The sequence below is a fragment of the Somniosus microcephalus genome, unplaced genomic scaffold, assembly GCF_052327205.1.
Source record: "Somniosus microcephalus isolate GS21.2 unplaced genomic scaffold, FLI_Smic_1.0 scaffold588, whole genome shotgun sequence".
Taxonomy (NCBI): Eukaryota; Metazoa; Chordata; class Chondrichthyes; order Squaliformes; family Somniosidae; genus Somniosus; species Somniosus microcephalus.
The window spans coordinates 7,562-151,740 of record NW_028225775.1 but is presented as its reverse complement, the minus strand read 5'-3'; the positions used below and the strand labels follow the sequence as shown (position 1 = coordinate 151,740).

The window sequence follows — 144,179 nt, the reverse complement described above, 5'->3', positions numbered from 1 at the left end:
CTTGTAACCCCAGACAAACCGGTAGGGAAGAGTTTCGCGGATATTGTTACTATCCTGCAAGAGCATTTAAACCCCACGCCGCTGCTGATAGCGGAACGATTTAAATTCTACAAAAGAATTCAACTTAAAGAAGAAAGCAATGCTGAATTCCTAACAGAACTGCGCAAGTTATCAAAGTACTGCCAGTTCGGAACAGGACTAGCAGACGCACTGAGAGATAAGTTTGTGTGTGGGCTCCTAAGGGAAGGAACCCAGAAGCGACTGCTAGAGGAAAAGGATCTTACGCTGGACAAAGCTTTCAACATTGCAGCATCCCACAAGGCAGCAGCACGGGGCGCTGCAGAGATACAGCAAAGGCCATTGGAATTCAGCACCAATGAAATGGCATTGGGCGCAGTAAAGTGCTATCGTTGCGGAAGGACAACGCATGACCAGAACCAGTGCTGGTTCAAAGACAAAGAATGCAGGCAATGTGGCAAACTTGGTCACATAGCGAGAGTATGCCGGTCAGGAAAGAAGACCAGCAGCAAAAAGTCACCGCAGGAGAAGTAGAAAAAAGTACACAAGGTGACAGAGAACAGTTCGGATGAACAGAAGATGGATTCAGACTCCAGCAGTAAGGAACTGGGTTGTCTGAAAATACATAATGTGGGTAACACAGCAGACCACCAAACTATCTGGGTCATGCTCTGGATAGCAGGAGTCCAAGTGAAGATGGAATTGGACACAGGGTCGGCATTAACGGTCATGAATAAGCAAGATTACAAAAGGTTATTCTCGCACATTCCCCTGAGGGATACGGAGATTGTATTGAAAACATACACGGGGCAAATAGTATACCCCAAAGGAAAGATAAAAGTAAATGTGGTCTACAATGGTAAAGAAAGTCAGAAAATGGACTTGTATGTGTTACCTGATGGAAGTCCGCCACTACTGGGACGGGAATGGATCCGGAGAATAAATGTGGACTGGCATTCCATACAAGCACTGACTGTAGATGCCTGTAAGGAGGACGACGTCAAACCTAAACGACTGTCCAAAATCTTAGACGATGCTAAGGAGGTGTTCCAACAGGGACTTGGAACACTGAAAGGAATTACGGCAACCATCAAGGTTGAAGAACATGCAAACCCAAAATTTTTCAAAGCCAGACCGGTGCCTTATGCGATACGACCTGCTGTGGAAGCAGAGCTGGAAGGGCTAGAACGTTCAGGGGTACTGTCCAAGGTGGACTGGAGTGAATAGGCTACACCCATTGTTCCTGTCATGAAGTGTTCATTGAGCAACAAGCCGGGGGAACCTGGGAAGGTTTGCATATGTGGCGATTTCAAAATCACTGTTAATCCGGTTCTTCACACGGTGCAATATCCGCTTCCGCAGATTGAAGATATCTTCGCTTCGCTGTCTGGCGGGAAACACTTCACCAAGATAGACCTGGCGCAGGCGTACCTACAGATGGAAGTTGATGAAGCGTCACGTCAGTATCTCACGATCAACACACATAAGGGCTTATATCGGTATAATAGACTGGTTTTTGGAGTGGCATCGGCTCCAGCGATTTGGCAAAGGGCCATGGAGCAAGTATTGCAGGGAATCCCAGGCACACAATGCTACCTGGATGACATCCTGATTACAGGAGATAACGATAAGGATCACCTCGCGAATTTGGAGCAGGTGCTCATCAGATTGAAAGAATATGGGCTAAGAGCTAATCGCCAGAAATGCGAGTTCTTTCAAAAGCGAATCTCGTACTGCGGCCACGTCATTGACCAGGAGGGGCTCCATAAGTCACCTGACAAGATCGAGGCTGTTGTCAAAGCTCCAGCACTGGAAAATGTATCCCAGTTGAGGTCGTTCCTTGGGTTGGTTAACTATTACCACAAGTTTCTTCCAAATTTATCCACGGTGTTACACCCGCTAAACACTCTTTTGCAAATGGCAATACCATGGAAGTGGAGCGATGATTGTAAGCGGGCTTTTCAAAAGAGCAAGGCACTGATCACCTCTATGGAAGTGTTGGCTCACTTTAACCCAACGCTGCCTATTCGCTTAGCTTGTGATGCTTCTCCATATGGTATCGGGGCAGTGCTCTCACATAAGTTTCCAGATGGCTCGGAAAGGCCAGTCGCTTTCGCATCCAGATCATTGACCTCCGCTGAGCGCAACTATGCTCAGATAGATAGGGAGGCTCTCAGCCTCGTGTGGGGAGTTAAGAAATTTAACCATTACCTGCAAGGCCAAAAGTTTACGCTGCTGGCAGATCACCAGCCGTTGGTTTCCATTTTCAACCCTAAGAAGGGTGTTCCGGTAATGACGGCGCAGAGGCTTCAGAGATGGTCCCTTTTCCTAGGGGCACATCAATATGATATTGAATTCAAAGGTACAAAGCAACATGGTAATGCTGATGGGCTGTCGCGCCTGCCACTACCTACAGCGGAAGAGGCACCGGCAGTTGACCCTGTCGAGATATTTCACTCGACCATCATCGAATGCTTACCAGTCACTAATGCGGGTATTGAGAGAGAGACCCAAAATGACCCGACACTGTCTCGGGTCTACGACTTGACAGTGAAGGGATGGCCAGCACATGGCGAACCACTGTTACCAGCATTCTCAGCCAGACGAGAACAGCTGTCCGTATGTCAAGGAACATTGATGTATGGAACAAGGGTGATTATTCCTCCTAAATTAAGGGAAAGAGTTCTGAAAGAATTGCACGAAGGTCATCTGGGGGGAGTCAAGATGAAAAGCCTTGCTAGGGCTTATGTGTGGTGGCCAGGTATCGACAAACAAATAGAGGATCTGACTAAAAGCTGCTCAGGGTGCCAAAAAGTTCAAAATGCACCTCCAATTGCACCGCTGCATCCGTGGGAATGGCCTTCAGCCCCATGGCAACGTGTGCATATCGACTTTGCAGGTCCATTCATGGATTCCATGTTTTTGATAGCAGTAGACGCACATTCTAAATGGCCAGAAGTGATTAAGATGTCGACCACTACCTCTGAGAAGACGATCACAGTTCTAAGAACCATATTTGCAAGGAATGGGTTGCCGGAGCAAATATGTTCAGACAACGGACCACAGTTCGTGTCAGAAGAATTCCAGAAATTCATGAAAAAGAATGGGGTGAAACACTATACATCTGCCCCATATCATCCGGCTACAAATGGGTTGGCCGAGAGATTTGTACAAACATTCAAAAAGGCGATAAAGGCCATGAGTGAAGATCATATTCCACTACAACACAAGGTGGACAATTTCCTAATGGCGTATTGAAACGCCACGCATGCAGTGACAAATCAAAGCCCTGCCATAATGTTCTATAACAGAAGGTTGCGGTCCCGGTTGGATTTGTTAAAACCCAATGTGCGACGGGAAGTCGAAAACAAGCAATTCCAGCATGTAAATAAAAAGGCCAATCGTAGTTTTGAAATAGGACAACCAGTGTTGGCCAGGGACTATAGGGGTGATAAATGGCAACCTGGGACAATTCGTGCTCGACAAGGACCCTTGATGTACACGGTAGACGTTGGAGAGAACGTAATACGACGTCATGCTGACCAACTTGTGGAATCGAGAACAAGGGTCGACCCCATGTCTACGGCAGAGACACCAGTTGAATAACTTATTGAGCCTGTAGCATCTACCTCAGACTCGAATGTATTGGATGATGTTAAATCCATAGGAGATCAAGTGGATGAGTCACCCCAGCAACGGGAACCAGAGATCCCTGAAAGGCGTTATCCGGGCTGGATCAGGAGGCCTCCTCAGAGACTGAATCTTTGAACAGTTCTTGTGTGTAAATTGTATATATGTTATCCATGCAGTGTATTAATTTGGGGTGTCCACTGTTAAGCTAAAAGGGGAGGAATTGTAGTGTATGTAACCTGTACTACCTTAAGAGGATACCTTAAGGTGATGGACTACTTTTTGATGGCTCCTGTACATTGTAGTACCGGTGGTGACCACACCGGTATATAAACCCTGCGGAGCAAAGTGTACCTCAGTTCAGCCCTGACCCTCAATCACTAAAGACCTGTTTACTTACTTCTGTAGTCTGTGTCCTGTTATTCAGTATAACTGCATTTGAAAACACAGACTCAACAGGTTTAATATCCTTTCTATAATGAAATACCCAGAATTGAGCACAGTATTGTGGGGAGACCAAACGCAGATTGGGTGACCGCTTTGCGGAACACCTCCGTTCAGTCCGTAAGGATGTCCTCGAGCTTCCGGTCACCTGTCATTTTAATTCACCGCCCCATTCCCACTCAGACCTCACTGTACTCGGGCTCTTGCATTGTTCCACAGAAGCTCAGCGTTAACTCGAGGAACAGCACCTCATCTTCCGATTAGGCACTTTACAGCCTTCCGGACTCAATATCGAGTTCAACAATTTCAAATCATAACCTCGGCCCCTATTATATTTTTACTTATTTTTTATCCACACCTTTGTTTTGGCCCTTCCCCCACTTTTTTTTCTCTCCTACATGGCAGCTGTCTCCCATTCTGCCAGCACATTTCACACCTTATCTAGAGCCGTCTTTTGTCTCCACTAGTCCTATCACCATCTCATCTCGTTTTGAATACCTCTTAATGTCTCTTCACTTCTCTCTTGTTCTCTCCCAGCCTGGCCTTCAGTCTTGACAAAGGGTTTGACCCGAAAGGTTGACTCTATTTTCTCTCCACGGATGTTGCCTGGCCTGCTGAGTTTTTCCAGCATTTTCTGTTGTTATTTCAGATTTCCAACATCTGCAGTATTTTGCTATCGTACAGTATTGTGTCTAACTGTTGTCAAACCAATGTTTTGTACATTTCTCATGACTTCTGATTTTCTTTCTCTAATTTGCTCATCACTGCCACCTCCAGCTCCACCTTGCTGTTGCTTTGTTGTAGGATGGAGCTGTGCTGTATGTGGTGGGTGGGAATTCCTGATCTGATAAAGCTATCGTGAGACTGATCCATAGAGTAAAATAGCCTTACATGAGAGGCTGGAGGTGTTGAACCGTTCTCACAATCTCAAAACTGTGGAACTTCCTCGGTTTTCCTTCCCTTCTTGGTTAATAATCTCAGTAAGGGAAAATTTATCAACAGCACCTTGTATTTATAGAGCGCCTTTAACGTAGTAAAATGTCCCAAGGTGCTTCACAGGAGTATTATAAGACAAAAAATTTGACACCGAGCCACATAAGGAGAAATTAGGGCAGGTGACCAAAAGCTTGGTCAAAGAGGTAGGTTTTAAGGAGCGTCTTAAAGAAGAAAAGAGAGATAGAGAGGCGGAGAGGTTTAGGGAGGGAATTGCAGAGCTTGGGGCCCAGGCAACAGAAGGCATGGCCACCAATGATGGAGCGATTCGAATCCGGGATGCTCAAGAGGGCAGAATTAGAGGAGCGCAGATATCCCGGGGGTTGTGGGGTTGGAGGAGATTACATAAGAACATAAGAACATAAGAAATAGGAGCAGGAGTAGGCCAATCGGCCCCTCGAGCCTGCTCCGCCATTCAATAAGATCATGGCTGATCTGATCCTAACCGCCAATCCACTATCACAGAACCATCTCCTGAATCTAACAGAATTAGACACACGAAATAGGAGCAGGATCAGGCTACACGGCCCCTGGGCCCGCTCCGCTACCCACAGGGCCATGACCGATCCGAATCTAGACTCATGTCCAAATTCCTGCCCGCTCCCCGTAACCCTTAATTCCCTTTACTTCTAGGAAACTGTCTATTTCTGTTTTAAATTTATGTAATGATGTAGCTTCTACAGCTTTTTGGGGCAGCATATTCCATGGACCTACCACCCTCTGAGTGAAGTAGTTCCTCCTCATCTCAGTTTTGAAAGAGCAGCCCCTTATTCTAAGACTATGTCCCCTAGTTCTAGTTTCACCCATCATCGGGAACATCTTCCCCGCATCCACCCGATCCAACCCCTTCACAATCTTATATGTTTCAATAAGATCGCCTCTCATTCTTCTGAACTCCAATGAGTAGAGTCCCAATCTACTCAACCTCTCCTCATATGTCCATCCCCTCATCCCCGGGATTAACCGAGTGAACCTTCTTTGTACTGACTCGAGAGCAAGTATGTCCTTTCTTAAGTATGGACACCAAAACTGTACGCAGTATTCCAGGTGCGGTCTCACCAATACCTTGTACAACTGAAGCAATACCTCCCTATTTTTATATTCTATCCCCCTAGCAATGAAAGCCAACATTCCATTGGCCTTCTTAATCACTTGCTGCACCTGCATACTAACCTTTTGAGTTTCGTGCACCAGGACCCCCAGATCCCTTTGTACTTCAGTACTTTCCAGTTTCTTGCCATTAAGATAAAAACTTGCTCTACGATTTTTCCTGCCAAAGTGCATAACCTCACACTTTCCAGTATTGTATTCCATCTGCCAAATCTCTGCCCACTTATCCTGTCGATGTCCCCTTGCAGGTTTTTTATGTCCTCCTCACTTACTACTTTCCCTCCCATCTTAGTATCATCTGCAAACTTTGATATGTTACACTCGGTCCCCTCCTCCAAATCGTTAATTACAGAGATAGGGAGGGGCGAGGCCATGGAGGGATTTGAAAACAAGGATGAGAATTTTGAAATCGAGGCGTTGCTTAACCGGGAGACAATGTAGGTCAGCGAGCACAGGGGTGATGGGTGAACGGGGCTTGGTGCGAGTTAGGACAAGGGCAGCCGAGTTTTGGATAACCTCAAGTTTACGTAGGGTAGAATGTGGGAGGCCAGCCAGGAGTGCGTTGGACATTAGGGGCCCAGGACACGGGCAGTCGAGTTTTGGATGACCTCAGTGATCAAAATATGATCGAATTCAATGCAAATTGGAACTCACTAAAGTTAATGTAAGCAAGAAAACAATATTAGAAAAAAATGATGGCACTAAAGACTGACGATTCCCCAGGACCTGATGGTTTCCACTCCAGGGTCTTAAAGAAAGTAGGTGAGGAAATTGCAGATGTTTCAGCCATAATCTTCCAAAGCTTTCTCGATTCAGGAATTGTCCCTTTAGATTGGAAAATTACAAATATAACTCCATTATTTAAGAAAGGTGAGAGAGAGAAACCAGGAGATTATAGACCTGTTAGTCTGACATCTGTTGTGGGGAAGTTATTGGAATCTATAATTAAGGACAGAGGGACTAAGTAGTTAAAGACATCTGAGCAGTTTAGTGAGAGTCACATGGATTTGTAATGGGTAGGTCACGTCTAATGAACCAAATTGAATTTTTTGAGGCAGTAACTATAGTAGTAGACAGGGGAATGTCTATGGATGTAGTTTATATGGGCTTCCAGAAGGCATTCGATAAGGTTTCACACAAGAGACTGTTAGCTAGGATTAAAGCTCATGAAATTATTGACCTGGTTAGGAGATTAGTTAGGCAGTAGAAGACAGAGAGTAGGGATAATGGGTACGAACGCGAATTGGAAGGAAGTGATTGGTAGTGTCCCGCAAGGATCTGCGCTGGGGCCTCAATGATTCACTATATTTATTAATGACTTAGAAGGGGGACCTGATTGAGGTGTACAAAATTATGAGGGGCATAGATAGGGTAGATAGAAAGGAACTTTTTCCCTTAGTAGAGGGGTCAATAACAAGGGGGCATAGATTTAAGGTAAGGGGCAGGAGGTTTAGAGGGGATTTGAGGAAAAGCTTTTTCACCCAGAGGGTGATTGGAATCTGGAACTCACTGCCTGAAAGGGTGGTAGAGGCAGGAACCCTCACAACATTCAAGAAGCATTTGGATGAGCACTTGAAATGCCATAGCATACAAGGCTCGGACCAAATGCTGGAAAATGGGATTAGAATAGATAGAGCTTGATGGCCGGCGCGGACGCAATGGGCCGAAGGGCCTCTTTCTGTGCTGTATAACTCTATGGGCTAGAAATTCGGTATCGCCCCATTTGGGGCGCTAGTCCTGGCGAAGCAGAAAGTTTAGCGCCAGGCGCAATTTAGCGCCACCTCGCGCGATATTGGGTTGCAGCGCCCCTGAAGGTGATTGCGGCGCTAAATCAGGCGCTGCACGCTACTCTTAAGGCGCTAACCCGGCGGCACAACCCAATTTCGCGGCGGCGGGGCGCAGCGCAGGTGCTGTCAATAATCACTTTCCCCAAGACACACTGGCGCCGGACAGCTCTTAAAGGGGCGGGTCAATTAGGATCACCAGACACAACACTTCCTGGCAGGCCTTAAATTCGGCGCTAACTTACCTGTGGCGCTCCAGCCTAGCAAGACATGGAGAGGGTGAGGCAGAGGGCGGAGCGCTTCACAGATCGGGCACTCAGAGCTTTGATTGGCGCTGTGGAGCGCCAGCGTGCTGTTTTGTACCCTGAGGATGGGAGGAGGCGTCATCAAGCCGATTACCGGCGAGCTTGGAGTGAGGTTGCCACCAGAGTGACCTCCAGCAGCGTGGCGCCCAGGACTCCAGTGCAGTGCAGAAAGAAGTTCAACGACCTCACTCGGGTCGTCAGGGTGAGTGCCTTTTCCACAATCATCTTCCTCCCTCCATCTGCACCTGGCTTTATGGCCAGAGGGTGCACGAATCCCCAAAGGCCATCTGTCAGCCAGCACGCATGGCCCTTTCAGGAAACACACACGCACATGCAGCTCAGTGCATGATGTAAGGGCTATTCAACCATGGCGGGCATGTAATGTCAGCTCAGTGCATGATGTACGGGCTATTCAACCATGGGGGGCATGTAATGTCAGCTCAGTGCATGATGTACGGGCTATTCAACCATGGCGGGCATGTAATGTCAGCTCAGTGCATGATGTAAGGGCTATTCAACCATGGCGGGCATGTAATGTCAGCTCAGTGCATGATGTAAGGGCTATTCAACCATGGGGGGCATGTAATGTCAGCTCAGTGCATGATGTACGGGCTATTCAACCATGGGGGGCATGTAATGTCAGCTCAGTGCATGATGTAAGGGCTATTCAACCATGGCGGGCATGTAATGTCAGCTCAGTGCATGATGTAAGGGCTATTCAACCATGGGGGGCATGTAATGTCAGCTCAGTGCATGATGTAAGGGCTATTCAACCATGGGGGCATGTAATGTCAGCTCAGTGCATGATGTAAGGGCTATTCAACCATGGGGGGCATGTAATGTCAGCTCAGTGCAGCATGTTTCATCACTTCCCGTCCTTTCTCCTGCAGGCGGAGCTGGCGAGGAACCGGAGGGAACAAATCCGCACCGGTGGAGGCCGGCCTGAGCTGCACATCCTCACCGAGCTGGAGGAGAGGGTCCAGATGATTCTGGGAAGCCGGATGACTGGTCCTGTCACCTCTGGAGTTGCCGACCCCATAGTGCACAGCGATGGTAAGGTTATCACCTTTCTGATCTCTCTCCTACCACTTGTTCCCCCCACCAGCATGATTTTTCACTGTCGAACCACTACAGTACATTGCAGCACTCATGCCTCCCTCGCTGCCACCCTGTCCTCACGCTAAAGCCACTCCAGTACCTCCCTGCTTTCAGATGCTGATTCGCCAGGTGAGGAGGCGGGCCCTCAAGCTGCCACTGTGAGTGACTCTGGAGGCGACAAGCAGGAGGAAGCCGGACCATGCTAAACACCTTCAGGTGAGCCAGCCCATCGGCAGACTGGGGGCACAACTTCCCTGGAGGGGAGCGGGGGGACAGCTCTGAGGAGGAACCAACTCCAGGCACCAGCGGGCTGCAGCAACGCAGGGGGGGTAGGGAAGCTCGGGGGCCGCCTCCCCGGAGGGCGAGTCAGGTCGCCAGTGCTGCTGCACAGAGCGCAGAGGAGGTGCGTGCCCTCGCAGAAATGAGCGCCCAGGCTGGGCTCAGGCACACTGAGCTCATGGCTGCATTGGCAAGGTTGCCTGAAACCATCGAGACACTGGCGAGGAGTGTCCAAGACTTCAGCGCAGCACAGGCCCGGAGTGCGCAGTGCTTCAGCGAAGCAATGGAAAGGACTGTCCAGGGCTTCAGCGAAGCAATGGAAAGGACTGTCCAGGGCTTCACCGAAGCAATGGAAAGGACTGTCCAGGGCTTCACCGAAGCACTGGCACCTGCCACGCAAGTGCTGAATGCTGCCACGCAGTCACTCGCTGGTCTCCTGCATACGCAGATTGAGGCCACGCGAGCACTGACTGCTGCCACCCTCGATGGCTCAGGCAGGATTACCCGGGGCCCTCACAGCACCACAGCAGGCCAGCAATCTGTGCTCCATCAGATTGCTCCGGATGCTGAAGTGCTGCCCCGTGGGAGTGCCAGTGTGTTGGTCGAGCACGGAGTTGCTGTCCTCTCTCAAGATGACAGCATTCCTGCTGCCTCCACTGCAGCTGCCACCACCTGCAGGACAGACTGCTTCCACCCATGCACAGGTGGAGCAGTCAGCAGCCGGGCCCTCTAGGCCCAGAGGTCGTCCAGGCCGCCCCTCAGGGGCATCTGCGCTCAAGGACAGTCAGCAGGCCTCCCCCAGCCTTGCTGCAACCACTGGGGTGACATTAAGGAGGAACTGCAGGGAGGGAAGGGGCCAGACCCGAAAGAGACCAAGATCACCATCAGGGGGCAACCAGTAAAGGGTGCTGATGAAGCCTCTGCTGAGTTGGAATCAAGGCCAAGGAAGATGGTATGATTGTTATTTATGTTTTGGGCAGCCTCCTGGGCGTGAGAGTGACTAATGTGTCAGTGTGTTAGTTTTGCTTTCTGTTGCTATTGCTTTTTAATGTTGGAAGGAAGCACTTTTTGTTTAATAAAACACTTCATTCATTTACAATGGCCATGTCTGCTATTTACATGCATATTGCCCTTCACAGGCTTGGGGGTATGAGGGCGGTTCCATTCCTGTTCTTGAAATGGCAACAAGCATTCCGTGAGAGGGGCCTAGAAGCGACTTCTGATCAGCCTCTGACGCACGGCCCTTCCAGTTAGTACCTCCCTCCCATCTTGGTCCTCCTCCTCCTCCTCCTCCTCCTCCTCTGCTGGTGCTCCAATGTCTGGTGGCAATGGCTGGGTACATAGGATAGCCAGGTTATGCAGCATGCAACCACGAAGTGCGAGAGAGTACTGCAGTGCTCCTCCGGAATGGTCCAGACAGCGGAACCGCTGCTTCAGCATGCCGATTGTGTGCTCCACAATGTTCCTCGTCGCCTCATGGCTCGCATTGTAGCATTCTTCAGCAGGGGTGCTGGGCGACCGGAGCGGGGTCATCAGCCATGGGCACAGAGGATAGCCCTTGTCCCCGAGAAGCCAGCCTTCTGGGTGAACCGGGGCCTCGAAAGGTCTGCAACAGAAGTCTGGCGCACGATGAAGGCGTCGTGGCTGCTGCCTGGGAACTGCGCATTCACTGCGAGGATCAGCTGTCTGTGGTCACAGACCAGCTGCACATTCAAGGAATGGAACCCCTTGCGGTTGCGGAACTCCTCCGGATTGAAAACAGGCGCCCGCAAAGCCACGTGCGTGCAGTCAATGGCACCCTGCACCATGGGGAAGTCCGCTATTGCTGTGAAGCCCTCTGCGCGCTCCCGCTGCTTGTCCGGGGTCACTGGGAAGGAGATGTACTGCCGCCTCCTTTTAAACAGGGCATCAGTCACTTGACGGATGCAGCAATGCACCGCAAACTGCGAGATGCTGGCTATGTCCCCAGTTGCAGCCTGAAAAGAGCCGCTCGCGTAGAAGTTCAGGGCAACAGTCATCTTCACAGCCACCGACAGAGATGTCCTGCACCTTATCTGAGGCTGCAGATCTGTCCGAAACAGGTGGCACAGCTCAGTCACCACCTCCTTTTTAAAGCGCAGCCTTCTGATACACTGCTCCTCTGACATGATCATGTGGGAAAACTGCTGTCGGAAAACCCTGCCAGCGTACGGTCTGGTGTGGCGACGTCTGTTGGCCCTCCTCCATCTGGCCATGCCTGCCCCTCTCTCCCTGCGTCTCAGTGCCCTTTGCAGATGATACAGCAGCAGGAGGTTCCCCTCCAATGCAGCCCCCATAATAAGTGCCCACAGGAAGGTTCCCCGTTGTAAAGGCTCACCAACAGCAAGGTGATGGTCAGAAGGCTGAAGTTCGTCTGCCTGCGCTGGCTCAGTGGTCCTCAGTGCAGCTCAGCAACTCTTTGTAACTCTCGAGGAAGTTGTGCTCCAAAAATGGCTGCCGCTTTTAAACCACATCAGTCCCCTTTAAATAACGCCTCTCCAGCCCGAGAGCGACTGGGGAACGTTCCAGGTAAGCTGTCCTTATTAGCACCAGGCGCCACGGAGGGGGCGCCACTGAATTTCCGGTCCGGGGCGCCCAAAAGGCGTTGCACACTCAAATGACGTCATAATCTGCCTGCGCCCGTGAGCGGGCGCTAAGATTTAGCGCCGGCGCTAAATGTCAGCTCAATATGGGGAGAGGCGCTGGTTTCGCTGCGCTCATCCGGAAATTGGCTAGCGCCCCATTTCTCGGCCTCTTTAGGTGCTAAACGGGGGCACAACCAACCGAATTTCTCCCCCATGACTCTATGAGATAACGCAATAGAGAGCCATATATCCAAGTTTGCTGATGACGCAATGATTGGTGGCACCGTAAGTAGTGTAGACGGGAGCATAAATTTACAAAGAGACATTGATAGATTAAGTGAGTGGGCAAAACTGTGGCTGATGGATTTCAACACAGGTAAGTGTGAGGTCATCCATTTTTGACGAAAAAACAATAGATATGAATATTTTTTAAAGATGGAAAGCTAGGAACAGCGGAGGTCCAAAGAGATTTAGGGGCTCATGTACACAGATCACTAAGATGTAGTCAGGTACAAAAAAATAATCAAAAAAACTAATGGACATAAGAACATAAGAACTCGGAGCAGGAGTAGGCCATTCGGCCCTTCGAGCCTGCTCCACCATTCAATGAGATCATGGCTGATCTTCTGCCTCAACTCCATTCACCGGCCCTATCGCCATATCCCTTGATGCCCTTACTAGTCAGAAATCTATCGACTTCTGTTTTGAATATACCCAATGACTGAGCCTCCACAGCCCTCTGGGGTAGAGAATTCCAAAGATTCACCACCCTCTGTGTGAAGAAATTTCTTCTCATCTCAGTCCTGAATGGCCTACCCTTTATCCTGAGGCTGTGGCCCCTGGTTCTAGACTCCCCAGCCAAGGGAAACATTCTCCCAGCATCTATCATATCAAGCCCTGTAATAATTTTGTATGCTTCAATGAGATCCCCTCTCATTCTTCTGAATTCAGGAGAATACAGGCCTTCCTAATGGAGGTAATTGGGGGTAATATACTAGCATGGATTGAGAATTGGTTAACAAACAGAAAACAAAGAGTAGGGATAAACGGGTCTTTTTCAGGATGGCAGGCTGTGACTAGTGGGGTAGCGCAAGGATCGGTGCTTGGGCCCCATCTATATCAATGATTTGGATGAGGGGACTAAATGTAACATTTCCAAATTTGGGTGGCAGTGTCAGTTGTGAAGAGGATGTGAAGAGGCTTCAAGGGGATCTCGACAGGCTCAGTGAGTGGGCGAGAATATGGCAGATGGATTATAATGTAGAAAAATGTGAAGTTATCCACTTGGGTAGAAAAAACAGAAAGGCAGAGTATTTCCTAAATGGTGAAAGCTTGGGGAATGCAGATGCTCAAAGGGACCTGGGTGTCCTTGTACATGAGTCACTGAAAGTGAATGTGCAGGTGCAGCAAGCCATTAGGAAGGCAAATGGTATGCTGGCCTTCATTACAAGAGGATTTGAGTACAGGAGTAAGAGGGGGAGAAATTGGGTGAGTAGCGCCACCTGTTAGCGCCTAAAGAGGCAGGCAGTGGCTGTAGCGCCACTGGCTGCGCCTCCCGCGATATTCAGGAGGGGCGCTAATGGTGGCGTTAGCCTGTTGCGCTGCGCCGCCACCGATGACGTCATCGGTGTGCGCAGCGCCCCATTCGTGCCCCGTTCGCGATATTTGGTAGCGAACGCCGCAGTTGCGCCGTTCGCTACCCGCGCCCGGTTCACGGGGCCTTACTGTGCCGGCAGTGGCGCAAGTTAAGGTGGAGGTGCGGGGCGGCCGCTTTTTCGGCGGCCGCCTGCCAGCACCTCCGTCCCCGGCCTCCTAACCCCCCCCCCCCGTGGCATTGCTGGCTGTTTCCCGAGAGCCCGGCACTTCTCCTTGGTGCCGGGCTCATTTGCCGGCACTCGCGAGCGGGGATCGCGCTGTTGCAGGCACCTCCCCCTTAACAGTGGGAGGAAGGCCTGCAGTACCGCAGCGTGCCGTGCCACAGCGTGTGGCACTGCGGCACGTTGCGCTGCGATAATCAGTTTCAGCGCCCTAAGAGGGATGCGGAGCGCCTCGAGCCTCGCCCCGTGTCCCTCGAGGGGCAATGAAACTGAATTTCTGGTGATCGGTATTACTCCGATCGCTGCGCTAAATCCTGCGCTCAGGCGACTTTTGCGCCACTTTGGCGCCCCAACCCAATTTCTAGGCCAAGGAGTCTTACTCCAATTATAGGGCCTTGGTGAGACCACACCTGGGGTACTGTGTACAATTTTGGTCTCCTTACCTAAGGAAGGATATACTTGCCATAGAGGGAGTGCAATGATGGTTCATGAGGTTGATTCCTGGGATGGCGGGACTGTCGTATGAGAAGTGATTGAGTAAACTAGGCCTGTATTCTCTTGAATTCAGAAGACTGAGAGGGGATCTCATTGAAGCATACAAAATTATTACAGGGCTTGATAGTGTGGATGCTGGGAGAATGTTTCCCTTGGCTGGGGAGTCTAGAACCAGGGGCCACAGCCTCAGGATAAAGGGTAGGCCATTCAGGACTGAGATGAGGAGAGATTTCTTCACACAGAGGGTGGTGAATCTTTGGAATTCGATACCCCAGAGGGCTGTGGAGGCTCAGCCATTGGGTATATTCAAAACAGAAGTTGATAGATTTCTGACTAGTGAGGGTATCAAGGGATATGGTGATAGGGCCAGTGAATGGAGTTGAGGCAGAAGATCAGCCATGATCTCATTGAATGGCGGAGCAGGCTCAAAGGGCCGAATGGCCTACTCATGCTCCTATTTCTTATGTTCTTAAAAACTTTTTCCGCAGGAGGGGGAGTCCAGTACAAGGGGACATAACCTTAAATTCAGAGCCAGGCCATTCAGGAGAGAAGTTAGGAAACATTTCTTCACGCAAAGGGTGCTAGAAGTGTGGAACTCTTTCCCACAAAAAGCAGTAGATGCTAGCTCTGATTAATAATTTTAAATCTGAGATCGATAGATTTTTGCTAGCCAAAGTTATTAGGGGTATGGAGCCAAGGTGGGTGAATGGAATTAGGATACAGATCAGCCATGATCTCATTGAATAGCGGAACAGGCTCGAGGGGCTGAATGGCCGCCTCCTGTTCCTGTGTTCTACAACCTGTGGCCTTTTAAAATCCAAGCTTGTTGTAACTATTTCTTAATGTACCTCCTTTGCTTTCCTACACTTTTCATCCTTGTTATGCCCTGCACTCTGGGCTTGGGCCCTTCGCCCAGGCTTCTCAATAGAATAAGGTGAGACGATAACATCAATAAATCATAACCACTTGGGTTTTTTTGGGCAGGTATTTGAAGAGCTTTCCTGAGGGCAGAAGGCACTGGAAACTGAGCCACCCGGCCTACAGCCCAGTGACTTCCTTCCTCTACTCCCTAGTGTCTCGGGCGGAACCCCGGTTTGCCATGTTTGGGCCTGGCCTCGAGCAATTGGACTCCTCCCTGGTCACAAAGATGATGAATTCACCAAGGCTGCTGCCAGTCGCGGGTTTTCCACAGCGACAGATCGACGGTACGTCACCCGACCCGAATGGTAGCCATTGCTTTCTTTGTGACAATATAAGCCCACCAGGAGTTCCCCCGAGGCATCATTCTTCACGGTTGAGCCTACAGCAACAACTTGCATTGATACAGCACCTTTAATGTTGTAAAACATCCCAAAGCGCTTCACAGGAGCAATTATCAAACAAAATTTGACACCGATCCACATAAGGAGATATTAGGACAGGTGACTAAAAGCTTGGTCAAAGAGGTAGGATTTAAGGAGCGTCTTAAAGGAGGTAGAAAGGGGCGGAGAGGTTTATGGAGGGAATTCCAGAGTTTAGGGCCCGGCAGCTTAAGGCATGGCCACCAATGGTGGTGATGAAAATCGGGGATGCACAAGAGGGCAGAATTGGAGTAGCACAAAGATCTCGGAGGGATGTAGGGCTGGAAGAGGTTACAGAGATAAGGAAGAGTGAGGCCATGGAGGAATTTGAAAATAAGAAGAATGAGAATTTTAAAATTGAGGTGTTGCCAGACCGGTAGCTTATGTAGGTCAGTGAGCACAGGGGTAATGGGTGAACGGGACTTGATGCGAGTTAGGACATGGACAGCAGTTTTGGATGAGCTCAAGCTTACGTAGGATAGAATGTGGGAGGTCGACCAGGAGTGTGTTGGAATAGTCGAGTCTGGAGCTAACAAAGACATGGATGAGAGTGAGAGTTTCAGCAGCAGATGGGCTGAGGCAGGGGGTGGCGATGGGCGATGTTTTGGCGGTGAAAGCAGGCGGTCTTAGTGATGCAGAGGATATGGGGCCGGAAGATAAGCTTAGGATTAACTATAACTCTTGAGGTTGCGAACAGTCTGGTTCGGCCTCAGACAGCGGACAAGGAGGGGGATGGAATCGGTGGCTGGGGAACGGAGTTTGTGACGGGGACTGAAGAATCTGACTTCGGATTTCCCAATATTTAATTAGAGGAAATTTCTGCTCCTCGTCTGATGAGCAGTGTGACAAATCGGAGGTGGTGGTGAGGTAGAGCTGGATGTCATTAGCATACACGCACAGCCCTATTCAACTGGGAAGGGTATCGCAGCTGAACTTGGTCCTGTCTCACCCTCATATCCACACACACACGCACACTTTCCAGCTTCCATGACTGATGGTGGTCAGGAGCAGGAATTATGTGTTATTTTTATTCCCTCCTAGCTCAGGAGCCTGAGGCTAATTGCAGTGCCCTTGCTGAGCAAGTCATTCTAATGTGAATGTTGAACACTCAGTCACCAAGGGAAGTTTGGATAAGGAGCACTGGGAGCACAGCACAAAAGCATGAGGTTAAAAATCAAGGTGGTCACGAGCTGTATCTGAGAGTTGCGAGCAGTCCCAATAGCCAAGGAGATGTTCCAGCTTTTCCAGTTCAAATTCTCCTAGAAACGTAGAAACATAGAAGATAGGAGCAGGAGTAGGCCATTCAATGCGATCATGGCTGATCATCCAAGTTCAGTACACTGTCCCTGCATTCTCCCCATACCCCTTGATCCCTTTAGCCTTAAGAAATATATCTAACTCCTTCTTGAATATATTAAATGAATTGGCCTCTACTGCCTTCTGTGGTAGAGAATTCCACAGGTTCACCACTCTCTGGGTGAAGAAATTCCTCCTCATTTCTGTCCTAAAAGGCCTACCCCTTATCCTTAGACTGTGACCCCTGGTTCTGGATTCCCCGACCATCAGGAACATCCTCCCTGCATCCAGTCTGTCCAGTCCTGACAGAATTTTATAAGTTTCAATGAGATCCCCTCTCATTCTTCTAAACTCCAGCGAGTACAAGCCCAATCGACCCAATCTCTCCTCATACGTCATTCCTGCCATCCCAGATATCAGCCTGGTGAATCTTCGCTGAACTCCTTCCATGGCAAGAATATCCTTCCTCAGATAAGCGACCAAAACTGCACACAATACTCAAGATGTGGTCTCACCAAGGTCCTGTACAACTGTAGCAAGACATCCTTGTTCCTATACTAGAGAGCGTGTTCAATTTTTTCTAAATAACAAGTGTTGTGACAGTGGGCAGTGCCATCTCTTTTGGGGAGGGGTGTGATGAAGGTTTACTTCCCCGCCCTCTACCTAAACTGGGGAGTTCCCAATTCCCAGAATGCTGTACTGTCAGGTGCCGTCCTTCAGATGAGACGTAAAACTGAGGCTCCAACTGTATGTCAGCTGCGGCCCAGTTGGTAGCACCCTCGCCTCTGAGTCAGAACGATGTGGGTTCAAGTCCCACTTGAGGGACTTTAACACAAAAATCCAGGCTGACACTCCAATGCAGTGCTGAGGGAGTGCTGCACTGGCGGAGGTGCCGCCTTTCGGATGAGGCGTTAAACCGAGGCCCCATCTGCTCTCTCAGGTGGACGTAAAAGATCCCATGGCACTATTTCGAAGAAGAGCAGGGGAGTTCTCCCCGGTGTCCCAGGGTCAATATTTATCCCTCAATTAACATCACTAAAACAGATTACCTGGCCATTATCACATTGCTGTTTGTGGGAGCTTGCTGTGCGCAAAATGGCTGCCGCGTTTCCTACATTACAACAGTGACTACACTTCAAAAAGTACTTCATTGGCTGTGAAGCACTTTGGGACGTCCGGTGGTCGTAAAAGGCGCTTTAGAAATGCAAGTCTGTCTTTCATATTCAGGTGGGTGTTGGAGATCCCATGACCCTAGGGGAGTGTCCTGGCCAACATTTATCTCTTAACCAACACCACCAAAAACAGATTAACTGGTCATTAGTCTGTTTGTGGGACCTTGTGTGCAAAATGGCTGCCACATTTTCCATTTAACAGTGACGGCACTTCAAAAGTAGTTGATTGTGTGTGAAGCACTTTATGTGTTTCTGAGAGATATGATAAGGAGAAAGAATGCAATGTTATCCTTCAGTCCTGGAGAAGGGGATGCAGAACTGTTCTAGGATTACTCTCCTATGCCACAAAGCGGAGGGTTGGAATGAGTCAACTGTCTGGTTTGTCGCCCGGGAGAAAAGGGTCTAGGGAAAAATAATCGAGAATTTCACAGCCTTATAAACGATAGCTCTCCGACCAGTCCAGAACGCTTTATGTTTTGTGTTTGTTTGTGGGGGTGGGCGGGGGTTGTAAGTAAAAGTAAAAAAAGACAGACTTGAAAGGCTTGCATTTATATCGTGTCTTTCACAACCTCAGGGCGACCCAAAATGTAGGAAACGTGGCAGCCCATGGGATCTTTTATGTCCACCTGAGAGAACAGACGGGGCCGCAGTTTAACGTCTCATCCAAAGACGGCACCTCCGACAGTGCAGCACTCCCTCAGTACTGCACTGGAGTGTCAGCCTAGATTTTGTGTTGAAGTCTCTGGAGTGGGATTTGAACCCACAACCTTCTGACTCAGAGGCAAGAGTGTTACCCACTGAGACACTGGCTGACACCTAAGCAGGGCTGCAAGCAACACAATGAGGTTCGTATCTGTGGAAATTAGTCCACTGGTTTCTAAGTGGTTCATTATCATCATAGGGTGAAGTGTAGAGGGAGCTTTACACTACTAACCCGTGCTGTACCTGCCCTGGGAGTGTTTGATGGGACAGTGTAGAGGGAGCTTTACTCTGTATCTAACCCGTGCTGTACCTGTCCTGGGAGTGTTTGATGGGACAGTGTAGAGGGAGCTTTACTCTGTATCTAACCCGTGCTGTACCTGCCCTGGGAGTGTTTGATGGGACAGTGTAGAGGGAGCTTTACTCTGTATCTAACCCGTGCTGTACCTGCCCTGGGAGTGTTTGATGGGGACAGTGTAGAGGGAGCTTTACTCTGTATCTAACCCGTGCTGTACCTGCCCTGGGAGTGTTTGATGGGACAGTGGAGAGGGAGCTTTACTCTGTATCTAACCCGTGCTGTACCTGCCCTGGGAGTGTTTGATGGGACAGTGTAGAGGGAGCTTTACTCTGTATCTAACCCGTGCTGTACCTGCCCTGGGAGTGTTTGATGGGGACAGTGTAGAGGGAGCTTTACTCTGTATCTAACCCGTGCTGTACCTGCCCTGGGAGTGTTTGATGGGACAGTGTAGAGGGAGTTTTACTCTGTATCTAACCCGTGCTGTAGCTGCCCTGGGAGTGTTTGATGGGAAAGTGTAGAGGGAGCTTTACTCTGTATCTAACCTGTGCTGTACCTGCCCTGGGAGTGTTTGATGGGACAGTGTAGAGGGAGCTTTACTCTGTATCTAACCCGTGCTGTACCTGCCCTGGGAGTGTTTGATGGGACAGTGTAGAGGGAGCTTTACTCTGTATCTAACCCGTGCTGTAGCTGCCCTGGGAGTGTTTGATGGGACAGTGTAGAGGGAGCTTTACTCTGTACTCCTACCCGGTGACACTCACAGTGTAGTGAAGGAGGGGAATTGAAAGGGGTTTGCCGCTCTAGGGTCCATGTGCTTTTCACAATATCCAGAACCGATGATTGTTTTCTGTTGGGCTGTGTTACATGGTAAAATCGCTGTCCTAATGTTTCCTGTTTCAGGAATTGGATCAGGAATCAGCTTCTTATTCAACAATGAGCACAAGTTTAACATCCTGACTTTATATTCAACAACCTGGTAAGTAATGATTGGGTGAGGAAGGCAGAGAGCTGGCCTAGGAACAGTAAGAATTTTCACCCCTTCGTAGTCTAGCCCCTTTGAGATAAAGGCTAACACCCGATTCACCTTTTAAATTATTTTTGTATCTGTCCACTAGTTTTGGGTAACTTTGAGTAACCCGCAGGGATCTGTGTTGGGACCTCAACTATTCACAGTATTTATTAACGACTTAGATGATGGCATAGAAAGTCATACAGGAAACTTTCGATTTATCGGCACCTAAATAACCAGAAATCTCGGTTAACCGGCAAAATTCAGGAGTAGGTTTTACTTCATATTGTACTTGCGTTCCTCCGTCTGTTGCTGTGCAAGGGTGTGGCTGCAGCTGTTGCTAAGCTACAGAGACGCTTGCAACTTGTGGCCATTGTTCTGAACTTGTTGCTAAGCAACAGGGTTTGTTGCTTTATATGGAGCTGTCAGCTCTCCGTATCTTTTACTGTAGCGTTCGGTTATCCGGAATTTTTGATGAACCGGCACCACGTCGGTCCCGTCCGTGCCGGATAAAAAAATGTTTCCTGTATATCCAAATTTGCTGATGACACAAAGATAGGCGGCATTGTCGGCAGTGTAGATGAAAGCATAAAATTACAAAGGGATATCGACAGAGTAAGTGAATGGGCAAAACTGTGGCAAATGGATTTCAATGTACTGTAGTCAAATGTGAGGTCATCCACTTTGTACCTAAAAAGGATCGAACAGGGAACTTTCTAAATGTGAAAAGCTAGAAACAGTGGAGGTCCAAAGAGACTTGGGAGGTCCAGGTACATAGATCATTAAAAAGTCATGAACAGATACAGAAAATAATCAAAAAGGCTAATGGAATGCTGGCCTTTATATCTAGAGGACTAGAATCCAAGGGGGTAGAAGTTATGCTGCAGCTATTCAAAACCCTGGTTAGACCACACCTGGAGCACTGTGAGCTGTTCTGGGCACCACACCTTAGGAAGGATATATTGGCCTTGGAGGGAGTGCAGCGCAGGTTTACCAGAATGATACCCGGACTCCAAGGGTTAAGTTATGAGGAGAGATTACACAAATTAGGGTTGTTTATCAGGACATACCCCAACCAGAAACCCTGGATGAACGGAGAGGTCCGCTCACTGTTGAAAGCACGCGACGCAGCATTTAAATCTGGTGACGCGGCGGCTTACAGTGCAGCTAGGACCAACCTAAAAAAGGGTATCAGGACTGCCAAAAGGAAACAGACACTGCGGATAGAGGATCACTTCCGCAACAACTCGGACCCCCGGCGCATGTGGCAAGGCATCCAGTCCATCACTGACTACAAGGGCAAAAACACCAGCCCCCCGGTTAGCGATGCCGCCCTTCCGGAGGAGCTTAACAACTTCTACGCTCGCTTCGACAGGGACAACAGGGAGCCGGCTACCAAAGCCTTGCCACCCCCGGAAGACCAGGTGCTCACTCTGTCGACCTCCGACGTAAGGGGTGTTCTACGCGGAGTGAACACACGAAAGGCTGCTGGACCGGATAGCATCCCTGGACGGGTACTCAAGGAATGTGCTGATCAGCTGGCTGATGTCTTCACCGCCATCTTCAATCTGTCATTGGCCCAGGCAGTGGTCCCTACATGCTTCAAGACTGCTACCATTATTCCTGTGCCAAAACAAACGGCTGTGACGTGCCTGAACGACTATCGACCTGTCGCACTCACACCCATCATAATGAAGTGTTTTGAGAGACTGGTCTTAGCCTACATCAAAGCCAGTGTTCCTGCCTCTCTTGACCAACACCAGTTTGCCTATCGTGCAAACAGATCAACAGAGGATGTAATCACAACTGCTCTACACTCGGCACTGAATCACCTAGATGGTAAGGAGACCTACATCAGAATGCTGTTCATAGACTACAGCTCAGCATTCAACACTATCGTCCCCAACAAGCTGGCCACCAAACTCCAAACTCTTGGCCTGAACACTTCCCTCTGCAACTGGACCCTGGACTTCCTAACAAACAGACCCCAGTCTGTCAAATTAGGTAACCACACCTCCCCCCCCCGACCCTGAACACGAGGGCCCCACAAGGATGTGTGCTGAGCCCCCTCTTCTACTCCCTCTTCACCCACGACTGTGTGGCTGTTCATGGTTCCAACACCATCATCAAGTTTGCGGATGACACCACGGTAGTAGGCCAGATCACCAACAACGATGAGTCAGCCTACAGGGAGGAGGTCCAGCATCTCGTGAAGTGGTGCGCCAATAACAACCTGGCCCTTAACATCAAGAAAACCAAAGAAATCATTGTGGACTTCAGGAAGTCCAAAGGCGGAAGTCACACCCCCATCCACATCAATGGGGCTGTGGTGGAAAGGGTGGACAGCTTTAAGTTCCTCGGAGTCCACATCACGGAAGACCTCTCCTGGTCCCTCAACACCTCCTCTCTGGTGAAGAAGGCCCAGCAGCGCCTATATTTCCTAAGGAGGCTGAAGGGATGTAACCTGTCACCCCTGATCCTCTCTAACTTTTACCGCTGCACTATAAAGAGCATCCTGACAAACTGTATCACAGTATGGTATGGCAGCTGTAGCTACTATGACCGGAAAGCCCTGCAGCGGGTAGTCAAAACTGCCCAACGCATTACCGGCACCCAGCTACCGACCATAGAGCACATATACCAGAAATGCTGTCTACGGAGGTCACGGTCCATCATCAAAGACCCTACCCACCCCAGCCACAGTCTGTTCGCCCTCCTGCCATCTGGGAGACGCTACAGATGCATTCGCACCCGTACGACCAGATTTAGGAACAGCTTCTTTCCCAGGGCTGTCATCCTACTGAACTCCACAAATAAACTCGAAAGCCTGCACATCTGCCAATGCACTTTATTATGGTTATGTTTATGTTAATATACTACAAGCCAAATGTATGTTGAATGTTTAAATGTCTTAATCCAAATGTACACTCTCGGGAGCCGCAAGCCTACATTTCGTTGTACTGCACTTGTGCACTAACAATGACAATAAAAGTTGATTTGATTTGATTATTCCCTGGGATTTAGAAGTTAAGGGGTGATCTGGTCAAAGTTTTCAAGATATTAAGGGGAACAGATAGGGTAGAGAGAGAGAAACTATTTCCGTTGCTTGGGGATTCGAGGACGAGGGGGCACAGTCTAAAAATTAGAGTCAGACCTTTCAGGAGTGAAATTAGGAAACATTTCTACACAGAAAGGGTGGTAGAAGTTTGGAACTCTCTTCCGCAAACAGCAATTGATGCTAGATCAATTGTTAATTTTAAATCTGAGAAAGATAGATTTTTGTTAACCAAAGGTATTACGGGATATGGGCAAAGGCGGGTATATGGAGTTAGATCACAGATCAGCCATGATCTCATTGAATGGCGGAACAGGCTCGAGGGGCTGAATGGCCTCCTCCTGTTCCTATGTTGAGTGATTTCTGTACCTGGACCCCTAAATCTCTCGGCGCATCCACAGTTCCGAGCTTCTCACCATGTAAAAAAACATAGAAACATAGAAGATAGGAGCAGGAGTAGGCCATTCGGCCCCTCGAGCCTGCTCCGCCATTCAATGAGATCATGGCTGATCATCCAAATTCAGTACCCGGTCCCTGCTTTCTCCCCATACCCCTTGATCCCTTTAGCCTTAAGAAATATATCTAACTCCTTCTTGAATATATTTCATGAATTGGCCTCTACTGTCATCTGTGGTAGAGAATTCCACAGGTTCACCGCTCTCTGGGTGAAGAAATTCCTCCTCATCTCTGTCCTAAATAGCTTACCCCTTATCCTTAGACTATGACCCCTGGTTCTGGACTCCCCACCATCGGGAACATCCTTCCTGCATCTAGTCTGTCCAGTCCTGTCAGAATTTTATAAGTTTCAATGAGATCCCCTCTCATTCTACTAAACTCCAGCGAATATAAGCCCAATCGACCCAATCTCTCTTCATACATCATTCGTGCCATCCCAGGTATCAGCCTGGTGAACCTTCGCTGCACTCCCTCCATGGCAAGAACATCCTTCCTCAGATAAGGCGACCAAAACTGCACACAATACTCAAAGTGTGGTCTCACCAAGGCCCTGTACAACTGCAGCAAGACATCCTTGCTCCTGTACTCGAATCCTCTCGCTATGAAGGCCAACATACCATTTGCCTTCTTAACCGCCTGCATGCTTACCTTCACTGACTGGTGCACAAGGACACCCAAGTCTCGTTGCACTTCCCCTTCTCCCAATCTATTGCCGTTCCGATAATAATCTGCCTTCGTGTTTTTGCCACTTAAGTGGATAACCTCGCATTTATCCACATTATACTGCATCTGCCATGCATCTGCCCAATCACCCAACCAGTCCAAATCATACTGGAGTTTGTCGGTATCCTCCTCACAGCACACACGACAGTGTAGAGGGAGCTTTACTCTGTATCTAACTTGTGCTGTACCTGCCCTGGGAGTATTTGATGGGACAGTATCTGCCCTGGGAGTGTTTGATGGAACAGTGTAGAGGGATCTTTACTCTGTATTGATCCCGTGCTGTACCTGCCCTGGGAGTGTTTGATGGGACAGTGTTGATGGAGCTTTACTCTATATCTAACCCATGCTGTACCTGCCCAGGGAGTGTTTGGGACAGTGTAGAGGGAGCTTTACTCTGTACTAAACCATGCTGTACCTGCCCTGGGAGTGTTTGATAGGAGAGTGTAGAGGGAGCTTTACTCTGTATCTAACCCGGGCTCTACCTGCCCTGGGAGTGTTTCATGGGACAGTGTAGAGGCAGCTTTACTCTGTATCTAACCCATGCTGTACCTGCCCTGGGAGTGTTTGATGGGACAGTGTAGAGGCAGCTATACTCTGTATCAAATTGGGCTGTACCTGCCCTGGGAAAATTTGATGGGACTGTGTAGAGGGAGCTTTACTCTGTATCAAACCCGTGCTGTACCTGCCCTGGGAGTGTTTGGACAGTGTAGAGGGAGCTTTACTCTGTATCTAACCCATGCTGTACCTGCCCTGGGAGTGTTTGATGGGACAGTGTAGAGGCAGCTTTACTCTGTATCAAATTGGGCTGTACCTGCCCTGGGAATGTTTGATGGGACTGTGTAGAAGGAGCTTTACTCTGTATCAAACCCGTGCTGTACCTGCCCTGGGAGTGTTTGGACAGTGTAGAGGGAGCTTTACTCAGTATCTAACCCGTGCTGTACCTGCCCTGAGGGTGATTGATCTGACAGTGTAGAAGGAGCTTTAGTCTGTATTTAACCTGTGCTGTACCTACCCTGGGAGTGTTTGATGGGACAGTGTAGAGGGAGCTTTACCCTGTATCAAACCGGGCTGTAACTGCCCTGGGAGTGTTTGATGGGACAGTGTAGAGGGAGCTTTACTCTGTATCAAACCTGTGCTGTACCTGCCCTGGGAGTGTTTGATGGGACAGTGTAGAGGCAGCTTTACTCTGTATCTAACCCATGCTGTACCTGCCCTGGGAGTGTTTGATGGGACAGTGTAGAGGCAGCTTTACTCTGTATCAAACTGGGCTGTAACTGCCCTGGGAGTGTTTGATGGGACAGTGTAGAGGGAGCTTTACTCTGTATCTAACCCGTGCTGTACCTGCCCTGGGAGTGTTTGGGACAGTGTAGAGGGAGCTTTACTCATTACTAACCCGTGCTGTACCTACCCTGGAAGTGTTTGATGGGTCAGTGTAGAGGGAGCTTTACTCTGTATCTAACGTGTGCTGTACATGCCCTGGGAGTGTTTGATGGGACAGTTAGAGGGAGCTTTACTTTGTATCGAACCCGTGCTGTACCTGCCCTGGGAGTGTTTGATGGGACAGTGTAGAGGGAGCTTTACTCTGTATCAAACCGGGCTGTACCTGCCCTGGGAGTGTTTGATGGGACAGTGTAGAGGGAGCTTTACTCTGCAGAACATCTTGGAAGTGGAGGGTGAACAGCCAGTTGTCGTGGTGCATATAGGCACCAACGATATAGGTAAAAAGCGGGATGAGGTCCTAAAAGGAGATAAATTATAGGGAGTTAGGAGATAAATTAAAAAACAGGACCTCAAAGGTAGTAATCTCAGGATTGCTACCAGTGCCACGTGCTAGTCAGAGTAGTAATAGAAGGATACTTCAGATGAATACGTGGCTAGAGGAATGGTGCCAGGGGGAGGGATTCAAGTTCCTGGGATATTGGAACCGGTTCTGGGGGAGGTGGGACCAGTTCAAACCAGACGGTTTGCACCTGGGCAGGGCTGGAACCGATGTCCTAGGGGGAGTGTTTGCTAGTGCTGTGGGGGAGGGTTTAAACTAAAATGGCAGGGGGTTGGGAACCTGAGCAGGGAGACAGAGGAAAGGGAAACAAGGATAAAAGCAAAAGATAGGAAGGAGAAAAACAAAAGAGGCAGTCAGAGAAATCAACGGTTTAAATCAAACATGGCCACAGTAAATAATAATTCTAATAGGTCTAAGAGCGTTAAAAAAACAACCCTGAAGGCTTTGTGTCTTAATGCGAGGAGCATTTGTAATAAGGTGGATGAATTGGCTGCGCAAATAGAGGTAAACGAATACGATTTGGTTGGGATTACGGAAACGTGGCTCAAGGATGGCCAAGACTGGGAACTCAACATCCAGGGGTATTCGATATTCAGGAAAGATAGGCAAAAAGGAAAGGGAGGTGGGGTAGCATTACTGGTTAAAGAAGGGATTAACACAATTGTAATGAAGGATATTAGCTCTGATGATGTGGAATCTGTATGGGTAGAATTGAGAAATACTAAGGGGAAAAAAACATTAGTGGGAGTGGTATATAGACCTCCAAACAGTAAGGCGGAGGTTGGGGATGGCATTAAAAGGGAAATTAAAGAAGCGTGCAATAAGGGCACAGCAGTCATCATGGGTGACTTTAATCTACATATAGATTGGGCCAACCAAATTAGTAACAATACTGTGGAGGAGGAATTCCTGGAGTGTTTACGGGATGGTTTCCTGGCCCAATATGTCGAGGAACCAACCAGAGATCAGGCCATCTTAGACTGGGTATTATGTAACGAGAAAGGATTAATGAGCAATCTTGTTGTATGAGGCCCCTTGGGTCGGAGCGATCATAATATGATCGAATTCTTCATTAAGATGGAGAATGAAGTAGTTGACTCAGAGACTAGGGTCCTCAATTTAAATAAAGGAAACTACGACGGTCTGAGGAGCGAGTTGGGTAGGATTGATTGGGGAATGGCACTCAAAGGGTTGACGGTGGATAGGCAATGGCAAACATTCAAAGACCGAATGGATGAGCTACAGAATTTGTTCATCCCAGTTTGGCATAAAAATAAAACAAAAAAGGTGACTCAACCGTGGCTAACAAGGGAAATTAGGGATAGCATAAGATCCAAGGAGAGGACATATAAATTGGCCAGAAAAATCAATAATCCTGAGGATTGGGAGCAGTTTAGGATTCAACAAAGGAGGACAAAGGGATTAATTAAGAAAGGGAAAATAGAATATGAGAGTAAGCTTGCAGGGAACATAAAAACTGACTGTAAAAGCTTTTATAGATATGTGAAGAGAAAAAGATTGGTGAAGTCAAGCGTAGGTCCCTTGCAGTCAGAATCAGGGGAATTTATAATGGGGAACAAAGAAATGGCAGACTACCTAAATACATATTTTGGTTCTGTCTTCACAAAGGAGGACACAAATAACCTCTCAGCGATGCCGGGGAACATAGGGTCTGATGAAAGGGTGGAACTGAAAGAAATCAGTATTTGTAGGGAAATGGTGTTAGAAAAATTGATGGGACTGAAGGCCGATAAATCCCCAGGGCCTGATAATCTACATCCCAGGGTACTTAAGGAAGTGGCCCTAGAAATAGTAGATGCATTGCTGGTCATCCTTCAGAACTCGATAGACTCTGGAACAGTACCCATGGATTGGAGGGTAGCTAATGTTACCCCACTATTCAAAAAAGGTGGTAGAGAAAAAGCGGGGAATTATAGACCAGTAAGCCTGACATCGGTAGTGGGGAAAATGCTAGAGTGCATTATAAAAGATGTAATAGCAGAGCACTTGGAAAGCAGTGACAGGATCGGACAAAGTCAACATGGATTTACAAAAGGTAAATCATACTTGACTAATCTACTGGAATTTTTTGAGGATGTAAGTGGTAAAATAGATAAGGGAGAACCAGTGGATGTGGTGTATTTGGACTTTCAGAAGGCTTTCGATAAGGTCCCACATAAGAGATTAGCGTGCAAAATTAAGGCACATGGGATTGGGGGCAAGGTATTGACTTGGATAGAGAACTGGTTGGCGGACAGAAAGCAAAGAGTTGGAATAAATGGGTCGTTTTCCGAGTGGCAGGCAGTGACTAGTGGGGTACCGCAAGGATCGGTCCTAGGACCCCAGCTGTTCACAATATATATTAATGATCTGGACAAGGGAATTGGATGTAATATCTCCAAATTTGCAGACGACACAAAGCTGGGTGGGAGGGTATGCTGTGAGGAGGATGTCGTGAAACTCCAGTACGATTTGGAGAGGTTGGGTGATTGGGCAGAAACATGGCAAATGCACTATAATGTGGATAAATGTGAGGTTATCCACTTTGGTGGCAAAAACAGGAAGGCAGATTATTATTTGAATGGCAATAGATTGGGAGAAGGGGAAGTGCAGAGACCTGGGTGTTCTTGTGCACCAGTCGCTGAAGGTAAGCATGCAGGTGCAACAGGCGGTTAAGAAGGCAAATGGTATGTTGGCCTTCGTAGCAAGAGGGTTCGAGTACAGGAACAAGGATGTCTTGCTACAGTTGTACAGGGCCTTGGTGAGACCGCACCTTGAGTATTGTGTGCAGTTTTGGTCGCCTTACCTGAGGAAGGATGTTCTTGCCATGGAAGGAGTGCAGCGAAGATTCACCAGGCTGATACCTGGGATGGCAGGAATGACATATGAGGAGAGATTGTGTCGATTGGGCTTATACTCACTGGAGTTTAGAAGATTGAGAAGGGATCTCATCGAAACCTATAAAATTCTGTCAGGCCTGGACAGACTAGATGCAGGAAGGATGTTTCTGATGGCCGGGGAGTCCAGAACCAGGGGTCACAGTCTAAGGATAAGGGGTAGGCCATTTAGGACAGAAATGAGGAGGAATTTCTTCACCCAGAGAGTGGTGAACCTGTGGAATTCGCTATCACAGAAGGCAGTAGAAGCCAATTCATTAAATATATTCAAGAAGGAGTTGGATATATTTTTTAAGGCTAAAGGGATCCAGGGGTATGGGGAGAAAGCAGAGACCGGGTACGGAAATTGGATGATCAGCCATGATCGCATTGAATGGTGGAGCAAGCTCAAGGGGCCGAATGGCCTACTCCTGCTCCTATCTTCTATGTTTCTATGTATGTTGGCCTTCGTAGCGAGAGGGTTCGAGTACAGGAACAAGGATGTCTTGCTGCAGTTGTACAGGGCCTTGGGGAGACCACACCTTGAGTATTGTGTGCAGTTTTGGTCACCTTATCTGAGGAAGGATGTTCTTGCCATGGAGGGAGTGCAGCGAAGATTCACCAGGCTGATACCTGGGACGGCAGGAATGACGTATGAGGAGAGATTGGGTCGATTGGGCTTATACTCGCTGGAGTTTAGAAGAATGAGAGAGGATCTGATTGAAACTTATAAAATTCTAACAGGACTAGACAGACTAGATGCAGAAAGGATGTTCCCGATGGTCGGGGAGTCCAGAACCAGGGGTCACAGTCTAAGGATAAGGGGTATGCCATTTAGGACAGAGATGAGGAGGAATTTCTTCACACAGAGAGTGGTGAACCTGTGGAATTCTCTACCACAGAAGGCAGTTGAGGCCAATTCATTAAATATATTCAAGAAGGAGTTGGATATATTTCTTAAGGCTAAAGGGATCCAGGGGTATGGGGAGAAGGCAGGGACAGGGTACTGAATTTGGATGATCAGCCATGATCTCATTGAATGGTGGAGCAGGCTCGAGGGGCCGAATGGCCTACTCCTGTTCCTATCTTCTATGCCTATGTTTCTATGTTCAACAGGCAAAAGGCTGTTGTTGTTCGGAATACTTGGTGAGTTGTGGTGCAATTTTCAGGACAGATGTGGCAGGTTCCTGAGAAACGGGAGCAGGTGGGCTTCGGCTGGGATTGAAACCGTTGCTAATTTCGGTTGAAGTGATCACATTACCCAATGAAAGCAGTTTTTGCAGATGAAGATTATGTGAACTATGCAGTTTCCCCGCTCTGCATTTTGTCTTCAGGCTTTGATCATTTTGTTGGACAATTTCCGACACACAACAACCACTGAAAATAGAGCCGGCAATGTAGAAGCAAACTGCTCCAATCATTGTGCTAAAGATAACATGCAGTCGTTTTTATCAAACCTTTAGTCGCCGCAGAGTGAAGGATTTGCTGACGCGCGCACTCCGTGTGATCCCGCCCCCGCTCGCACCATCGGAGCGGCGCGAGCATCCACCAATCACAGCGCGCCTGGTGGGCGGGGCGGGGCGACCGGCGGACACGCCCCTATATGCAAACGAAGCGCGCGGGCTATAAGGGCGCGGGAGCGCGCAGCAGCTTCTTTCTGCCGGAGCCGCGCCTGAGAGACAGGGACCCGAGACCCAGCCAAGGACCCGAGACTCGACCCTCGACCCCCTGGACCAGCCCAGGACCCGAGACTCGACCCCCGGGACCAGCCCAGGACCCGAGACTCGACCCGGGACCAGCCAGAGCCCGAGACCGAGAGCCCGGCCCCCGCCGACCTGAGACAGACCCGGAGCGCGCGGCGCTTCTCTCCCGGACCCGACACTCAGACTGACTGGTGGAGCCGGAGCTATGTCCGACACGCTGCCCTACAAAGTCGGTGAGTTTCCGAGTCCCGGACCCTTCACTCCCCTACCTTCCCGCCGCTCCCCCGGTATCGGTCACCGGGGCTCCGCATCTTTGCATTGAATTATTGGAGACGCAGCCATGTGCGCTGCGAGGCGGTCTGGTCTGGTCTGCTGCACAACACTAAATTATAAAAAGTAGCATCAGGATTAGCCTGAAGAAAGGGGAGTAGAAATTCTGGGGATGTGTCCAGCAAATTTTTGAAACGTTTATATCCATCCTTAACCAGAGCCACGCTGCATCTGCATCAGGTATGGACAGAATAGGCGACACATTTCTAAGAACATAAGAAATAGGAGCAGGAGTCGGCCCTTCGAGCCTGCTCCATCATTCAATGAGAACATGGCTAATCTGCCTCAATTCCATTCACCGACCCCATCGCCATATCCCTTGCTGCCTTTACTAGTCTGAAATCTAACGACTTCTGTTTTGAATATACCCAATGACTGAGCCTCCATCGCGCTCTGAGGTAGCGAATTCCAAAGATTCCCCACCCTCTGGTAAGAAATTTCTACTCGTGTTTCTATATTAAGGCTAAAGGGATCGAGGGATATGGGGAGAAGGCAGGGACAGGGTCCTGAATTTGGATGATTAGCCATGATCTCATTGAATGGTGGAGCAGGCTCGAGTGGCTGAATGGCCTACTCCTACTCCTATTCTTCTATGTTTCTCATCTCAGTCCTGAATTGCCTACCCTTTATCTTGAGGCTGTGGCCCCTGGTTCTAGACTCCCCAGCCAAGGGAAACATTCTCCCAGCATCCATCCTTTCAAGGCCTGTAATAATTTTGTATGCTTCAATGAGAGCCCCTCATTCTTCTGAATTCGAGAATACAGGCCTAGTTTACTCGATCTCTTCTCGTACGACAGTCCAGCCATCCCAAGAACCTTCGTTGCACTCCCTCTATGGCAAGTATATCCTTCCTTCGGTAAGGAGACCCAAATTGTACACAGTACTCCAGGTGTGGTCTCACCAAGGCCCTATATAATTGGAGTAAGACTACTTTACTCCTGTACATAAATCCTCTTGTAAAGAAGGCCAGCATACCAATTGGCTTGCCGCACCTGCACATTCACTTTCAGTGACTCATGTACAAGGACACCCAGGTCCCTTTTGAGCATCTGCATTCCCCAATCTTTCACCATTTAGGAAATACTCTGCATTTCTGTTTTTTCTACCAAAGTGGATAACTTCACATTTAGCCACATTATATTCCATCTGCCATGTTCTCGCCCACTCACTGAGCCTGTCGAGATGCCATTGTGAAGCCTCTTCGTGACTGACACTGCCACCTTTGTATCATCAGCAAATTTGGAAATGTTACATTTAGTCCCCTCATCCAAATCATTGATATAGATTGGGAATAGCTGGGGCCCAAGCACTGATCCTTGCGGTACCCCACTAGTCACAGCCTGCCATCCTGAAAAAGACCAGTTTATCCCTACTCTGTTTTCTGTCTGTTAACCAATTCTCAATCCATGCCAGTATATATTTACCCCCAATTCCATGTGCCCCAATTTTGTTCACCAACCTTGTGTGGGACCTTATCGAAGGCCTTCTGAAAATCCAGATACACCACATCTACTGGTTCCCCTTTGTCTACTCTACTAGTTACATCCTCAAAGAACTCCAATAGGTTTGTCAAACAGGATTTCCCTTTCATAAATCCATGTTGACTCTGCCCAATCTTACTATTAGTTTCTAAGTGCCCAGTTATTGCATCTTTTATAATAGATTCCAGCATTTTCCCAACTACTGATGTGGGGCTAACAGGTCTATAGTTCCCTGTTTTCTCTCTCCCTCCTTTCTTAAATAGCGAGGTTACATTTGCTACCCTCCAATCTGCAGGATCTGTTCCAGAATCTATAGAATTTTGGAAGATGACAACCAATGCGGCCACTATCCCAATGGCGGCCACTTACAAAATCCTAGGATGTAGGTCATCCGGTTCTTGGGATTTATTGACTTTTAGTCCCATTAATTTTGCTAGTACTGTTTTTTTAACTAATAACAATTTCAAGTTCCTCATTCTCGTCTCGCCCTTGGTTTTCTTGTATTTCTGGAAGGGTTTTTGTGTCTTCCTCCGTGAAGACAGAAACAAAGTATTTAATTTCTCTGCCATTTCCTCATTCCCCATTATAAATTCTCCCGTCTCTGACTGTAAAGGACCTACATTTACCTTCGCCAGTCTTTTCCTTTTTACATACCAATAGAAGCTTTTACAATCCGTTTTTATATTTTTTGTTAGTTTGTGCTCATATTCCATTTTCCCTTTATCAATTTCTTGGTCCCCCTTTGCTGATTTCTAAAAAAAAAAAAAAAAAAAAAAATCCCAATCCTCAGGCTGACTGTTTTTTCTGGCAACTTTATAAGCTTCCTCCTTTGACTTAATACTAGCTTTAATTTCTTTTGTTAGCCATGGCTGGATCACTTTTCCTTTTGGATTTTAATGCCCTAGAGGAATATGTTTTTTTGCAAATTATGCATTATTTCCTTGAATGTTAGCCATTGTATGTCCACCTTCATACCTTTTTAGTGTAGTCTCCCAATCTACCATGGCCAACTTGTCCCTCATACCCTTGTAGTTTCCTCTGTTTAGATTGAACCCTAGCTGGGTGTTGGTGGTGGAGCAGCAGAACCCATTGATGGAAAGATATCAAATTATTGGGATTTAAAAAAAGCAAATGCTGGAAATGCATCTGAGCAAAAAAAATGGGTTCATATTTCCATGGAGGTGGTTGTTGGCATTTGAAGAGCAGGATGTTCGCCTGGTGTCCTAGAATCTTCGTGCTGAACAAAGCTATTCGGCCCATTGTGCCTGTGCCGACCTTTGAAAGAGCTATCCAATTAGTCCCACTCCCTGCTCTTCCTCGTCATCCTGCACATTTTTCCTTTTCAAATATACATCTGATTTTCTTTTGAAAGTTGCTATTACGTCTGCTTCCACCAGGCTTTATGGTAGTGCATTACAGATCATCATAACTGTGTAAAAGAAATCTCTTCATGCTTCTTTTGCCAATTACCTTAAATCGGTGTCCTTTTGAATTTTGAACTTCTCTATTAAATCTCCCCTTAACCTTTTCTGCTCTAAGGAGAATTTCTCCAATCTCTCCCCATAACTGAAGTTCCTCATCCCTGGAACCATTGTAGTAAATCTGCTCTGCATCCTCTCAAAGACCTTGGCATCCTTCCTGAAGTGTGATGCCCAGAATTGGACACCATACTTTAGTTCAGGCATAACCAGTGATTTATAAATGTTTAGCATAACTTCCTTGCTTTTGTCCTCGAGTCCTCTATTTTATTTTATTTATTTATTTATAAAGCCAAGGGTACCATATGTTTTTTTTTAAAACAATCTTAGCAAGATTTGTGTCTGTGAACCCCTAGGGCTCTGTTCCTGCACCAATGTTCCCGTTAAACTGTGTGGCCATGCAGTGGTCTGGAGGTCCCCCACAGCCAGCTCACTGGCTTTTAAATGGAGAAACCACACATGCGCAGAAATTTGGGCAGGGCTGGAACCGATGTCCTAGGGGGTTTGTTTGCTAGTGCTGTGGGGGAGGGTTTAAACTAAAATGGAAGGGGGTTGGGAACCTGAGCAGGGAGACAGAGGAAAGGGAAACAAGGATAAAAGCAAAAGATAGGAAGGAGAAAAACAAAAGTGGCAGTCTGAGAAATCAACGGTTTAAATCAAACATGGCCACAGTAAATAATTCTAATAGGTCCAAGAGCGTTAAAAAAACAACCCTGAAGGGTTTGTCTTAATTCGAGGAGCATTTGTAATAAGGTGGATGAATTGGCTGCGCAAATAGAGGTAAACGAATATGATTTGGTTGGGATTACGGAAACGTGGCTCAAGGATGGCCAAGACTGGGCACTCAACATCCAGGGGTATTCGATATACAGGAAAGATAGGCAAAAAGGAAAGGGAGGAGGGGTAGCATTACTGGCTAAAGAAGGGATTAATACAATTGTAATGAAGGATATTAGCTCTGATGATGTGGAATCTATTTGTAGAATTGAGAAATACTAAGGGGAAAAAAACATTAGTGGGAGTGGTATATAGACCTCCAAACAGTAAGGCAGAGGTTGGGGATGGCATTAAAAGGGAAATTAAAGAAGCATGCAATAAGGGCACCGCAGTCATCATGGGTGACTTTAATCTACATATAGATTGGGCCAACCAAATTAGTAACAATACTGGAGGAGGAATTCCTGGAGTGTTTACGGGATGGTTTCCTGGCCCAATATGTCGAGGAACCAACCAGAGATCAGGCCATCTTAGACTGGGTATTATGTAATGAGAGAGGATTAATTAGCAATCTTGTTGTACGAGGCCCCTTGGGTCGGAGCGATCATAATATGATCGAATTCTTCATTTAAGATGGAGAATGAAGTAGTTGACTCAGAAACAAGAGTCCTCAATTTAAATAAAGGAAACTACGATGGTCTGAGGAGCGAGTTGGGTAGGATTGATTGGGGAATGGCACTCAAAGGGGTGACGGTGGATAGGCAATGGCAAACATTCAAAAACCGAATGGATGAACTACAGAAGTTGTTCATCCCAGTTTGGCACAAAAATAAAACAAAAAAGGTGACTCAACTGTGGGTAACAAGGGAAATTAGGGATAGCATAAGATCCAAGGAGAGGACATCCAAATTGGCCAGAAAAAGCAATAATCCTGAGGATTGGGAGCAGTTCAGGATTCAACAAAGGAGGACAAAGGGATTAATTAAGAAAGGGAAAATATAATATGAGAGTAAGCTTGCAGGGAACATAAAAACTGACTGTAAAAGCTTTTATAGATATGTGAAGAGAAAAAGATTGGTGAAGTCAAGTGTAGGTCCCTTACAGTCAGAATCAGGGGAATTTATAATGGGAACAAAGAAATGGCAGACCAACTAAATACATATTTTGGTTCTGTCTTCACAAAGGAGGACACAAATAACCTCCCAGAAATACTGGGGAACATAGGGTCTGATGAAAGGGTGGAACTGAAAGAAATCAGTATTTGTAGGGAAATGGTGTTAGGAAAATTGATGGGACTGAAGACCGCTAAATCCCCAGGGCCTGATAATCTACATCCCAGGGTACTTAAGGAAGTGGCCCTAGAAATAGTAGATGCATTGCTGGTCATCTTCCAGAACTCGATAGACTCTGGAACAGTACCCATGGATTGGAGGGTAGCTAATGTTACCCCACTATTCAAAAAAGGTGGTAGAGAATAAGTGGGGAATTATAGACCGGTAAGCCTGACATCGCTAGTGGGGAAAAGGTAAATCATGCTTGACTAATCTACTGGAATTTTTTGAGGATGTAATGGGTAAAATAGATGAGGGAGAACCAGTGGATGTGGTGTATTTGGACTTTCAGAAGGCTTTCGATAAGGTCCCGCATAAGAGATTAGCGTGCAAAATTAAGGCACATGGGATTGGGGGCAAGGTATTGACTTGGATAGAGAACTGGTTGGCGGACCGAAAGCAAAGAGTTGGAATAAAGGGTCGTTTTCTGAGTGGCAGGCAGTGACTAGTGGGGTACCGCAAGGAGAGGTCCTAGGACCCCAGCTGTTCACAATATATATTAATAATCTGGACGAGGGAATTGGATGTAATATCTCCAAATTTGCAGATGACACCAAGCTGGGTGGGAGGGTATGCTGCGAGGAGGATGTCATGAAACTCCAGTACGATTTGGACAGGTTAGGTGATTGGGCAGAAACATGGCAAATGCACTATAATGTGGATAAATGTGAGGATATCCACTTTGGTGGCAAAAACAGGAAGGCACATTATTATTTGAATGGCAATAGATTGGGAGAAGGGGGAAGTGCAGAGAGACCTGGGTGTTCTTGTGCACCAGTTGCTGAAGGTAAGCATGCAGGTGCAGCAGGCGGTTAAGAAGGCAAATGGTATGTTGGCCTTCGTAGCAAGAGGGTTCGAGTACAGGAACAAGGATGTCTTGCTACAGTTGTACAGGGCCTTGGTGAGACCGCACCTTGAGTATTGTGTGCAGTTTTGGTCGCCTTATCTGAGGAAGGACGTTCTTGCCATGGAAGGAGTGCAGCGAAGATTCACCAGGCTGATACCTGGGATGGCAGGAATGACGTATAAGGAGAGATTGTGTCGATTGGGCTTATACTCACTGGAGTTTAGAAGATTGAGAGGGGATCTCATCGAAACCTATAAAATTCTGTCAGGCCTGGACAGACTAGATGCTGGAAGGATGTTCCCGATGGTCGGGGAGTCCAGAACCAGGGGTCATAGTCTAAGGATAAGGGGTAGGACATTTAGGACTGAAATGAGGAGGAATTCCTTCACCCAGAGAGTGGTGAACCTGTGGAATTCTCTGCCACAGAGGGCGGTGGAGGCCAGTTCATTAAATATATTCAAGAAAGAGTTGGATATATTTCTTAAGGCTAAAGAGATCAAGGGATATGGGGAGAAGTCAGGGACAGGGTACTGAATTTCAATGATCAGCCATGATCTCATTGAATTGCGGAGCAGGCTCGAAGGGCCAAATGGCCTACTCCTGCTCCTATCTTCTATGTTTCTATGAATGGGCCATGTAGCCAGGGTGCATTGTCCTGCACCCCCTTTAAAATTGTATCATCTAGTTTATACAGCCTCTCATTCTTCCCCAACACTTCTGTTAAATTTCATCTGCCCATTTCACCAGTCTGCTACTATCCTCTTCACCATGTACTACATTTCTGAGTTTTGTGTCATCTGCAAACTTTGAAGTATACTCAAGTCTAGGTCACTACCAAAGAGCTGGTACAGGCAGGATGGGATGAAAGGCCTCCTTCTGTGCTGGGCCTATGATTAATATATATCAAAAATACAACCACTCCTGGGGGACACCACTGCACACTTCTCTCCAGTCTGAAAAGCAACCGTTCACCACGCAGCCACTGTCCCTTTAATCCCATGGGCTTCAATTTTGCCGACGCGTCTGTTATGTGGCACTTTATTGAACACCTTCTGAAAGTGCACATCCACATCAACCGCTCTACCCTCATCAACCCTCTCTGCTACTTCATCGAAGATCTCAATCAAGTTTGCCTTTAACAAATTGTGCTGGTTGTCATTTATTTATGCTTCTGCAAGTGACAGTTAATTTTGTCCCGGTTTATTGTCTCAAAGTTTCCCTATCACCAACATTAGACTGATTGGCCTGTAGTTACTGGGTTCATTCCCTCCCCCCCCCCCCCCCCCCCCCCCCCCCCAATCCCTTTTTTGCACAGGTCCTGGCCAACATTTATTCCGCAACCAAAATCGATTATTTAGTCATTTATCACATTGCTGTTTGTGGGGCCTTGATGTGTGCAAGTTGGCTGCTGTTTTGCTACATTACCAGTGACCACCCTTCAAAGGTACATCATTGGCTGTGAAGTGCTTTGGGACGTCCTTAAGTCATGAAAAGCTGTATAAATGCAAGTTTGTTCTTCAAATGTTGCTGCTTTCTCTGGCGTTCCCATATAGTTTGTGCAGCAATTGCTGTACAGGGTTCACAGGACAGTGCAGTCGCTTTGCCGTGCCTCTAAGGGGTGAGTTGTACAGCAGCTGTCCAGTGAAGGCAGTAGACCCAGGTTATAGTGCCAGCTCTCACGTTGCTTTCGGCCTTGTTGCAATCAAGCTGAATGTTTTGTTGAAGTTTTGTTTAGTGTTTTGGAATTCTAGTTGTGATACAGAAGCAGCAAACATTGTTGCAGCTCCACTTTTCTTCTCCCAAAATGTCACCTTGTTTGTAACTTTGTAACTGGAGTTGCATCACTTCTCCTCCCTCCCCCAGGCCAGGTTCAATAACTTGTGGTTCAAAAAAAGGCACTCAGCAGAATTTGTTTGTGATAACAGTGGTTGCTAAATAGTCCTTTCACAAGTGGTGGTACGTGGGCACTGGAGAGAGTTGTAAAAATGACCATCCCATTCAAGATAAGCTGGTCAAAAGAATGCATATTTGGTCAGGAAAATTTGATGTGTTTCTTCACCCCTTGCCTTTTGTCAGTGCAGACCCTGTGTGCACACAGCTTATTCCCAGATAGCTTTTCTGTACTTTACCTAAGTGACCATTTTCGATGTGTATTGGCAACTGTTTGACTGAAGGAATCACAGCTGGACCCAATCCTACTCTTACCCAATGTACATTCACAGACTTTCTGGTAGGGATTGTTGGATCGTAATCAGGAGGGGGATCACAGGCTTTCCTCCTCTCCCCTCTTCCACCAACTCTGCATCAGTCACCAATCTGCAAGGTTGTGCGGTTCACATTCTCAAGTGTTGTGAAAGTCAAACCCCACCCTGAAGGCACGACTGTTGCTGGGGTACACTGCAACACCCTGGAATTCCCGACCTAGCACCATCACAAGAAAGACTGCAGCGGTTCAAGGGGGCAGCTCACTGCCACCTTCTCAGGGCATTTAAAGATGGGAAATACATGTAGCCTTGCTAATGCCACCCACATCCAAGAAAAAAATACTGAACCTCTGATAATTCACCCAAGTGTTTATTCTTGGTGTTGGTCTAGACGGTGAGTATTGTCTCACTATTTGCAAAGGAGGACATTACCGATGAACCTGATTCTGGCTTCATCCAACATGTGCAAACAGCGACTTCCAGCAGGGATTATTGCATAGTGACGAGGAGAGGCGCCATGGCTAATTTGCCTCCCACCTTTAGCCAGGATGCGCACAGCTGGCCGGGGTTGGAATCCTATGGTGTCTCTGTTCTGCCCTAGCTGAGAGCAGACTAATTGGCACAGGGGCCAGGGATTTGACCTGGTGCCTCCTATGTCTGAGTTAAACTTTAGAGTGCAGTTTGCTAACTGAGCTATTGGATGTTTCCTCCTCGGCCTCTGCTGGGCACCTCCTGCACCATGGCTGATGTCAGGAATCTGGTGTGAGACAGTAACCGAGTCCTGTCAGTTTGTAGCCCAGTGTTGCTGCTTCTGAAATTTTAGATGCCTGTTTTTTGATTTTATAGAGACTCTAATGTCCTGTGTCTGTAGTCAGTGTTTAATACCATTGTGTATATGTTTGAATCTTGTTTCTTTGCATTATAGCTGACATCAGTTTGGCCGAATGGGGTCGGAAGGCGATTGAGATTGCAGAGAATGAGATGCCTGGCTTGATGATGATGAGGAAGATGCACGGTGATTCCAAGCCGTTGAAAGGGGCTCGGATCGCAGGCTGCCTCCACATGACTCTCCAAACTGCTGTACTGATTGAAACCCTGGTAGCACTTGGGGCAGAGGTAATCTCAGCATAAATCGTATGTGGGGGGGGGTGGGACTTTTTGTACCAAATGGTTTATCCCAGCCCAGTTCTTCAATGGCTTAGAGTGTAAGGCCTTGCAGGCCAGAAAGGCTCCAGTGAGCTGATCTCTGTTGGGATGAAGACTTTCAGATCTGTGCTATTGTCTTCTCCAGCCTTTCCTGTTCTTTGTAAAGAAATGGATGAAAATATTGGCTCCAAGCACCAGGATGGTCCTCTCCAGCCCTGGCTGGCTATGTGCAGTTATAGCTTTCCTGTGCTGTGTCATCGGTCATGGATTCAGGGGCGGCCGGGTCCCCAGGTGTGGGTGGTGGGGAGCCTGTGTGAAGGGAGGGGCCGGGGGTAGGGAGCCCGCCCATGTGAAGGGAGGTGGTGGGGGGAGAGGAAGAAGGATGCGAGGCAGCCCGTGTGAAGGGAACTTGGGGGTGGTGGGGTGAAGAGGAGCCCTGGAAGTGGGGGGATACCTGTGATGGGAGGGGTTGTTTGAAGTGGGGATGGGGTGTAGGGCTAGAGGATGTAATAGATGGGGTGGGGCAACGCCATGAAGAAATTTAAACACAAATGAAAATTTTAAGTGAGGTGTTGGGAAGGCTGGGAACCAATGTCAGTTAGCGAGGAGGGTTGGTGGGTGATCAAAGGCTGGGCTTCGGGGTAGAATAAGTGCTGCTGAGTTTTGGATGAGCTGACATTTATGGAGGATGCGAGGCTGGCTAGGGAACATTGGGAGGTGAGAGTCTTTTGTTGGCTTTTAGGCTGAGTTAAGGATGGAGGCAGACACTGTTGGAGTAGACATTCTTTGTGCTGGAGAGGGGTTGGAGGTTCAGTGCAGGATCAAACCGGACACTGAGCTTTCGAGACAGTGGCCGGGGACGGGGTTGGATTTTATGGCAGGGTTTGAACGTGATGGCTTCAGTCTTCCCTATATTTAGCTGAAGGAAATTACAGTTCTTCCAAGACTGGATGCTGGACTAGCACTCTGACAGCTCAGAGGTAGGGGAATGGTTGAGAAAGGTGGAGGTAGAGCTGGAATCCGACTCCCATGTCAGTCAATGATGTTATCCAGGGACAGAATGTACCTGAGGAAGCTGAAGAGCTCAAGGCGACTCGAGGTGATGGTGCGAGGATTCTTTGCTGGAGACCCTTGGCCAAGTCTAACCTAACAAGACTGGGCCTAACTGAGCTGGAGAATGGAGATGGGGTGTTTGCTTAAGGGTTTGTCATGTAGAAGGCTGCTGAGTGAGCGAGGAAGAATAATGCACTGGTCGGAGCATGGCTTCTGTGACTTTGTTTAGGGCTGTTTTGATGCTGTGGTAGTAGAAACCTGATTGGTGAGATTCATACAGGGAGTTGCAGGAGAGATGGGCACGGATCTGGGAATGACAACATATTCAAGAAGTTTGGGAAGGAAAGAGCTTGGAAATGGTGTAGGTAGCAAGGACAAGGACAAGGGTTGAGGGTGGATGGTGCTGAGGAGAGGGAAGCTAGCAAAGGAAGATGTATGGCAAACAAGTGCATTTATCCCTATCTGCATATGTTCTTGATCCCTTCCCTGAACAGAATTGGGTCTCTTGCTTAACCCTCCTTTGTGATATTTTTGCCAATGTAAATGTGAGCACGTGTTGGTTTCACATGGGTCTGTAATCAATTTGACAACTAACATTGCACAAACTGGCAGTTACCCAGGACACGGCTTGTGTCCTTGAATGTTTCAGAACCAACTTTTGAAAACAAATAATTTAGTCATTAGGGTGCGTAAGCATTGTGTGCCTTCCATTTATCGTTTTAATTAGATTTATTTTTTTGCTCAAGGTGGGGAATGTCAGTTTTGGGAAAATTGAAGGATTTACACTTTGAGGTATTTCATTATAAGCACCTTCTGAATCTTGCCTTGGTGAATGGATGTTCAGTTGCAGTTTTTTCCCCTTTGTCATGTGCTGTTGCCTAGTCCAGGTTGAAGTTCATGTTATCGTTGTAACCAAGGCTTTGATCTCATTTCAGGTTCAGTGGTCCAGCTGCAATATTTTCTCTACTCAGGATCATGCAGCTGCAGCAATTGCCAAATCCGGCATTCCTGGTCAGTATAATGAGATGATTGCACCTCCCATAATGTGCACAAACTAACAAATGGAACACTGTTGTCACTATCACTAGGACCTCATTAAAGCATAATTGGTATGTGACATTGTTGCTTTAAACTTGGAAAATTTTGGCTGTCTAAACTTAGAATCGTAGAGTGGTTACAGCACAGAAGAAGGCCATTCGGCCTGTTGAGCCCATGCCGGCTCTCTGAGAGCACTTCAGCTAGTCCCACTCCCTGCCCTTTCCCCATAGCCCTGCAATCTTATGCCCTTCAGATACTTATCCAACTCCCTTTTGAAAGATAAGATTGAGTCTGCTTCCACCACCCTTTCAGGCAGTGCATTCCAGATCTTAACCACTCGCTGTGTAAAAAAGTTTTTCTTATGATGCCTTTGGTTCTTTTGCCAATCACCTTAAACCTGTGTCCTCTGGTTCTTGACCCTTCTGCCAATGGGAACAGTTTCTCTCTCTCTACTCTGTCCAGCCCCCTCATGATTTTGAACACCTCTACAATCTTCTCTGCTCCAAGGAGAACAACCCCAGCTTCTCCAGTCTATCAACGTAACTGAAGTCCCTCATTCCTGGAATCATTCTCGCAAATCTTTTCTGCACCCTCTCTAAGGCCTTCACATCCTTCCTAAAGTGTGGTGCCCAGAATTGGACACAATACTCCAGTTGGGGCCGAACCAGTGTTTTATACAGGTTCTTCATAATTTCTGCACTTTTGTACTCTATACCTCTCTTTATGAAGCCCAGGATCCCGTAAGCCTTTTTGACTGCTTTCTCAACCTGCCCTGCCACCTTCAATGATTTATGCACACATACCCCCAGGTGTCTCTATTTGTGCACCCCCTTTAGGATTGTACCATTTAGTTTATATAGCTCTGGATGAGCTGAAGTTTTCTCCGTAATGTTGGGAAGACCGAAGCCATTGTTTTCAGTCCCTGCCACAAACTCCATTCCCTAGCTACTGACTCCATCCCTCTCCCTAATATACGGTGGCATAGTGGTTCGCACTGTTGCCTCACAGCGCCAGGGACCCGGGTTCAAATCCGGCCTCGGGTGACTGTCTGTGTGGAGTTTGCACATTCTCCCCGTGTTTGCGTGGGTTTCCTCCCACAGTCCAAAGATGTGCGGGTTAGGTTGATTGGTCATGATTAAAAAAAATTGGCCCTTAGTGTTAGGGGGGATTAAATACGTGGGGTTACTGGGATAGGGCTTGGGTGGGATGGCTGTCGGTGTAGGGACCGGGTGCTAGGGTTTGGATGATCAGCCATGATCTCGTTGAATGGCGGAGCAGGCTCGAAGGGCCGAATGGCCTACTCCTGCTCCTATCTTCTATGTTTCTGTCTGAGGCTGAACCACACTCTTCGCAACCTTGGTGTCATATTTGACCCTGAAATGAGCTTCCGACCACATCCAATATGACCCTGAAATGAGCTTCCGACCACATCCACAGCATAACAAAGACCGCCTACTTCCACCTCTAACATCACCCGTCTCCGCCCTTGCCTCACCTTACCTGCTGCTGAAACCCTCACCCATGCCTTTGTTACCTCAAGACTTGACTATTCCATCGCACTCCTGGCTGGCCTCCCACATTCTACCCTACGTAAACTTGAGGTCATCCAAAACTTGGCTGCCCGTGTCCTAACTCTCTCCAAGTCCCGTTCACCCATCACCCCTGTGTTCGCTGACCTACATTGGCTCCTGGTTAAGCAGTGCCTCGATTTCAAAATTCTCATCCTTTTTTTCAAATCCCTCCATGGCCTCGCCCCTCCCTATCTCTAATCTCCTTCAGCCCCACAACCCCCACTAGATATCTGTGCTCTAATTTTGCCCTCTTGAGCATCCCTGATTATAATCGCTCAACCATTGGTGGCCATGCCTTCTGTTGCCTCAGCCCCAAGCTCTGGAATTCCCTGCCTAAACCCCGCTACCTCTCTCTCCTCCTTTAAGATGCTCCTTAAAACCTACCTCTTTGACCAAGCTTTTGGTCACCTGCCCTAATTTCTCCTTGTGTGGCTCAGTGTCAAACTTTGTCTTTTAATACTCCTGTGAGGTGTCTTGGGGTGTTTTACTATGTTAAAGGTGCTATATAAATACTTGTTGTTATATGTCCTCCTCATTCTTTCTACCAAAATGCATCACTTCACACTTTTGTGTTAAATTTCATCTGCCCCGTGTCTGCCCATCTCACCAGCCTGTTTGTCTTCCTGAAGTCTATCACTCTCCTCCTCACTGTTAACTATGCTTCCAAGTTTTGTAACATCTGCAAATTTTGAAATTGTGCCCTGTACACCCACGTCATGTCATTAATATATATCAAGAAAAGCAGTGGTCCTAGAACCGACCCCTGGGGAACACCACTGTATACTGGCCTCCATGTCTGAAAACTGTTCACCACTACTGTTTCTTGTCACTTAGCCAATTTTGGATCCAGGCTGCCACTGTCCCTTTTATTCCATGGGCTTCAATTTTGCTGGCAAGCCTATTATGTGGCACTTTGTCAAACACCTTTTGGAAATCCATGCACACTACGTCAACCGCATTGCCCTCATCAACCCTCTGTTACCTCATCAAAAAACTCGATCAAGTTGGTTAAACACAATTTGCCTTTAACAAATCCGTGCTAGCTTTCCTTAATTAATCCACCCCTATCCAAGTGACTGTTAATTTTGTCCCTGATTATTGTTTCTAAAAGCTTCCCCACTACTGAGGTTAAACTGACTGACCTGTAGTTGCTGGGTTTATCTTTACACCCTTTTTTGAACAATGGTGTAACATTTGCAATTCTCCAGTCCTCTGGCACCACCCCCCGTATCTATGGAGAATTGGAATATTATGGCCAGTACCCCCTGCGATTTCCACCCTCAATTCCCTCAGCATCCTAGGATGCATCCCATCTGCTCCTGGTGATTGATCTACTTTAAGTACAGCCAGCCTTTCTAATGCATCAATTTTTATACTATCAAGTGTCTCCACTTCCACCTCTACTATGTCTATGGCAGCATCCTCTTACTTGAAGACAGATGCAAAGTACTCTTAGTACCTCAGCCATACCCTCTGCCTCCATGCATAGGTCTCCTTTTTGGTCCCTAATCGGCCCCACCCCTCCTCTTACTACCCTTTTACTATAGAAGACTTTTGGATTACCTTTTATGTTGGCTGCCATTCTATTTTCATATCCTCTTTGCCCCACTTATTTTCTTTTTCACTTCTCTTCTGACCTTTCTATATATAGCCTGATTCTCAGATGTATTTGCAACCTGACATGTCATACGCGCTTCTTTTTCTGCTTCATATTCTCTGTTTCATCATCCAGGGAGCTCTGATTTTAGTTGCCCTGCCTTTCTCCTTTGTGGGAATGTACCTCGACTGTACCCAAACTATTTCCTCTTTAAAGGCAGCCCATTGTCCCACTACAGTTTTGCCTGACAAGCTTTGATTCCAGTTTACCCGGGCCAGATCTGTTCTCATCCCACTGAAATTGGCCTTCCCCCCCAGTTAAACATTTTTACTCTAGGTTGCTCCCTGTCCTTTTCCATAGCTAATCTAAACTGTATGATATTATGATCACTGTTCCCTAAATGTTCACCTACTGACACTTGCTCCACTTGACCTGCCTCATTCCCCAGAACCAGATCCAGCAATGCCTCCTCCCTCGTCGAGCTGGAAACATACTGATCAAGAAAGTTCTCCTGAACACACTTCAGAAATTCTTCCCCTTCTCTGCTCTTAACACTATTATGATCCCAGTCCATATTAGGATAGTTGAAGTCCCCCATTATTACTACTCTGTAGCTCTTGCACCTCTAATTTCTCTGCAAATTTGCTCCTCCATATCTTTACCACTATTTGGTGGTCTATAGAATACACCTAGTAGTGTAAAGGTACCTCTACTATTTCTTAACTCTAGCCATATAGATTCTGTACTTGGCCCCTCCAGGACATCCTCCCTCTGCAGCACTAACATTCTCCTTGATGAATACTGCCACACCACCACCTCCTATCTTTCCTGAACACCTTATAACCAGGAATATTTAATACCCAATCCTGCCCCTTTTTGAGCCAGGTCTCAGTTATTGTCACATCATATTCCCATGTGGCTATTTGTGCCTGCAGCTCACTTACCTTGTTTACTACGCCTCGTGCGTTCACGTACATACACTGTAAACCCATCTTGGACCATCCTGTATTCTTAGTCTGACCCCTGCCCCCACCCAATAACTTACTATTTCTTACTTTAGTGCTCTCTGCCTCCCAATCCTTTGAGCACTTTATTTCTCCTTTCTAATGCTACATCCTAGTGCCTACCCCCCTGCCAAATTATTTTAAACCCTCCCCAACAGCACTAACAAACCTCCCTGCGAGGATATTGGATCCGGCCCTGTTGAGGTGCAACCCGTCCGGCCTATACAGGTCCCACCTCTCCCAGAACCGGTCCCAATGCCTCAGGAATCTGAAGTCCTCCCTCCTGCACCATCTCTTCAGCCATGCATTCATCCACTCCATCCTCCTATTTCTATATTCACTCGAGTGTGGCACTGGGAGTAATCTGGAGATTACTACCTTTTGAGGTCCTGTTTTTTAATCTTTCCTAGCTCGCTAAAATCTGTCTGCAGGACCTCATCCCTCTTTCGACCTATGGCATTCATACTGATATGGACCATGACCTCTGGCTGTTCACCCTCCCCCCCCCCCCCCCCCCCCCCCCCCCCTCAATGTTCTGCAGCTGCTCGGTGACATCCCTAACCCTGTCACTAGGGAGGCAACATATCATCCTGGAGTCATGTCTGTGACTGCAGAAATGCCTGTCTGCTCCCCTAACTATCGAATGCTCTCCCACCCCGCCGTACAGCTGAGCCACCCGTGGTGCCGCGGACTTGGCTCTGACTGTACTCTGCAGAGGAACCATCGCCCTCACCAGTACTCAGAGCAGAATACTGGTTGGAGTGAGATGCACTTGGGACTCCTGCACTACCTGCCTGGTCCTCCTTTTCTGTCTGGCATTCACCCATTCCCTCTCTGCTTGCACACTCCTTAGCTGTGGGGTGACTACGTAGCTCTCAGCCACTTATACATGTGCATTCATACAGCGACTGCGGGGTGCCATAGACTGCACACAAGTAGCCATCAGGACATCCCCAACCAGCCAGCAGCCTTTGTTAACTGCAAGGGTTTCTAATCCATTAATCTTCAGCTCATGTGCAACCACAATGATAGAATGATACAGCACAGAAGGAAGCCATTCAGCCCATCGTGCCTGTGCTGGCACTTTGAAAGAGTTATCCAATTAGTCCCACTCCCCTGCTCTTCCCCCATAGCCTTGTAAATTTTTCCTTTTGAAATATATATCCAGTTCCCTTTTGAAAGTTACTATTAAAATCTGCTTCCACCACTACCCATTCAGGCAGTGCATTCCAGCCAGAAGAACATAAGAACTGGGAGCAGGAGTTGGCCATTTGACCCTTCAAGCCTGCTCTGCCATTCAATAAGATCATGGCTGATCTTCTACCTCATCTCCACTTTCCTGAACTATCCCCATATCCCTTGATTCCCTTTTATATTCAAAAATCTATTGATCTATGTCTTGAATATTCTCAATGACTGAGACTCCACAGCCCTCTGGGGTAGAGAATTCCAAAGATTCACCACCCTCGGTGAAGAAAGTGCTGAGTGGATGATCCATCTCTGCCTCCTCCTTGAGGTCCTCACCATCACAGATGCCGGTCTTCAGCGAATTCGATTCATTCCATGTGATAGCAAGAAACAGTCGAACACTCTAGATACAGCAACGGCTATGGGCCCTGACAACATCCTGGCTGTCGTACTGAAGACTTGTGCTCCAGAACTAGCCGTGCCTCTGTCCAAGCTGTTCCAGTACAGCTACAATACTGGCAGCTACCTGACAATGTGGAAAACTGCCCAGATATGTCCTGTCCACAAGGCAGCATTCAACAGAGTGGCATCAAGGAGCCCTAGTAAAATTGAAGTTAATGGGAATTGGGAAAACTCTCCTAGCTGGAGTCATACCTAGCACAAAGGAAGGAAGATGGTTGTGGTTGTTGGAGGCCAATCATCACAGCCCCAGGACATTGCTGCAAGAGTTCCTCAGGGCAGTGTCCTAGGCCCAACCATCTTCGACTGCTTCATCAATGACCTTCCCTCCATCATAAGGTCAGACATGGGGATGTTCGCTAATGATTGCAGTGTTCAGTTCCATTCACAACTCCTCAGATAATGAAGCAGTCCATGCCCGTATGCAGCAAGACCTGGACGACGTTCAGGCTTGGGCTGACGAGTGACAAGTAACATTTTCGCCACACAAGTACCAGGCAATGACTGGCTCCAACAAGAGAGAGTCTAACCACCGCCCCTTGGACATTCAACAGCATTACCATAGCCAAATCCCCCACCATCAACACTCTTGGTGGTGGGGGGGGGGGGGTGGTGCAGTTGTTGCCATTGACCAGGAACGTAACTGGACCAGTCACACATACTGTGGCTAGAAGAGCAGGTCAGAGGCTGGGTATTCTGCAGCGAGTGTCTCGCCTCCTGATTTCCCCAAAGCCTTTCCACCATCTACAAGGCACAAGTCAAGAGTGTGATGGAATACTCTCCACTTGCCTGGATGAGTGCAGTTCCAACAACACAAGAAGCTCAACACCATCCAGGACAAAGCAGCCCACTTGATTGGCACCCCATCCACCACCTTTAAACATTCACTCCCTCCACCAGTGCACTGTGGCTGCAGTGTGTACCATCTACAAGATGCACTGCAGCAACTCGCCAAGGCTTCTTCGGCAGCACCTCCCAAACCCGCGACCTCTTCAACCTAGAAGGACAAGGGCAGCAGGCACATGGGAACACCACCATCTCCAAGTCACACACCATCCAGACTTGGAACAATATCGCTGTTCCTTCATCGTTGCTGAGTCAAAATCCTGGAACACACTCCCTAACAGCACTGTGGAGTACCTTCACCACACGGACTGCAGCGGTTCAAGAAGGCAGCTCACCACCACCTCAAGGGCAATTAGGGATGGGCAATAAATATTGGCCTTGCCAGCGACACCCACATACCAGGAACGAATCTTTAAAAAAATTCCAGATCACAACTAGCTTTTTTTTAAAAAAAAAGTTTCCTCGTCGCCTTTGGTTCTTCCACCAATTATACATTAAATCTCTCTTCTGGTTCCTGACCCTTCTGCTACTGCAAATTGGTTCGCCTTATTAACTCTTACGGAATGATTTAAAGTAGTTAGGGAGGTGGACGGGGAGAATCCACACAGTGAGTCAAAAAAATGTGAGCAAAACATCAGGTATATGCTCAGAATAGAGTGACTGAGCACTTGGACAGACATCAATTGATCAAAGAGAGTTGGTATGGTTTTGTGAAGCAAAGGTCAAGTCTGACTAATCTAGTTGAATTTTTTGATGAGGCCACTAGTATGGTGGATGGGGGAGTGCATATGGATGTTCTTTATATGGACTTTCAGAAGGCATTTGATAAGAATACACACGAGATTATTAGCAAAAATGAAAGCACACAGAATTCGAAGTAACCTTGTGTTATGGTAACTGTTTGGGAGGTAGGAGACAGAGTAGGAATAAAGGGAATATTCTCTGATTGGGGGGATGTGACAACTGGTGTTTCTCAGGGATCTGTACAAGGGCCTCAGCTATTCAACACATACATTAATGACTTTGATGAAGGAATAGAGAGTTGCATATTAATTTTATAGATGACACTAAGTTAGAAGGTGCAGTAAGTTGTGTAGATGGGACATAAACAGACTGAGTTGACAAAACTGGCAGATGACGTTCAATGTGGGGAAGTGAGGTCATACTTTGGATTCGAGAAAGACAAAATCAGACTATTTTCTTCACACTGGGAGACCAGGAGCTGTGGCAGAGCAAAGGGATTTAGGTGTTCATACACATATCCCTAAAAGTTAGGGCACAGGTAGAAAAAAAATATATTGGCCTTGGAAAGGGTACAGTGCAGATTCAGCAGAATTATACCAGGTCTTAAAGGGTTAAATTATGAGGACAGGTTGCATAAATTTGATTTAATTCTCTTGAGTTTAGAAGGTTGTTGGATGATCTAATCGAGGTGTTTAAAGTGATTAAGGTATTTGACAGGGTAGATACAGAGAAACGACTTCCTCTGGTGGGGGAGTCCAGAATAAGAGGGTGCAATCTTCAAATTAGAGAAACAAAATACAGAGGATGCTGGAAATCTGAAATAAAAACAGAAAATGCTGGAAATACTCAGCAAGCCATGCGGCACCTGTGGAGAGAGAAACAGAGTTCACGTTTCAATTTTTAAATCTTAAAATTAGAGTTAGGCCATTTAAGAGTGAAATCAGGGATGAGTTTTTCACACATCTGTACCCCCAAAAGCTGTGGATGCTTAGTCAATTGAAATTTTCAGATAGATTTTTGTTCGGTAAGAGCATCAAGGGAGCAAAGATGGATAAATGGAATTGAGGTGCAGCCCAGCCATGATCTAATTGAATGGTGGAAGAGGCTTGAGGGCTGAATGGCCTACTCCTGTTAATATGTTCCTCTGTTTCCTATGTTCCATATTGCCAATAGCACTCCACTCCCTCAGGTATCATGTCTGATACTTGACGTTCCACCATAGAGGACACCACAGCTGAGCCTGATCCTGTCTGCATCCACATATGCACGATTTCAAGTAGGGGTCACTGGAAAGTGACCAGAAATGGAAACCTGTCCATTTTCTCTCTCCCTTAATCCAGGAGTGCTGATGCTAATTCTAGTCCCCCACCTGCTGCCCCAGCTGAGATTAGCTAACTGAGCACAGACTGGTGATGGGCAGCACGGTGGCATAGTGGTTAGCACTGTTGCCTCACAGCGCCAGAGACCCGGGTTCGAATCCAGCCTCGGGCGACTGTCTGTGTGGAATTTGCACATTCTCCCCGTGTTAGCGTGGGTTTTCTCCGGGTGCTCCGGTTTCCTCCCACAGTCCAAAGATGTGCGGGTTAGGTTGATTGGCTATGATAAATTGACCCTTAGTGTTAGGGGGATTAAATACGTGGGGTTACAGGGATAGGGTGGGATATGTGTTGGTGTAGGGGTTACGGGGATCGGGTGGGATATCTGTCGGTGCAGGCTCGATGGGCCGAAATGGCCTCTATCTGCACTGTGGGGTTTCTGTGATTCTGTGAAACGCTTCATAATTTTGAACACCTCTAGTAAAAGGAAGACTTGCACAACCTCAAACATCCCAAAGCGCTTTACAGACAATGAAGTACTTTTTGAAGTGTGGTCACTGTTGTAATGTAGGAAACATGGCAGCAAGCTCCCACAAACAGCAATGTGATCATAAGAACATAAGAAATAGGAGCAGGAGTAGGCCATTTGGCCCTTCGAGCCTGCTCCGCCATTCAATGAGATCATGGCTGATCATCTACCTCAATTCCATTCATCGGCCTTATTGCCGTATCCCTTGATGCCCTTACAAGTCATGACCAGATGCTGAACATTCCTGGTTACATAATATTCCGGAGGATAGAGTAGGACAAAATGGAGGAGCAGTGTTAATCCACGATTACACACAGATTTTTGGGATTATTTAGGAAATACAATAAGTAGGCCTAGAAATTGGGCTGCAACCATTTCTGTGCTAGGTTTCGCCCCCTGACCCTGTGCCTAGATGGTCAGGCCGGAGGTGCTCCAGATATTGGCCATCACTCCATTGTTGCCAGCGGAGTGTGAGGACCCCAACATCAGCATCCTCGAAACTCGCTCCAGCATCACCATTACCCAAAATTTATTAACCCATGTTTGCATTCTACCATTGCCCTCCTTACTTTAAGCTAATACTTCAAAATTAGAATTCTACCATTGCTACTCTGATTCCTTCCATGCATTCTAGCAAGGATATCAAAGCAATGGAAATGATGCAGTATAGATTCATTGGGATATTACCAGGGCGACGGTTTAAACTTGAGACTAGAATTTAGGGACTATTCATTAGAGTTGTGATGGTTGAGAGATGACCTGATGAAGGCTGTCCAAGGTTATGAAGGGTTATGGTAAATTAAGTAGTGATGGATTGTTTCTGCTGGTCAGCAAGATAGTGACTAGGGAATAAATTATGACAATCACCAGATATTGAAGGGAGGTTGTACCTTTTTTTTACACGGTGCTTAGAATGTGGAATTCTGTCACAAACTGGGAATTAGTTACTTGAAAAAATACCATTATTAATGCTTATGGAAGTAGTGGTACAGACTTGAAGTGTGACTAGATTGGTTGCTGCTCGTGAATCTCTGGTTCCTGTCATTGGAGAGAGGCACAGTTTGATCTATTGTAGAATCCCTAACTGTTCAATTGTGATTTGTTGCTGTTCTGAAATTTGAGCCACTCCGGTGCAATTGTAACAGATTTTGTATGTATAAATGTGACATGCTAGACACAAGCCCTTTTATAGTTTGTTTAATCAAAGTCCAGAGGTAGTAATTGAAATAGCAGGACCAATTGGGACCAGAACTACCTATTGAGGAATTGCTTCACCCAGAGAGTGGTGAACCTGTGGAATTCTCTACCACAGAAGGCAGTTGAGGCCAATTCATTAAATATATTCAAGGAGGAGTTAGATATATTTCTTAAGGCTAAAGGGATATGGGGAAAAGTCAGGGACAGGGTACTGAGTTTGGATGATCAGCCATGATCTCATTGAATGGCGGAGCAGGCTCGAGGGGCCGAATGGCTACTCCTGCTCCTATCTTCTATGTTACCATTTCCCTGCTCTCTCCCATTAATTTTTAAAGTCTTTCCCCAACTGCTTAACCAGTTGTTTTAAATGTCACTGTTGACTTAGCTTCAATAGTTACTTGTGCAAAGGCATTCCATTTTATAATCCTTTGTTAAAACAAATTCCTTCTTACCCCATCATTATGCTTTCTTACTAGTACTAGACTTATGCCCTTGTTATCTACCGGTGGAGATGATCATCTGCTAAATATATTCAAATCCTTTCACAAATTTAAACTCCTGCACCTATCAATACAGTTTAACCTTTTCAATCCACTGTTCCAGTTTTTCACTTTGTGATTGAAACTTGATTTGTTTGCTTCAAGTTATTGCAGATTGCTACTGGCACCTGCTTAAACTGATCGAGTCAACAGCACTGAGTGAACTGCTAGCTCTACACACATCTGCTCACTAGCAGAATTTTGCATGGACATCCTGTACACATCTGCAGAAATCTGCTCATTTGCATCAAAATGTCAAAGCTAGCAGTTTAAGTGGCAATAAAAATGTTAAAATGGCACTTATGAAGTTGTGGGCAATTAGTTGCTGTGCGTGTCTCCCCTCTAACGATAGTCTTGTTTTGCTTGATAAAATGCAACTGGTTTTCACGTCACTGACTTCACTGAGTTACACTGCAACGTCTGTGCCATGCAATGTGAAAAGTGCATCAATGCACAATTGCAATGTAGCTGGGTGTGATAGTGCAACAGTAATTGCAGCCTTTTTTTAAATGGAACAAGTGGGGGTGGAAAGTAATGGAAAGTGTACTTTAAACTGCAAGTAGATTTAACAAGTGAGTGTGCATGGAGTTTCATTATTTGGGCATATTGCTTCATGTCAAGAACGGTTGTTTTATTTGCAGTGTACGCTTGGAAGGGGGAGACAGATGAGGAATACATCTGGTGCATTGAGCAGACGCTGTATTTCCGTGATGGAAAATCCCTCAATATGATTTTGGATGATGGTGGAGACCTTACAAACCTGGTTCACAATAAGCATCCTAAACTCCTACAAGGTGACTATCCTCTTCCATTGTCTTGGGTGACAAATGTTGCTTTGGGTCATGTCCTATGTTTTGTGTCCATTTGGTCTTAATACCCCACTTTTTTTTTTTTTTTTTACAAGATGAGGGTCTTGAAGGTGATGTAATGTAAATGAGGCAATGCACATGTCTCCAGGGGCAAAGTACTGGGAGTGGGCAGTCCTCACAACATTGGCAAAGATATACAGCCTGTTGAGAAAACTCTAAGGACAACTCCTTAAGGATTTTTGTGTAGGCACAGTTCTGGTTTCACTGCAGTCTCCAAATAGACACTGCAGTGTAAATGAGAGCAGTTTGGAAAATCAAGATGTTTCCTCAAACTGCTTTTAGCTGAACGATGAAGAAACTGGGTGTACTGGGTGTACGATACAGGAACAGTTCAGTAATGCTGTCCCCAGCGGGACAGGAAGGATAACTCTGGGTGGGGGTGGGGCCCTGGACATTAGCAAGTGCTGTTATTACTGGGTTACTTGGAGAGTAACGGGTACCAAGCAGTGATGGCAGGGCACTTATTTAATTGAGGGGTTCAGATAATGTCTAAAGCAGCAAGATTTCTAATTGCTCTGGGCCCTGCCATTAAATTCCTGCCCTAATGGCTCTTGTATGCTTTTATGATTTATGTGGATGCTGACTGGTGTCCTGCATGTCTGAAATGTTGCTCACACTGAACGATTTTGATTGTGTTAGCACTGTTGAGCTGTGGAGTATCAGGAAGTACTGACAGAGGGACAGAGCTGCAGGACATGCACGACTATATGTTGCTGTGTTCACGCTATTGCTTGTGAGTTCCTGCTTGCCACAGTCATTGCGACACAGAAGGAGGCCATTCAGCCCATCTAGTCCATGCCGGCTCTCTAGAGCAATCCAGTCAGTCTCATTCTCCCGTAGCCCTGCAAGTTTATTTCCCTCAAGTGCCTATCCAATTTCCTTTTTGAAATCATTGATCGTCGCCGCTTCCACCACCCTCGTCGGCAGCGAGTTCCAGGTCATCACCACTCGCTGCGTAAAAACGTTCTTCCTTGCATCCCCCCCCCCCCCCCCCCCGTATCTCTTGCCCAAAACCTTAAATCTGTGTCCCCTAGTTCTTGTACCATCAGCTAATGGGAACAACTTTTCTCTCTACCTTATCCAAACCATCATAATCTTGAACACCTATAAAATCACCCCTCTACCTCTTTTTGCTCCAAGGAGAACAACTCCAGTTTCTCCAACCTAACCTTGTAGCTAAAATCCCTCATCCCTGGAACCATTCTGGTAAATCTCCTCTGCACCCTCTCAAGGACCTTCACCTCCTTCCTAAAGTTTGGTGACCAGAACTGGACGCAATACTCTAGTTGTGGCCTAACCAGAACTTTATAAAGGTTCAGCATAACTTCCCTGCTTTTGTAATCTACCTCTATTTATGAAGCCCAAGATCCCATATGCTTTGCTAACTACACTCAATATGTCCTGCCACCGTCAAAGATCAATTCACATGAACCCCCAGGTCTCTCTGTCCCTACACACTCTTTAGAACTGTGCCATTAATTCTATATTGCCTCGCCCTATTCCTTCTGCCAAAATGCATCACCTCACACTTCTGTATTAAATTCCATCTGCCCATTCTGCTAGCCTTTCTATGTCCTGTTGCCGTCGATTGGTATCCTCACTGTTTGCCACACCTCCAAGTTTGGTATTGTCAGCAAATTTTGAAATTTTACTCTGTATTCCAATATCCAAGTCATTTATATACATCAAAAAAGCAATGGTCCAGCACTGACCCGTGGAACACCACTGTCTACCATCCTCTAGTCTGAAAAACAACCAATGTCCCATGACGTGCTGTTTTCTGTCCTTAAGCCAATTTCTTATCCAAGCTGACACTGACCCTCCTATTCCATGAGCCTCAATTTTGTTAACCAGCCTTTTATGTGGTACTTTGTCAAACGCTTTCTTAAAATCCATATAGACAACATCCACTGCATTCCCTTCATCAACCTTCTCTGTTATTTCATCAAAAAATTCAGTTAGATTAGTCAAATGCAATCTGCCTTTTACAAATCCGTGTTGCTCTCCTTAATTAACTTAAACCTTGCCAAGTGCCTGTTCAATTTTTCCCTGATTATTGTTTCTAAAACCTTACCCACCACTGATGCTAAACTGACCGACCTGTAATTACTGGGATTGTCTTTGCACCCTTGAGCAAGGGTGTCACATTTGCCACTTTCCAATTCTTGGGCACCTCCCCCGCATCGAGGGAAGATTGGAAGATTATGGCAAGCCCTTCTGCTATCTCCACCCCCACTTCCCTTAGCAACCTGGGGTGCAAGCTATACAGACCAGGAGACTTATCCATTCTAAGCATATCCGGCCTTTCCAGTACATCCTGCCTATCAATTTTCACCCCATCCATTACCTCTACCAACACTGATACAAAGTACTTATTAGGTATTCTAGCCTTGCCCTGCTCCTCTAAGCATAAATCACCTCCTTTGTCCCCAATAGGCCCCACCCCACCTCTTACTACCCACTTACTATTTACATGCTGGTAGAAGATTTTTGGGTTCCCTTTTATGTCAACTGCCATTCTATTCTCATTCTCTTTGCCAGTCTTATTTCCTCTTCACTTCCCCCTTCAAGTTACTGTATTTGGCATGGTTCTCACTTGAAGGATTCACCTGACTTTCATCATACACTTTTTTTCATGTTTTCTATCTCCTTGTCATCCCAGGTGCCCTGGCTTTGGTTCCCCTACCTTTCCCTCTTGTTGGAATGTACCTAGCCTGCACCTGAAACATCTCCTCCTCAAAGATCACCCATTGTTCCGTTAGTTTTCTGTCAATCTTTGGTTCCATTTTACCCTGGCTAGATCCCCTCATCCCATTGAAGTTAGCCTTATTCCAATTTAGAAGTTCTACTTTAGGTTGTTCCTTGCTCTTCTCCATTACTAATCTAAACCTTATGATACGATGATCACTCTTGCCCGAGTGTTCTCCCACAGACACTTAGTCCACCTCATTCCCCAGCACCAGATCCAGCAATGCCTCCTTCCTAGTTGGGCCAAGAACATACTGGTCAAGGAAGTTCTCCTGAACACATTTCAGAAATTCCTCCCCCTCCTTTCCCTTTACTCTAACATTATCCCAATCGATGTTTGAGTATTTAAAGTCCCCCAATGTCATCACTCCAGTTCTTGCACACCTGTGACTTCCCTGCAGATCTGCTCCTCTATCTCTCTCTCTCTATTTGGAGGCCTATAGAATACCCCAATAGCGTGATCATACCCTTTTTGCTTCTCCACTCTAACCAAATGGATTCTGTCCTTCCCTATCTTTTCTGAACCTTGTATCTGAATATTAAGCACCCAGTCCTCACCATTTTTAAGCCATGTTTCTGTTATTGCCATTACATCATATTCCCACACTGCTAATTGTGCTTGTAGCTCACCAACCTTATTCACCATACTTTGTGCGTTTACATACATGCATTCCAAACCTGTCTTTGTATTCCTCGTAGTCCTTCTTGGTCTGCTCCTATCTAATATGGTACTATTTCCTTCTCTAGTACAATCCAACACTCCCTCCTTTATGCACCTTATTCCTCTTTTCTACTTCTATATGCTGGTGCCCACCCCCCTGCCAATTTAGTTTAAACCCTCCCCAACCACACTAGTGAACCTCCCCGTGAGGACAATGGTCCCAGTCCTGTTGAGGTGCAACCCGTCCCTTTTGAATAGGTGCCTCCTGCCCAGAACTGGTCCCAATGTCCCAAGAATCTGAAGCCCTCCCTCCTGCACCATGCACCTGAAAATTGTTCACGCCACGAGTCATGTCCATTGTCTCAGCTGCAGTGTGTGCTCACTGGTGCAGTTATGGGATGTAATGTCTTGTCCCCTTCATTCACATGAACTCTATTGGTTACTTTGTTCTGTTCCTGCAATTCTTGGAGGTGCTGGTACCCACCGCCCTCTGAGGAAATCTAGACTTCACGGCTCGGTTCTACTCAAGCTGAGTCCCAGGAGTGAAATAATTAAAGTATAGAATATTACCCAATGATATAGCTACCCTGCTCCTAATTACTGCACTCACAGCTACCTTGTTCCAGAACAAGTCTCTCTCGCTCTGCCCAAAGTGTCTCCTCATAACTATAGTTCATCATTGTTTATTTGACCATGACATGCGTAAGTGGAAATAGGTGTGATTGATGCCTACTGATCCTGCAGATATCAAGGGAATCTCTGAAGAGACTACAACTGGAGTCCACAACCTCTGTAAGATGCACAAGAACAAAGAACTCAAAGTTCCCACCTTTAATGTGAATGACTCTGTCACTAAGGTAATGTGTTCTAATGAGGTTTCTGATGTACTGTGTAATTAACCAATTCTGCATTTGATGCTAAGCTTTCTAAGGGAGGCATTCACTACTAGAAATAGCTTTGTTGCTCAGTTAGGGAGTCCCTAGTTCTTGTGGACCATCTTGGCACACGGCTGAAGTCTAGGCAAGAGTTCACTGAACAGGGGAAGTAGAGGTTGGGGAAATTAAATAGCCCACTATCTCTCAGCACAATCCAGTTTAGCCTTTGGTGAGCTGGAGTTACCCTAGATTCCATAGCCTGGACTGGAGATCCCTGTGCCTATAGAGCATGGATTGTTTACTTTGTTATAACAATATTTATCCACTGGTGTCCAGTGTAACATAGCTGGGAAAGATGAAGATCACACTAACCAGCTTAGATGAGGAAAATCCTTGGCATCTCCTTTCATGATTGCAAACGGGCACTTGGTTTCTATGCCACTTTATCCTGCTGGCATGGTATCACTTGAAATACTGCTTGGGATTAACTTTTTGTTAAAGCCCCACCTCATTTGTCTCCTTCAAGCCCAAAGTGTCCAAGTTTTTCTAACTTTCTCAGGAAACAGGGATCAGCCTCTGGCAGTTTGCAGGGCTTGGACATTCCCTTGTGCCTCGGAGACCTGAAGGCACTATTCAAGCTTCGACCTGACCACACTGCTGCGCAATCTCAGCATGATGCCTCTGATTTGTCTCCCTGGTTTGGCGATAGCTCTGTTTCTGATCCCCTTAATTGGTGTCCTGCAATTTCTGATGCTGAAGAACTTGTTGCTTTCTGCTTGAATCGGTAGCATTATCCATTAGAGCAGATCCTTTTTTTTTTCTTCATTCTTGGGGATGTGGGCACCGTTGGCAAGGCCAAGATTTATTGCCACCTCTAGTTGCCCCTTGAGAGACAAAACATACTTGAAATGGTGGGAAACCAAGGGCCTGAGTGAGGAACTTAAAGTAATTAATTTTAGTAAAGCAAAAGTACTGGAGAAATTAATTGGAATAAAACCCGACAAATCCCCTGGACCTGATGGCCTACATCCTAGGGTTCTAAGAGGTGGTTGCAGAGATAGTGGATGCATTGGTTTTGATCTTCTAGAATGCCCCAGATTCTAGAACGGTTCCCATGGATTGGAAGGTAGCAAATGTAACCCTGCTATTCAAGAAAGGAGGGAGAGAAAAGGGGGAACTGTAGGCCAGTTAGCCTTGCATGAGTAGTAGGGTAAATGCTAGAATATTAACGATGTGGTAATCGGGCACTTAGAAAATCATATGATTAGGCAGAGTCAACACGATTTTATGAAAAGGAAAATTTTAGTTTCTTGGGTGTGTAACTAGCAGGGTAGATAAGAGTGAGGGGGGGGGGGCAGTGGATGTATATTTAGATTTTCAGAAGGCATTAGATAAGGTGCCACACAAGATTCGGGCTCATGGGATTGGGGTAATATATTAGCATGGATTGAGGATTGGTAAACAGTAGGGATAAACTCTGTTTTCTCTTTTTAAACGGGTTATTTTTGGGATGGCAGGCTATAACTAGTAGGGTGCTACAAGGATTCGTGCTTGGTGTGGTAAACCACTGTTATACCTGCCTGTGTGGGTGTTTGTATTCCACTGTGTACATGTCTGTACATGCCTCGGCTGACTCCTCCCACGAGTCCAGGTATAAAGGTGACTGCTCCACAGTCCCTCTGTATTCTGGACTGGTCGACCACTCGAGGCACACCTTCATTCTCTTGTTAATAAAAGCCTGTTAGTTACTTGCTTAACCTCAGTCTTTTGAGTAACTGATAGCGCATCAATTTTATTAACAAGATTTTTTTATAATGGAGATGATCCTCACACCAGCATACCTGGACTTAGACCATCGGGAGGCGGACGCATCCACCATGTTTGCTCACTGGCTTAGGTGCTTTGAAAGATTCCTGATCGCCTCCGCTGCAACGGTCAAATCGGATGAGGACAAACTGGATGTCCTGACCTACAAAGTGAACCACCGAGCGTACTCGGTCATCCAGGACGCGACCTCGTACACGGCTGCTCTCAAGCTCCTCAAGGACCAGTACACGCGCCCAGTGAACGAGGTGTACGCCAGGCACCTCCTGGGGAGTCGTAAACAACAACCTGGGGAATCGACCGAGGAATACCTTCAAGCACTGTCTGCTTGGCCGGGCCTGTGGTTGTAAGGATGTAAAGGCCACCATGTACACAGAGGAACTTATCCGGGACGCTTTTGTAGCGGGCCACAGGTCCACTTACACCCGACAGCGACTATTGGAGCAGAGTGACCTCGACCTCAACAAGGCCTCTGAACTCGCACTATCATTGGACGCAGCCTACCGGGGCATGGATGCCTACTCCTCAACACTGTGGACGCTGCGGGGAACGACAGCCTGGGACACGGTAGGACCGTCTCATAGCGCCGTGCCACCCCAGCCACATCCCAGCAACGGCCCAACTACCGCAGCAGTGTCCCAAGGCCAGAAATGCTACTTCTGTGGCCAGGCCAAACACCCCAGAGCACGCTGCCCAGCGAAAAATGCGATCTGCTTGGGCTGCGGGAAGAAGGGACGCTACGCCAGCGTCTGCAGGGCCAAAGCCACCCCGAACCCCAGCAGCGCCGCGTGCGGGCCGCCATCTTGGGCCTCCCCAGCCATGTGCGAACCACCGGAACAGCAGCCATTTTGGACACCTCCAGCCACATGGGGATCATGGACGCCGCCATCTTGGCCGCCAGCCAGGATGCAGCAGGCCCCCAACACCGCCTCATCTGATACCCGCAGCGACACACCGACCCCTACGCTGGCCTCCGTTACGCTGGACCAAGCGAGACCGCACCAACTGGCCCGGTCCACAATGGACATTAAGGTAAATGGTCACGAAACAACCTGCCTTTTTGACTCTGAGCACGGAGAGCTTCATCCACCCCGACACGGTGCGGCGTTGCTCTCTCCCAGTCCTGCCTGCGCACCAGCGGATTTCTGTGGCCTCCGAGTCCCAGTCGGCGGACATTGGCGGCTACTGCGTGGTGACACTCTTAGTAGACGGGACTGTGTACGATAATTTTAAACTTCTGGTCCTGCCCCACCTCTGCGCTGCCATTCTACTGGGGTTAGATTTTCAGTGCCACCTTAAAAGTGTTACGATGGCGTACGGTGGACCCCTCCCCCCACTCAGTCCGCAGCCAGCAGCTTCCAAATTGCCTGCCGCGCACCAGGTGCAACCTCTCCACACTCAGTCCCCCCCCCCCCCCCCCCCAAACTGTTTGCTAACCTCACCCCCCCCCCCCCCCCCCCCAAACTGTAAGCCCATCGCCACAAAGAGCAGGCGATACAGTGCCAGGGACAGGGTTTTCATTAAAACTGAAGTGGAGTGGCTCCTGAAGGAGGGGATTATTGAGGGCAGTACCAGCCCCTGGCGAGCCCAGGTTGTGGTCGTTAAGACCGGCGAGAAGCAGCGCCTGGTCATCGACTACAGCCAGACAATAAATCGCTGCACCCTGCTGGACGCTTACCCACTCCCCCGCATAGCTGATATGGTCAACCAGATCGCGCAGTACCGTGTCTTCTCGACCATTGACCTGAAATCAGCGTACCACCAGCTCCCTATCCGTCCTGAGGACCGCCAGTATACTGCCTTTGAGGCAAACGGCCGCCTCTATCACTTCCTTCGGGTTCCCTTTGGCATTACCAACGGGGTCTCCGTCTTCCAAAGGGAGATGGACCGGATGGTTGATCAAAATGCGTTGCAGGCCACTTTCCCATATCTGGACAATGTGACCATCTGCGGCCATGACTTGCAGGACCATGACGCAAACCTCGCAAAATTCCTCTGCACCGCCCAACTCCTGAACCTGACGTATAACGAGAAGTGCACAACCCGCCTCGCCATCCTTGGCTGTGTTGTGGAACACTGAGTCATCGGTCCCGACCCCGACTGGATGCGTCCCCTTATGCAACTCCCACTGCCTCAAGGCCCTGAAGAGGTGCCTAGGGTTTTTTCTCCTATTATGCCCAGTGGGTCCCCTACTATGCGGACAAGGCCCGTCCGCTGATCAAGTCCACCTCTTTTCCCTTGACAGCAGAGGCCCGCTTAGTCTTCCACCGTATCAAGGAAGACATTGCCAAAGCCACCATGCACGCAGTGGACGAATCCATCCCCTTCCAGGTGGAAAGCAACATGTCCGACTTTGCCCTGGCCGCTACCCTTAATCAGGCGGGGAGACCCGTGGCCTTTTCACGAACCCTCCAGGGCCCGGAGACCAGACACTCCGCTGTTGAGAAGGAGGCCCAGGCGATTGTGGAGGCTGTGCGTCATTGGAGGCACTACCTGGCCGGAAAACGATTTACCCTGCTCACTGACCAGCGTTCAGTTGCTTTTATGTTTAACAACAAGCAGAGGGGCAAAATCAAAAACGCCAAGATCTTGAGGTGGAGAATCGAACTTTCCACCTACAATTACGAGATCTTGTACCGGCCCGGGAAGCTCAATGAACCCCCGGATGCTCTATTGCGTGGCACCTGCGCTAGCACGCAGATCGATAGACTGCGGGCCCTCCACAATGACCTCTGCCACCCGGGGGTCACCAGGTTCTCCACTTCATCAAGGCCCGCAACCTGCCTTACTCCATTGAGGTCAGGACCATGACCAGGAACTGCCAAGTCTGCGCTGAGTGCAAACCGCACTTTTATAGACCAGACAGGGCTCACCTGATAAAAGCCACTCGCCCCTTCGAGCGCCTGAGCGTTGATTTTAAAGGGCCTCTTCCCCCTCTTCCGACTGCAATGTGTACTTCCTCAACATTATTGATGAGTACTCCCGTTTCCCGTTCGCCATCCCCTGCCCGGACATGACCAGTGCCACGGTCATTAAATGTCTGAACGACCTCTTCACCCTGTTCGGTTTCCCCAGCTATATCCATAGCAACCGGGGCTCATCGTTTATGAGCGACGAACTCCGCCAGTACCTGCTCGCTAGGGGTATTGCCACAAGCAGGACCACCAGTTACAACCCCTGGGGGAACGGACAGGTGGAAAGAGAGAATGCGACAGTTTGGAAGGCTGCCCTGCTAGCCTTAAAGTCTAGGGGCCTTCCGACCTCCCGCTGGCAGGATGTGCTCCCCGATGCGCTCCACTCTATTCGGGCACTGCTACTAACGCCACCCCTCATGAGAAAATGTTTGTCTTCCCAAGGAAGTCCACATCGGGGACATCGCTACCGCCATGGCTGACGTCCCCAGGGCCGGTCCTACTGAGAAGACACGTGAGGACCCATAAAACGGACCCCCTGGTCGAGAGGGTCGACCTCCTCCACGCCAACCCCCAGTATGCTTACATTGCGCACCCAGACGGGCGGGAGGACACAGTCTCCATACGAGACCTCGCACCCTCGGGGGCCCCAGTAACCCACTTACCCCCCCCCCCACGATCCAATATCCAACCCCAGCAGACGGCACGCCTGGGCCCCGCGACCCGCTCAACACCCACGAGGACTACACACCAGTGCCCCAGCCTACGCGGGACTCGACGCCGGAAGCTTCACTACCCCTGCCGTCGCCACGTCGATCACAGCGGCAGACAAGACCTCCGGAGAGACTCCCAATACACAAACTTTTAATACACTTCACCCCGCCGGACTCATTTTTAAACAAGGGGTGAATGTGGTAAACCACTGTTATAACCTGCCTGTGTGGGTGTTTGTATTCCACTGTGTACATGCCTCGGCTGACTCCTCCCACGAGTCCAGGTATAAAGGTGACTGCTCCACAGTCCCTCTGTATTCTGGACTGGTCGACCATTCGAGGCACACCTTCATTCTCTTGTTAATAAAAGCCTGTTAGTTACTCACTTAACCTCAGTCTTTTGAGTAATTGATAGCGCATCACTTGGGCCTCAGCTATTCACAATCTACATCATGACTTTGGTGAGGTGACCGAGTGTAATATATTTGCTGACTGTGAGGAGGACACAAAGAGGCTGCAAAGGGATATAGACAAGTTAAGTGATTGGCCAAGAAGGTGGCAGATGGAGTATAATGTGAGGGAATGTGAAATTATCCACTTTGATTGGAAGAACAGAAAAGCAGAATAATTTTTAAAAGGTGAGACTAGTAAATGTTGGTATTCAGAGGGATTTGGGGGTCCTTGTACACGAATCATAAAGTTAACGTGCAGGTACAGCAAGCAATTAGGAAGGCAAATGGTTTGTTGGCCTTTATTGCAAGGCGGTTGGAGTATATGAGTAAGGAAGTCTTGCTACAATTGTACAGGGCTTTGGTGAGACCACACCTGGAGTACTGTGCACAGTTTTGGTCTCTGTACTTAAGGAAGGATATACTTGCCTTGGAGGGAATGCAACGAAGGTTCAGGAGATTGATTCCTGGGATGAGAGGATTGTCTTATGAGGAGAGGTTGAGTAGATTGGGCCTATATTCTCGAGTTTAGAAGAATGAGAGGAGATCTCATTGAAACATCCAAGATTCTGAGGGGGATTGACAGGGTAGATGCTGAGAGGTTGTTTCCCCTGGCTGGAGAGTCTAGAACTATAGTTCGTAGTCTCTGGATAAGAGATCAGCTTAAGGACTGAGATGAGGAGGAAATTCTTCACTCGGGGTTGTGAATCTTTGGAATTCTTTACCCCAGAGGATTGTGGAGGCTCAGTTGTTGAGTATATTCAAGACTGAGATCGATAGATTTTTGGACACTAAGGGAATTGAGGGATATGGGGATAGGGTGGGAAAGTGGAAGTTGATGTAGAAAATCAGCCAGGATCTTGAGTGGCGGAGCCGCCCGAGGGGCCGAATGGCCTACTCAGCTCCTCTTATGTTCTTATGATGGGATGAAAGCTGCAAATGGCCTCCCCTGCCAGGTGAAGGGAGGGAAAACCCTACCTTCACAGTAGAGGATACTAAAAAATCCCAGTAATAGGAGTCTGAGTAAGCGGACCTGCAGGAGGAACGGAGTCGGAGACCGGGGATAAAGGCAGTGCGGAGCAGAGACCTGGGAGTCTGAGCAAGCGGACCTGGGGGAGGAACGGAGTCGAGACCAGGGATAAAGGCAGCGCGGAGCAGAGACCTGGGAGTCTGAGCGAGCGGACTACCTGCGAGGGAGACGGTCTGCAATCGACACAATGAAGGAGTGACGTCCGAATTCAAAGGTGTTGCTGGCACCAGGGAGCTGAGAGGTGAGTATTTGTGGTAAGTTTTTTGTTTTCAGTATTTCTGCTAAGCAGATCATAGCCTATCTAATAGAGGGAGGTGCTGATTGGTGGGTTGCTGTTTAGTTTATTTTTGCTAAATTGCCTCCATAGTCTGGTAAATAGAGGCATGGCAGGCAGCTCAATCCTGTGATTTGCACATCCTGTGCCATGTGGGATATCCTGGATGTTCCTTGTGGCCTGGACGACCACGTGTGCAGGAAGTGTCGCAACTGCAGCAACTCGAGCTCCGGGTTCGGAGCTTGAGCGGCAGCTGGAGTCACTGTGTATCTGCGAGGCTGAGAAATACTTGGAAAGCACGTTTCTTGAAGTGGTCACCCTGCAGCCTCAATGTGCAGGCAGAGAGGGAATGGGTGACCACCAGACAGAAGGAGGACCAGGCAGGTAGGGCAGGCATCTCGCTCGCTAACCAGTTCACAGTTCTGGAAACTGGTGGAGGTCATGGTTCCTCTGGGGAGAGCAGCCAAGGCCACGGCACCACGGGTGGCTCAGCTGCACGGGGGGGGCGGCGGGGGCAGGAAGAAGAGTGGAAGAGCAATAGTGATAGGGGATTCATTGGTTAGGGGAACAGATGGGTGTTTCTGTGGATGCACACATGATTCCAGGATGGTATGTTGCCTCCCTGGTGCCAGGGTCAAGGATGTCAGAGTGGCTACAGGGCACTCTGAGGGGGGAGGGTGAACAGCCAGAGGTCGTTGTCCATATCGGCACCAACGACATAGGCAGAAAAAGGGATGATGTCCTGCAGGCAGACTATAGGGAGCTAGGAAAGAGATTAAAAAGCAGGACCTCAAAGGTAGTAATCTCCAGATTACTCCCAGTGCCATGTGCTAGTGAGTACAGGAATAGGAGGATATAACAGATGAATGCGTAGCTGGAGATATGGTGCAGGAGGGAGGGCTTTAAATTCCTGAGGCATTGGGACCATTTCTGGGGAAGGTGGGACCTGTACAAGCCGGACAGATTACACCTCAGCAGAGCCGGGACCAATATTCTTGCTGGGAGGTTTGCTAGTGCTGTTGGGGAGGGTTTAAACCAGCATGTAGGAGTGGAAGGGAGGAATGGGGTGCGTGGAAGAGTGAGTGTGTTAGAAGGCAGTGCTGGAAGTGGAAGTAGTACCATATTAGATAGGAGCAGACTAAGAAAGACTATGAAAAATTCAAAAATGGGTTTAGAATGCATGTACGTAAATGCACAAAGTGTGGTGAATAAGGTTGGTGAGCTACAAGCACAATTAGCCATTTGGCAATATCTTTTTAGGCAGTCCCTCGGAACCGAGGATGACTTGCTTCCACACTAAAGATGAGTTCTCAGGTGACTGAGTCCAATGCGGGGGACCTACAGTCTCTGTCACAGGTAGGGCAGATGGTGGTTGAAGGAGCGGGTGGGTGGGGTGCTTGGGTTAACGTGCACTCCTTCCGCTGTTTGTGCTTGGCTTACGCTTGCTCCTGGCACAGAGACTCTGTTCGGCACCTTCCCGGATGCTTCTCCACCACTTGAGCGTTCTTGGGCCAGGTGTCAGTGGGGATGTTGCACTTTTTCAAGGAGGCTTTGAGTGTGTCCTTGAAGCGTTTCCTCTGCCCACCTGGGGCTCTCCTGCCGTGTCAGAGCTCCGAGTAGAGTGCTTGTTTTGGGAGTCTCTTATCGGACTTGCGGACGATGTGACCCGTTCATCGGAGCTGATCGAGTGTGGTCAAAGCTTCGATGCTGGGGATGTTGGCCTGAGCAAGAACACCGACGTTGGTGGGCCTATCCTGCCAATGGATTTGCAGGATCTTGCGGAGGCAGCATTGCTGGTACCTCTTCAGTGCCTTGAGGTGCCTGCTGTACATGGTCCATGTCTCTGAAGCATACAGGAATGCAGGAATCATTACTGCTCTGTAGACCATGAGCTTAGTGCTGGGTTTGAGGTTCTGGTCTTCAAACACTCTTCCTCAGGTGAGCGAAGGCTGCACTGGCACACTGAAGGCGGTGTTGGACTTCGTCATCGACGTCTGCCCTTGTTGACAGTAGGCTCTCGAGGTATGGAAAGTGGTCCATGTTGTGCAAGGCCCATCGGGGGGCAGTACTGTGTGGCGGGGGCAGGTTGGTAGAGGACCTTTGTCTTATGGATGTTTAGTGCAAGGCCCATGTTCTCGTACGCTTCGGTGAAGGTGGTTAGCGATGGTTTGGAGTTCGACTGCCGAGTGTGCGCAGACGCAAACGTCGTCTGCATACTGTAATTCGACGACAGGATGGGATGACCTTGGATCTGGATTGGAGGTGATGGAGGTTGAACAGTTTCCTGTTCTGTAAATTAGCTCTGCTCCAGTGGGGAGCTTACTGAGGGTGAGATGGAGCATTGCAGCAAAGAAGATCGAGAAGAGCATTATTGCTGTAACACAGCCTTGCTTGTCCCCGGTCCGTACAGGAATTGTCTGTGGTGGATCCGTTGGTCAGGATCGCGGCTTGCATGTCATCGTGAAGCAGGCAGAGGATGGTGACAAACTTTTGAGGGCAGCCGAATTTGAGGACACCACTCCATAATCCCTCACGGTTGACTGTCGAAGTCCTTTGTGAGATCAACGAAGGCCATGTACAGCGGTTGGTGCTGTTCCCTGCATTTCTCTTGTATTTGACGTGCGGTGAAGATCATGTCCATTGTGCCCCTTAGTGGGCGGAATCCGTATTGCAACTCTGGGAGGAGCTCTTCAACCACTGGGAGAAGGCGATTGAGGAGAATTCTTGCGATGACCTTCCCTGTGGCAGACAGCAGGGAAACCCCTCTAATTACAGCAATCGGACTTGTCACCTTTCTTGAAGATGGTCATGATTACGGTCTCTGAGATCCTCTGGCATGCTCTCCTTTCAAATAAGAGAAATGAGTTCATGTATTCGCACCAGTAGTGCTTCTCCGCCATGCTTTAGTGCCTTGGCGGGGATTCCATCTGCTCCTGAGGACTTGTTCTTCAGTTGTAGGATGGCCTTTTCAACCTCATGCCAGGCTGAGGTGGTGGTGGGTAGCATGCTGTGGGATGGAGTTGAGGACACTCATGTCAAAGATAGAGTCTCTGCTCCTTCCAGCGGGCTCTGATGAGTACCTCTCCGTTCTTGGCCTGCAGTGGGGCAGGACCTTGGGTGCTTGGGCTGTAGGTGGTCTTGGCTGTGCTAAAGAATCTACGTATGTCATGGTTTTCGGCTAGCTGCTGGATCTCCTGCGCTTTCTCCACCCACCATCTGTTCTTTAGGTCGCGAGTTTTTTTTGGACCTCGGCCTTCAGGCGTCTGTAGAACTGCTTTATTGCTCTTGAGTTGTGTTGCTGTTTCCAGATCAGGAATACCTTGCACATGCGGCTTATTAGCTCCTGGTCGAACCAGCCGTCGTGTTTCCTGGTCGGGTGGCCCAGCATCTCTTCACAGGTGCTGATTATGGAGGCCTTGAGTGCAGACCAGGCGCTGTGGACACTGTCTCTGCATCACTGGGAGTCGTCAGATTGGTTGTGAGGCACAGGCTGAATAGGATTTTCTTAGCAGGGACTGAGTGCTCCAGCGTTGATTTTCCTGCGGCATTGTTTCTGTTGCCACCGCTGTTTGGGGGCTACATTGATGACAGAGCAGATTAGGCGATGGTCTGTCCAGCAGTCGTCAGCTCCCGTCATGGCGCGGGTGATGCGGGCGTCCTTGCGGTCCCTTGCTCGGACTTCTGTGGTGTTAAATTTCTAGGGTCTCTGGTGTAGTGGGGACAGTTGGTAAATAAAGCGCCCTAGAGTATACCTGTAACTGGGGTATTGAATAAATTTTTTAATTAAAGGAGTAAGTCATGGCAGGAGAGTTCAGACCAGTGTTCTGCTCCTCTTGCTCCATGTGGGAAGTCAGGGACGCTGCCAGTGTCCCTGACGACCATGTGTGCGGGAAATGCATCCAGCTGCAGCTACTTGTAGACCGCATTGCGGCGCTCGAGCTGCGGGTGGATGAATTTTGGAGCATGCGCGATGCTGAGGGTCGTGGATAGCACGTTTAGCGAGTTGTTCACGCCTCAGGGTAGGGCTGCACAAGGGGTGACCATCAGGCGGAGCAACAGAGGCAGGCAGGAAGTGCAGGGAACCCCTGCGGACATCCCCTTTCAAACAAGTATACCAAGTTGGATACTGTTGAGGGGGATGACTCCAGGGGAAGGCAGCAGCAGCCAGCTTCCTGGCACCAGGGACGCTTCTGCTGCTCAAAGGGAGGAAAAAGAGTGGGAGAGCAATAGTGGTAGGGGATTCTATCGTAAGGGGAACAGATGGGCGTTTCTGTGGCCGCAAACGTGACTCCAGGATGGTTTGTTGCTGTGGTAAACCACTTGTTCTTGCACACTGTTGTACCTATGCATGCCTCAGCATGTCTCTGCTGGCTCCGCCCCTGGCTCCACCCACAGGCCCAGGTATAAAGGTGACCGCTCGGCAGCCCCCTGCCTTCTTGGAACCCAGTCAACCACGAGAGACATGCTCTGTTCTTTGCTAATAAAAGCCTTTAGTTACTCTCCTAACTCTGTCTTTTATGAGTAATTGATAGCGCATCAATTTTATTAGCAAAAACAAAATGTCGACAACAAACGCTGAGCAGCAGGAGCTGCTGCGAGCCCTCAGACCAACATGCCTGGACCTAGACCCCCAAGAAGCGGGTTCGGCTACCAAATTCGCGCATTGGCTGCGTTGCTTCGAGGCCTACCTGCAAGCCTCAACTGTGACCCAGGACGAAAACAAGTTGGAAATCCTGGCCTCAAAGGTGAGCCACCAACGACCTACGCGGCGGCTATCGATCTGCTAAAAGGGCAATACGCACGCCTGGTAAATACGGTCTATGCCAGGCACCTCTTAAGATCCCGCAGACAGCAGCCCGGGGAATCGGTGGAGGCCTTCCTATGGGCACTACGGATACTCGGCCGAGGCTGCGATTGCAAAGAAGTATCAGCCGCAGCGCACACGGAGGGACTGATCCGAGATGCTTTCGTTGCGGGTCTAAGGTCCGACTACTCCCAGCAGAGACTGTAGGAAAAGGGAGAAATGGACCTGAGAAAGGCAGTGTCCCTCGCGCTCTCGCTCGACGCGGCCCACAGGAATATGGACGCCTTCTCCCCTAACCGCTCCAACGTGGACGCCACAACCTTGGGTCATGGGACCGCCACCTTCAACTGCTGCTGCGATGTGCAAGGCACAAATGTTATTTTTGTGGCCAGGCAAAACACCCCAGAGCACGCTGCCCGGCGAGAAACGCTACCTGCTCCGGCTGCGGGAAGAAAGGACACTGTCAGCGCCTGCAAAGGTAAAACCGCTAACGCCAGCAGTGCCACGTGTGAACCGTGGGGGCAGCCATCTTGTCCGCCATCTTGGGCTCCCCCAGCCGCGTGGGGATCGGGATCATGGGCGTCGCCACCTTGGACGTCTCCAACTTCAACCACGGGGGACCTGAACTCAACCACCGCCTCATCTGACGACCACATCGACTCGCTCGACCATACGCTGGCCTCCGTGACGCTGGACCAATCTCTCCCTCATCAACTGTCCAGGTCCATGATGGACATTACGGTAAACGGCTGCGCCACTACCTGCCTTTTTGACAGCGGGAGCACAGAGAGCTTTATCCACCCCGACACGGTGCGCAGTTACTCTCTCCCGGTCCTGCCGACGCGCCATCGGATCTCTTTGGCTTCCAAAGCCCAGTCAGCGGACGTCGGTGGCTACTGTGTAGTGACCCTTTCAGTAAGGGGCACAGAATACAAAAATTTTAAACTCCTGGTCCTGCCCCATCTCTGCGCTGCCGTTCTACTGGGGTTGGATTTTCAGTGCCACCTTAAGAGTGTCACATTAGCGTACGACGGACCCCTCCCCCCACTCAGTCTGCAGCCAGCAGCTTTTAAATCGCCCGCCGCGCACCATTTGCAGCCTCTCCACCCTTAAAGTTCCCCCCCCCCCCCTTGTTCGCTAACCTCACCCGCGACTGTAAGCCCATCGCTACCCAAAGCAGGCGTTACAGTGCCGGGGATAGGAGCTTCATTAAATCCGAGGTAGCGAGACTCCTGAAGGAAGGGATTATTGAAAGCAGCACCAGCCCATGGCGAGCACAAGTGGTGGTAGTGAAGACTGGCGAAAAACAGCGCCTAGTTATTGACTACAGCCAGATGATCAATCGCTACACCCAGCTAGATGCAGACCCACTCCCCCGCATATCTGACATGGTCAATCAGAGAGCGCAATACCGGGTGTTCTCGACGATTGATCTAAAGTCGGCATACCACCAGCTCCCCATCAGGGCTGAGGACCGCCAGTACACAGCTTTTGAAGCTGACGGTCGTCTCTACCACTTACTCAGAGTTCCCTTCGGCGTCACCAACGGGGTTTCAGTCTTCCAACGGGAGATGGACCGGATGGTTGACCAGAACGCGCTCCAGGCCACTTTCCCCTATCTAGACAACGTCACCATCTGCGGCTGCGACCAGCAGGACCATGATGTTAACCTAGAGAAATTCCTCCGTACGGCCCAGCGGCTGAACCTAACATACAACAAGGACAAATGTATGTTTCGTACCAAGCGCCTTGCCATTCTTGGCTGTGTAGTGGAGAACGGAGTCATCGGCCCCGACCCCGACAGGATGCGCCCCCTTATGGAGCTCCCCCCTCCCCCACTGCCAAAAAGCACTAGAGATGCCTAGGGTTTTTCTCGTACTATGCTCAGTGGGTGCCCAACTATGTGGACAAAGCCAGACCCCTCATCAAGTCCACCTCCTTCCCCCCTGGCAGCAGAGGCCTGTGCAGCCTTCACTCTCATTAAAAAGAGATATTGCGAGGGCCACGATGCACGCAGTGGATGAGTCCATCACTTTCCAAGTGGAGAGCGACGCATCCGACTTTGCCCTAGCTACAACCCTTAACCAGGCGGGGAGACCCGTGGCCTTTTTCTCAAGGACCCTCCAGGGCCCCGAGATTCGACACTCCTCTGTCGAAAAGGAGGCCCAGGCCATTGTGGAAGCGGTGCGACATTGGAGGCATTACCTGGCCGGAAAACGATTTACCCTGCTCACTGACCAGCGTTCAGTAGCTTTTATGTTTAATAATAAGCAGAGGGGCAAAATCAAGAATGACAAGATCTTGAGGTGGAGAATCGAACTCTCCGCCTACAATTACGATATCTTGTACCGGCCCGGGAAACTCTGAGCCCCCAGATGCCCTATCACGTGGTACATGCGCCAACGCGCAGGTTGATAGACTGAAGACCCTCCACAATGACCTCTGCCACCCGGGGGTCACCAGGTTTTTTCACTTCATCAAATCCCGTAACCTGCCCTACTCCATCGAGGAGGTCAGGACCATGACCAGGAACTGCCAAATCTGTGCCGAGTGCAAACCGCATTTTTATAGGCCAGACAGAGCAAGCCTGATCAAAGCCATGCCCCCCTTTGAACGGCTGAACATCGATTTTAAAGGGCCCCTCCCCTCCTCTGACCGCAATGTGTACTTCCTCAACATAATTGACGAGTTTTCCCGTTTGCCATCCCTTGCTCAGACATGACCAGTACCACGGTCATTAAATGTCTGAATGACCTCTTCGCCTTGTTCGGTTTCCCTAGCTATATTCATAGCGACAGGGGCTCATCCTTTGAGTGACGAACTTCGTCAGTACCTGCTCGCGAGAAGTATTGCTACAAGCAGGACCACCAGCTACAACCCCCGGGGGAATGGCCAGGTGGTAAGGGAGAATGCGACGGTCTGGAAGGCAGTCCTTTTAAACTTGAAATCTAAGGGCCTTCCGACCTCTCGCTGGCAGGAGGTCCTCCCTGCGGCGCTCCATTCCATTCGGTCACTGCTCTGTACAGCCACCAATGCCACCCCTCACGAGAGAATGTTCTCCTTCCCCAGGAAGTCCACATCGGGGATCTCGTTACCGACATGGCTGACTTCTCCAGGACCCGTCCTACTGCGGAAGCACGTGAGGTCCCATAAGACGGACCCCCTGGTCGAGAGGGTGAGCCCCCTCCATGCCAACCCTCAGTATGCTTACGTGGTGTACCCGGACGGGCGGGAGGACACAGTCTCCATACGAGACCTCGCACCTTCGGGTGCCCCCGAAACACCACCTTCGCCACCCACCACTACCCACGCCTACCCCCAGTACGCTTACGTAGAGTACCCGGACGTGCGGGAGGACACAGCCTCCACACGAGATCTCGCACCTTCGGGTGTCCCTGAAACACTACCATTGCCATCCACCACTACCCACAACCCAACCCCGCTAGACGGCATGCCGCAGCCTCAGGACCCGTCATTGACCACCCAACCACTCAATGAGACGCCTGATTCAACGTTGGATGCTGCACCATCACTGCCGCCACCACGACGATCAGGACGGCATACGAGGCCACCTGATAGACTTACTTACACGAACCTTTAGTACACTTCACCCTGCCGGACTCAATTTTAAACAAGGGGTGAATGTGGTAAACCACTGTTATTGTTCTTGCACACTGTTGTACCTATGCATGCCTCAACATGTCTCTGCTGGCTCCGCCCCTGGCTCCACCCACAGGCCCAGGTATAAAGGTGACCGCTCGGCAGCCCCCTGCCTTCTTGGAACCCAGTCAACCACGAGAGACATGCTCTGTTCTTTGCTAATAAAAGCCTTTAGTTACTCTCCTAACTCTCCGTCTTTTATGAGTAATTGATAGCGCATCAGTTGCCTCCCTGGGGCCAGGGTCTGGGATGTCACTGAGCGGCTACAGGGCATTCTTAAGGGGGAGGGTGAGCAGGCAGAGGTCGTGGTCCACATTGGGACCAACGACATAGGAAGGAAGGGATGAGGTTCTGCATCAAGAATTTAGGGAGCTAGGTAACAGATTAAAGAGCAGGACCTCGAAGGTTGTAATCTCTGGATTACTCCCAGTGCCACTTGCTAGTAAGTATAGGAATGGGAGGATAGAGCAGATGAATGCGTGGCTAAAGAGTTGGTGTAGGGGGGAGGGTTTTACTTTCCTGGATCACTGGGCCTGCTTCTGGGAAAGGTGGGACTTGTACAAGTCGGACGGGTTGCACCTGAACCAGAGCGGGACAAATATCCTTGCGGGGAGGTTTGCTAGCACTGTTGGGGGGGGTTTAAACTAACTTGGCAGGGGGATGGGATACAGAGGGGAGCTGAAATAGGGGGTGATGTGCTGCCAAATATAGAGAAAAAAACAAGTCAGCTTGGTAGACAGGGCAAATATATAAGGGCAAGGCTGGATGGCATCTCTTTTAATGCAAGGAGTCTTGCAAATAAGGTGGATGAACTGAAGGTGTTGATAAACACATGGGAGTATGATATTGTTGCTATCGCGGAGACATGGTTGAGGGAGGGGCAAGACTGGCAGCTCAATATTCCGGGGTACAGAATCTTCAGGCGAGACAGAGGGGGAGGTATAAGGAGGGGGTGTCGCAATATTAATTAAGGAGTCAATTACTGCAGTAAGGAGGGATGATAGCAGGTTCCTCTAATGAGGCCATATGGGTGGAGCTTAAAAACAAAAAGGGGGCAAGCACTTTGCTGGGAGTGTACTATACGCCTCCAAACAGTCAGGGGGAGATAGAGGAACAGATATGTAGGCAAATCTCAGAGAAATGTGCAAATAATAGGGTAATAATAATGGGGGATTTCAACTTCCCCAATATTAACTAGGATAGTCAGAGTGTGAAAGGCTCAGAGGGTGTAGAATTCTTAGTGCATCCAGGAGAGCTTTTTGAGCCAGCATGTAGAAAGTCCTACGAGAGGGGGCGGTACTGGACCTAATTCTAGGGAATGTGGCCGGCCAAGTGGAAAAAGTGCTAGTAGGTGAGCACTTTGGTGATAGTGACCATAATATGGTAAGATTTAAGGTGGTCATGGAAAAGGACAGGGATGGGCCGGAAATAAAGGCTCTAAATTGGGGGAAGGCCGATTTTAATAGGATAAGGCAGGATCTGGCCAAAATGGACTGGGATCAGCTACTTGTAGGAAAATCCGCATCGGAGCAATGGGAGGCTTTCAGAAGGGAGATTGAGATCATACAATGGCAACATGTTCCCGTAAAGGTCAAGGGTGGTTCCAAAAACCACAGGGAACCTTGGATGTCAGGGGATATAAGAGAATGGATTAGGAAAAAGAGGGGGGCTTTTGGTAGATACAAAAGGCTAAAGACGGAGGAAGCCCTAGAGGAGTACAAAAAGTGCAGGGGGATACTTAAAAGAAATTAGGAGATCAAGGAGGGGCCATGAAATGAAATAACACTGGCGAGCAAAATAAAGGAAAATCCTAAGATGTTTTATAAGTATATTAAGGGTAAGAGGATAACTAGGGAAAAAATAGGGCCCATTAGGGACAAAAGTGGCAATCTGTGTGTGGAGCCGGAAGATGTAGGAGGGGTTCTAAATGAATTTTTTGCATCTGTTTTCACTATGGAGAAGGACGATGCAGACATAGAAATAGGGCGGGGGGACTGATATATGCTCGAACATATTAACATCGAGAGGGAGGAGGTATTGGCGGTTTTAGCTGGCCTAAAAATGGATAAATCCCCAGGCCCGGATGAAATGTATCCCAGGCTGCTGTGTGAGGCAAAGGAAGAGATTGCGGGGGCTCTAACACATATATTCAGGACCTCTCTGGCCACAGGTGATGTGCCAGAGGACTGGAGAACCGCTAATGTAGTACCATTATTCAAGAAGGGTAGTAGGGAAAAACCGGGGAACTACAGGCCAGTGAGCCTAACATCAGTGGTAGGGAAATTATTGGAAAAAATTCTGAGGGACAAAATTTGTCTCCACTTGGAGAGGCAAGGATTAATCAGGGATAGTCAACATGGCTTTGTCAAGGGAAGATCATGTCTGACTAATTTGATTGAATTTTTTGAGGGGGTGACTAGGTGTGTGGATGAGGGTAACGCAGTGGATGTGGTATACATGGATTTCAGTAAGGCCTTCGATAAAGTCCCGCACAGGAGACTGGTCAAGAAGGTAAGAGCCCATGGAATCCAGGGTGCCTTGGCACATTGGATACAAAACTGGCTTAGTGGCAGAAGGCAGAGGGTGATGGTCGAAGGTTTTTGTGACTGGAAGCCTGTGGCCAGTGGGGTACCACAGGGATCGGTGCTGGGTCCCTTGCTGTTTGTGGTCTACATTAATGACTTGGATATGAATGTAAAAGGTATGATCAGTAAGTTCGCGGATGATACAAAAATTGGTAGGGTGGTAAATAGCGAGGAGGGTAGCCTCAGTCTGCAAGACGATATAGATGGGTTGGTCAGATGGGCGGAACAGTGGCAAATGGAATTTAACCCGGAAAAGTGCGAGGTGATGCACTTTGGGGGGACTAACAAGGCAAGGGAATACACAATGAATGGTAAGACCCTAGGCAAGATGGAGAGTCAGAGGGATCTGGGTGTGCAAGTACACAGATCCCTGAAGGCGGCGGAACAGGTGGATAAGGTGGTAAAAAAGGCATATGGGATACTTGCCTTCATTAGCCGAGGCATAGAATATAAGAGCAAGGAGGTTATGATGGAGCTGTATAAAACACTGGTTAGGCCACAGCTGGAATACTGTGTGCAGTTCTGGTCGCCACACTACAGGAAGGATGTGATCGCGTTGGAGAGGGTGCAGAGGAGGTTCACCAGGATGCTACCAGGGCTGGAACACTTCAGCTATGAAGAGAGACTGGGCAGATTGGGTTTGTTTTCCTTGGAGCAGAGGAGGCTGAGGGGGGGACATGATTGAGGTGTACAAAATTATGAGGGGCATAGATAGGATGGATACTAAGGAGCTTTTTCCCTTGGTAGAAGGGTCAATAACTAGGGGGCACAGATTCAAGGTAAAGGGCGGGAGGTTTAGAGGGGATTTGAGAGAACTTTTTCACCCAGAGGGTGGTTGGAGTCTGGAACTCACTGCCCGGAAGGGTTGTGGAGGCAGGAACCCTCAACATTCAAGAAGCATTTGGATGAGCACTTGAAATGCCATAGCATACAAGGCTACGGACCAAATGCTGGAATATGGGATTAGATTAGACAGGGCTTGATGGCCGGCGTGGACACGATGGGCCGAAGGGCCTCTATCCATGCTGTATTACTCTGACTCTATGACTCTGAGATGCCAGTGCTTGGAGTGAGGGTGTTGCCATGATGACGTGGCGATAACGGAAATGTGGCTTAAAAACGGTGAGGACTGGCCACTCAATATTCAAGGGTACAAGGTGTTCAGAAAAGATGGGGAAGGAAAAAAGGGAGGTGGGGTGGCAGTGCTGATTAAGGAAGACTTTGTAGTGTTGGAAAGGGCGGATGTTTTTGAGGAGACGAGGACAGAATCCATTTGGTTAGAGTTGAGCAATAAGGGTATGATCACACTATTGGGGGTATTCTATAGGCCTCCAAATAGCGAGAGGGAGGTAGAGGAGCAAATCTGCAGGGAAATCGCAGAGATATGCAAGAGCTATAGAGTGGTGATATTGGGGGACTTTACTCAAATATCGATTGGGATAATGCTGGGGTGAAGGGGGAGGAATTTCTGAAATGTGTTCAGGAGAATTTCCTTGACCAGTATGTTCTTGGCCCAACTAGGAAGGAGGCATTGCTGGATCTGGTGCTGGGGAATGAGGTGGGCCAAGTCGAGTGTCTGGGAGAACACTTGGGTACAAGTGATCATCGTATAATAAGATTTAGATTAGCAATGGAGAGGAGTAAGGAACAATCTGGAGTGGAACTTCTAAACTGGAATAGGGCTAACTTCAATGGGATGTGAAAGGATCTAGCCAGGGTAAAATGGAACCAAGGACTGACACGAAAAACTGTAACGGAACAATGGGTGATCTTTAAGTAGGAGATGTTCCAAGTACAGGCTAGGTACATTCCAACAAGAGGGAAGGGTAAGGGAACCAAAGCAAGGGCTCCTTGGATGACGAGGGAGATTGAGAAGACGATGAAACAAAAAAGAGGGTGTATGATGAATGTTGGATGAATTCTTCAAGGGAGAACCAGACCAATTACGATAAGTTGAGAGGGGATGTGAAGATGAAAGTAAGATTGGCAAAGAGAATGAGTAGAATGGCGGTTAACATAACCGGGAACCCAAAACTCTTCTACCGGCATGTAAACAGTAAGCAGGTTGTAAGTGGCGGGATGGGGCCTATTAGGGACAAAGAAGGTGATATATGCTTAGAGGCACAGGGCAAGGCTAGAATACTCAATGAGTACTTTGTATCAGTGTTTACTAAGGAGGTGGATGCTGACAAAATATCAGTAGAAGCAATGGAAGGGGTGAAAATTGATAGACGGCATGTACTCGAAAGACTGCGTATGCATGGAGTGGATAAGTCGCCTGGTCCAGATGGCTTGCATCCCAGGTTGCTAAGGGAATTGGGGGAGGAGATAGTGGAAGGGCTTGCCATAATTTTCCAATCTTCCCTAGATGCGGGGGAGGTGCCTGAGGATTGGAAAGTGGCAAATGTGACGCCATTGTTCAAGAAAGGGTGCAAGGACAATCCTAGTAACTACATGCCGGTCAGTTTAATATCTGGTGGGTAAAGTTTTAGAAACAATAATCAAGAAAAGAATTAACAGGCATTTGAAGAAGCTTAAGCTAATTAAGCAGAGCTAACACAGGTTTTTAAAAGGAAGATCGTGTTTGACTAATCTAATTGAATATTTTGACAAAGTAACCGGGAGGATTGATGAAGGGAATGCAATGGATGTTGTCTACATGGATTTTCAGAAAGTGTTTGACAAAGTACCTCGTAGAAGGCTGGTTAACAAAACTGAGGCTCATGGAATAGGTGGGTCAGTGGCAACTTGGATAAGGAATTGGCTTAAGGACAAAACAGCGAGTTGTGGTAAATGGCTGTTTTTCAAACTGGAGGATGGTAGACAGTGGTGTTCCCCAAGGGTCAGTGCTGGGGTCACTGCTTTTTTTTTGATGTGTATATAAATGACCTGGATATTGGAATACAGTAGAATTTCTAAATTTGCCGATTACACCAAACTTGGGGGTGTGGCCAACAGTGATATCAATCGACTGCAACAGGACATAGAATGGGCAGACAAGTGGCAGATGGAATTTAATAGAGAAGTGTGAGGTGATGCATTTTGGCAGAAGGAACAGGGAGAGGCAATATACACTTAATGGCATGGTTTTAAAGTGTGTGCAGGGACAGAGGGACTTGGGAGTTAATGTGCATAGATCCCTGAAGGTGGCAGGACATATTGAGAGTGGTTAACACAGCATATGGGATCTTGGGCTTCATAAATAGAGGTATTGAGTACAAAAGTAGAGGTTATGCTGAATCTTTATAAAGCGCTGGTTAGGCCTCCACTGGAGTGTTGTGTCCAGTTCTGGTCACCACACTTCAGGAAGGATGTGAAGGCCCTTGAGAGGGTGCAGAGGAGATTTACCAGAATGGTTCTGGGGATGGTGCATCTTAGCTACAAGGACAGGTTGGAGAAGCTGGATTTGTTTTCATTCGAGCAAAGGAGGTTGAGGGATGATTTGATAGAGGTGTACAAGATTATGACTGGTTTGGATAGGCTAGATGGGGAAAGGCTGTTCCCAAGGGTTGATGGTACAAGGACTAGGAGACACAGATTTAAGGTTTTGGGCAAGAGATACGGGGGGATGTGAGGGAAAACTTTTTTACGCAGCGAGTGGTGAGGACCTGGAATTTGCTGTCGATGGAAGTGGAGAGACACAATGTTTTCTAGGGGAGACTGGATAGGCGCTTGAGGGAAAAACTTGCAGGGCTACAGGGATAGAGCGGGGGAATGGGACTGACTGGATTGCTCTACAGAGAGCCAGCACGGACTCAATGGGCTGAATGGCCTCCTTCTGTGCTGTTATGACTCTGACTCTAAAATCAAGGGGCAAAAGGAACTTAAAACTATCACTAGAGAAAAAGTGCTAGGCAAACTTATGGGTCTATAGGCCGACAAGTCCCCTGGACCTAATGGCCTGCATCCTAAGGTCTTAAAAGAAGTGGCTACAGAGATAGTGGATGCATTGGTTGTAATCTTCCAAAATCCCCTTGACTCAAAGTCCCAGCGGATTGGAAACAAATGTAACGCCCTTATTCAAAAAAGGAGCGAGACAGAAAGCTGGAAACTATAGGCCAGTTAGCCTAACATCTGTCATTGGCAAAATGCTTGAATCCATTATTAAGGAAAAGACAAGTACAACGCTTCATGGCAGCACCCTCGCTCCAAGCACTGGCATCTGCTGGACTACGTCATCGTCCGAGTGAGGAACCGCAAGGACGTCCGCATCACCCGCGCCATGACAGGAGCTGACAACTGCTGGACAGACCACCACCTAATCCGCTCTGTCATCTCCATCATTGTAGCCCCAAAACAGCGGCAGCAACAGAAACAATGCCACAGGAAAATCAACGCTGGAGCACTCGGACTCTAAGAAAATCCTATCCAGCCTGCGCCTCACAAACAACCTGACGACTCCCAGTGATGCAGAGGCAGAGTGTCCACAGCGCCTGGTCTGCACTCAAGGCCTCCATAATTGGCACCTGTGAAGAGGCTCGACCAGGAAACACCAAGACTGGTTCGACAAGAATGACCAGGAAATCCAGGAGCTAATAAGCTGCAAACGCAAGGCATTCCTGATCTGGAAACAGCAACACAACTCGAGAGCAAGAAAGCAGCTCTACCGACGCCTGAAGGCCGAGGTCCAACAAAAAACTCGCAACCTGAAGAACAAGTGGTGGGTGGAGAGCGCAGGAGATCCAGCAGCTAGCCAACAACCACGACGTGCGTGGACTCTAGCACAGTCAAGACCGCCTATGGCCCAAGGTCCTACCCCACTGCGGGCCAAGAACGGAGAGGTACTCATCAAGGACAGAGGCAGTCGGTGCCCACTGGAAGGAGCACTTCGAAGATCTCCTTAACTAAGACTGTCTTCGACGTGAGTGTCCTCAACTCCATCCCGCAGCATGCTACCCACCACCATCTCAGCGCAACCCCAGCCCGGCATGAGGTTGAAAAGGCCATCTGACAAGAACAACAAGGCCTCCGGAGCAGATGAAATCCCTGCTGAAGCACTACTGGTGCAAATTCATGAACTCATTTCTCTTATCTGGAAGGAGGAGAGCATGCCGGGGATCTCAGACACCGTAATTGTGACCATCTTCAAGAAAGGTGACGAACCCGATTGTGGTAATTAGAGGAGTTTCCCTGCTGCCTGCCACAGGGAAAGTCATCAAGAATTCTCCTCAGTCCCCTCCTCCCAGAGTCACAATGTGGATTCCGTCCACTGAAGGGCACAATGGACATGATCTTCATGCGCACCAATTACAAGAGAAATGCAGGGAACAGCACCAACCGCTGTACATGGCCGCCTTTGACCTCACAAAGGCCTTCGACACTCAACCGTGCGAGATTATGGAGTGTCCTCCTCAAATTCGGCTGCCCTCAAGTTTGTCACCATCCTTTGCCTGTTTCGACATGCAAGCTGTGTTCCTGACCAACAGTTCCACCACAGACCCAATTCATGTACGCTCTTTTCGATCTTCCTTGCGGCAATGCTCCACCTCCTTTCCCCCCCCCCCTCTCTCAGTAAGCTCCCCGCTGGAGTGGAGTTAATTTACAGAACAAACTGGAAACTGTTCAACTTCCGTCGCCTCCAGTCCAGATCCAAGGTCGTTCCTTCCTCTGTCGTCGAATTACAGTATGCAGACGACACTTGTATCTGCGCACTGAGGTCAAACTCCAAACCATCGTTAACACCATCACCGAAGTGTACCAGAACATAGGCCTTACACTAAACATCCGTAAGACAAAGGTCCTCTACCAACCTGCCCCCCCCCCCCCCCCCCCCCCCGATTATCAAAATCCACGACAAGGCTTTGGACAACATGGACCACTTTCCATACCTCGGGAGCCTACTGTCAACAAGGGCAGACTTTGATGACTAAGTCCAACACCGCCTTCAGTGTGCCAGCGCAGCCTTCGGTCGCCTGAGGAGTGTTTGAAGACCAGGACCTCAAACCTGGCACCAAGCTCATGGTCTACAGAGCAGTAGTAATACCCGCCCTCCTGTATGCCTCAGAGACATGACACCTCAAAGCACCGGAGAGGGACCACCAACGCTGCCTCCGCCAGATCCTGCAAATCCATTGGCAGGATAGGCGCACCAACGTCTGTGTTCTTGCTCAGACCAACATCCCCAGCGTCGAAGCTTTGACCACGCTCCATCGGTTCCGATGGACGGGTCACTTCGTCTGCATGCCCGATACGAGACTCCCAAAACAAGCGCTCTACTCGGAGCTCCAACACGGCAAGAGAGCCCCAGGTGGGCAAAGGAAACGCTTAAAGGACACCCTCAAAGCCTCCTTGAAAAAGTGCAACATCCCCACCGACACTCAGGAATCCCTGGCCAAAGACCAAAGTGGAGGAGAAGCATCCGGGAAAGCGCTGAATATCTCGAGTCTCTTCGCCGGGAGCAAGCGGAAGCCAAGCACACAGTGGAAGGAGCTCTCGTCAACCCAAGCACCCCACCCGCCCCTTCAACCACCGTCTGCCCCACCTGTGACCGAGACTGTAGGTCCCGCATTGGACTCATCAGTCACCTGAGAACTCATTTTTAATGTGGAAGCAAGTCATCCTCGGTTCCGAGGGACTGCCTAAGAGGAGCTTGAATCCATTATTAAGGAAGTAGTAGCGGGGCATTTAGAAAATCATAATACAGGAAACTTTGTGCTATCCGGAGGTGAGCTATCCGGCAATCTGGAGCCACCGGCAAAAATCAGCAGCCGTTTTTTATTCTTTTTGGGTTTTTTTTGCTTTGTTTGAACAGTCAAGCTGTGCAAGGTCTGTAGCTATAGCAACAGCTTCAGCTACAGAGCTTTAGGGCCACACCCGAGTGTTTAGAAGCTGTTGCTAAGCAAGTGTTTGTTGTCAAATATGGAGATAAGAATCTCCGTATCTCTCAACATTAACTCTGGAGAGTACGGCAGTTTTGAGGCAACGGCAGCAGCTCTGTCCCGTGGGTGCCGAATAGCGCAAAGTTTCCTGTACAATCAAATGGAGTCAACATGGTTTTATGAAAGGGAAATCGTGTTTGACAAATCTATTAGTTCTTTGAGGAGGTAATGAGCAGCGTGGATAAAGAGGAACCAGTAGATGTAGTGTATTTGGATTTCCAAAAGGCATTCGACAAGGTGCCACATAAAAGCTTACTGCATAAGATAAGACCTCATGGTGTTAGGGGTAATATATTTAGATTGGCTAGAGGATTGGCTAACTAACCGAGTCGGGATAAATGGGTCATTTTCAGGATGGTAATCTGTAACTAGTGGGGTGCCACAGGAATCAGGGTGGGGCCACAACTATACTCAATCTATATTAATGACTTCGATGAAGGAAGCAAGTGTATTGTAGCCAAATTTGCAGACGATACAAAAATAGGTGGGAAAGCAAATTGTGAGGAGGACATAGTCTGCAAAGGGATATAGGTAGGTTTAAGTGAGTGGACAAGAATTTGGCAGATGGGATATAATGTGGGAAAAGGAAGTTATCCACTTTGGTAGGAAGAATAGAAAAGAAAAATATTATTTAAAAGGAGAAAGATTACAGAATGTGGCGGTAGAGGGATTTGGGTGTCCTCGTACATGAAACGCACTTAACATGCAGGTGCAGCAAGTGGAATGTTGACCTTTATTTCAAGGGGGATAGAGTATAAAAGTAGGGAGGTCTTGCTACAAGTGTACAGGGCGCTGGTGAGACCACACCTGGAGTACTGCGAACAGTTTTGGTCTCCTTATTTAAGGAGGGATATACTTGCATTGGAGGCAGTTCAGAGAAGGTTCACTAGGTTGATTCCTGGGATGGAAGGCTTGTCTTGAGGAAAAGTTGGGCCTATACACATTGGAGTTTAGAAGAATGAGGTGATCTTATTGAAACATATAAGATTCAGAGGGGTTGGACAGGGTAGATAATGAGGATGTTTCCCCTTGGGGAATCTAGAATGAGGGTCATAGTCTCAGAATAAGGGGTTGCCCATTTAAGACTTGAGTTGAGGAGGAATTTCTTTTCTGAGTCGTGAATCTTTGGAATTCTTTACCCCAGAGAGCTGTGGATATATTCAATGCTGAGATAGACCTATTTTTGAGCAGGGGAGTCGAGGGTTATGGGGAGCAGGCAGGAAAGTGGAGTTGAGGCCAAAATCGGATCAGCCATGATCTCATTAAATAGCAGAGCAGGCTCGAGGGGCTGAATGGCCTGCTCCTGCTCCTGTTTCTTATGAAAGTTGTGCAGAGCTCCGATTTGGGAATGATATCCAGCAACTGCTGCTTCAAGTGCAGGTTGGGTGAGGATAGACTGGGCTCAACTGTCGCCTACCTCGGCTGCCAATTAGCTGATCAAAGCTCCCTATCTGGCATGGTATGACTCTAGTAGGTATGAGGTGCCCATGAAATTCGAGCGGGATTAAGAATTCATGGGGTCTTGGGCACAACCCCACACTGATCCATCAAAACACAAACTTGTAGTAAAATGCATGAATAAATAGATCTGTAGAACGTTTACACACTGTTAATATAGCAAATGACTACACTTGAATGAAACTGATCCAGTGGTTGTATGCAGTTTTTCTGCGTTATGGTAAGTTTTACCAGGGGCCCCATATTAGGCCAGGTCCCCTGGCCCCTAAGTTAGTGTGTTAATCCGTCCCTGTGTGGACTCTACTCCAACAAAGACTTGATGCCTTTGGGAGAAGGGGGAACGTTGATGGGGAAGCAAAGTTATTTTTTTTGTTTTTTCATTTCTAACCTGATCTTTTCCCCAGAGCAAGTTTGATAACCTGTATGGGTGCCGAGAATCACTTATTGATGGAATCAAGCGTGCCACAGACGTTATGATTGCTGGTAAAGTGGCAGTGGTGGCAGGATATGGTGACGTGGGCAAGGGTTGTGTGCAGGCTCTGCGAGCTTTTGGCGCCAGAGTTATTGTAACGGAAATCGACCCCATCAATGCTCTACAGGCTGCTATGGAAGGTAAGGATGAAATGATGCTGGTGTCCACTGAACTCTGAGGAATGCCCTTTTCTCCTTACTCGTCCTGTTTCTGGTAGCTTGGAGCAGTACAGTGTGTTTCCATATAATGGATCGGTTTCTGGTGCAGAGTCACCAGAATGTTACCAGGACAATGTTAGATTGAGGAGAGATCACATAAACTAGGCTTTTATTCCCTGGAATACAGAAGGTTAAGGGGTGATTTTGTTTTGAGGTTTTTAGGATTTTGAAGGGAATTGATCGGGTAGATAGAGAAACTTTTTCTGCTTTGGGGAAGAGTCTAGGACAAGGGGACATAACCTTAAAATCAGAGCCAAGCCATTCAGGAGAGAAGTTTGGAAACACTTCTTTATGCAAAGGGTGGTAGAAGTGTGGGGGGGGGGGGAAAAAAATCCCCCCACAAAAAGCTGTAGATGCCAGCTCAATTAATAATTTTAAATCTGACATCGATAGATTTTTGCTTGTCAAGGGTATTGCGGGCTATGGAGCCAAGGCAGGTGGATGGAGTTAGGATACAGATCAGCCATGATGTCATTGAATGCCGGAAGAGCCTCGAGGGGCTGAATGGCCTCCTCCTGTTCGATGTTCCTATATTTGAATAAAGTACCTGAATCCAGAAATTAGATTCCAGCTTCATTTACACCGAGGTCAGTTGGTTGTTTAAAATGTGCCTTTGAAGTTCTTGTAGACCCAGTGAGATGCTGCAGCACACGGGTCTGCCGTTCAATCCCAGCACAAGCCAAGGGCTGCTGTGCTGCTCTGCTACCCTAGGCTCGGGTGCAGGAAATCAGCCAGGCTTCCCACTCGTGATGGCTGCCCTGACACCTGGACATTGTCTGAACTTTGAGGATGGGTTTAGCTTGGACATGATGTCTGCACTATTGAGTAACCTGATGACACTCACTGGCTTTCAGAGATTGTGAGAATGTAGACAGCGAGTATCATCAGACTGTGACTTTGGCACAAGACGGTAGCTGGTGCCTTTACGTCCATGTATCAGAGGAAGGTGAACATTTTTTAAGCAGATAGTTATCCCAACACTACACAACCTTGGTGCTTTGACATTCACACTGTTATGGCATAGAAAATCATATTGATGGCCTAAAGTCATATATCCAAATTTGCTGATGAGACAAAGATAGGCGGCATTGTAGGCAGTGTAGGTGAAAGCATAAAATTATAAAGGGATATCGACAGAGTAAGTGAATGGGCAAAACTGTGGCAAATGGATTTCAATGTAAGCAAATGTGAGGTCATCCACTTTGGACCTAAAAAGGATCGAACAGGGGACTTTCTAAATAGTGAAAAGCTAAAAACAGCCGAGGTCCAGAGAGACGGGGGGGGGGCCAGAGACATGATCATTAAAATGTCATTAACGGGTACAGAAAATAATCAAAAAGGCTAATGGAATGCTGGCCTTTATCTAGAGGACTAGAATCCAAGGGGGTAGAAGTTATGCTGCAGCTGTACAAACCCTGGTTAGACCACACCTGGAGCAGTTCTGGGCACCACACCTTGGGAAGGATATACTGGCCTTGGAGGGAGTGCAGCGCAGGTTTACCAGAATGATACCCGGACACCAAGGGTTAAATTACGAGGAGAGATTACACAAATTAGTGTTGATTTCCCTAGAATTTGGAAGGTTTAGGGGTGATCTGATTGAAGTTTTCAAGATATTAAGGGGAACAGATAGGGTAGAGAGAAACTATTTCTGCTGGTTGGGGATTCTCGGACTAGGGGGCAGTGTAAAAATTAGAGCCAGACCTTTCGGGAGTGAAATTAGGAAACACTTCTGGCAGAAGTTTGGAACTCTCTTCTGCAAATGGCAATTGATGCTAGATCAATTAATTTTAAATCTGGGATTGATAGCTTTGTTAAGCAAAAGTATTAAGGGATATGGGCAAACGGCGGTTATATGGAGTTAGGTCGCAGATCAGCCATGATCTCTCTGAATGGCGGAACAGGCTTGAGGGGCTGAATGGCAGACTCCTGTTCCTATGTTCCATAATGTAGTAAACACTGGGTTATTGAGCTGCGGCTGCTTAGGAAATCCTGATTCCTTTTGTCAGTCCCAAATTTTTATCACTGCATTTTTAAGATGTACAGTAATTGGGAAATGAAACCCTTCCACTATGGTATGTGTGTTTACGCTGAGCATGCTCTGGTAAGAACTCACAGCTGCCAACATCAGAAATAGAGATATTTATGGTTGGCATGGTGACTCATTTCAATGACTATTTAACCAGAGGCTAAAAATGAAGTGTTGAAATAAGCTGCTTGAAAAGTAAAGAGTAACACCTGCCAATTCTGAGTAGTTAGAAGTGAAATGAAGCCACGACTACTCTTCCCCAGCAATAAATTTCTATTCCCCACACATGCTGTGTACAGTGCCTTCCTGAGTCAAACATTGACAATCTCAATTGGAAAGTTTGAGGTGGTTTTGAAACGTTACCAACATTTTGTATGGAAGCCACAGGCCAAAACTTTCTTTTATCTGAACTGGATTTGAATCCAAGGTGTAGAATGTCTTTCTCATCACTTCTCCCCTCCCTCCTCCCCCACTAACTGAGGGATTAAGCACTTGATTGAACTGCTGTGACCTAGACTTGGGCTAATTCAGTACTTGAGCTTTATTAACAAAAAGCCCTTGGGCTTGCTCTTTGCTGCATTGATTCTGGCCCATGTAAGTCACCCAACTCATTTGTTTTGTTGTAGGTTATGAGGTCACGACCATGGATGAGGCATGCAAAGAGGGAAATATCTTTGTGACAACAACTGGCTGCAAAGATATCATTGTGGGAAGGTAGGAAATGGCTGACACTGAACTCCTGTAATTTTTTTTTTTAATCAGTTGACCCAACGTTGGTTTCACCTGAGTAATTCATTGTATTATAGATGACCATTTGGCCTGTCATGCCTGTGCCAGCTCTGATAGAACTGTCCAATTTAGTCCCACACCTCAGCTTTTTCCCCATAATGCTATAAATTAGTCCTCTTCAAGTACATGTCCAATTGCCTTTTGAAAGTTCCTATGGAATCTGATTCCACTGCCCTTTCAGGTAGTGAGTTCCAGATTTTAACAACCCTTGGAAGACATTTATCCTCATTTCCCCTCTAGCTCTTTTGCCAATTATTTTAAATCTGACCTCTAGTTATTGACCATATATATTAATGATCTAGATGAGGGAACTAGATGTAATATCTCCAAGTTTGCAGACGACACAAAGCTGGGTGGGCGTGTGTGCTGTGAGGAGGATGCCGATAAACTCCAGTATGATTTGGACAGGTTGGGTGATTGGGCAGAAGCATGGCAGATGCAATATAACATGGATAAATGCGAGGTTATCCACTTTGGTGTCAAAAACAGGAAGGCAGATTATTATCTGAATGGCAATAGATTGGTAGAAGGGGCAGTGCAACGAGACTTGGGTGTCCTTGTGCACCAGTCACTGAAGGTAAGCAAGCCGGTGCAGCAGGTGGTTAAGAAGGCAAATGATATGTTGGCCTTTGTAGCGAGAGGATTCGAGTACAGGAACAAGGATGTCTTGCTGCAGTTGTACAGGGCCTTGGTGAGACCACGCCTTGAGTATTGTGTGCAGTTTTGGTCACCTTATCTGAGGAAGGATGTTCTTGCCATGGAGGGAGTGCAGCGCAGATTCACCAGGCTGATTCCTAGGATGGCAGGAATGACGTATGAGGAGAGATTGGGTCGATTGGGCTTATACTTGCTGGAGTTTGGAAAAATGAGAGGGGATCTCATTGAAACTTAAAAAATTCTAACAGGACTAGACAGACTGGATGCAGGGAGGATGTTTTCCCCTGGCTGGGGGGGTCTAGAACAAGGGGTCACAGTCTCAGGATATGGGGTAGGAAGTTTAGGACTGAGATGAGGAGAAATTTCTTCACTCGGGGTGGTGAACCTATGGAATTCTCTACCACAGAAGGCTGTGGCGGCCAAGTCACTGAATATATTTAAGAAGGAGATAGATTTCTAGATGCAAAAGGCGTCGAAGGGTATGGGGAGAGCGGGAATATGGAATTGATAGAGCATCAGCCATGATCATATTGAATGGTAGAGCAGGTTCGAAGGGCCGAATGGCCTACTCCTGCTCCTATGTTTCTATGTCCCTTTTATTCCATGGGCTTCAACTTTGCTGGCAAGCCTATTATGTGGCACTTTGTCGAATGTCTTTTGGAAATCCATATACACACATCAACCGCATTGCCCTCATCAACCCTCTGTTACCTCATCAAAGAACTCAATCAAGTTAGTTGAACACGATTTGCCTTAAACAAATCCATGCTGGCTTTCCTTAATTGATCTACACTTTTCCAAGTGACTGTTAATTTTGTCTCTAATTACTATTTCTAAAGCTTCCCCACTACTGAGGTCAAACTGACTGGCCTGTAGTTGCTGGGTTTATCTTTTCACCCTTTTTTTGAACAATGGTGTAACATTTACAATTCTCCAGTCCTCTGGCACCACCACCCCCCCCCCCGGTATCTATGGAGAATTGGAATATTATGGCCAGTACCTCTGTGATTTCCACCCTCAATTCCCTCAGCATCCTAAGATGCATCCCATCTGCTCCTGGTGACTTTAAGTACAGCCAGCCTTTCTAATACCTCCTTTATCAATTTTTATTATCCTAATCAAGTATTTCCACTACCTCCTTTACTATGTCTATGGCAGCATCCTCTTCCTTGAAGACCGATGCAAAGCTCTCATTTAGTACCTCAACCATGCCCTCTAAGACTACGAAAAATTCAAAAATAGGTTTAGAATGCATGTACGTAAACGCACAAAGTGGTGAATAAGGTTGGTGAGCTACAAGCACAATTAGCCGTGTGGCAATATGATGTTGTGGCAATAATGGAAATGTGGCTTAAAAGCGGTGAGGACTGGGCACTTGATATTCATGGGTACAAGGTGTTCTGAAAAGATAGGGAAGGAAAAAAGGGAGGTGGGGTGGCAGTACTGATTAAGGAAGACATTGTAGTGTTGGAAAGGGAGGATGTTCTTGAGGGGACAAGGACAGAATTCATTTTAGAGTTGAGGAGCAAAAAGGGTATGATCACGCTATTGGGGGTATTCTATAGGCCTCCAAATAGTGAGAGGGAGGTAGAGGGGGAAATCGCAGAGATATGCAAGAGCTATAAGAGTGGTGATATTGAGGGACTTTAGTTACTCAAATTGATTGTGATAATGCTAGGGTAAAGGGAAAGGAGGGGGAGGAATTTCTGAAATGTGTTCAGGTGGGAACGGTAGGGTAACTGGGGAAGCTGTAACACAGGACTACATGCATGCTAAAAAGCAGAAGCGCATGCTATAGACAGGGCGATGCGATCCCACAATCAATGGATCAGATCAAAGCTCTGCAGTCCTGCCACATCCAGTCATAAATGGTGGTGGACCATTAAACAACTAGAGTCAGTTATACAGCGCAGAAAGAGGCCCTTCAGCCCATCGTGTCCGCACCAGCCATCAAGCCCTGTCTATTCTAATCCCATTTTCCATTGGTCCAAAGCCTTGTATGCTATGACGTTTCAAGTGCTCATCTAAATGTTTCTTAAATGTTGAGGGTTCCTGCCTCTACCACCCTGTTGTGGAGTATTTTAAACCAACACTCGACACAAGGTTTTAGATCGATAGTCAAGTTGTCTTTATTACACCGGTGGGGAAACAGTCTGCTCTGTCTTAGCCAGACCTTTCCAAATTGTTACAGAAAACACTACATTTTTATACATTACAATAAGCATGGCCACCTCATGTTAAATTCATTCCTGCCACATGATTGGATCTTGGCCTGCATGCACCTTCATGGATTGGTTACGAATCTTAATATAAACATGTATAAGCTGCCAACTCAATCAATCACTCAAACTGCTGAATGCTAATTAAAAGATACCTTGGGATGCAACCCAGATAATAAAGTTCTTCGGGCAGCTGAAATCCCAGACACCCTGGGCTCTATTTTCATTGGGCCGTTGAGGCAGGATTGGAGGCGTGTGGGGGGTTAAAATCGCGAAATCGGGGGGCACGAACCCATCCCGCCTCCATGCCAGTTTCAAAGGAGGTGGATACCTGGCCTGTGCTGGGACCTGCCTCCCCGAGGCGGGAAGGGGATTAGTGCCAATTAACTGCGGGCTCAACAAGGTCAATCAAATGAAAATCGCGTGGGTTGGCCACAACTCTCTGGAGGGGGGACTACAACTCAAAGTTGTAGTCACGCCTCCAATATCAAAATCCAGCCCCCTGTCTGCATTTAATTTTTTAGCTTTCAAAGGTCAGCTTATCTTGACTGCATCTTTATGGATATGGTCTTTCACATTGGTCCCTCTTTCTTACACCATTCAGTGAAACTGCCAGCCATGTCAGTTTAACTCTTTTCCCCACTGCAACCCTTTCAGGCAGAGTGTTCCAGATTCCAACCACCCTCTATGTGGAAAAAGTTTTTCATGAAATCCCCTCTAAACCTCCTGCCCCTTACCTTGAAACTATGCCCCCTGGTTATTGACCCCTCTACTAAGGGGAAAAGTTCCTTTCTATCTACCCTATCTTTGCCCCTCAATTTTGTACACCTTAACCTTCTCTGCTCTAAGGAAAACAACTCCAGCCTGTCCAGTCTCACTTCATAGCTGAAACGTTCCAGCCCAGACAACATCCTGGTGAATCTCCTCTGCACCCTCTCCAATGCAATCGCATCCTTCCTATAGTGTGGCGACCAGAACTGCACACAGTATTCCAACTAACGGGAGGAGGAGGCTCCAAGAATATCCCCATCCTCAATGATGGTGGAGCCTAGCACGTGAGTGCAAAAGACAAGAATGAAGCGTTTGCAACCAACTTCAGCCAGAAGTGCTGAATGGATGATCCATATCGGCCTACTCCCGAAGTCCCCACCATCACAGAAGCCAGTCTTCAACCAATTCGATTCACTCCATGTGATATCAAGAAACAGCTGAGCGCTATGGGCCCTGACAACATCCAGGCTATCGTGCTGAAGACTTGTGCTCCAGAACTAGCCACACCTTTAGTCAAGCTGTTCCAGTACAGCTACAACACTGGCATCTATCTGACAATGTGGAAACTGCCCAGGTATGTCCTGTCCACAAAAAGCAGGACAAATCCAATCCGGCCAATCAGTCTACTCGATCATCAGCAAAGTGATGGAAGGTGTCATCGACCGTGCTATCAAGCGGCACTTACTCACCAATAACCTGCTCACTGAGGCCCAATTTGGGTTCCGCCAGGACCACTCGGCTCCCGACCTCATCACAGCCTTGGTTCAAACATGGACAAAGGAGCTGAATTCCAGAGGTGAGAGTGACTGCCCTTGACATCAAGGCAGCCTTTGACCGAGTGTGGCATTAAGGAGCCCTGGTGAAACTGAAGTCAATGGGAATTGGGGAAAACGCTCCACTGGCTGGAGTCATACCTAGCACAAAGGAAGATGGTTGTGGTGATTGAAGGTCAATCATCACAGCCCCAGGCCATTGCTGCAGGAGTTCCTCAGGGCAGTGTCCTAGGCCCAACAATCTTCAGCTGCTTCATCAATGACCTTCCCTCCAACATAAGGTCAGAAATGGGGATGTTCGCTGATGACTGCAGTGTTCAATGTCATTCACAACTCCTCAGAGAATGAAGAGTCTGCGCTGTGGCCATTTGACAATTTGAATATCTCCCAACACTTGCTCTTCCTTCAAGCAGCAGTTCCAGCATCAATGATGAACCATCTAATTGTTTAAATTGCCTTCATCGTGATGAATGTTTTGATGTTTATCCCTCTTCCTCTGCCCCTTCCCCACTCAGGCACTTTGAAGAAATGAAAGATGACGCGATTGTTTGTAACATAGGTCATTTTGATATTGAGCTGGATGTGAAATGGCTGAACAAAAACGCAGCCAAGAAAGTGAACATTAAACCCCAGGTAGGTGACACATTTGGTTGGTTTCACTTCAGAGTGTCAACTGTGAAATTAGTTTTTGTAGCTCTGGCCCTCAGCACAAACTGGCCCTCGTACGATAGCAAAATACTGCAGATGTTGGAAATCCGAAATAACAACAGAAAATGCTGGAAAAACTCAGCAGGTCAGGCAACATCCGTGGAGAGAAATTTGAGTTGACGTTTCGGGTTGGACCCTTCTTCAAAACTGGAAAGAAAAGAAACTAGATCGGAGGCAGGGCTGCGATCGGACAAAAGAATAAAAGAAACAAAAGAAGTAAAAGAGATTAGAAGCTAGACGAGATAGTAATAGGCTGGGATTAGGTGAAAAGTGTACTGGCAGGGCAAAAGATAGCTGCCAGGTGTGAGAGAAACAAAAGGAAAGGGGGGGGGGAAAGGAGTGGAACAATTACAAGAGAAAATGAAATGGGGGCCGAGCTTATGATCTGAAATTGTTGAACTCGATATTGAGTCCGGAAGGCTGCAGACTGCCTAATCGGAAGATGAGGTGCTGTTCCTCATTTGGCACCAAGTTGGCAATCTTACCCTAAGCTCACTGGATAAGTGAGGGAAACAGCAGTGTCATGCTGGTCCACTAGAGGGTGTAGCTGCCTCAGAGGCCAAGACTAAGGCACATCAGAGAGTGGAGGAGCAGCAAATGATGCTGAGGTCGGCAATGGTCAAAGCACTGAGCTGCATGAATTAGTCTCCTGGGACACAATTAATTGGCATTTGGAGAGTTTGGGCTAATCTAGCCTGATTTGCCACTGAAGGCAGGAAGTGGTCCTGTGATGTACATGGAGTATGATTTTATTGTGTTTCCAGCTTCGGGTGCTCTCCACATTACCCATTAACGTTTCAGTTTAAGTTGCAAGTTGTGTGTTCTGGGTCTCAGGTGGATCGCTATCAGCTGAAGAATGGCCACCACATCATCATTCTGGCTGAGGGTCGTCTGGTGAATCTTGGTTGTGCCATGGGTCATCCCAGCTTTGTAATGAGCAACTCCTTCACCAACCAAGTTCTGGCACAGATTGAGCTGTGGACCAATCCTGGCAAGTACCCAGTGGGCGTACACTTCCTGCCAAAGAAGGTAAGATTTAAATTTTATCTGCAGCAGAATCTTTCTTTCTGGCCCAGTCAAGCACTTGAATCGGACTTTCCTGGTCTCTCTCTCTAGCAGGCCACACAAAAATCTCTCAATCTCAGTTTTGAAATTTTTAATTGACTCCCAGCCTCATAACTTTTTGGGGCAGAGAGTTCCAGATTTCCACTCCCCTTTGTGTGAAGAAGTGCTCCTGACATCACCCCTGAACGTCCTGGCTCTAATTTTAAGGTTATGCCCCCTCGTTCTGAACTCCACCAGAGAAAATAGTTTCTCTCTACCCCATCAAATCCTTTAATCATCATAAACACCTCAATTAGTTTACCCCTTAATCTTTGATACTCCAGGGAATACAAACCTAGTCTCTGCAACCTGTCCTCATAATTTAACCCTTTAGCCCTGGGATCATTTTGGTGAATCTGCACCCCCCCACACCCCCCAACAAGGCCAATATATCCTTCCTGAGGTGCGGGGCCCAGAACTGAACCCAGTGACTCCAGATGCGTAACCAGAGCTCTGTCCAACTGAAGCATCACTTCCTCCCCTTTGTATTCCAGCCCTTGAGATAAAGGCCAACATTCCATTAGCCTTTTAAATTATTTTTTGTACCTGCCCGTTAGCTTTTAGTGATTTATGTACTTGGACTCTTAACTCTCGGTTCCTCCACAGTTCCCAGCTTCTCACCATTTAGAAAATACTCATCGATTTTTCTTGGGTCCAAAGTAGATGACCTCGGTGTTCCCGTAAAGCTGTGCAGCGGTCTGGGGGTCCCACACAGGCTGCTTTTTTTTTAATTCATTGATGGGATGTGGGCGTCGCTGCCTAGGCCTGCATTTAGTGCCCATCCCTAATTGCCCTTGAGAAGATGGTGGTGAGCTGCTGCCTTGAACCGCTGCAGTCCATCTGGTGTAGGTACACCCACAATGCTGTTAGGAAGGGAGTTCCAGGATTTTGGCCCAGCGACAGTGAAGGAACGGCAGATACAGGTCCAAGTCAGGATGGTGTGTGGCTTGGAGGGGAACTTGTTAGTGGTGATGTTCCCATGTGTCTGCTGCCCTTGTCCTTCTAAGTGGTAGGGGTCGTGGGTTTGGAAGGAGCTTTGGCAAGTTGCTGCAGTGCATCTTGTAGATGGTACACACTGCAGCCAGAGTGCGCCGGTGGTGGAGGGAGTGAATGTTGAAGGTGGTGGATGGAGTGCCAATCAAGCGGGCTGCTTTATCCTGAATGGTGTCGAGCTTCTCGAGTGTTGTTGGAGCTGCACGCATCCAGGCAAGTGGAGAGTATTCCATCACACTCCTGACTTGTGCCTTGTAGATGGTGGAAAGGCTTTGGGGAGTCAGGAGGTGAGACTCGCTGCAGAATTCCCAGCCTCTGGCCTGCTCTTGTAGCCACAGTATTTATATGGCTGCTCCAGTTCAGTTTCTGATCAATGGTAACCCCCAGGATGTTGATAGTGGGGGATTCAGCGATGGTAATGCCATTGCATGTCAAGGGGAGATGGTTAGAGTCTCGCTTGTTGGAGATGGTCATTGCCTGGCACTTGTGTGGTGCAAATGTTACTTGCCACTTGTCAGCCCAAGTCTGAATGTTGTCCAGGTCTTGCTGCATATGGACACGGACTTTGTCAGTATCTGACGAGCCTCGAATGGTGCTGAACAGTGTGCAATCATCAGCAAACATCCCCACTTCTGACCTTATGATGGAGGGAAGGTCATTGATGAAACAGCTGAAGATGGTTGGGCCTAGGACACTGCCCTGAGGAACTCCTGCAGTGATGTCATGTGATTGAGATGAATGACCTCCAACAACCACAGCCAACTTCCTTTGTGCTAGGTATGATTCCAACCAATGGAGAGTTTTCCCCATGATTCCCATTGACTTCAGTTTTGCTAGGGCTCCTTGATGCCACACTCGATCAAATGCTGCCTTGATGTCAAGGGCAGTCACTCTCACCTCTCCTCTTGAGTTCAGCTCTTTTTTGTCCATGTTTGGACCAAGGCTGTAATGAGGTCAGGAGCTGAGTGGCCCTGGCGGACCCCAAACTGGGTGTCAGTTAGCAGGTTAATGCTGAGTAAGTGCCGCTTGATAGCACTGTCGACAACGCCTTCCATCACTTTGCTGATGATTGAGAGTAGACTGATGGGACGGTAATTGGCCAGGTCAGATTTGTCCTTTTTGTAGACAGGACATACTTGGGCAATTTTCCACATTGCCGGGTAGATGCCAGTGTTGTCGCTGTACTGGAACAGCTTGGCTAGGGGTGCAGCTAGTTCTGGAGCACAAGTCTTCAGTACTATTGCCAGGATGTTGTCAGGGCCCATAGCCTTTGCAGTATCCAGTGTCTTCAGCTGTTTCTTGACATCACGTGGAGTGAATTGAATGGGCTGAAGACTGGCATGTGTGATGGTGGGGACCTCAGGAGGAGGCCGAGATGGATCATCCACTCGGCACTTCTGGCTGAAGATAGTTGCAAATGCTTCAGCCTTGTCTTTTGCACTCACGTGCTGGGCTCCACCATCATTGAGGATGGGGATATTTTTGGAGCCTCCTCCTCCTGTTAACTGTTTAATTGTCCACCACCACTCACGACTGGATGTGGCAGGACTGCAGAGCTTTGATTTGATCCGATGGTTGTGAGATCGCTTAGCTCTGGCTATCGCATGTTGCTTCTGTTGTTTGGCATGCAAGTAGTCCTGTGTTGTAGCCTCACCAGGTTGACGCCTAATTTTTCGGTATGGTTGGTGCTGTTCCCGGCATGCTCTCCTGCACTCTTTGTTAAACCAGGGTTGATCTCCTGGCTTGATGGTAATGGTAGAGTGAGGGATATGCCAGGCCATGAGGTTACAGATTGTGGTTGAATACAATTCTGCTGCTGCTGTTGATGGCCCACAGCGCCTCATGGATGCCCAGTTTTGAGTTGCCAGATCTGTTTGAAATCTGTCCCATTTAGCACGGTGGTAGTGCCACACAACACAGTGGAGGTATCCTCAACATGAAGACAGGACTTTGTCTCCACATGGACTGTGCGGTGGTCACTTCCACCAATGCTGTCATGGACAGATGCATCTGCAACACGGAGATTGGCAAGGACGAGATGAAGTAGGTTTTTCCCCTCTTGTTGGTTCCCTCACCATATGTCGCAGACCCAGTCTGGCAGCTATGTCCTTTAGGGCTCGGTCAGTTGTGGTGCTAACGAGCCACTCTTGGTGATGAAGTCTCCCACCCAGAGGACATTTTATGCCCTTGCTACTCTGCTTCTTCCAATTGGTGTTCAACATGAAGGAGTACTGATTACCACCTACCGCCCTCCCTCAGCTGATGAATTAGCAGGAGGTTTCCTTGCCCATGTTTGACTTGATGCCATGAGACCTCATGGGGTCCTGAGTCAATGTTGAGGACACCCGGGACTACTCCCTCCCGCCTGTATACCATGGTGCCACCACCTCTGGTGGGTCTGTCCTGCCGATGGGACAGGACATACCCAGGGATGGCGATGTCTGGGACATTGGTTGCAAGGTATGATTTGGTAATTATGACTGTCAGGCTGTTGCTTGACTAGTCTGTGGGATAGCTCTCCCAATTTTGGCACAAGTCCCCAGATGTTGGTAAGGAGGACTTTGCAGGGTTGGGTTTGCCGTTGTCATTGGCGTTTCCGGTGCCGAGGTCGTCCGTCCAGTTTTATTGTTTTTCGTAGCGGTGGTTTACAACTGAGTGGCTTGCTAGGCCATTTCAGAGGACATTAAGAGTCAACCACATTGCTGTGGGTCTGGAGTCACATGTAGGCCAGACCAGGTAAGGACGGCAGATTTCCTTCCCTAAAGGACATTAGTGAACGAGATGGGTTTTTGCAACAATCGACAATGGTATCATGGTCACCATTACTAAGACATTTTAATTCCAGAATTAAATTGAATTGAATTTAAATTCCACCAGCTGCCGTGGTGGGATTTGAACCCATATCCTCAGAGCATTTGACTGAGCCACTGGCTTACTAGTCTAGTGAGCCACTGGCTTACTAGTCTAGTGACATAACCACTACGCCACCACCTCCCCTTGCCAGCTTCACAATGGAAAGGCACCCAAAAAAATTAGAGGGAACATTGACCTCACACTTTCCTGCATTAAACTCCATCTGCCACAGTTTTACCCACTCATTTAATCTATGTCCCTTTGCAACTTTCTGCTCCCATCTCTTTACTGTGCAACTTAACTTAATGTTATCAGCAAACTTAGATATACGGCTCTCTTCCTTCATCCAAGTCATTGATAAATATAGTGAAAAGCTGAGGCCCCAGTACAGAGCCCTGGGGACACCACTCGTCGCATCCTGCCAATTGGAGTACACACCCATTATCCCTAGTCTCTTACCTTTTCCCTAGCCTAGGTTGCCTCCAATTCCATGTGCTCTCATTTTTGTTAACCGTCTTTTATGTGGAACCTTTTCAAATGCCTTCTGGAAGCCCATATAAATAACATCCATAGATGCTCCTTTATCTGCCACATGTTACCACCTCACAAAATTCAACTAGGTTCATTAGACATGACTTACCTGTTACAAAGCCACACTCTGTCTCTGATCAGCTCATTTGTCCAAGTGCTCAGACACTCTGTCCCTAATAACAGATTCTAGAAACTTCCCCACAACTGACATTAGACTAATAGGCCTATAATGTCCTAGTTTATCTTTCTTGCCTTTCTTAAATAATGGAGTGACATTGGGAATTTTCCAATCTAAGGGCACAATTCCTGAATCAAGAGTTTTGGAAGATCATGACTAACGCATCTACAATTTCCTCACCTTTTACATTCCACCCTGGGGTGGGAATCAGCAGGTCCTGGAGATTTGTCCGTCTTTAATCTGTTTCTTCATCACCATGTTTTTACTTATATTGACTCGTTAGTTCCTCCCCTTGATTTATGTTTAATTTTCCTTGTATCTCTGGTATTTTATCTTCTTCCTCTGCTGCAATTGATAAAGTTATTTGACCATTTCCTGATTTCCAATTGCAGTATCACCTGCATCTGTCATTAAGGGGCCCACCTTACTCTTGGACATCCTAACTGGTCCCCTGTGCATCCTGCCCTCCCTCTCATCCACCTTTGATGGCAGTGCCATCAGCTGCCTTGGTCCTACTCCCTCTGCAACCTTCCACCTCTTTACCTCCCTTCCCTCGTTAAAGCCTTATCAAATCGCATCTGTTAGACTGAGTTTTTGATCACCTCTCCCAAAATGCCCCCCACCTCATGAAGGCTCTGCCCCCACTCCTTTATCCTCCTGAAACACTGCACCATTTTTCTACCAAAGGGTTACTCTAGTTTCAGTAAACAGCTATAATGTTTTAACATGTTACACTTCTGATTTTCAGCTGGATGAAGAAGTGGCTGCTGCACACTTGGAAAAACTGGGAGTGAAATTAACCAAACTAACAGTGGATCAGTCATCTTACCTTGGGGTGCCTGTGGATGGGCCCTTTAAACCAGACCATTACAGATACTGAGCACTCTGCTTATTTTCATGGAAACCAAAGTGTAGCAACATTCCTCCTAAGGGGTTCAATTTGTTGGCATCTGTGATGGGTTTTCACAGTGAAGCAAATGGTTACAAAGTCCCAGGGTGATTATTGCTCTGTAATCATATCACCAAAGCGTCTTCATTTTGTACCTACATTGATGTTGAAATAAAATCCTGCTGAAGCCGATTCATGTATTTAGCTTTCCCCAGCTCTAAGGTCAGGTCTCCTGAAATGGCTGTGTGCAAATTCACTAAGTGTTGTACTTTCTTTCTGGCTGTGACTGACTTATTCACAGAACTTTAGGGTCGGCCATGGCTCAGACCTGAGCACATAAGCCAGGCTGACGCTCTAGGGCAGTACTGAGGAAATGCTGCCCTGTGGATGAGGTGAGGGGGCCTGTGATCCCCCTCCTGATTACGATCCAACAATCCCTACCAGAAAGTCTGTGAATGTACATTGGGTAAGAGTAGGATTGGGTCCAGCTGTGATTCCTTCAGTCAAACAGTTGCCAATACACATCGAAAATGGTCACTTTACCTAAGTACAGAAAAGCTATCTGGGAATAAGCTGTGTGCACACAGGGTCTGCACTGACAAAAGGCAAGGGGTGAAGAAACACATCAAATTTTCCTGACCAAATATGCATTCTTTTGACCAGCTTATCTTGAATGGGATGGTCATTTTTACAACTCTCTCCAGTGCCCACGTACCACCACTTGTGAAAGGACTATTTAGCAACCACTGTTATCACAAACAAATTCTGCTGAGTGCCTTTTTTTGAACCACAAGTTATTGAACCTGGCCTGGGGGGGGGAGGGAGGAGAAGTGATGCAACTCCAGTTACAAACAAGGTGACATTTTGGGAGAAGAAAAGTGGAGCTGCAACAATGTTTGCTGCTTCTGTATCACAACTAGAATTCCAAAACTCAAAACAAAACGTTCAGCTTGATTGCAACAAGGCTGAAAGCAACGTGAGAGCTGGCACTATAACCTGGGTCTACTGCCTTTACTGGACAGCTGTTGTACAACTCACCCCTTGAGGCACGGCAAAGCGACTGCACTGTCCTGTGAATCCTGTACAGCAATTGCTGCACAAACTATATGGGAACACCAGAGAAAGCAGCAACATTTGAAGAACAAACTTGCATTTATACAGCTTTTCATGACTTAAGGACGTCCCAAAGCACTTCACAGCCAATGATGTACCTTTGAAAGGTAGTCACTGGTAATGTAGCAAAACAGCAGCCAATTTGCACACATCAAGGCCCCACAAACAGCAATGTGATAAATGACTAAATAATCGATTTTGGTTGCGGAATAAATGTTGGCCAGGACCTGTGCAAAAAAGAGGGGGGGCGGGGAGATGCACCCAGTAACTACAGGCCAATCAGCCTAATGTTGGTGATGGAGAAACCTGGCATGCTTCAGATTTAAGCTCCATTTTAAATTTAACTCTGGTCAGCCAGGTTTCCCGGGCCACGGGAAACCCAGCAGATAAAGTGAGGGAAGGACTACTGGATCCAGCATAGCTGCTTCTGCTTCCCCCTGCCCTGAGCCACTGTCCGATTTGTCTTGAAAAATCACACTTCTCACGTTGAACTCCATCTGCTGTAGTTTGCCCACTGACTTGGTTTGTAACTTCCTGCTCCCAGCGAGGAACTGTCTTTAGGTAGTCAGGGCAAGAGGTACAGCAAATTCCTACACTTACACAAGTTGTATAGCCCAAGGATTTGAAAATTCCAAAGGGCAACTTGCAGTTCATTAACAGAACAGAATTTCATCCTTTCAATCTGAGCTCAGTTCAAATCCAGAGGGGAAAACCACTATCACACACTACCTCCTGCTCTTAAATATCTGCATTTTACGACTTTGTCATTGTAAATTTAGAGAACATATACACTACTTTGAGTTTTACTGCATCATCTTGCACATATATTTTTGAGTAATACAGATTAGAAATATATAACAAACATCCATCATCTTAAAACCCATCCAACATAATGAATGTATCTGATCAAATAACATCCAATCACAGTGCCAGGAAATAGATTACAATTGATATATACGAGAGAAAATATTACAACTTTCAATCAAAATTAAGCTAGACAAATATAAAAGTACATAATTCAATATAGTTAATAACTAAAATACATTTTAAAAATTCTAAAACATTGTTCTGAATGGAGATCAGAATTTACAAAATTCTATTGAAATAAAGAATCCCCATTGTTCTGCCATATTGGAAAGTGCACAAATGATTATCGAGTCAAGAAGTGTTTCTAGTGATTGGATTGTATCTCAGTTGCTGCTTGTTACTGTGTTCGATACTTTAAGGCCATGCTTATTTGTTGCCACCTAGTCAAGACCTTCACTGCAGTCAGCAACACTCGGTGAGTTGCAGGATTGGGAAAGCCAATCGCTGCTTACATCACAGAGCTGCCTCCAGTTAATGTTTCAAAAGCACAAAAAACTTTCCAGTAACTTAATAAATTCCCAATAGATGACATGAGCACTTTTCAAACTCAGTCTGACACTGCTCTGGGGTTACATTTCATAGGATGAAACAGTGACTGAGGCTTTTAGAGGGTCTCAGACTGGAACCGATTCCAGTGTCAGGTTCAAATCATTGCGCATCAGCACAAATGGGAAAAGCAATTCTGCTCCCAAGAAACCCCTTACCCTCAATGTTAGAAGCGCTAAACAAAGTAATGAGAGGTGAATGACTGAGAGACTTTGGTGCGAATGCAGTGACCTCCCTTTTTCACGTTAATGATTATCCACAGTTCAGTAACCCACGCTTTCCTTTAATTTTACTACATTCCTTACTGACGAAGTAAATTTATTCCCTAATGGTTACCAGTGGGAGATTTGAACTCCCTGTGCCTGGTGAAGTGAGACAGTGCAAGAGTTAAACCATGGACTTGCTTCCCTTTCCTGCTTCGCTACCATTTCCCTGGGGCTTTGAAGTGCAGATACTCACTTCAAGGGAGCTTTACTGATTTCCACAGTGCAGCAAGAGGAAAAACAGGCAGAGCCTCGTGACTTCTCCCATCCTTTGTATGTAGAAGTGTTTTCCAACTTCACTCCTGAAAGGCCTGGCTCTAATTTTGAGGCTGTCCCTTAGGCCTAGATTCCCCAACCAGCAGAAATAGTTTCTCTCTACCCTCTCTGTTCCCCTTAATATCTTGAAAACTTTGATCAAATCACCCCCTAACCTTCTAAATTCCAGGGAATACATCCCTAGTTTGTGTAATCTCTTCTTGTAACAACCCTTGGAGTCCAGGTATTCTGGTAAATCTATGCTGCACTCCTTCCAAGGCCAATATATTAAGCAGAGTCAGCATGGTTTTATGAAAGGGAAATCATGACAAATTTGCTGGAATTCTTTGAGGATGTAATGAGCAAAGTGGATAAAGGGGAACCAGTAGATGTCGTGTATTTGGATTTCCAGAAGGCATTCCATAAGGTGCCACATAAAAGGTTACTACACAAGAAAGGAGCTCATGAGGTTGGGAGTTATAAGCATGGATAGAGGAAATAACAACAGAAAATGCTGGAAATACTCAGCAGGCCAGGCAGCATCCGTGGAGAGAGAAACCCTAACCCTAACGTTTCAGGTCTGGGACCCTTCATCAGAACTGGAAAAAGCTGGAGATGTAACATATTAAGCAGGTGCAGAGACAGGGGGGAAGAAATAATAAGAACATCCTGTACTTTTGTAAGAGGCAGGAAAGATAAAATGGGAATGGCAAAAATCATACTGCATGAAAAATGGGGGCAGGGATAATTATCTGAAATTGTTGAACTCAGTGTTGAGTCCGGCAGGCTGCAAAGTGCCCAGTCGAAAGATGAGGTGCTGTTCCTCGAGCTTACGTTGAGCTTCATTGGGACAATGCAATAGCCCGAGGACAGAGAGATCAGAGTGGGAGTGAAGTGGTGAATTAAAGTGACAGGCGACCGGAAGCTCAGGGTCACCCGTACGGACTGAACAGAGGTGTTCCGCAAAGCGGTCGCCCAATCTGCGTTTGGTCTCCCCAATGTAGAGGAGACCGCATCGTGAGCAGCGAATACAGTATATTAAATTGCAAGAAGTACAAGTAAATTGCTGTTTCACCTGGAAGGGGTGTTTGGGGCCCTGGACAGTGGGAAGGGAGGAGGTAAAAGGGCATGTGTTACATCTCCTGCGCTTGCACGGGAAGGTGCCAGGTGAAGGAGCAGGGCTGTTGGGGGTGATTGAGGAGTGGACCCTTCGGAATGCTGAAAGGGGAGGTGAGGGGAAGATGTGTTTGGTGGTGGGATCACGTTGGAGGTGGCGGAAATGGCGGAGGATGATCCGTTGAATGTGGAGGCTGGTGGGGTGAAAGGTGAGGACAAGGGGAACCCTATCGTGGTTCTGGGAGGGAGGGGCAGGGGTGAGAGCAGAAGTGCGGGAAATAGAACGGACACGGTCAAGGGCCGTGTCAACCACGGTAGAGGGGAATCCTCGGTTGAGGAAAAAGGAAGACGTCAGAAGCACTGGTATGGAAGGTGGCATCGTCAGAACAGACGAGACGGAGAAACTGGGAGAATGGAATAGAGTCCTTACAGGAAGCGGGGTGGGAGGAAGTGTAGTCCAGGTAGCTGTGGGAGTCGGTGGGCTTGTAGTGGATGTTTGTTGAAAGCCGATCGCCAGAAATGGAGACGGAGAAGTCAAGGAAGGGAAGGGAAGAGTCAGAGATGGACCATGTGAAGGTGAGGGCAGGGTGGAAATTGGAAGTAAAGTGAATGAACTTATCCAGTTCAGGGCGAGAGCAGGAAACGGCACCAATACAGTCATCGACGTACCGGAAAAAGGTGAGGGAGGGGACCTGAGTAGGACTGGAACAAAGAATGTTCCACATGTCCCATGAACAGGCAGGCATAGCTAGGGCCCATGCGGGTTCCCATAGCAACACCTTTAATTTGGAGGAAGTGAGTGGAGTCAAAGGAGAAGTTGTTCAATGTGAGAACAAGTTCAGCCAGGCGGAGGAGGGTGGTGGTGGTGGATGGGGACTGGTTGGGCCTCTGTTCAAGGAAGAAACAGAGCGCCCGAAGGCCGTCCTGGTGGGGGATGGAGGTGTAGAGGGATTGGATGTCCATGGTGAAAAGGAGACGGGGCCAGGAAACTGTTAAAGTGACTGAGGGCGTCGGAAGAGTCGCGAATGTAGGTGGGAAGAGACTGGACAAGGGGAGAAAAAATAGAGTCGAGATAGGAAGAGATAAGTTCCGTGGGGCAAGAACAGGCTGAAACGATGGGTCTACCGGGGCAGTCCTGTTTGTGGATCTTGGGAAGGAGGTAGAAGCGGGGTTGGGGGGCTATGAGGTTGGCGGCCATGGAGGGAAGATCTCCAGAGGAGATGAGGTCAGTGACACACTTGGAAACAATGGCTTGATGTTTGCTAGTGGGGTCATGGTCCAGGCGGAGGTAGGAGGAGGTGTTGGAGAGTTGGCGTTCAGCTTCCGCACGGTAGAGGTCGGTTCGCCAAACAACAACAGCACCACCCTTATCAGCAGGTTTAATGATAATGTTAGGGTTGGATCGGAGAGAATGGAGTGCACTTTCGATTCGGCATTTTGCAGCCTGCCGGACTCAACATTGAGTTCAACAATTTCAGATAATTATCCCTGCCCCCATTTTTCATGCAGTATGATTTTTGCCATTCCCATTTGCAACATTTTATCTTTCCTGCCTCTTACAAAAGTACAGGATGTTCTTTCTATTTCTTCCTCCCCTCCTAAACACCCCCCCCCCTGTCTCTGCACCTGCTTAATATCTGTTACATCTCCAGCTTTTTCCAGTTCTGATGAAGGGTCCCAGACCTGAAACGTTAACTCTGTTTCTCCACGGATGCTGCCTGGCCTGCTGAGTATTTCCAGCATTTTCTGTTGTTATTTCAGATTTCCAGCATCCGCAGTATTTTGCAATTATTATAGCATGGATAGAGGATTGGCTAACTAACAGAAAACAGAGTCGGGATAAATGGGTTATTTTCAGGTTGGCAAACTAACTAGTGGGGTGCCGCAGGAATCAGTGCTGGGGCCTCAACTATTTACAATCTATATTAATGACTTGGATGAAGGGACTGAGTAATGTAGCCAAATTTGCTGATGATACAAAGATAGTTGGGAAGCAAATTGTGTGGAGGACAAAGTTAGCATGCAAGTACAGCAAGTAATTAAGGCGGCAAATGGAATGTTGGCCTTTATTGCAAAGGGAATGGAGTATAAAAGTAGGGAAGTCCTGTTACAACTGTACAGGGTGTTGGTGAGACCACACCTGGAGTACTGCGTACAGTTTTGGTCTCCTTATTTAAGGAAGGATATACTTGCATTGGAGGCAGTTCAGAGAAGGTTCATGAGGTTGATTCCGGAAATGAAGGGGTTGTCTTATGAAGAAAGATTGAGCCGATACTCATTGGAGTTTAGAAGAATGAGAGGTGATTTTATTGAAACATAAGATTCTGAAGGGGCTTGACAGGGTAGATGCAGAGAGGATGTTTCCCCTCGTGGGGGAATCTAGAACTAGGGGGCATAATTTCAGAATAAGGGGGCACCCTTTTAAATCGGAAATGAGGAATTTCTTCTCAGAGGGTTGTGAATCTGTGGAATTCTCTTCCCCAGAGAGCTGTGGAGGCTGGGTCATTGAATATATTTAAGGTGGAGATAGACAGATTTTTGAAAGGTAAGGGAGTCAAGGGTTATGGGGAGCAGGCAGGGAAGTGGAGTTGAGGCCAAGATCAGATCAGCCATGATATTGGATGGCGGAGCAGGCTCGAGGGGCCAAATGACCGACTCCTGCTCCTACCTCTTATGTTCTATCCTTCCTAAGGTGTGGTGCTCAGAACTGCTCCCAGTGCTCCAGGTGTGGTCTAACCAGGGCTTTGTATAGCTGCAGCATAACTTCTACCCCCTTGTACTCTAGTCCTCTAGATATAAAGGCCAGCATTCCATTAGCCTTTTTGATTATTTTCTGTACCTGTCCATGACATTTTAATGATCTATGTACATGAACCCCCCAAGTCTCTTTGGACATCCACTGTTTTAGCTTTTCACCATTTAGAAAGTACCCTGTTCGATCCTTTTTAGGTCCAAAGTGGATGACCTCACATTTGCCTCCACTGAAATCCATTTGCCAGTGTTGCCCATTTGCTTAATCTGTCGATACTCCTTTGTAATTTTATGCTTCAATCTCCATGGTATACAATGCCACCTATCTTTGTGTCATCGGCAAACTTGGAATTGTGGCTTTCTATCCCATCATCTAAGTCGTTAATAAATACGGTGAATAGTTGCGGCCTCAACACAGATCCTTGCGGGACACCACTAGTCACATCCTGCCATTTAGAGTACCTGTCCATTATCCCTAGTCTCCTGCTGCTCAGCCAATTTCCTAACCAGGTGAATAATTTGCCTTCAATTCCATGAGCTTCATCTTTAGCTAACAGTCTCTTAAGAAATAGGAGCAGGAGTAGGCCATTCGGCCCCTCGAGCCTGCCTTGCCAGTCCGAGGGACTTTATCGAATGCCTTCTGGAAGTCCATATAAATAACACCCATAGACATTCCCCTATCCACTACTTTAGTCACCTCTTCAGAAAATTTAATCAGGTTCATCAGGCATGACCTGCCTTTTACAAATTCATGTTGGCTCTCGCTGATCAGCTGAAAATTTTCAAGGTGTTCAGTCACCCTATCCTTAATTATAGACTCTAATAATTTCCTCACAACAGATGTTAGGCTAACTGGTGTATAATTCTCTAGTTTCCCTCTCCTTTCTTAAATAGTGGAGTGACATGCACAATTTCTGAATCTAAAGGAACGGTTTCCAAATTGAGAGAACTTTGGAAGATTATAGTTAGGACATCTGCAATGTTCTCACCTAACATAGAAACATAGAAGATAGGAGCAGGAGTAGGCCATTCGGCCCTTCGAGCCTGCTCCGCCATTCAACGAGATCATGGCTGATCATCCAAACCCTAGCACCCGGTCCCTACACCGACAGCCATCCCACCCAAACCCTATCCCCATAACCCCACGTATTTAATCCCCCCTAACACTAAGGGTCAATTTTTTATCATGGCCAATCAACCTAACCCGCACATCTTTGGACTGTGGGAGGAAACCGGAGCACCCGGAGAAAACCCACGCAAACACGGGGAGAATGTGCAAACTCCACACAGACAAGTCACCCAAGGCCGGATTTGAACCCGGGTCCCTGGCGCTGTGAGGCAACAGTGCTAACCACTATGCCACCTACTTCCTTTAAAACCCTGGGTTGGAAACCATCTGGTACTGGGGATTTGTCACTCTTTAGTGCCACTATTTTCTTCATTACTGTTATTTTGCTGACTTTAATTTTGGTGAGTCCCCGTCCCAAGTTCAGGGAGGGACATTGTACACAGGATGGCAGCAGGGCTTGTGCTGGGATGCTCGTTAACACTGGGTGTCCTGGGCCACCTTGAAAATTGTAGAAGAGGCTGAAGGGTCCTGCCACCGCAGGACAATGTTCAGTTCTTGGGCCTCTGGCTGCTGCTGGAGGGTCCCCAGTACTGGTGGCCATTAGTGTGGCTGCAGGTTCCTCACCTGCGCTGCACCTGGTGACACCCAGGAGCCGCCCAAGTGGAAGAACTATCCTATCATTTTAAAATAGACATTGGGGGGAGTATGTTGTGGGGGAAATAGCTTGCCTCAACTTTCTTTACCCTTTAGGCATCTGTTATCTCTGATATAATTTTCACAAAGGTAACTGCAATGAAAGATGTCTCCAGTTAAAGTGTGCACTTTCCCTGTGCAGTTGACAGCTGTCCAGTATGTGCAGTCCTGGAGATATCACTCTGCTGGAACAGGGCTGGAGTTATCACCGTGCTGGAGTGGTCACCATGCTGGAGTTGTGCTGGAGTTGTCACTGTGCTGGAGTTGTGCTGGAGGCAGGGCTCTCCCATTGATGATCTTCTCACTAATGAACTGTGGCATGGTGTAAAGGATCAGGAAGATAAAGAGAGCCAAGATGACCAAGGCCAGCAGGCCAATGATGTACCACTTGTAGTTCTTCCAGATAAAGTAGACAAAGGATTTCAAAGGGTTGATGAACCAGTTAAAGGATGTGTTGGGTCGACTGGAGAATGAGACAAACACACAAATTAGTCAATCAGCCAATATCAGGGATTTGCATCACTTTAGATGTGCTACGAAAGTTCATGTTAAGGAAGCAATGGTGCCATATTTGTTACTTTGTGTTGCTGCTCTGATGTTCACTAAATTAAGTGTCTGAGGACTCTTCCAAAATGTGTACACTGGGGTAATGCACTACCTCTCAAGCTGCGTTATCAACTCCTCCCACAACACTCCTCTGAGGTGTACTTCCTCCAGTCCAGGCTTCTGAAATGTCCTTTTTCCTCAGTCTAACCCTTCCATTGTGGCAGACAGAGCCTGACTGGGTCCATCACACTTCCTTCACTACCATCCTCACCCTTTCCCACTCTCAGAACAGGGCTAAGATCATAGAAACATAGAAGATAGGAGCAGGAGTAGGCCATTCGGCCCCTCGAGCCTGCTCCGCCATTCAATGAGATCATGGCTGATCATCCAAATTCAGTACCTTGTCCCTGCCTTCTCCCCATATCCCTTGATCCCTTTAGCCTTAAGAAATATATCTATCTCCTTGAATATATTTAATGAATTGGCCTCAACTGCCTTCTGTGGTAGAGAATTCCACAGGTTCACCACTCTCTGGGTGAAGAAATTCCTCCTCATCTCTGTCCTAAATGGCTTACCCCTTATCCTTAGACTGTGACCCCTGGTTCTGGACTCCCCGGCCATCAGGAACATCCTTCCTGCATCTAGTCTGTCTAGTCCTGTTAAAATTTTATAAGTTGCAATGAGACCCCCTCTCATTCTTCTAAACTCCAGCGAGTATAAGCCCAATCGACCCAATCTCTCATACGTCATTCCTGCCATCCCAGGTATCAGTCTGGTGAATCTTCGCTGCACTCCCTCCATGGCAAGAACATCCTTCCTCAAATAGGGCGACCAAAACTGCACACAATACTCAAGGTGTGGTCTCACCAAGGCCCTGTACAACTGCAGCAAGACATCCTTGTTCCTGTACTCGAACCCTCTCGCTACGAAGGCCAACATACCATTTGCCTTCTTAACCGCCTGCTGCACCTGCATACTTACCTTCAGCGACTGGTGCACAAGGACACCCAGGTCTCGTTGCACTTCCCCTTCTCCCAATCTATTGCCGTTCAGATAATAATCTGCCTTCCTGTTTTTGCCACCAAAGTGGATAACCTCGCATTTATCCACATTATACTGCATCTGCCATGCATCTGCCCAATCACCCAACCTGTCCAAATCATACTGGAGTTTCTCGGCATCCTCCTCACAGCACACATGCCCACCCAGCTTTGTGTCGTCTGCAAACTTGGAGATATTACATCTAGTTCCCTCGTCTAGATCATTAATATATATTGTGAATCCCCATGGCAATGTGGAGAAGTGTGCGGTCAACCAATTTGGATTCGAGAAAAACAAATCCATTTTTTCTTAATGTTGAGAGACCAGGAGCTGTAGGTTTAGGGGTCCACGTACGCAAATCATTAAAAACTAGTGCACAGGTAAATTATGAGGACAGGTTGCATAAACTTGTCTTGTATTTCCTTCAATTTAGAAGATTGAGGGGTGATCTAATCTTGTGATTAAAACGATAAAGGGATTAAATGGGGCCACTGCCTTAAAATTAGAGCTAGGCCATTTAGGAGGGAAATCAGGAAGCACTTTTTCACACAAAGGGTAGTGGAAACCTGGAACTCTTTTCCCAAAAGGCTGTGGATCCTGGGGGCAACTAAAAATTTCAAAACAGAGATTGATAGATTTTTGTTGTGAAAGTTTATCGAGGGATTATGGAGCAAAGGTGGGTAAATGGAATTAGGATACACATCAGCCGTAATATGACTGAATTGTGGAACACGTTGGAGCGGCTGAATGGCCTCCTTCTATTCCTATGTTCCCCACCAGCCTCTGCATTCGACAGATTTTCTGGGTGGGGGTAGGCTCCAGTTAGGGGAACTCTGGGTGTGGGGTGGGGGGGTAGTCTCAGGGTGAGGGAGGTTCTGTCAGAATGCAGCAAAGAAGTTGACTCACTTCCTTCTATCGGGCTCTGGGCCACTGACGCTACTTGTGCTTCCATTTCTACCTCCTTCAGCCAATCACACGCTCTGTGCCTCAGTCCCACCTCCTTCAGCCTATCACACACTCTGGGCCAGATTTTCATTGGGCTGAGAGGCGGGCTTTTAGGCGTGCGGGGGGGCAAAAATCCTGAATTCGGGGGTCCCGACACCATCCTGCTCAAAACCTGCCTCCACGTAAGTTTCAAGTTCGGCGGGTACCCGCCGCGCACTGGGACCCGCCGACCCGAGGCGGGAAGGGATTAGTGCCAATTAACTGCCTGTTTGAGGATGCAACTGGTAAAATAGATAAGGGAGAACCAGTGGATGTGGTGTATTTGGACTTTCAGAAGGCTTTCGATAAGGTCCCGCAAAAGAGATTAGCATGCAAAATTTAAGGCACATGGGATTGGGGGCAAGGTATTGACTTGGATAGAGAACTGGTTGGCGGACAGAAAGCAAAGAGTTGGAATAAACGGGTCGTTTTCAGAGTGGCAGGCAGTGACTAGTGGGGTACCGCAAGGATCGGTCCTAGGACCCCAGCTGTTCACAATATATATTAATGATCTGGACGAGGGAATTGGATGTAATATCTCCAAATTTGCAGATGACACAAAGCTGGGTGGGAGGGTATGCTGTGAGGAGGATGTCCTGAAACTCCAGTACGATTTGGACAGGTTGGGTGATTGGGCAGAAGCATGGCAAATGCACTATAATGTGGATAAATGTGAGGTTATCCACTTTGGTGGCAAAAACAGGAAGGCAGATTATTATTTGAATGGCAATAGATTGGGAGAAGGGGAAGTGCAAAGAGACCTGGGTGTCCTTGTGCACCAGTCACTGAAGGTAAGCATGCAGGTGCAGCAGGCGGTTAAGAAGGCAAATGGTATGTTGGCCTTTGTAGCCAGAGGGTTCGAGTACAGGAACAAGGATGTCTTGCTGCAGTTGTACAGGGCCTTGGTGAGACCGCACCTTGAGTATTGTGTGTAGTTTTGGTCGCCTTATCTGAGGAAGGACGTTCTTGCCATGGAAGGAGTGCAGCGAAGATTCACCAGGCTAATACCTGGGATGGCAGGAATGACGTACGAGGAGAGATTGGGTCGATTGGGCTTGTACTCACTGGAGTTTAGAAGATTGAGAGGGGATCTCATCGAAACCTATAAAATTCTGTCAGGTCTGGACAGACTAGATGCAGGAAGGATGTTCCCGATGGCCAGGGAGTCCAGAACTAGGGGTCATAGTCTAAGGATAAGGGGTAATCCATTTAGGACTGAGATGAGGAATTTCTTCACCCAGAGAGTGGTGAACCTGTGGAATTCTCTGCCACAGAAGGCGGTGGAGGCCAATTTATTAAATATATTCAAGAAGGAGTTGGATATATTTCTTAAGGCTAAAGGGATATGGGGAGAAGGCAGGAACGGGGTACTGAATTTGGATGATCAGCCATGATCTCATTAAATGGCGGAGCAGGCTCGAGGGGCCGAATGGCCTACTCCTGCTCCTATCTTCTATGTTTCTATGATCTTAGCCCTGTTCTGAGAGTGGGAAAGGGTGAGGATGTGAGTGAAGGAAGTGTGATGGACCCAGTCAGGCTCTGTCTGCCACAATGGAAGGGTTAGACTGAGGAAAAAGGACATTTTCCCTATCTTTCCTGTAGAAACTTGGAAAACAGTGACAGGATCAGACAAAGTCAACATGGATTTACAAAAGGTAAATCGTGCTTGACTAATCTACTGGAATTTTTTGAGGATGTAACTGGTAGAATAGATAAGGGAGAACCAGTGGATGTGGTGCATTTGGACTTTCAGAAGGCTTTCGATAAGGTCCCGCATAAGAGATTAGTGTGTAAAGTTAAGGCACATGAGATTGGGGCAAGGTACTGACTTGGATAGAGAACTGGTTGGCAGACAGAAAGCAAAGTGTTGGAATAAATGGCTCTTTGTCCGAGTGGCAGGCAGTGACTAGTGGGGTACCGCAGGGATCGGTGCTAGGACCCCAGCTATTCACAATATATATTAATGATCTAGACGAGGGAACTAGATGTAATATCTCCAAGTTTGCAGACAACACAAAGCTGGGTGGGCATGTGTGCTGTGAGGAGGATGCCGAGAAACTCCAGTATGATTTGGACAGGTTGGGTGATTGGGCAGATGTATGGCAGATGCAGTATAATGTGGATAAATGTGAGGTTATCCACTATGGTGGCAAAAACAGGAAGGCAGATTATTATCTGAACGGCAATAGATTGGGAGAAGGGGAAGTGCAACGAGACCTGGGTGTCCTTGTGCACCAGTCGCTGAAGGTAAGCATGCAGGTGCAGCAGGCGGTTAAGAAGGCAAATGGTATGTTGGCCTTCGTAGCGAGAGGATTCGAGTACAGGAGCAAGGATGTCTTGCTGCAGTTGTACAGGGCCTTGGTGAGACCACACCTTGAGTATTGTGTGCAGGTTTGGTCGCCTTATCTGAGGAAGGATGTTCTTGCCATGGAGGGAGTGCAGCGAAGATTCATCAGACTGATACCTGGGATGGCAGGAATGACTTATGAGGAGAGATTGGGTCAATTGGGCTTATACTCGCTGGAGTTTAGAAGAATGAGAGGGGATCTCATTGAAACTTATAAAAATCTAACAGGCCTAGACAGACTAGATGCAGGAAGGATGTTCCCGATGATGGGGGAGTCCAGAACCAGGGGTCACAGTCGAAAGATAAGGGGTAAGCCATTTAGGACAGAGATGAGGAGGAATTTCTTCACCCAGAGAGTGGTGAACCTGTGGAATTCTCTACCACAGAAGGCAGTTGAGGCCAATTCATTAAATATATTCAAGAAGGAGTTAATATATTTCTTAAGGCTAAAGGGATCAAGGGGTATGGGGAGAAGGCAGGGACAGGGTACTGAATTTGGATGATCAGCCATGATCTCATTGAATGGCGGAGCAGGCTCGAAGGGCCGAATGGCCTACTCCTGCTCCTATCTTCTATGTTTCTATATGTTTTTAGCCTAATCCCTATTTTGAGGGGCGTCGTATGGGATTCCCGACGGCTCCAAACCACACCAGGTTAGAGCAGGCGGGCCGTCGGGTTGAAGGACTTGGAGGGGTCGCGATGTTGGTGTTCAGGTGAGTGATGGGTGCATGAGTGCAAAGGTAAGTGTGTTTAAAGTGTGTAAAGAAGTTTTACTTACCTGTACTTACCTTAACAGCCTTTCTTCCTCTAGGCTGCGGGAGTCCATCACTCAGCCGGAACTGAAAGCTGAGTGACAGCCTTCAGCATTCAGTGCCGGTGACAGTTCTAACTGAGTCTGCGTAGAAGGACTAAGGTTAGAAGTCAGACTGTCAGTGTTTGACAGCTTCAAGCAGCTGTGAAACACTGATATTTCATCTGTCAAAAACTCTTAGATGAAATTTCAGTCTGTGACGTCACCTGTTGCCGGGTGGCCCTTAATTGGCCTGCTGAGCCCGCTGGGCGGGCTCAACAAGGTCAATCAAGGGAAAATCGTGTCGATTGGCCAGACGTTGATGGAGGCGGGACTAAAACCCGAAAGTTGTAGTCCCACCTCCTTCCCGACAGCTTAAGGAAAATCCAGCCCTCTGTGTCTCAGCCCCATCTCCTTCAGCCAATCACACACACACTGTACAAAAACAAAAGCAAAATACTTCAGATGCTGGAAATCTGAAATAAAAACAGAAAATGCTGGAAATACTCAGCAGGTCAGGCAGCATCCGTGGAGAGAGAAATAGAGTTAATATTTCAGGTTGATGATCTTGTCAAAACTGGAAAAAGTTAGAGATGTAACAGGTTTTAAGCAAGGGCAGAAAAGGGGGGAGGGGAAGAAAGAACAAAAGGGAAAGTCTGTGTTAGGGTGGAAGGCAGGAGATTAAATGACAAAAGGGATGATGGTGCGAGGCAAAAGGGGGTGGCAATGGGACAAGGAAAGAAACAAAAGATGGGTCTAGAGGAGGCGTAAGTGAGAATAGTAGAATCATTGCCAGCACCTCATCTGAAAAAATGGGGGCAGAGGTTATGATCTGAAATTGTTGAACACTATGTTGAGTCCGGAAGTCTGTATAGTGCCTAATCGAAAGATGAGGTGCTGTTCCTCGAGCTTACGTTGAACTTCATTGGAACAGCGTAAGAGGCCGAGGACAGAGAGGGAGTGGAGCGGCGAATTAAAGTGACAAACGACTGGAAGCTCGGGGTCACCCTTACAGACTGAACGGAGGTGTTCCACAAAGCAGTCACCCAATCTGCATTTGGTCTCTCCAATGTAGAGGAGACTGCATTGTGAGAATACAGTATACTAAATTGCAAGAAGTACAAGTAAATCGCTGTTTCACCTGGAAGGGGTGTTTGGGGCCCTGGACAGTGGGAAGGGAGGAGGTAAAAGGGCAGGTTTTACATCTGTGCTTGCACGGGAAGGTGCCATGGGAAGGGGAGGGGGTGATTGAGGAGGGAATGGTCCCTTTGGAATGCTGAAAGGGGAGGGGAAGATGTGTTTGGTGGAAGGATCAAGCTGGAGGTGGCGGAAATGGCGATGGATGATCCGCTGAATGTGGAGGCTGGTGGAGTGAAAGGTGAGGAAAAGGGGAACATAGAAACATAGAGGATAGGAGCAGGAGTAGGCCATTCGGCCCCTAGAGCCTGCTCCATCATTCAATGAGATCATGGCTGATCATCCAAATTCAGTACCCTGTCCCTGCCTTCTCCCCATATCCCTTGATCCCTTTACCCTTAAGAAATATATCGAACTCCTTCTTGAATATATTTCATGAATTGGCCTCTACTGCCTTCTGTGGTAGAGAATTCCACAGGTTCACCACTCTCTGGGTGAAGAAATTCCTCCTCATCTCTGTCCTAAATGGCTTACCCCTTATCCTTAGACTGTGACCCCTGGTTCTGGACTCCCCAGCCATTGGGAACATCCTTCCTGCATCGAGTCTGTCTAGTCCTGTTAGAATTTTATAAGTTTCAATGAGATCCCCTCTCATTCTTCTAAACTCCAGCGAGTATAAGCTCAATCGAACCAATCTCTCCTCATACGTCATTCCTGCCATCCCAGGTACACTGCACTCCCTCCATGGCAAGAACATCCTTCCTCAGATAAGGCGACCAAAACTGCACACAATACTCAAGATGTGGTCTCACCAAGGCCCTGTACAACTGCAGCAAGACATCCTTGTTCCTGTACTCGAACCCTCTCGCTACGAAGGCCAACATACCATTTGCCTTCTCAACCGCCTGCTGCACCTGCATGCTTACCTTCAGCGACTGGTGCGAACCCTAGAGTCATACAGCACAGAAAGAGGCCCTTCGGGCCATCAAGCCCTGTCTATTCTAATCCCATTTTCCAGCACTTGGTCCGTAGCCTTGTATGCTATGGCATTTCAAGTGCTCATCTAAATGCTTCTTGAATGTTGTGAGGGTTCCTGCCTCTACCACCCTTTCAGGCAGTGAGTTCCAGATTCCAACCACCCTCTGGGTGAAAAAGCTTTTCCTCAAATCCCCTCTAAACCTCCTGCCCCTTACCTTGAAAGTATGCCCCCTGGTTATTGACCCCTCTACTAAGGGGAAAAGTTCCTTTCTATCTACCCTATCTATTCCCCTCATAATTTTGTACACCTCAACCTTCTCTGCTCTAAGGAAAACAACCCCAGCCTGTCCAGTCTCACTTCATAGCTGAAACGCTCCAGCCCAGGTAACATCCTGGTGAATCTCCTCTGCACCCTCTCCAATGCAATCACATCCTTCCTATAGTGTGGCGACCAGAACTGCACACGGTATTTCAGCTGTGGCCTAACTAGCATTTTGTACAGCAACATCATAACCTCCCTGCTCTTATATTCTATGCCTCAGCTAATGAAGGCAAGTATCCCATATGCCTTTTTAACCACCTTATCTACCTGTCCTGCTGCCTTCAGGGATCTATGTACAAAGACTGGTGTGGGAGAAATGGGTTTTGCTTCCTGGGACACTGGCACCAGTACTGGGGCAGGAGGGAGCTGTTCCGTTGGGACGGGCTTCACTTGGCCAGTGCTGGGACTAGAGTCCTGGCGGATCATATAACTAGGGCTGTAGAGAGGGCTTTAAACTAACTAGTGGGGGGGAGGTTCCTAGAGAGCAAATAATAAAAATGACAACAGAGAAGGTCATAGACTTAGGTAGCAGTGGGGAAATTAAAAACCAGAGCGTGTCAGGAAGGGGCAGAAGGTATGGAGTAAAAAGGGCAAAAGCAGGAACTAAGTGTCACAAAACATCTTTGAAAGTTCTCTATCTGAATGCACGTAGCATTCGTAACAAAATAGATGAGTTAATGGCACAAATAACTACATATGGGTATGATCTTGTGGCCATTACAGAAACATGGCTGCAGGGTGACAATGCCTGGGAATTAAACATACCAGGTTATTTAACGATCAGGAAGGACAGGCAGGAAGGAAGGGGAGGTGGGGTGGCTATGTTAATAAAGGAAGGAATCACTGTAATACAGAGAAATGATATTGGGTCAAAAGATCAGGACAATGAAACAGTTTGGCTGGAGGTAAGGAATAATAAGGGGAAAAAAACACTAGTGGGCGTAGTCTATAGGCCTCCGAACTGTGGCAACTCTGTTGGATGGAGTATCAATCAGGAAATAGCTAAGGCTTGTAATAAGGGAACATCTATAATTATGGGGGATTTTAACTATCATATTAATTGGACAAATCAAATTGGGCAGGGCTGCCTTGAGGATGAGTTCATTGAGTGTATTAGGGATGGGTTTCTTGAGCAGTATGTAACTGAACCGACCAGGGGGCAGGCAACCTTAGATCTGGTCCTGTGTAACGAGACAGGATTAATTAAAAATGTCCTAGTAAAGGATCCCCTTGGAATGAGTGACCATAACATGGTTGAATTCCATATTCAATTAGAGGGTGAGAAGGTCGGATCTCAAACAAGCGTGCTAAGCTTGAAAAAAGGAGACTATGAAGGTATGAGAGCGGAATTGAGTAGAGTGGATTGGGAAAATAGATTAAAGGGTAAGACGATACATGATCAGTGGTGTACATTTAAGGAGTTATTTTACAACTTCCAAAAAATATATATTCCACTGAGAAGAAAAGGGTGTAAAAGAAAAGACAGCCATCCGTGGCTAAGTAAAGAAATTAAGGATAGTATTCGACTAAAAACAAGGGCATATAAGGTAGCCAAATCTAGTGGGAGGATAGACGATTGGGAAAACTTTAAAAGACAGCAAAAAATAACAAAAAGATTGATTAAGAAAGGGAAGATAGATTATGAAAGTAAATTAGCAAAAAATATAAAAAGAGATAGTAAGAGTTTTTATAGTTATATAAAAAGAAAAAGGGTGGCTAAAGTAAATGTTGGTCCCTTAGAGGATGAGACCGGGAAATTAATGGTGGGAAATATGGAGATGGCAAAAACACTGAATGAATATTTTACATCAGTCTTTACAGTAGAAGACACTAAGAATATCCCAACACTGGACAAACAGTGGGCTAAAGGGGGGGAGGAGCTAAACACAATCAAAATCACTAAGGAAGTGGTACTCGGTAAAATAATGGGACTCAAGGCGGATAAATCACCTGGACCTGATGGCTTACATCCTAGGGTCTTGAGGGAAGTGGCGGTAGGGATTGTGGATGCATTGGTAATAATTTTCCAAAACTCCCTGGACTCAGCAATGGTCCCGGCAGACTGGAAAACTGCTAATGTAACACCCTTATTTAAAAAGGGCAGCAGACAGAAGGCTGGAAACTATAGACCGGTTAGCCTAACATCTGTAGTAGGTAAAATTTTGGAGTCCATTATTAAGGAGACAGTAACAGGACATTTGGATAATCATAATTTAATAGGACAAAGTCAGCATGGTTTTATGAAGGGGAAGTCATGCTTGACAAATTTGCTGGAGTTCTTTGAGGAAGTAACGTATAGGGTGGGTAAAGGGGAACCAGTGGACGTAGTGTATTTAGACTTCCAAAAGGCATTTGACAAGGTGCCACACAAAAGATTATTGCTTAAGATAAAAAAATCACGGGATTGGGGGTAATATTCTGGCATGGATAGAGGATTGGCTATCTAACAGAAGGCAGAGAGTTGGGATAAATGGTTCATTCTCGGACTGGCAATCAGTAACTAGTGGTGTTCCACAGGGGTCAGTGCTGGGTCCCCAACTCTTTACAATCTATATTAACGATTTGGAGGAGGGGACCGAGTGTAACATATCAAAGTTTGCAGATGATACTAAGATGGGAGGGAAAGTAGTGAGTGAGGAGGACATAAAAAACCTGCAAGGGGACATCGACAGGCTAAGTAAGTGGGCAGAGATTTGGCAGATGGAATACAATACTGGAAAGTGTGAGGTTATGCACTTTGGCAGGAAAAATCGTAGAGCAAGTTATTATCTTAATGGCAAGAAACTGGAAAGTACTGAAGTACAAAGGGATCTGGGGGTCCTGGTGCACGAAACTCAAAAGGTTAGTATGCAGGTGCAGCAAGTGATTAAGAAGGCCAATGGAATGTTGGCTTTCATTGCTAGGGGGATAGAATATAAAAATAGGGAGGTATTGCTTCAGTTGTACAAGGTATTGGTGAGACCGCACCTGGAATACTGCGTACAGTTTTGGTGTCCATACTTAAGAAAGGACATACTTGCTCTCGAGTCAGTACAAAGAAGGTTCACTCGGTTAATCCCGGGGATGAGGGGATGGACATATGAGGAGAGGTTGAGTAGATTGGGACTCTACTCATTGGAGTTCAGAAGAATGAGAGGCGATCTTATTGAAACATATAAGATTGTGAAGGGGTTGGATCGGGTGGATGCAGGGAAGATGTTCCCGATGATGGGTGAAACTAGAACTAGGGGGCATAGTCTTAGAATAAGGGGCTGCTCTTTCAAAACTGAGATGAGGAGGAACTACTTCACTCAGAGGGTGGTAGGTCCATGGGATATGCTGCCCCAAAAAGCTGTAGAAGCTACATCATTACATAAATTTAAAACAGAAATAGACAGTTTCCTAGAAGTAAAGGGAATTAAGGGTTACGGGGAGCGGGCAGGAATTTGGACATGAGTCTAGGTTCGGATCGGTCATGGCCCTGTGGGTAGCGGAGCGGGCCCAGGGGCCGTGTAGCCTGATCCTGCTCCTATTTCGTGTGTCTAATTCTGTTAGATTCAGGAGATGGTTTTGTGATAGTGGATTGGCGGTTAGGATCAGATCAGCCATGATCTTATTGAATGGCGGAGCAGGCTCGAGGGGCCGATTGGCCTACTCCTGCTCCTATTTCTTATGTTCTTATGTTCTTATGCACACCAAGGTCCCTCTGATCCTCTGTCCTTCCTAGGGTCCTACCATTCATTGTGTATTCCCTTGCCTTGTTAGTCCTCCCAAAATGCATCACCTCACACTTTTCAGGGTTAAATTCCATTTGCCACTGTTCTGCCCATCTAACCAACCCATCTATATCGTCCTGTAGCCGGAGGCTTCCCTCCTCGCTATTTACCACTCCACCAATTTTCGTGTCATCTGCGAACTTACTGATCATACCTCCTACATTCCTATCTAAATCATTAATGTACACTACAAACAGCAAAGGACCCAGCACCGATCCCTGTGGTACACCACTGGACACAGGCTTCCAGTCACAAAAACAACCTTCGACCATCACCCTCTGCCTCCTGCCACTAAGCCAATTTTGGATCCAATGTGCCAAATTGTCCTGGATCCCATGGGCTCTTACCTTCTTGACCAGTCTCCCATGCGGGACTTTGTCAAAAGCCTTACTGAAGTCCATGTAGACTACATCAACTGCACTACCCTCATCCACACACCTAGTCACCCCCTCGAAAAATTCAATCAAATTGCTTAGACAAGATCTCCCCCTGACAAAGCCATGCTGACTATCCTCAATTAATCCTTGCCTCTCCAAGTGGAGACTAATTCTGTCCCTCAGAATTGTTTCCAATAATTTCCTACCACTGATGTTAGGCTCACTGGCCTGTAATTTCCTGGTTTATCCCTACTACCCTTCTTGAATAATGGTACTACGTTAGCTGTCCTCCAGTCCTCTGGCACCTCCCCTGTGGCCAGAGAGGTTCTGAAAATTTGTGTCAGAGCCCCTGCAATCTCCTCCCATGCCTCACACAGCAGCCTGGGATACGTCTTGTCTGGGCCTGGGGATGCATCCACTTTTAAGCCCGCTAAAACCACTAGTACCTCCTCCCTCTCAATACCAATTTGTTCAAGCATATCACAATCCCCCTGCCTGATTTCTATGCCTACATCGCCCTTCTCCATAGTGAACACAGATGCAAAATATTCATTTAAAACCTCACCCACATCTTCCAGCTCTACACACAGCTTGCCACTTTGGTCCCTAATGGGCCCTACTCTTTCCCTGGTTATCCTCTTGCCCTTAATATACTTATAAAACACCTTGGGATTTTCCTTTATTTTGCCCGCCAGTGGTTTTTCATGCCCCCTCTTCGCTCTCCTAATTTCTTTTTTAAGTACACCCCTGCACTTTCTATATTCCTCTAGGGCTTCTACTGTTTTCAGTCCCTTGTATCTGCCAAAAGCCTCCCTTTTTTTCCTAATCCATTCTTGTATATCCCTTGACATCCAGGGTTCCCTGGGCTTGTTGGTCCCACCTTTACGGGAACATGTTGGCGTTTTACTCTCTCTATTTCCTTTCTGAAAGACTCCCACTGCTCTGATGTGGAGTTTCCTACAAGTAACTGATCCCAGTCCACTTTGGCCAGATCCTGCCTTATCATATTAAAATCGGCCTTCCCCCAATTTAGGACCTTTATTTCCGGTCCATCTTTGTCCCTATCGTGGTTCTGGGAAGGAGAAGTGCGGGAAATGGAACGGACACAGTCAAGGGCCCCGTCAACCATGGTAGAGGGGAATCCTCAGTTGAGGAAAAAGGAAGACATATCGGAAGCACTAGTATGGAAGGTGACACACTCTCTGTGTTTGATATACATCTTTTATTTCTTCGATTTCTCTAATCTGTCTCCTATTGTCTCTGGATATGGTCACTTTTGCCATATAACCACCTCCTGTTTTCCGCTTAAGCACTTTACAAGTCATTGCATTTCTTGTGTGTGTGTGAGCATGTACATGTGGGTGTCTGTGTGTCCCCGTGTGTGTCTCTATGTGCGCGTTTCCCCTCTCCCTTTTCTGTCTTCTGTTCCTTTTAAAATGCTGCCCTAGCCCCGAACTCGCATCTTTCTCCAGTTTCTATCTCTCTTCGTGCCCTCTTCGAGCTCATCTTGTCCATGAGACCCACCTCCTGCTCCCTCAACCTCATTCCCACCAAACTGCAGAAAACCCCATTGCCGTTCCTGGCCCCATGTTAGCTAATATTGTAAACAGTTCCCTCTCCTCAGGTACTGTCCCCCCCCCTCTTCAAGTCTGCCATTGGCACCCCATCCTGAAAAAAACCCTTAGCCCCGCCGCCCCTGCAAACTACCACCCCATCGCCAACCTCCCTTTCCCCTCCAAAGTCCTTGAACGTGCTGTCGCCTCCCAAATCCGTGCCCATCTCTAATCAGGTTTCCGCCCCTGCCACAGCACTGAAACGTCCCTTATCAAAGTCACAAATGACATACTTGCTCTCGAGTCAGTACAAAGAAGGTTCACTCGGTTAATCCCGGGGATGAGGGGGTGGTCATATGAGGAGAGGTTGAGTAGATTGGGACTCTACTCATTGGAGTTCAGAAGAATGAGAGGCGATCTTATTGAAACATATAAGATTGTGAAGGGGCTTGATCGGGTGGCTGCGGTGAGGATGTTCCCAATGATGGGTGAAACTAGAACTAGGGGGCATAATCTTAAAATAAGGGGCTGCTCATTCAAAACTGAGATGAGGAGAAACTTCTTCACTCAGAGGGTGGTAGGTTTGTGGAATTTGCTGCCCCAGAAAGCTGTGGAAGCTACATCATTAAATAAATTTAAAACAGAAATAGATAGTTTCCTAGAAGTAAAGGGAATTAAGGGTTACGGGGAGCGGGCAGGAAATTGGACATGAGTCTAGGTTCGGAATGGTCATGGCCCTGTGGGTAGTGGAGTGGGCCCAGGGGCCGTGTAGCCTTGTTCTGCTCCTACTGTGTTCTAATTCTGTGTTAGATTTCAGGAGATGGTTTTATTCCTGTTCCTGGCTGGGGTGGAGATCGCCTTTACAGAAGGTAAGTACTGTAGAAAATATAGGGACAGAGTGATCTCCTGGAAGAATTTCGATCGCCTAGATGGGTCGGAGAGGAATTTCCCAGATTTTTTTCTCCCAAATTGGCCATTGGGTCTTTATCTGGTTTTTCGCCTCTCCCGGGAGATCACATGGGTTCGGGTGGATGCAGAGTGATAGAAGATTTGAGGTTAGGATCAGATCAGCCATGATCTTATTGAATGGTGGAGCAGGCTCGAGGGGCCGATTGGCCTACTCCTGCTCCTATTTCTTATGTTCTTATGTTCTATGTTACTGTGACCTCTCTTTCCTCCTTTAAGATGCTCCTTAAAACCTACCTCTTTCATCTGCCCTAATATCTCCTTATGTGGCTCGGTGTCAAATTTTGTTTGATTATGCTCCTGTGAAGCACCTTGGAATGTTTTACTTTGTTAAAGGCGCTATATAAATGCACATTGCTGTTATTGTATCTATTAAACCTTCCAGTTTCCACAATGTTGACACTGTGATGTTAACTCTCCTCTCTCCACAGACACTGACAGACCTACTGAGCGGTTCCAGTATTTCTTGTTTTGCTTCAGATTTGCAGGATTCACAGGTTTTCATCCACTTACTTGGGTTTGTCCAATGGTTCTGGCTCCTTCCGACCAAGACCAACGGGGCTTTTTTCCGCTTCCTCTAGGGTCAGCAAGTGCATCTCAGCCTCAATTTTACCCTGTCACAAACAATACCAAATATTTACATAGCTCCTTTTCCCATCACTTACAATTTCCCACCTCACCTCACCATATCAACAATAGTCGGAGTTTAGCTGGCACTGCTGGAGGGACGAATGTTGACAGAGATATCAGCATGACTGAGAAGAGATGGCGCTGTGTAACATGGCAACACATTTCGGTGCGACGTCAATAGAATGGTCGCACAACGGGGTTGTTTTAATCTCACTCACCCAGCGAGAAATTAACGGATCAGTTAATCCGCCGATTTTACTTCTGGCCGGGATAGAGTGAAATTACCCCCACTGCACGCTTCAATACAGCTTCTAATTAAAAATTAAGACTTACAATTTTCTTATCCAATTCTCTCCTCTCCTGAAGGCACTGATTCACATTGGGGTACACTTCGCCAGGAACAGATTCATGTTGGGGTACACTTCCCCAGGAACTGATTCACATTGGGGTACAATTCCCCAGGAACAGATTCACGTTGGGGTACAATTCACCAGGAACAGATTCACGTTGGGGTACACTTCCCCAGGAACAGATTCACGTTGGGGTACACTGCTCCAGGAACTGATTCACATTGGGGTACAATTCCCCAAGAACTGATTCACATTGGGGTACAATTCCCCAGGAACTGATTCATGTTGGGGTACAATTCCCCAGGAACTGATTCATGTTGGGGTACAATTCCCCAGGAACTGATTCACACTGGGGTACACTGCTCCAGGAACTGATTCACACTGGGGTACACTGCTCCAGGAACTGATTCACGTTGGGGTACAAGTCCCCAAGAACTGATTCACATTGGGGTACAATTCCCCAGGAACTGATTCATGTTGGGGTACAATTCCCCAGGAACTGATTCATGTTGGGGTACAATTCCCCAGGAACTGATTCACGTTGGGGTACAATTCCCCAAGAACTGATTCACATTGGGGTACAATTCCCCAAGAACTGATTCACATTGGGGTACAATTCCCCAGGAACTGATTCATGTTGGGGTACAATTCCCCAGGAACTGATTCATGTTGGGGTACAATTCCCCAGGAACTGATTCACACTGGGGTACACTGCTCCAGGAACTGATTCACACTGGGGTACAAGTCCCCAAGAACTGATTCACATTGGGGTACAATTCCCCAAGAACTGATTCAAGTTGGGGTACAATTCCCCAGGAACTGATTCACGTTGGGGTACACTTCCCCAAGAACTGATTCACACTGGGGTACACTGCTCCAGGAACTAGCCTCCAGCCCCTCATCCAAGGCCCATTTTTCATGTACGAGCACAGGTAGTGACGGCCAACAGGGTGAATCCTGATCTTGTCCTGCACTCAGGAATGGAAACCCTGCCTGCTATTTCTCCTCTACTGCATCATTCTCCAGACACCAACTATTGTTGTCGCCTCATCAGTGAAATGACCAACTAGAGGCTGAGCTCCTGCGGTGGGGCCCAAGGGTGTCACACATTGAGGGGGGGGAGGGGGCTGACGACCAATCCTTTGAAGACAGCAGTGTAGATTTATAGAAAACTTGGAAAAGAACACTTGGAAAACAGTGACAGGATCGGACAAAGTCAACATGAATTTACAAAAGGTAAATCGTGCTTGACTAATCTACTGGAATTTTTTGAGGTTGCAACTGGTAGAATAGATAAGGGAGAACCAGTGGATGTGGTGTATTTGGACTTTCAGAAGGCTTTCGATAAGGTCCCGCCTAAGAGATTAGCGTGTAAAGTTAAAGCACATGGGATTGGGGGTAAGGTACTTGGATAGAAAACTGGTTGGCAGACAGGAAGCAAAGAGTTGGAATAAATGGATCTTTTTCCGAGTGGCAGGCAGTGACTAGTGTGGTACCGCAGGGATTGGTGCTAGGACCCCCAGCAATTCACAATATATATTAATGATCTAGACGAGGGAACTAGATGTAATATCTCCAAGTTTGCAGATGACACAAAGCTGGGTGGGCATGTGTGCTGTGAGGAGGATGCAGAGAAACTCCAGTATGATTTGGACAGGTTGGGTGATTGGGCAGATGCATGGCAGATGCAGTATAATGTGGATAAATGCAAGGTTATCCACTTTGGTGGCAAAAACAGGAAGGCAGATTATTAACTCAATGGCAATAGATTGGGAAAAGGGGAAGTGCAACGAGACCTGGGTGTCCTTGTGCACCAGTCGCTGAAGGTAAGCATGCAGGTGCAGCCGACGGTTAAGAAGGCAAATGGTTTGTTGGCCTTCATAGCGAGAGGATTCGAGTACAGGAACAAGGATGTCTTGCTGCAGTTGTACAGGGCCTTGGTGAGACCGCACCTTTGAGTATTGTGTGTTTTGGTCGCCTTATCTGAGGAAGGATGTTCTTGCCATGGAGGGAGTGCAGCGAAGATTCACTAGGCTGATACCTGGGATGGCAGGAATGACGTATGAGGAGAGATTGGGGCGATTGGGCTTATATTCGCTGGAGTTTAGAAGAATGAGAGGGGATCTCATTGAAACTTATAAAATTCTAACAGGACTAGACAGACTAGATGCAGGAAGGATGTTCCCGATGGCGGGGGAGTCCAGATCCAGGAGTCACAGTCTAGAGCTAAGGGGTATGCCATTTAGGACAGAGATGAGAAGGAATTTCTTCACCCAGAGTGGTGAACCTGTGGAATTCTCTACCACAAAAGGCAGTTGAGGCCAATTCATTCAATATATTCAAGAAGGAGTTAGATATATTTCTTAAGGCTAAAGGGGTCAAGGGATATGGGGAGAAGGCAGGGACAGGGTACTGAGTTTGGATGATCAGCGATGATCTCATTAAATGGCAGAGCAGGCTCGAGGGGCTGAATGGCCTACTCCTGCTCCTACCTTCTATGTTTCTAAAACAATGGATTTTAAAGGGGGGGTAAAAAACCTCCTCAGGCTAATTCGATGTAGAGAGATACTTTAAAAATAAATAAAGTTGTGAACCCACTCCAGTGGTCTTTCCTCCCACCCTCATTGTGTATATGGTGTGGGGGTTGTGATTTATTAATCCCCCCCCATTTAACTCTGTGTAAACTTGCTCAGCTCGTCCTGAGCGGCCATTCCCAAGTGTGCTGAGCCTTCCCAAATTCACCAATAGGTTCCGTCGCATCAGTCTGGGTTCGAGTTGAGTTCAGGTCCCAGAGGTGAAGGGACAGCTTGCTAACCCAGGGTGCCCCACAGTCTCAAGTGTTTATTTCTCAGCTGAAGATTTGAGAAGGAGTCAGTGTCTCACCCTGAGGATGTATGTATTGTTGGAGCTGTCAGTAAACTCAACATCCTCAATTTTTACTTTCTTCTTTTTCTTCTTCTTTTTCTTTTTTTTCTTGTTATCATCTTCTTCTTCTTCCTCGTCTTCCGATTCTTTAACTTTGATCAAGGGCCACCATCCCTTCATCCGCTTGGCCCTTATGATGGAGGTGCGCGGACCTGCCTTCTCTTTTGCCATCTTGATGGTACAGTGTTCAACAGTCTTCGCTCCTCGGATCATATCATTCAGCTTTAGTTCAACAGAACCTATAACAGCAAGAAAGGAATCACTGGCATGTTCTGTAATGATTCACTTGTGACCACAGATGCACGGACGCTTATTGGTCCTACCACATTCTTACCCAGATGTTTAACGTTAGGGAAACCGCCCCATGAGCCCGACAGATTGGTTTCACCTCGTGGACTTGGGCAATCATTAGGATTTTTAGAAAATATTAAATTAATTTTCTCTGCGTGAATTTAACTCTGGTGATTGCTGCGCCCACTCCCAGGTACTCACCGAGGCAGGTCTTCAGGATCAGGGACAGTTGGCGGGTAATTTTTTTTTCCATTCACGGGATGTGAGCGTCGCTGGCAAGGCCAGCATTTATTGCCCATCCCTAATTGGCCTTGAGAAGGTGGTGGTGAGCCGCCTTCTTGAACCGCTGCAGTCCGTGTGGTGAAGGTGCTCCCACAGTGCTGTTAGGGAGGGAGTTCCAGGATTTTGACCCAGCGACGATGAAGGATCTGCGATATACTTCCAAGTCAGGATGGTGTGTGACTAGGAGGGGAACTTGGAGGTGGTGGTGTTCCCATGCGCCTGCTGCCCTTGTCCTTCTAGGTGGAAGAGGTCGCGGGTTTGGGAGGTGCTGCCGAAGAAGCCTTGGCGAGTTGCTGCAGTGCATCTTGTAGATGGTACACACTGCAGCCACGGTACGCCGGTGGTGGAGGGAGTGAATGTTTAAGGTGGTGGATAGGGTGCCAATCAAGCTGTAAATTGGATTGATGTCAAATTTTGAAAATACAAATCCAATCAAATAGTATTCTAGTTCTTTCTTTGATGGGAAAAGCAAACTGTATTTGTACATTTTCTGTGTTTGTGTTTGCACACTACAGTACCAGTGGGATAATCTGGCACCTTCCTTTTCCTGGGAGGCAGACTGGGGGCTGCGACAGCATGGAGCCTCTGCCCTCGCACTGTGGCCCACCCTGATCCAGTTGGAAGTCCTAAGGTCAGACATACTTCTGTATCTTGGGTAGGGCACCTAAGCGGGGGGGATGGGTGCAGAGGAATTTCACTGTTGTAATCAACTGCACTGCAAGACTAGACTTTTAATTTTCAAATTCGCTCCCATGGTACTAGCAGTGCTGAAAGCTAGGGAATCACAGGCATCCCTGAAACCCAGTGTTGCTAATGGCCCATCGTGCCTGTCTGGTTCTCTGAACAAGATATCTACTTCATCCCATTCCCACGCCCTTTTCCAAACACTTGGACATTTTTTTTCGCCAAATATTTACCGACTTCCCTTTTAAAAGCGGTTATGGATTCAGTCATTCCACTTTCTAACAACACTCCGTGTAAAATGTAACCTCTCCCATTGTCCTTTTGGGTGATGATCTTAAGTCTCTCATCCCTGGTATCATAGAATCATAGAATGGTTACAGCATGGAAGGCAGCCATTTGGCCTATCGAGCCCGTGCCGACTCTCAGCTAGTCCCACTCTCCCGTGCTTTCCCCATAGCCCAGGAGTCCTGACGAAGGGTCTTCGACCTGAAACATTGACTCTGTTTCTCTCTCCACGGATGTTGCCTGGCCTGCTGAGTTTTTCCAGCGTTTTCTGTTGTTATTTCTTGAGTAATCCTTGCCTCACCAAGTTAAGACTAATTCTGCCCCTCAGAATTTTTTCCAATAATTTCCTACCACTGATGTTAGGCTCACTGGCCTGTAATTCCCTGGTTTATCCTTACTACCCTTCTTGAATAATGGTACTACGTTAGCTGTCCTCCAGTCCTTTGGCACCTCCCCTGTGGCCAGAGAGGTTCTGAAAATTTGTGTCAGAGCCCCTGCAAGCTCCTCCCTTGCCTCACACAGTAGCCTGGGATACATCTCATCTGGGCCTGGGGATTTATCCACTTTTAAGCCCACTAAAACCGCTAGTACCAACTCCCTCTCAATACTAATTTGTTCAAGTATATCACAATCCCCCTGCCTGATTTCTATGCCTACATTGTCCTTCTCCATAGTGAACACAGATGCAAAATATTCATTTAAAACCTCACCCACATCATCCGGCTCTACACACAGATTGCCACTTTGGTCCCTAATGGGCCCTACTCTTTCCCTGGTTATCCTCTTGCCCTTAATATACTTATAAAGCACCTTGGGATTTTCCTTTATATTGCCCGCCAATGTTTTTTCATGCCCCCTCTTCGCTCTCCTAATTTCTTTTTTAAGTACGCCCCTGCAATTTCTATATTCCTCTAGGGCCTCCACTGTTTTTAGTCCTTTGTATCTGCCAAAGCCTCCCTTTTTTTCCGAATCCATTCTTGTATATCCCTTGACATCCAGGGTTCCCTGGGCTTGTTGGTCCCACCCTTGACCTTTACGGGCACATGTTGGTGTTGTACTCTCTCTATTTCCTTTCTGAAAGGCTCCCACTGCTCGAATGTGGATTTTCCTACAAGTAGCTGATCCCAGTGCACTTTGGCCAGATTCTGCCTTATCATATTAAAATCGGTCTTCCCCTAACTTAGAACCTTTATTTCCGGTCCATCTTTGTCCTTTTCCATGACTACCTTAAATCTCACCGAGTTACGGTCACCGTCACCAAAATGCTCTCCTACTGACACTTCTACCACTTGCCCGGCTACATTCCCTAGAATTAGATCCAGTACCACCCCCTCTCTTGTAGGACTTTCTACATGCTGGCTCAAAAAGCTTTCCTGGATGCACCTTAAGAATTCCGCACCCTCTAAGCCTTTCACACTCTGGCTATCCCAGTTAATATTGGGGAAGTTGAAATCCCCTACTGTTATTACCCTATTATTTCTACACTTCTCTGAGATTTGCCTAATATCTGTTCCTCTATCTCCCCCTGACTGTTTGGGGGCCTATAGTACACTCCCAGCAAAGTGCTTGCCCCCTTTCTGTTTTTAAGTTCTACCCATATGGCCTCATTAGAGGAACCTGCTAAGATATCATCCCTCCTTACAGCAGTAATTGCATCCTTGATTAATATTGCGACACCCCCTCCTCTTTTACACCCCACTCGGTCTCGCCTGAAGATTCTATATCCCGGAATATTGAGCTGCCAGTCCTGCCCCTCCCTCAACCATGTCTCTGTGATAGCAACAATATCATACTCCCATGTGTTCATCAACATCTTCAATTCATCTGCCTTACTCGCAAGACTCCAATGCCATCCAGCCTTGCCATACTCCCTTGTGCCGTTACATATTTGCTCTGCTTTCCAGGCTGACTTGTTTTTTCCTCTATATTTAGCTGTGCATCACCCCCTACTATAGCTCCATTCCGTATCCCATCCCCCTGCCAAGTTAGTTTAAACCCCGCCCCCCCCCCCCAAACAGTACTAGCAAACCTCCCCGCAAGGATGTTGGTCCCGTTCCGGTTCAGGTGCAACCCGTTCGACTTGTACAGGTTCCACCTTCCCCAGAAGCAGACCCAGTGATCCAGGAAACTAAAGCCCTCCCTCCTGCACCAACTCTTTAGCCACGTTTTCATCTGCTCTATCCTCCTATTCCTATACTCACTAGCACGTGGCATCGGGAGTAATCCAGAGATTACAACCTTTGAGGTCCTGCTTTTTAAGGAGGATTGGAATATTATGGCCAGTACCTCTGCCCTCAATTCCCTCAGCATCCTAGGATGCATCCCATCTGCTCCTGGTGACTTATCTACTTTAAGTATAGCCAGCCTTACTAATACCTCTTTATTTTTATACTATCAAGTATCTCCACTACCTCCTCTTTCACTATGTCTATGGCAGCATCCTCTTCCTTGATGAAGACAGATGCAAAGTACTTGTTTAGTACCTCAGCCATACCCTCTGCCTCCATGCATAGGTCTCCTTTTTGGTCCCTAATCGCCCACCCCCCTCCTCTTACTACCCTTTTACTATTTATATGCCGAGAGAAGACTTTTGGATTACCTTTTATGTTGGCTGCCATTCATCTTAGGAAATCCCTTCTGCACTCTCTCCGTGGTTTTGACATTTTTTTTTTTTTAATAAGAAGAGGAGAGAATACTTGTGGGGAAAAGGAAGGAGAAAAATATAAACAGAAAGAATTCTGGAGCCAAAAGGGTTTGGAATGCTTACCAAGAAAGTCATTTGCTGAAATCAAATCATAATCCCACAGTTGGAGCATGAGAACAGCAGGCTGTCGAAACTCAGACTCCTCCAAGGAGAAAATCGATTCTTTCTTCTTATAAACAATCTCTTTCTCTGTCGGCAAGTAGTCAAAGCGGAAAACAAACCGCCAGTTGAAATTTCCCTCTCCAGTCAGAGAGTTAAAATGGACGTCGGTTTCTTGCTTATCGATTTCCAAACCCTTTAACCAACTACGAAATTAAAGAGAAACATTTTATTTGCAACGAGTCCCATGTCCTTTGGAAGATTTCAGCGCTGAGCAGACCCAACAGGCAGCGGCGGGCGACCCAATTAAACTAATTATAATATACTTAGCAGATCCTTAACAGGCTTTTTTACCTTACTTTTTAACTTTAACTTCATGGACATGGGAAACACACTGTTCGGTGACCACGTTTGTCAACCTGAGGCGGGAGTTCAGTGGCCATTGCTCCAGCTGATTACTTGACAGCTTCAAATGTACAGTAAAAGCTTCCACTTGACAGAGATCACTTTCCTCAGCCACAAGCTGTTCCTCACTGCATTTCCACAACAGATTCACAAGGCTTCAAGTCTTTCCACAAGTCTCCATCCAGTCTCACCTCATTACCTCTCCCACCAGATCGCTTTTGTCATCTGTACTTCACCTGCCATCTATTCCATCAGCATGGATGCCGTTTATACTGTCTCACCTTGGTCCTCAGAATCGGACCACGATGAGCCCCAACACCAGCAGCACCGACAATAACAGCAACCTTCTCCGCAATCACATGATGCTGCACAGGACAGAGGGCATCAGCATCCGAGCACATTGCTGCCTGGGAGGCCAGGGATGGCCTCATCATGGCCAGATTTACTTAACTTTATACAGTACACCCTGGCTGCCACATGATTGGCGAGGTTGGCACCACCCCACACCAACACCATAAAGCATCCCTACAATGACCAAGCCATTCCTTTCACACTCATCACCATTGCGGGGGATACCGTTATGTCTCACCATTCACTGAACTACCGAAGCCACTTCCAAAGGTGCACACAAATCTGTCCAAGACCAGAAAGTGTTGAAAATAAAGATTTCAATGTTTGACAGCACATTAATAGAAACTTTACATAAACATTGCATAAAACACCCAAGTGGTTACCCGTGTGTTGTTAGTTGATATGATTGCAGTAGGATGAGGGTGAGTGTGAGGGTGGCTAGTGAGATGGGGATGTGATAATGTAGATAGAGAGGGATGGGTGGAGGTGCAAGGTACGTTGGTGTGAGTAAGGATGTGCAGGAGTAGGGTAGGGAAGGCAGAGTGATGGGGATGTGATGAGAGGCACAGCAGGATGAGGTTGAGTGTGGCTTTGTACCAACGTTTCATGATCTACTGAGATCATTGAAAGGCTTGTGCCACTGCAGCCAGGTCCTCCTGACCACATCCCTGCTTGTGCCCTTCTGTGCAATGTGCAACCAGGCTATTTTGGTCTTCTGGGGAGGTCTCTTCCGCCCATCAGAAGGGAAGAAGACCTCCCTGCATACTCTGACTCCCTCCATAAGCATATGGATGGAGTCATGAGAGAGCCTGGGTGCAGCCCTCTGCCTCTGTGCAGTCATTGTCAGTATTTGCAGCACTTCAATGCTGTACAGCACTGACAGCACAAATGTCAAAAGAAAGTTGGCCACGGTCCCTTTAAGGAAACCGGCTGATGATGCGTCATGGGACGTTTTACTATGTTAAAGGCGCTATATAAATACAAGTTGTTGTTGTTGAATGACATCACCAGACTGGCTTCCTCTAATTGGCTCGGGAAACGCGCTGGACGGGCTTAACAAGCCCTACCAATGTAAATTAATTTTGGACAGCGGGATGGATCCAGCAGTGGGGCCACGACCCGCCACCGACATCGCCCACCTTGGACCCGCTGAGGTAAGGAAAATCCTGGTCAAAGTGTTTGTGTGGGCATTGGGTGAAGGAAGCGTGAGGTTATGATATAATTGGGATTACGGAGACATGGCTCCAGGGTAACCAAGTCTGGGTATTCAATATTCCGGAAGGTCAGACAAAAAGGAAAAGGAGGTGGGGTAGCATTGCTGGTTTAAGAGGAGATTAACACAATAGTAAGGAAGGATATTAGCTCTGATGATGTGGAATCTGTATGGATAGAGCTGAAAAATACCAAGGGGCACAAAACGTTAGTGGGAGTTGCATACAGACCCCCAAACAGTAATGCTGAGGTTGGGGATGGCATTAAACGGGAAATTAGAGACGCGTGCAATAAGGCCATAGCAGTTATCATGGGTGACTTTAATCTACATATAGATTGGGCTAACCAAATTAGTAACAATACTGTGGAGGAGGAATTCCTAGAGTGTATATGGGATGATTTCCTGGACCAATATGTCGAGGAACCAACTAGAGATCAGGCCATCTTAGACTGGGAATGTAATGAGAAAGGATTAATTCGCAATCTTGTTGTGCGAGGCCCCTTGGGCCAGAGCGATCATAATATGATAGAATTCTTCATTAAGCTGGAGAGTGAAGTACTTGACTCAGAGACTCGGGTCCTGAATTTAAATAAAGGAAACTACGATGGTCTGAGGCGCGAGTTGGCTAGGATGGATTGGGGAACGTTACTTAAAGGGTTGACGGTGGATAGGCAATGGCAAACATTTAAAGATCGCATGGATGAACTACAGAATTTGTTCATCCCTGTTTGGCATAAAAATAAAACAAAAAAGGTGACTCAACCGTGACTAACAAGGGAAATTAGGGATAGCATAAGATCCAAGGAGAGGACATATAAATTGGCCAGAAAAAGCAGCAAATCTGAGGATTGGGAGCAGTTTAGGATTCAGCAAAGGAGGACAAAGGGATTAACTAAGAGGGGGAAAATAAAATATGAGAGTAAGCTTTCAGGGAACATAAAAACTGACTGTAAAAGCTTCTATAGATATGTGAAGAGAAAAAGACTGGTGAAGTCAAGCGTAGGTCCCTTGCAGTCAGAATCAGGGGAATTTATAATGGGGAACAAAGATATGGCAGACCAATTAAATACATACTTTGGTTCTGTCTTCACAAAGGAGAACACAAATAACCTTCCAGAGATGTCAGGGAACATGGGGCTCGATTTTCAGTGTGCTGTGGAGTCGGCATTGGAGGCGTGCGGGGGGGTTAAATTCCCAAAATCGGGGATCCCGACCCCATCCCGCCCCCAACCCGCCTCCATGCCAGTTTCAAAGGAGGCGGGTACCCGCCCCGCACTGGGACCCGCCTCCCTGAGGCAGGAAGGGATTAGTGCCAATTAACTGCCTGTTAACAGGTAGTTAACGGGCAGTTTTTAGCCTAATCCCTATTTTTAAGCTTGAACTGTGGGATTCCTGCCGGCTCCAAACCAGGCCAAGTTAGAGTCGTCAGGCCGTTGGGTTGAAGGGCTTGGAGGGGTCGAGATGTCGGTGTTCAGGTGAGTGATGTGTGCATGAGTGCAAAGGTAAGTGTGTTTGGTGTGTCTAAAGTGATTAAAGAAGTGTAAATTACCTTTTCTTACCTTTTCAGCCTTCCTTCCTTTAGGTTCGGGGAGTCCCTCATCTCACTGGCACAGAAAGCAGAATGGCTGCGAACTGTCAAAAGTGACAGCCTGCAGCTTTCTGTGCAGGAGAGATTTCTAACTGAGTCTGTAGAGAAGGACTCATGTTAGAAGTAAGACTGTCAGTGTTTGACAGCTTCAAACAGCTGTGAAACACTGATATTTCATCTGTCAAAACGTCTTGACAGATGAAATTTCAGTCTGTGACGTCACCTGTTCACAGGTGGCCCTTAATTGGCCTGCTGGGCGGGCTCATCAATGTCAATCAAGTTGAAATCGCGTGGATTGGCCGCATCTCGATGGAGGCGGGACTACAACCCCGAAAGTTTTAGTCCCGCCTCCAACCCAACTCCGAAATGAAAATCCAGCCCATAGGGTCTAATGAGAGGGAGGAATTGAATGAAATCAGTACTTGTAGGGAAATGGTGTTAGGGAAATTGACGGCATTGAAGGCCGATAAATCCCCAGGGCCTGATAATCTACATCCTAGGGTACTTAAGGAAGTGGCCCTAGAAATAGTAGATGCATTGCTGGTCATCTTCCAAAATTCGATAGACTCTGGAACAGTTCCCATGGATTGGAGGGTAGCTAATGTAACCCCACTATTCAAAAAAGGTGGTAGAGAGAAAAAGCGGGTAATTATAGACCGTTAAGCCTGACATCGGTAGTGGGGAAAATGCTAGAGTCCATTATAAAAAATGTAATAGCAGAGCACTTGGAAAACAGTCACAGGATCGGACAAAGTCAACATGGATTTACAAAAGGTAAATCGTGCTTGACTAATCTACTGGAATTTTTTGAGGATGTAACTGGTAGAATAGATAAGGGAGAACCAGTGGATGTGGTGTATTTGGACTTTCAGAAGGCTTTCGATAAGGTCCCGCATAAGAGATTAGCGTGTAAAGTTAAAGCACATGGGATTGGGGGTAAAGTACTGACTTGGATAGAGAACTAGTTGGCAGACAGGAAGCAAAGAGTTGGAATAAACGGGTCTTTTTCCGAGTGGCAGGCAGTGACTAGTGTGGTACTGCAGGGATCGGTGCTAGCACCCCAACTATTCACAATGGCCCAGAAATTCGGGTCTCCATGGGTGAGTACGCATGGGCTACTCACCCGTAGGCCCAATGGAAGTGCCGGTTTCGTGCATGCAATGCGCATGCACTTCCGTTCCCCTGAAAGAAGGGGTTCAGAAGTCGAACGCGTGTGCAGGAGAGGCAGCGCGTGTGCATCGAACTTACGTTTTTTTTGCAGGTTTTCCCGGGAGGGTAAGTCTCCAGAAGTTAGACATGTAAAAAGCAGTCGCAAGGTCTGCTTTTTACAAGGTAAGTGGTGAATTAATTAAAATTAAAACATTTTTTCCACAGGTTTATTATTTTTAAATACTTTAAAGAAAGATAAGTTTATTTTTAGCCCCGTTAGAAAATGTAATTAATTTTTTTTTAAATTTAAATTATTGTTTAAAATAGTTATTTCATGTAATTTATAGTTTATTTTTAAAATGTGATTTTTAAAAAAAAAATTATTTGAAGATTTAGTGATGTTTTGGGGCTTATAGTATTTATAGGTTTGACAGGTCTTCCTGTCAAACTTATGAATGAAGCATTCCCTGCTACCATTGGCTCTCCATGGCCCACGTGATCCCAGGGGACGCATCGAACTAACTGCGCCCCTGGGATACGCAAGCACTGCGCGCGTTGGCAGTTGGAGGACGCCCAGGATCAGAATCCCACGCGAGCCCACAGCTCAACGGCCAGCGCGGTAGGTAAGTGCAAGTCGGTGGCTTGCACCCGCGGGAAGCCCCCTACCCGAATTTCTGGGCCATTATATATTAATGATCTAGACAAGGAAACTAGATGTAATATCTCCAAGTTTGCAGACGACACAAAGCTGGGTGGGCGTGTGTGCTGTGAGGAGGATGCAGAGAAACTCCAGCATGATAACTACATATGGGTATGATCTTGTGGCCATTACAGAAACATGGCTGCAGGGTGACAATGCCTGGGAATTAAACATACCAGGTTATTTAACGATCAGGAAGGACAGGCAGGAAGGAAGGGGAGGTGGGGTGGCTATGTTAATAAAGGAAGGAATCACTGTAATACAGAGAAATGATATTGGGTCAAAAGATCAGGATAATGAAACAGTTTGGGTGGAGGTAAGGAATAATAAGGGGAAAAAAGCACTAGTGGGCACAGTCTATAGGCCTCCGAACAGTTGCAACTCTGTTGGACGGAGTATCAATCAGGAAATAGTTGAGGCTTGTAATAAGGGAACATCTATAATTATGGGGGATTTTAACTATCATATTAATTGGACAAATCAAATTGTGCAGGGCTGCCTTGAGGATGAGTTCATTGAGTGTATTAGGGATGGGTTTCTTGAGCAGTATGTAACAGAACCGACCAGGGGGCAAGCTACCTTAGATCTGGTCCTGTGTAACGAGACAGGATTAATTAAAAATGTCCTAGTAAAGGATCCCCTTGGAATGAGTGACCATAACATGGTTGAATTCCATATTCAATTAGAGGGTGAGAAGGTTGGATCTCAAACAAGCGTGCTAAGCTTGAATAAAGGAGACTATGAAGGTATGAGAGCAGAATTGAGTAGAGTGGATTGGGAAAATAGATTAAAGGGTAAGATGATACATGATCAGTGGTGTACATTTAAGGAGTTATTTTACAACTTCCAAAAAATATATATTCCACTGAGAAGAAAAGGGTGTAAAAGAAAAGACAGCCATCCGTGGCTAAGTAAAGAAATTAAGGATAGTATTCGACTAAAAACAAGGGCATATAAGGTAGCCAAATCTAGTGGGAGGATAGAGGATTGGGAAAACTTTAAAAGACAGCAAAAAGTAACAAAAAGATTGATTAAGAAAGGGAAGATAGATTATGAAAGTAAATTAGCAAAAAATATAAAAACAGATAGTAAGAGTTTTTATAGTTATATAAAAAGAAAAAGGATGGCTAAAGTAAATGTTGGTCCCTTAGAGGATGAGACCGGGAAATTAATGGTGGAAAATATGGAGATGGCAAAAAGACTGAATGAATATTTTGTATCAGTCTTTACAGTAGAAGACACTAAGAATATCCCAACACTGGGCAAACAGGGGGCTATAGGGGGGAGGAGCTAAACACGATCAAAATCACTAAGGAAGTGGTACTCGGTAAAATAATGGGACTCAAGGCAGATAAATCACCTGGACCTGATGGCTTACATCCTAGGGTCTTGAGGGAAGTGGCGGTAGGGATTGTGGATGCATTGGTAATAATTTTCCAAAACTCCCTGGAATCAGCAAAGGTCCCGGCAGACTGGAAAACTGCTAATGTAACGCCCTTATTTAAAAAGGACAGTAGACAGAAGGCTGGAAACTATAGACCGGTTAGCCTAACATCTGTGGGAGGTAAAATATTGGAGTCCATTATTAAGGAGACAGTAACAGGACATTTGGATAATCATAATTTAATAGGACAAAGTCAGCATGGTTTTATGAAGGGGAAGTCATGTTTGACAAATTTGCTGGAGTTCTTTGAGGAAGTAACATATAGGGTGGATAAAGGGGAACCAGTGGACGTAGTGTATTTAGACTTCCAAAAGGCATTTGACAAGGTGCCACACAAAAGATTATTGCTTAAGATAAAAAATCACGGGATTGGGGGTAATATTCTGGCATGGATAGAGGATTGGCTATCTAACAGAAAGCAGAGAGTTGGGATAAATGGTTCATTCTCGGACTGGCAATCAGTAACTAGTGGTGTTCCACAGGGGTCAGTGCTGGGTCCCCAACTCTTTACAATCTATATTAACGATTTGGAGGAGGGGACCGAGTGTAACATATCAAAGTTTGCAGATGATACTAAGATGGGAGGGAAAGTAGTGAGTGAGGAGGACATAAAAAACCTGCAAGGGGACATCGACAGGCTAAGTAAGTGGGCAGAGATTTGGCAGATGGAATACAATACTGGAAAGTGTGAGGTTATGCACTTTGGCAGGAAAAATCGTAGAGCAAGTTATTATCTTAATGGCAAGAAACTGGAAAGTACTGAAGTACAAAGGGATCTGGGGGTCCTGGTGCACGAAACTCAAAAGGTTAGTATGCAGGTGCAGCAAGTGATTAAGAAGGCCAATGGAATGTTGGCTTTCATTGCTAGGGGGATAGAATATAAAAATAGGGAGGTATTGCTTCAGTTGTACAAGGTATTGGTGAGACCGCACCTGGAATACTGCGTACAGTTTTGGTGTCCATACTTAAGAAAGGACATACTTGCTCTCGAGTCAGTACAAAGAAGGTTCACTCGGTTAATCCCGGGGATGAGGGGATGGACATATGAGGAGAGGTTGAGTAGATTGGGACTCTACTCATTGGAGTTCAGAAGAATGAGAGGCGATCTTATTGAAACATATAAGATTGTGAAGGGGTTGGATCGGGTGGATGCAGGGAAGATGTTCCCGATGATGGGTGAAACTAGAATTAGGGGGCATAGTCTTAGAATAAGGGGCTGCTCTTTCAAAACTGAGATGAGGAGGAACTACTTCACTCAGAGGGTGGTAGGTCCATGGAATATGCTGCCCCAAAAAGCTGTAGAAGCTACATCATTACATAAATTTAAAACAGAAATAGACAGTTTCCTAGAAGTAAAGGGAATTAAGGGTTACGGGGAGCGGGCAGGAATTTGGACATGAGTCTAGGTTCGGATCGGTCATGGCCCTGTGGGTAGCGGAGCGGGCCCAGGGGCCGTGTAGCCTGATCCTGCTCCTATTTCGTGTGTCTAATTCTGTTAGATTCAGGAGATGGTTTTGTGATAGTGGATTGGCGGTTAGGATCAGATCAGCCATGATCTTATTGAATGGCGGAGCAGGCTCGAGGGGCCGATTGGCCTACTCCTGCTCCTATTTCTTATGTTCTTATGTTCTTATGCACACCAAGGTCCCTCTGATCCTCTGTCCTTCCTAGGGTCCTACCATTCATTGTGTATTCCCTTGCCTTGTTAGTCCTCCCAAAATGCATCACCTCACACTTTTCAGGGTTAAATTCCATTTGCCACTGTTCTGCCCATCTAACCAACCCATCTATATCGTCCTGTAGCCGGAGGCTTCCCTCCTCGCTATTTACCACTCCACCAATTTTCGTGTCATCTGCGAACTTACTGATCATACCTCCTACATTCCTATCTAAATCATTAATGTACACTACAAACAGCAAAGGACCCAGCACCGATCCCTGTGGTACACCACTGGACACAGGCTTCCAGTCACAAAAACAACCTTCGACCATCACCCTCTGCCTCCTGCCACTAAGCCAATTTTGGATCCAATGTGCCAAATTGTCCTGGATCCCATGGGCTCTTACCTTCTTGACCAGTCTCCCATGCGGGACTTTGTCAAAAGCCTTACTGAAGTCCATGTAGACTACATCAACTGCACTACCCTCATCCACACACCTAGTCACCCCCTCGAAAAATTCAATCAAATTGCTTAGACAAGATCTCCCCCTGACAAAGCCATGCTGACTATCCTCAATTAATCCTTGCCTCTCCAAGTGGAGACTAATTCTGTCCCTCAGAATTGTTTCCAATAATTTCCTACCACTGATGTTAGGCTCACTGGCCTGTAATTTCCTGGTTTATCCCTACTACCCTTCTTGAATAATGGTACTACGTTCTTGTGGGGGGGGAGACAGTTCTTGGGGGGGGAGACAGTTCTTGTGGGGGAGACAGTTCTTGGGGGGGGGAGACAGTTCTTGGGGGGGGGAAGACAGTTCTTGGGGGGGGGGGGAAGACAGTTCTTGGGGGGGGAGACAGTTCTTGGGGGGGGAGACAGTTCTTGGGGGGGGAGACAGTTCTTGTGGGGGGAGACAGTTCTTGTGGGGGGAGACAGTTCTTGGGGGGGGAGACAGTTCTTGTGGGGGGGAGACAGTTCTTGGGGGGGGAGACAGTTCTTGGGGGGGGAGACAGTTCTTGGGGGGGAGACAGTTCTTGGGGGGGGAGACAGTTCTTGGGGGGGGGGAGACAGTTCTTGGGGGGGAAGACAGTTCTTGGGGGGGGAGACAGTTCTTGGGGGGGGAGACAGTTCTTGGGGGGGGGAGACAGTTCTTGGGGGGTGAAATAAAGAGTAGCTTGTCTTTGAAAAGCTAGGCTTTATTAACCTTAAAAAACCAGCAGTACATGTTAAGCACCCAGTCTCAACCAAGCTGTAGAGAACTGAATTTAAGATGGCCACAACAGGTCACATGGAATCAACTAACCAATAAGTTTACAGCATATATCTCAAGGCAGGAAAACAGGCAACCAATTACAATGCTTCTTATAAAACAAGAATAATCACCACATTCACCCCTCCTTTTAAAATATACTTCAACCTAGGTAGCCTTTACAGTTTACAATTAGTTATTTATGACTAGAGCAATACATGTATAATGCCTTCAACAATTTTAAAATTTTACTATTAAATTATTAATTATTTTAAAAGTCCATTTTTAATCGGTCGACCGGATATCTTGTTCGTGTCGACCTTCTTAGCCTTGGCGGAGTTCCTTGCCCTCCCACACCAGGAGACACAGAAATATCTTCTGCAGGGAGGCTATCAATATCCCGATTATCAACGGTTTCCGGATTGGAAGTCCCATTAGAAGGTAGACTGGGAGGGTCATGAACATCCATCAGGGGCAGACTGAGAGAATTGTAAGTGTCTGCAATAGGATTGGAAATGTTCGTAGTATCTGTGACGACATCAACATTATCTGAATTATGGCTATTGTTAATGTCCTCAGGAGAGGGCTGGCCACCACAAGGAGCTAAGTCTTTAACTGAAACCGTACTTTCTTTCCCATCTTGGAATCGAATATGAGCATATTGGGAATTTGCCTCCAATAGCTCCACCTCCTCCACTAAAGGATCATACTTTGACAGTCTAACATGGCGTCGGAGCAGCACAGGTCCCTGCATAGTAAGCCATGAAGGTACCGAATATACCGTAGAGGATGTCCGCGGATAGTTGAAGAGCCTTTCATGGGGGGTCACATTAGTGGCCGTTGAAAGCAATGATTTAATGGAATGCAGGGCATCAGGCAGTACCATTTCCCACTGTGTATTCTTAAGGTTCCGGGATGTCAAAGCCAACATAACTGCCTTCCAGATCACCCCATTGCATCGTTCGCACTGTCCATTACCCTGGGGATTATACGGGGTAGTTCTGCTAGTAGAAATTCCCCGACTCTGAAGGTATTCCTTCAACTAGGAAGACATAAAAGAACTTCCCTGATCCGAATGGATATACGCAGGCATCCCAAAGATGACAAAAAGTTGAGTCAGACATTTAATAACTGTAGCAGCTGATACATCTGCACAAGGAAAAGCAAAAGGGAACCTTGAAAACTCATCCACAACAGTAAATATATATCGATTCTGAGTCGTTGAAGGAAGAGGCCCCTTAAAATCAACGCTCAGGCGTTCAAAGGGAGAAGTAGCCTTTATAAGATGAGCTCATTGAGGCTTAAAGAAATTCGGTTTACACCGGGCGCAGACAGAGCATGACGAAGTCATCCGCTTGACGTCTTCAACTGAAAAGGGCAAATTCTTACTGCGTACGAAGTGTATCATCCTCGTAACACCGGGATGGCACAAAGCATTATGAAGATTAATAAGCGTATCTCCGTGAAGCACAGAACAATAAGCCCTTGACAGCGCATCAGCGGCAACATTATCCTTCCCCGGATGATAGACTATATCAAAATGATAGCATGCCAACTCAATCCTCCACCTCATTATTTTATCATTCTTAATCTTTCTGAAATGTTTGACATCAAACATGAAGGACACAGATTTTTGGTCAGTTACTAACGTAAAATGTCGCCCAGATAAATAATGTCTCCATTTACGCAGTGCTTCTACTATTGCGTACGCCTCTTTCTCTATTGATGAATGTCTCTGCTCACTATTGCTCAGAGTACGTGAGAAAAAGGCCACAGGTCTTCCATTTTGATTCAGGGTAGCCCCAATTGCAAAATCGGAAGCGTCCGTCTCAATCACAAAGGGAACCTGCTCATCAATAGAATGCACAACTGCTCCAAGGATATCCTTTTTAAGATTATCAAAACACATCCTGGTCTCCCATGATAGAGGATATGTCGTAACCCGAATAAGGGGCCGGATCTTCTGCGAGAAGTTTGCAATCCAATTAGAATAATAAGAAAACAGTCCAACAACTCGTTGCAAGGCCTTAGAATTAGTAGGGCAAGGTAACTCAATCAGTGGTCGCAGCCGTTCTGGATCTGGTTTAATCTTGTTTCCCGAGATAATATACCCCAGTAAATTTACCTCGGTGGTCGAAAAGATACACTTCTCTTTATTGAAAGTTAAGCCAACTTTTTCCGCAA

General features: G+C 47.3%; 3 protein-coding genes across 3 annotated transcripts; 2 read left to right on the top strand and 1 right to left on the bottom strand.

The window, feature by feature from the left end:
- Positions 1-30,939: 30,939 nt before the first annotated feature.
- ahcy (adenosylhomocysteinase) lies at positions 30,940-100,711 on the top strand. The gene is made up of 10 exons (XM_085980842.1): positions 30,940-31,213; positions 40,294-40,484; positions 42,503-42,578; positions 54,237-54,389; positions 58,618-58,730; positions 85,740-85,947; positions 88,681-88,768; positions 93,779-93,896; positions 94,806-95,000; positions 100,379-100,711. The coding sequence occupies exons 1-10, from the start codon at positions 31,186-31,188 to the stop codon at positions 100,508-100,510; spliced, it is 1,302 nt and encodes a 433-aa protein (XP_085836968.1). The 5' UTR covers positions 30,940-31,185; the 3' UTR covers positions 100,511-100,711.
- On the top strand, positions 58,739-64,587 carry LOC147081275 (uncharacterized). Its single transcript, XM_085980843.1, has 2 exons — positions 58,739-61,604; positions 63,929-64,587. The coding sequence occupies exons 1-2, from the start codon at positions 60,939-60,941 to the stop codon at positions 64,010-64,012; spliced, it is 750 nt and encodes a 249-aa protein (XP_085836969.1). The 5' UTR covers positions 58,739-60,938; the 3' UTR covers positions 64,013-64,587.
- A 5,686-nt stretch (positions 100,712-106,397) lies between the features above and the next one.
- On the bottom strand, positions 106,398-132,570 carry LOC147081273 (fer-1-like protein 4). The gene is made up of 4 exons (XM_085980844.1): positions 132,203-132,570; positions 127,852-128,132; positions 124,502-124,602; positions 106,398-109,655 (listed from the first exon to the last, which is right to left on the bottom strand). The coding sequence occupies exons 1-4, from the start codon at positions 132,249-132,251 to the stop codon at positions 109,415-109,417; spliced, it is 672 nt and encodes a 223-aa protein (XP_085836970.1). The 5' UTR covers positions 132,252-132,570; the 3' UTR covers positions 106,398-109,414.
- Between the last annotated feature and the right edge of the window lie 11,609 nt (positions 132,571-144,179).

Bases quoted from the DNA above. Each gene is read 5' to 3' on its own strand.
- LOC147081275 (XM_085980843.1), top strand. From the start codon at position 60,939: ATGTACACAGAGGAACTTATCCGGGACGCTTTTGTAGCGGGCCACAGG. The intron at 61,605-63,928 runs GTAAATGGTCAC...TGTCTTCCCAAG, and splicing joins GGTCCACAATGGACATTAAG to GAAGTCCACATCGGGGACAT.
- LOC147081273 (XM_085980844.1), bottom strand. From the start codon at position 132,251: ATGCTCCAACTGTGGGATTATGATTTGATTTCAGCAAATGACTTTCTT. The intron at 124,603-127,851 runs GTGAGACACTGA...TGTTTGTGACAG, and splicing joins ACAATACATACATCCTCAGG to GGTAAAATTGAGGCTGAGAT. The intron at 109,656-124,501 runs GTAAGTGGATGA...CTCATTCTCCAG, and splicing joins GAACCATTGGACAAACCCAA to TCGACCCAACACATCCTTTA.
- ahcy (XM_085980842.1), top strand. From the start codon at position 31,186: ATGTCCGACACGCTGCCCTACAAAGTCG. The intron at 40,485-42,502 runs GTAATCTCAGCA...ATCTCATTTCAG, and splicing joins TGGTAGCACTTGGGGCAGAG to GTTCAGTGGTCCAGCTGCAA. The intron at 42,579-54,236 runs GTCAGTATAATG...TTTTATTTGCAG, and splicing joins TGCCAAATCCGGCATTCCTG to TGTACGCTTGGAAGGGGGAG.